Source organism: Malania oleifera, chromosome 13 (assembly GCF_029873635.1).
Source record: "Malania oleifera isolate guangnan ecotype guangnan chromosome 13, ASM2987363v1, whole genome shotgun sequence".
Taxonomy (NCBI): Eukaryota; Viridiplantae; Streptophyta; class Magnoliopsida; order Santalales; family Ximeniaceae; genus Malania; species Malania oleifera.
The window spans coordinates 1,998,981-2,143,159 of record NC_080429.1 but is presented as its reverse complement, the minus strand read 5'-3'; the positions used below and the strand labels follow the sequence as shown (position 1 = coordinate 2,143,159).

At 35.4% G+C, this 144,179-nt stretch overlaps 5 protein-coding genes and 1 long non-coding RNA gene across 12 annotated transcripts in view; 3 read left to right on the top strand and 3 right to left on the bottom strand.

Annotated features, from left to right (window-relative positions):
* Positions 1-18,603: 18,603 nt before the first annotated feature.
* LOC131145644 (protein yippee-like At4g27740) lies at positions 18,604-20,467 on the bottom strand. Of its 2 annotated transcripts, XM_058094835.1 has the most exons (4): positions 19,660-20,467; positions 19,526-19,566; positions 19,316-19,410; positions 18,674-19,029 (listed from the first exon to the last, which is right to left on the bottom strand). In XM_058094835.1, the coding sequence occupies exons 3-4, from the start codon at positions 19,404-19,406 to the stop codon at positions 18,797-18,799; spliced, it is 324 nt and encodes a 107-aa protein (XP_057950818.1). In that variant the 5' UTR covers positions 19,407-19,410; positions 19,526-19,566; positions 19,660-20,467; the 3' UTR covers positions 18,674-18,796. The 2 variants fall into 2 exon arrangements, 1 of the variants encoding a protein (XP_057950818.1); XR_009134185.1 differs by having other exon boundaries at positions 18,604-19,415; positions 19,526-20,347.
* A 5,951-nt stretch (positions 20,468-26,418) lies between these two features.
* On the top strand, positions 26,419-33,935 carry LOC131145643 (RNA-binding protein 2-like). Of its 2 annotated transcripts, XM_058094834.1 has the most exons (7): positions 26,419-26,606; positions 29,701-29,837; positions 29,914-30,151; positions 30,232-30,293; positions 30,371-30,452; positions 33,389-33,510; positions 33,618-33,935. In XM_058094834.1, the coding sequence occupies exons 1-6, from the start codon at positions 26,522-26,524 to the stop codon at positions 33,490-33,492; spliced, it is 708 nt and encodes a 235-aa protein (XP_057950817.1). In that variant the 5' UTR covers positions 26,419-26,521; the 3' UTR covers positions 33,493-33,510; positions 33,618-33,935. The 2 variants fall into 2 exon arrangements, with proteins under 2 accessions (XP_057950817.1, XP_057950816.1); XM_058094833.1 differs by having other exon boundaries at positions 30,371-33,935.
* An 18,042-nt stretch (positions 33,936-51,977) lies between these two features.
* LOC131145641 (oligopeptide transporter 9) lies at positions 51,978-57,393 on the top strand. 2 transcript variants are annotated; one of them, XM_058094832.1, is made up of 7 exons: positions 52,204-52,622; positions 52,723-52,971; positions 55,028-55,125; positions 55,229-55,798; positions 55,911-56,169; positions 56,301-56,483; positions 56,589-57,393. In XM_058094832.1, the coding sequence occupies exons 2-7, from the start codon at positions 52,750-52,752 to the stop codon at positions 57,204-57,206; spliced, it is 1,950 nt and encodes a 649-aa protein (XP_057950815.1). In that variant the 5' UTR covers positions 52,204-52,622; positions 52,723-52,749; the 3' UTR covers positions 57,207-57,393. The 2 variants fall into 2 exon arrangements, with proteins under 2 accessions (XP_057950814.1, XP_057950815.1); XM_058094831.1 differs by having other exon boundaries at positions 51,978-52,971.
* On the bottom strand, positions 54,988-56,874 carry LOC131145642 (uncharacterized). Its single transcript, XR_009134184.1, has 2 exons — positions 56,238-56,874; positions 54,988-56,152 (listed from the first exon to the last, which is right to left on the bottom strand). It is a non-coding gene; the product is annotated as an uncharacterized LOC131145642 (long non-coding RNA).
* Positions 57,394-58,945: 1,552 nt separating the features above from the next.
* Positions 58,946-107,474, bottom strand: LOC131145640 (U-box domain-containing protein 44-like). 2 transcript variants are annotated; one of them, XM_058094830.1, is made up of 5 exons: positions 107,121-107,474; positions 103,853-105,249; positions 103,260-103,563; positions 84,847-85,337; positions 58,946-60,174 (listed from the first exon to the last, which is right to left on the bottom strand). In XM_058094830.1, the coding sequence occupies exons 2-5, from the start codon at positions 105,074-105,076 to the stop codon at positions 59,182-59,184; spliced, it is 3,012 nt and encodes a 1,003-aa protein (XP_057950813.1). In that variant the 5' UTR covers positions 105,077-105,249; positions 107,121-107,474; the 3' UTR covers positions 58,946-59,181. The 2 variants fall into 2 exon arrangements, with proteins under 2 accessions (XP_057950813.1, XP_057950812.1); XM_058094829.1 differs by having other exon boundaries at positions 107,160-107,463.
* A 19,123-nt stretch (positions 107,475-126,597) lies between these two features.
* The window catches only part of LOC131145639 (MAG2-interacting protein 2), a 21,680-nt gene continuing 4,098 nt past the window's right edge, over positions 126,598-144,179 (top strand). The window contains exons 1-10 of one of the 3 annotated variants that reach the window (XM_058094826.1): positions 126,598-126,831; positions 126,994-127,042; positions 127,912-128,085; positions 129,269-129,470; positions 129,704-129,915; positions 130,523-131,522; positions 133,768-134,747; positions 139,393-139,499; positions 140,715-141,074; positions 143,598-144,179. The exon at positions 143,598-144,179 is cut by the window's right edge and continues 658 nt beyond it. In XM_058094826.1, the coding sequence (XP_057950809.1) occupies positions 126,748-126,831; positions 126,994-127,042; positions 127,912-128,085; positions 129,269-129,470; positions 129,704-129,915; positions 130,523-131,522; positions 133,768-134,747; positions 139,393-139,499; positions 140,715-141,074; positions 143,598-144,179 (3,750 nt within the window). In that variant the 5' untranslated portion in view covers positions 126,598-126,747. Of the gene's footprint in view, positions 126,832-126,993; positions 127,043-127,911; positions 128,086-129,248; positions 129,471-129,703; positions 129,916-130,522; positions 131,523-133,767; positions 134,748-139,392; positions 139,500-140,714; positions 141,075-143,597 lie in introns of those variants that run through there. The other 2 variants (XM_058094827.1, XM_058094828.1) reach the window with 2 other exon arrangements.

The following is a 144,179-nucleotide window of genomic DNA, read 5'->3' as shown; positions in this document are numbered from 1 at the left end:
CTACCAGGTGAAACTTAAAGCAGAAGATATTTTGAAGACCGCATTTTGTACTAGGTATGGGCATTACAAGTTTTTAGTAATGCCGTTTGGGTTGACTAATGCATCAGTGATTTTCATGGATTTGATGAATCGGGTGTTCCACCAGTATTGGGACCAGTTTGTGGTTGTGTTTATTGATGATATACTGGTCTATTCAAGGAGTTTTGAGGACCACGAGCATCATTTGAGAGTGTTGCAGATATTGAAAGAAAGGAAATTATTTGCAAAATTCAAGAAATGTGAGTTCTGGTTAAGGCAGGTTACTTTCCTCGGCCATGTGATCTCAGAAGCAGGAGTATCAGTTGATCCGAGCAAGATAGAGGTAGTGGTGAATTAGGAGAGGCCGGGAAACGTTCAGAAAGTCAAAAGTTTTCTGGGGTTAATAGGTTATTACCTTCGTTTTGTGGATAATTTCTGCAGGCTATCAAGTCCATTGACACGACTTACGAGGAAAAATGTAAAATTTGAATAGACTGATGACTGTGAGCAAAGTTTCCAGGAGTTGAAGCAACGGTTAGTTTCAGTTCCAGTACTGGTTATTCCATTAGAGGAGGATGGTTTTGTGATTTACAGTGATGCCTCTTTGAAGGATCTTGGTTGCGTGCTGATGCAGCACGACAGGGTTATTGCATATGTGTCTAGGCAGCTTAAAGAATATGAAAAGAATTATCATATCCATGATTTAGAACTTGCTGCAGTGGTGTATGCTTTTAAAATCTAAAGGCATTATTTATATGGTGGGAAGTGTGAGATTTTCACGGATCACAAGAGCCTGAAATACTTCTTCACTCAAAAAGAGTTGAATATGTGGTAAAGAAGGTGGCTAGAACTTATAAAAGATTATGATTGCACAATTAGTTACCACGCATGAATAGCCAACGTAGTGGTAGATGCTCTAAGCAGAAAATCAGGTGGATCCGTACTGGCAGCCATGGGGATTCAACACTCGATTCTAGTGGACTTGGAGAGACTCAGTATAGAATTGGTGGAAGAAAGTCCTCAGGCAGTTATTGCTAGCCTAGTGGTTCAGCCTACACTTTACGAGAGGATTAAGGCAGCTTAGGGTGATGACGCAGAGTTGGCAGCATTGATGACTAGAGTACGTAATGGTCAGGGTGAGGAGTTCAGCATATCAGATGATGGAGCTCTGCGATTTCACACTAGACTTTGTGTTCCTACAGATGCTGAGATCAGGAGGACTATACTGGAGGAGGCTCACAGATCCCTATACACGATCCATCCTGGCAGTACTAAAATGTACAGGGATCTGCAAAAGTATTTTTGGTAGAGTGGAATGAAGAGGGAGATAGCTGAGTTTGTTCAGCAATGCCTGACGTGTCAGCAGGTTAAAGCTGAGCACCAGAGACCAGCAGGGCAGCTGCAGCCATTGTTTATCCCAGAGTGGAGGTGGGATCATATTTCGATGGATTTCGTTACGGGGTTACCACCAGTGCGACAGGGAATAAATGCAATTTGGGTGGTTGTTGACCGTTTGACGAAAACCGCTCATGTCATCCCTATTAAAATTGGTTATTCCATAGACAAACTGGTAGAGATATATGTTCAAGAGATAGTTCGTGTTCATGGAGTACCAGTATCCATAGTCTCAGACCGAGATCCTTGGTTTACTTCACGATTCTGGAAAAGTTTTCAGGAGGTTATGTGTACGCAGCTAGCTTTTAGCACTGCTTTCCATCCCCAGACTGATGGTTAGACGGAAAGGACCATTCAGATATTAGAAGATATGTTTCGTGCTTGTGTGCTTGATTTTGGGGGCAATTGGATTCAGTTTATGTCGTTGGTTGAGTTTGCTTATAATAATAGCTATCAGGCTAGCATTGGCATGACACCTTACGAGACATTACATGGCAGGAGATGTCGTTCTCCTCTTTTCTGGGATGAAGTAGGTTAAAGGCGAGTTTTGGGTCCTGAGATAATACAACAAGTGTCCGACAAAGTTCGATTAATTAGAGAAAGAATTAATACAGCACAAAGTCGGCAGAAAAGTTACACAAATGCTCGCCGCCGAGAGTTGGAATTTGATGTGGGAGATCGAGTATTTTCGAAGATAGCTCCTCTGAAAGGAGTTATGAGGTTTGGGAAGAAGGACAAGTTGAGCCCTAGGTATATTGGCCCTTTTGAGATACTTGAGAGAATAGAGTCAATTGCCTACAGGCTAGCTTTGCCGCCAGCTTTGGCTCGTATTCATGACGTGTTTCATGTTGCCATGTTATGGAAATACTCCTAGACCCATCCCACATCATTAGCTATGCAGAGATAGAGCTTAAGGATTCATTGGCGTATGAAGAAGTACCAATACAGATTTTGGATAGAAAAGTTCAGATTTTACGCACGAAAGAAATACAGTTAGTTAAAGTTTTGTGGAAGAATCATGCTATAAAGGAAGCCTCTTGGGAGCTTGAGGAGCAGATTTGACAGAGAAACCCGCTGTTGTTCCAAGAGGTGTAGAGGTACTCGGGTAAAGTATAATAGTTAGATAGGTTTCTTTTGTAGGTACATGTACTGATTTTATTTAGTATATAGTTTTTAGTTTTGTATATATGTAATGTCCCAGAACATAGTATGTAACCACAGTATTCCTCCGCCACAAGTGAGGGCAGGTAATAAAATAAGTAGACCCTCTTCCTCTATGGAATGATAGAGCGTATTGGCGGGGATACCAATAGTAAATTTTGAGGACGAAATTTTATAAGAAGGGGAGGATGTAACGACCTGGAAAAATAACGATATTTAAATATTAAAAGAGAGGAAAAGGGAAGCAAAAACAGAAGAAGCTCATAGTTGCACACAGGGCTTCGTCGATGAACACAGGGAGTTCGTCGACGAGAAAGTACCGAGAGGAGTTCTGAGGGTAGCCTGAATTTCGTTGATGAATACAAGGACTCGTCGATGAGGTGACGTGTCTCGTCAACGAATCTGGCAGTATAAATATTTGAAAATCGGGATTTTTATCCATTTACCAGCGCCCCTCTCTCTTTCCTCTCTCTCTCTCTCTCTCTCTCTCTCTCTCTACGAATCCTCTCCTTTCTCTCTTTGATTCCGGCCCCACCAGTCACCGGATCGACGATCCGAAGCTACCACGATGCTCCTGGCGGAGTTCTCTACAAGTTTGCCAAAGCGGATCATCGGGAAAACAAAGTTATATTTCATTCCAAATTTAGGGTAAGGTCTTTTATCTAAATTTTGGCCTTATGACAGTTATAGGAAATTATGTATGCGGAAAAATACTAATATTTTGTTCTGGGATATTGTGTTTTCAGGATGTTGAATTAGGAATCCTGCGGGTATAGAGATAGCATTATATAGGGGTTTTTCAAAGTTAAGGTAAGGGAAATATGCTATGCTAGAAGTTTTAATAAAGTTAACAGCGATTTTATAGATGTATATTTATGCCAGTTTATTATACAAGTTCTATCAAATATGAGTTTAAATGATTGCGTGATTTTCATGAGATGAAGTAATTTATATAGCTTTTATAATATATATCATACTATACGGAATGCATGGAAGTAGACAGTATGTACAGTTTATATGGTTCTTCTCAGTATATGAAATTATACAGAATATATAGGTGTAGATATAGAGATATATTCACAGAGACTATATAGAGAGATTTACATGCATATACAGTATTCTTATGAACAATTTCATGAAACAGATAGATACATATATATATATATATATATATGTATACATGCATACAGTTTTATTTTGATCAGTATTTATATTACAGCTTTACACAGAGTTTTAGCATGCCATGTTCTTATTACCATAACATACAGAGTATACAGACAGAGTATATAGATAGAATATACAGACAGAGATACAAAGGTAGCATCAAGATGCTATGGAGGCAGTATATAGTTTTACAGTATATATACAGTACATAAAGATAGCATTATGGTAATTCTAGAACATGGCGAAAACAGTAAAAGAATATATAAATATATATATATATATGTATGTATATAGTATCAGATCCTTGTGGAAAAATTATAGACAGACACAGTACAAATACAGTTTACAAAGCACGGTACCGTTACTATATACAGATAGAGTGCAACCACATATCTCAGATAGTATGTGGGTACCGTCTAACTGTGCTCGGAGAGGATGTAGCTCCCCAATACGCTGGGTAGAGGGGGCCAGTTATACGAGATAGCAGCCAGTCCCGCGCCTAGGAGAGGATGCAATTTGGCCGGGATGAGGTAGTGTAGAGTTTATTGACTTATCTGGAGGGTCGACCAGATAGAGTCCCGCCTAAGGGCCGCACAACCCTGTCATGAGGGGTCAAAACATGATGTACAGAGTCCTAGGGATAAAAGCACAGTTATATATATGTATACAGTTTTACAGTATGTGATGAATATAGTATGATATTATCAGTATGAAAAGTAGAAAATACAGACGATACAATATATTTTAAATTGAGAAAGATAGATATGCTTGAAAGATATGTTTTAAAAATTGTTGCATTACAGTTCAGTTGCTATATTTTAAAGTACTTTTAACTTAGTTGCCACACACTAGTAATAGCATATTTCCACTTACTGAGCGTCGACTCGCCCCAGTACTATAACATTTTTCAGGTGAGCCAGTTAGGCGAGCAGATCAGGCTCACGGATAGAGAGAGCGTTCGATCACCCTGGTTTAGGGTGAGTTTTTGACAGAGTTGGGTATATTTTTGAGTAGATGAGGATAGAAGGGCATTTTTGTATGAATACAGTTGTAGATCTTGAATCATGGTGTTGTTTTGTATATATATGTAAATAATTATATGATTTGTGTTTCCGCTGCTTAGGTATGGATGTAAATGCACAGATATATTTTTATAGATAAAAAAATGGTAAGAATTTTGAGGTCGTTACATAATAACACCCCCACTTCCGATTGCTAGGATGCTAAATACAGCTACCTGATTGACCTGAAAACATTGTACGTACATTCGGGGCGAGACACCTCTCAATAAGGAAGAAAGCAGGTTATATCAATGTGTGGCATACCAGTGTTATTTTATGCAAAACATAACACTATACAATACGATACAGTTTGAAAATATTTCCATATAGTTCCATACAGTTTCAGTATTTTCACAAATTCATTCCAGTATATACGATACCCAAAACATACGGTTAGTGTCATCACACTAATACGCAAATATGTTATGAAACTCGAAGCTTCACAACGATTACATTGCCAATACGATGTAGCTCACACTAGTACGCAACTATTCCATGAATCTGAAGTTTCACAACGATTACATTGCCAACACGCAACTACTCCATGAAACTCGAAACTTCATGGTGATTACATTGCCAATACAGTGTAACTCACACCCCTCAGTGACCAGTCGGGATACGTAGTGATATTTTACACCCTCGGATATAGAGCTGGACACTCTCGCCCACGATTTTGACACCGGTATATGGCGCAGCGTACAGTAATTAGCCACCACATAGCTGTTTCGGCGTATGGTAATTAGCCGCCCCTAGCCGATTTCACAAAACCTAGAATCATTTTGGAACTCATGTTCCTATACTCATCAGCGTACGATAATTAGCCGCCACATAGCTGCTTTACAAAATATCTGGAACAATTACATACAACCATACATACCACACTTATTTGGTTTGCGACAAATCATATCGTTTTCCAATTCAAGTATACAGTTTATACAAATATGGATAACAGTCATCTCAATAATACAATTTAAACAAAACAAACGATTTTCCAAACAAAGCAGAGAATATACCTGAAATCTCCAAATTTTCCCAAAAATTGTAACCCAAAAATCCCGTATTTTACCTAATAGATTTCCCCAAATAAGTTACCAAAACATGCATACAATCGTAGCCTACAAGCTTATCGATCCTGATTTCGAAAATAAACTGATATAAACTGAATCCCCTTACCTTAACCCGAATTCTAGCTACGAACTCTACAGTCCCCAAAACTACGAACCGAGACTCCAAAACCTACAAACCACAGTACAATACATGCTTACAATTCGTACTACTACCCATATTTTGAATCAGAAATGAAAACTGAGCCTTACCTCAATTTTAGCCCGAAACTCAAAATCGCTTGAAATGAAAATCTGATCCGCTAAAAACGTAGAGAATCCTTCCCTGATCCTCACAGTAACTTCTGATTTACGAATCAGGTGATGAACGATGAAGAAATCAAAAGAGAGAAAGAGAGCTTCGAGTTCTAGAGAGAGAGGGAGAGAAAATCAAGCTAACTTAGCTTGGAAGCAACGCTTTTGGATATTTATAGCCCTTTAACTCGGGTGAATTCGTCGACGCATTGGCGTCCTCGTCAACGAGTCTACCATTGCCTTCGTCGACAAGCCAAGGTTCTAGATTTTTCCTAAAATCCTTCGGGATCTCCTCCTCGACGAGACACTGAATTTCATCGCCGAGAACAGAAGGAACTTCGTCGACGAACTCTAGCTTCGTCGACGAAGCTTGCCCAAATTACCACTTTACCATTCTTTCAAATATTAAATCTACATACCACGGTTCGGGTTCTTACATTTAGATTATAAGGTAGGTGGTGTTTTAGTTTTGGGAGAACTTTTCTTTAACAAGTATATTTGTAATCTCCCATAACTACTTTTGTAACCATGGTATTCCTCCACCATAAGTGAGGGTAAGTAATAAAATAAGCAGTCCATTTTCCTTAGTGGAGGTCTCGTTGACAAACGCAGAGCGTTCGTCGACGAACCGCATTACTGGGCATGTCGATAAGCACCTATGTCTTGTTGACGAAAATAAACCGAGAAGACTAATTTTAGGGTGTGAAACTTGTCGATAAGGGTTAGGAGTTCGTCGACGATATCTCTCCTTAGACTCGTTGACGAGGTGACGTGGCTCGTTGATGAGGCCACGTGTCCAGCCACCTATAAATATGCAAAACGATGATTTTTGACAAAATTTCAATCTTCTTTTCTCCTTCTCTCTCTAAATTTCAATTTCTCCAACTTCTCTCTGAAAATTTTGCTATGTATCTCCCCGGTTCGACGATCAGGAGCTACCACAATGATCTTAGGGAGATTTTTTACAACTTAATTGGAGCAGAAATTCGATTTGACAAGTTTTGAAACTATCCCAAAATTAGGGTAAGTAGATTATTTGGGTATTTTCAGTTTTATCAGACTTATTTGAGTTTAGATTTTAAGTTATATGAGAATATACTGGATTTTTTTGGAATAAAATTAGGATGTTATGATTTCAGGACTAGGGTGCTTTTAGGACCTTGTATGCATGCGTTGAGGACCCAGTGAATATTTTTAGGAGCCAAGTAAATTAGAATTTGCAAAATTACGAGTATGTAGGTTCGAGGAAATATAGTTGATATATTGGTAATATGGATATATGTATTATTTCAGGATTTTGGGAATAGTACGCCATGAGTGTGAGGATAAAGTTGTGGGCGAGCTTCCCAGCCAGTTAGGTAAGGGAAATATGTTATGCCAGATAAATTAGAATTTTTTTATTAGTAAAGATAGTATAAAATTATGGGTGTTTTCAGAGTAAATATTATATAGTTTTACAAATTATATTTGATGAGTTATCACTATTGTATGGTATGAGTAATGTGAGTACAATATTGAATTTATAAAACTTTTAGAGAATTATGAATAAGAATGCAGTTTTATAGAATTATGACATACATGATGTATAGTCATTTACAGAGCAAATTATACAATATTTATTTAAGAGCTATGGGTATTAGAGAATAGGATATTTACCAATTAGTATTATTATTATTATTATTATTATTATTATTATTATTATTTAAAAAATGGCTTGAAAAATCAGGTCGTTACATTCAAAGCCTAACCAACCAAACCTTGGCCCGGTAGACCGTTTCTCGGTCTTTTGGAAATCTCCAAGGACCAGCCGACCGATGTTGTACCTAGCCAACTGACCCTCTTAGAAGTTTGAAAATTTAACAACGACCAGCTGACTGGGACCTTGCCTAGTCGACCAAATCTCTCGGATTGGCAATTTTTTTTCAGTGCTAAAACAAGATTAATTTTTAATTAAAAAAATTTAAAAATTCCCACAGTGTCCTTAACAGTCAAATTTTTTGGGAATTCTATATATAGCCCACTCATAAGCTTAATTAATACTTTTGATTAGCAAAAAAAATCTCTCAAATTATTTTGTGCTATTATTTCTTATACTCTCCTTATACAAGCAAATTTTATTATCTTTCTCATATTTTCTTGCAAAATCATCCTAGAAAGAGAGTACTATTTCATCTTCTTCATTTGCAAATTTATTGCAACTTGAAGATTGATTGAATATTCATTCTTGTAGGCATTGTTCATTTCATTTAAAAGCTTATACTCTCTCTTATTCATTTGTGTTTGAAAATCTTTTTTGAGAGTAAGCTTTGAGTTTTTTTTTTTTCTCCCGTATTATTTTATTGATAAATATTTTTTGGGAAAACTTTTTATAGCTTGTGAATCTTGTGCATATCCATTGTAAGATTCAAAAGCTTACATTGTGATTATTGCAAAAATATTTTGTAAGCTAATCTCTAACATCTCCTACACTTCATTTTTGAAATATCTTTGTGGAGATATTATTTGGGTTTTAGAAAATACACTTAGTGAATATTGCATATTTAAATCAAATATCATTCTCACTATCTTCTCTCACATTATTTCATAAACATATCTTTTGAGAGATAAACTTCAAATACTCTATTGAGTGTATATTCCCATCATACAAAAGTGCATTGAGCTTAATATTGTACACATTTGCTTATTTTAGAAGTACTTCATTTGTACACAAGATCATCTTATTTGTAAATGGTTTGACTCCACCCGTAAGTGAGCTAGGAGGCGCTCTATCCTGTAAGGAGCGGTTTGTAACTGGTTTGGCTCCACCCAGTAAGTGAGCTAGGGAGACTTCGCTCTGTAAGGAGAAGTTGTGAATGGCGTCACTCCGTCCGTTTAAGTGAGCATATAATGAATCCTTAAGTAGGTTGGCTTGAAGCGGGGACATAAGCAGGATTGGCCGAACCTCGATAAAAATCCTTGTGTCTTACTTTTCCTATATTTTTTACATTTCCATATTTGCTTGTTTATCTTTTTCTGTTGAGATTACTGCAGTTGCATTTAAATACAGATTTGTGGTTGATTGGGAAATACTGGAACTGTCATACTTATTTAAATTATTTGAAAGTTCATATAGTTGTTTGATTTGTATTTAATTAGGCAAACCCTAAGTTGTGCTATACTCATTGTGGCTGTAAAAATAGGACACACTTGACCTAGAGTTTTAAAAACTCCAATTCACCCCCCTCTTAGGATTACACCAAAAATCACATTTGGTATCAGAGTCTCATTGCATTTGACTTAACTATTTTTGTAAAAATCGCAATTGCTCATACTGGTGTAACTCTTTTTGGTGAGGGATAATCGTTCACATGTCCTTCGATTTTCTGTGGTGTTAATTACGCCTTCTAGAAACAAAAGATGCGTATTTTTCTTCAAAATATTGATTGGAAGGTGTGGAGGGTTGTCTCCAAAGGATATTTTGTCCCTAGGAAAACTGTAGAAAGAAATAGTGTACCTAACACCGAAGAAGAATTCACCGATGATGATATGAAAGGAGTTAACATTAATGCTACTACCATGAATGTCTTATACTGTGCTCTAGATGTAAATGAATTTAATAGGGTTATGACATGCTCATCTGCTAAGGAGATATGAGAAAAATTAGAGGTTACATATGAAGATACTAAAGATGTAAAGGATAGTCGCATTAACATGTTAACTAGTGAATATAAAGCATTTAGGATGACTTCAAGTGAATCCATACAAAGCATGTACACTTGGTTCACACATATCACTAACTCTTTGCATGTGTTTGGTAAGACTTACCCCACATATGAAATGATCGGGAAAGTACTTAGGGGTTTACCACCTATCTGAGAAGCAAAAGCTACTGCCATAACTGAAGGAAGGAACTTAAAGGCAATGACACTGGATGAGCTTATCAAATCGCTCATCATGTACGAAATGGCAATAAATGAGAGGATGGGTGAGTAGAACACAGTCAAGAAAGTGACAGCTCTAAAAGCATACAGTAGCAGCTCCATGAAAGTAGTGATCAGGAGCCTGACGAGGACATGGCCATACTGACTAAGAAGTTCAGCAAGTTCTTCAAGAAGAACGGGAGATCATCCAGAAAGTTTCATGGCTTGAAATTATAAAAGGAAGAGTTAAGTAGGAAAAAGCAAAAATCAGATCCTCCCATATGCTAAAATTGTAATGAAGTCGACCATATTAGACTAGAATGCCCACTGCTGAAAAATGATTCTAAAAAGAAGAAGAAGACAATGAAAGTTGGCACGTCTTGGAATATACGTAGTACCAGTGGTTCAGACATCGAGACCAACGACACTGAAGTTGCAAACTTGTGTTTAATGGCTCACAGTGACCACAAGGTACAATCATCTTGTTCTTTATCACCTTATTATTCCAATAATAATTCTGATGTTGTTAGCATGCCTACATATAAAGAACTGCAACTTGATTATATTCGTGTTCATAGATTGCTTGAAAAAAATGACTAGGAAATATGATGATTTGAAAAACAAATATAAATATTTGTTGAAATATTTTGAAAAAGAAAAAGAGTATCATTCTTCTTTATTAAAAGAAAAAAATTTGAAAATTGTTTGTCTTGAAAGAAAAATGGAGAACCAATACATTATCACATTTCATTTAGTTGATTCTATAAGGGTCACATTGCATATTTTGGTGAAACTCACGAAATGAATCATAGTGATGCACTCTAGTACAACATGCAATGGACAGACCCAAGAATTTCATGAGACTAACTGCATAGAATGAGGAGCACAACAGCATTAATCTTGATTCGGTCTTGGAGCTAAGAGAGATTACCTAAGCTTAGAGCAAATGATGAAAAGTGTGACCCCCCGATTTTCGTACAATTTTTTTTTCAATAATAAATAAATAATTACACATCATCCACAACATTTACAAATTGGCCACGTCAACAACCCTACTGTCATTCGCACGACCCGACCCGCATTGGGTACTGGGTAAAAAGTCATTTTTTTTATAAAACCTAACAGCGGAAGACAGTGTATTTATATCATTCAGAATACAATACCCAGAGTATCTACATACACCCATATACATCATTATCACAAACTCAAAAACTACTTAACACTAGGTGTAAGAACCCGAAATATGAAAAATGGGTTTAAATATTAAGAGAGGGGCAAAATTGGAAATTGCCCTGGTCGAAGGGCTATAAAAGGAAATTCTCATTTCTTCCAAGCTAAGCAAACTTAGATTTTTATCTCTCTCTCTCTCTCTCTCTCTCTCTCTCTCTCTCTCTCTAAACCTCTCCCTACTCCTTCTCTCTAGAATTCTTCGCCGATCGTTGACGAAATCGGAAAACGGAAGCTACCACGAGGATAATGGAAGGATTCTCTACAACTTCTATGGATCAGAATCTCGTTTCGGAGATTTTCGGGTTTCGACGTAAATTCGAGGTAAGGCTCGGTTTTCAATTATGATCTAATAGATTTGTAGGTAACTGTCTTGTTTTCATATTCTGTACTGTGATTTGTAGGTTTTGGAACTCGGTTCGCTGTTTAGGGACCTTGGAGTTCAGGATTTGCTTACGGAGTTAAGGTAAGGGAAACTATGTTTATATTGGTTATTTTTGAAATCGGACTCTGTGGAACTGTGGTTCATGGTCCTGTGTGTGTTTTGGCTACTCATTTGGGAGGATTTAATGGGGAAAACTATGGGTTTTTCATTATTATAGTTTTAGGAAAAAGGGGACGATGGGCTGAATCCCGAGTTTTGTTGAAAATCGAGTATATGTGTGATTTATACTGTGATATTGGGATGGTCATGCCTTGACTTTGTTTAAACTGTATTTGTTTGGAAAACCATGATTTAGATTACCAAATGAGTGTGGTTTGTTTAGTTATATGAGCATGCATGTGTGTGTGATATGTTGAAATGCTAGTAGGAATGCGGTTCCGAAATGATTCCAAGTATTGAGAGTGCCCGACTCTATATCCGAGGGCGTGTATTTTACCGCCTGTCATGTGGGCAAGAGTGTTCGGCTCTATATCCGAGGGCGTGAGCCTATTCTGGTAGATCAGGCCGAAAGGTGTAGATCCACCAGTTTAGCGCCAATACGATGCCATGGGAGTCGAGAACTAGCCATGTGTTGTGACTCACTCAAAAAATGAGCAGCTCGGAAGCTATCCCAAGTATAGGAGTTATGTCGTATAATATTAAGCCCAAAGGCTAGATCGTCTCCTCAGGGAATGCGTTTAATCTCAAATTTTACGTTCTCCCAATCGAAAATAAAAATGCACTGAACTCAGTTCAGATTCGGGGATTTTCAAGATTGGTTGATTTCATTCTTAACAAATTAAATGACACGCAATTTAAAGTCCTAAAACTAGCACGCACAATATTAAATAACAATAACGGAAATCCTAGTTTACTTAAAGAAACGTTCGGACACGCACTAATTAAAAATGGTAACTTCAAACAAGGAAATAGAGTATGCAATGGAAACTCAATCAAATACGCACACGCGCAATAAAAATTGAACCTTTAACAAGAACTAGGATATCGAATCAAAATTAAACCATTAACGATCTAAATGAATATAGAATACGATAAAAACACAACTGTAACAAAATCGACCCTAAACTAAACTGAACCTCAAAAGAAAAATTAAAACTTGGAAAACTTTAAAACAAATACAATATTTTTTTTCTTTTTTTTTAATAACCAAACCGGACCTTGACAAAATCAACTAAATGACTCGAACAACAATTAAATCTACCACCGAAAACAATAAAAAAAAACATTAATAAATAATTAACCACAACAATGATAATAGAATATTTAAAATTCAAAATTTTGTCTTTCCTAATAACTTCAGCAAATAATTAAAATAGTAGCATCCAACTCAATATTGAAAGAAATAAAAGGAGAGAAAGAGAGAACAAAACAGAGCATGAGGGTCTTCACGGCTTTGGCTGGAGACTGCTGGGAATAGGGCCGAGAGACCTGCTGTGCTGGAGCTGGAGTTCGTGGCTGGCTGTGTTGCTGTTTTCTGCTGGAAGATCTGCTGTGGCTTCGGGTCTGGGCTGTCGAGGAGTGGCCAAGAGGAGAAGCGCTGCTGTGTTGCTGCTGTGGCCGGAACAGGGACGCTGCTGTGTTGCTGCTGTGGCCGTGGAGGAGTTGCTAGAATTGTCGAGGTGCTGTGCAGAGGGCTAAGGGAGAGACAGAGAAAGAAGGTGAGGGAGACGAGAAGGAGATAAGGGGAGAGGGAATCGAGAGGGAGAGTTGAAGGAGAGACAGCAAGGAGCAAAGAATTAAAAAAAAAAAAACAAAGAAAAACAAACTTAAAATAAGAAGAAGAAGGAGAAGAAGGAGAAGAGAATGGGGAGAGATGGTGCGCAGGGCACAGCTGGGAAAGAGGAGAAGAGAAGAATAAATAGAGATTGGGGAAGAAAGCCCTAGACCCGGATAGGAGACCCGACCCATTTAGAGGACCCGAATTATTATATTTTTTTGTTCTATATTCATTGCAAATTCTGCTCTTCTGGAGCCTGTATCTCACAAAACTAAAAACACAAAAGTTGTAGATGATCCTTTCATCTTTCTCTAGAAATTTGAATCGTCTCGATCGGAGTTCAGACGGAAAAGTTATGCACAAATACGAACAGGTGTGGGTTTTGATTCTCGGGAATTTTCCTGTGACAAAAAAATACCAAAACTTCATAAATAGTGTAATAAAGTTCAAGAATGATGATTTTGACACTTTATTAAAATATTGGACAATTTTTGACATTTAATTAAAAATATAAACGGTAAAGCCCGGGTTAAACGCCCAATTACGTAGTTTTGACACGTAATCATATTGGTGGAGCCGTGTTCACAGGTTGGCTACGGGCCAACGCCGTATGTTGCGGGCCGGCTTTGGGCCAAAGAGTGTGATGACACTGAGGATTACTAATCATGCGTATGTATTGTGACGGGGCTGCGTATAAATGGCCGCCATACGTGTGCATGTATACACTGTGTAAATTAGTACTGGAACACATTTAACTACGTGTATGTTATATCATGATAACACTCAAATGCCACACACCGATATAACCTGTGTTCTTCCTTACTGAGAGGTGTCTCACCCCTACTGTACGTACATTTTTACAGGTCCTTCGGGTAACCGAAACTAGCGTCCTGGTATAGGTAGCGTAGTGGCCAGTGTACTGCGTTAGCACTTGGGTAAGTACTAGGACTGTAGTTTTGTTGGGTTGCCATTTTGAGTTGTATTTGGGCACCCAGTTTGTACGTTTTGTTAAAGTCATGTTCTGCTTCTGTATAGACTCTGGTATGGTATTGCATATGTTGATATAGAATGGTTTTTTCGCTGCGTATATGTTTATGATTGGATGTGTTTAAGGTGCCTGAGAACCCCATGGGGTCGGACCCTCATCCAGTGTACTGTATCTGTGATTATTTGTATGATACAGGAACATGTTAGGTTACAATTTTCACCCTCGGGTCCCATTTCTAGGTTCAGGGTGTGACACTAGGGAAATTAGACCTCTTCTAGTCCATAAACTCACCCTGTGTGTCACGATCTCAGCTCGCAATGGTCACGGAGCTCTATCGCCTGGTCTATCTTTGTCCCTTAAAAATTTTAGATAATTGGGGTGAGACACATCTCAGTAAGAAGGAATAAATTATTTATAATGTATAGTCATATGAGTACAATTATAATACATTTTACTTTTCAAATCATTTTCACCTGAGAAAATACACTGGCAAATATATTCTCATAGTCATATAGATATATAACACAAACTTTTATAAGCTTAAAAACCATTTCTCAAATTCAATGATTTCCATCACATAATTATTTGCGAAGTTCCTGAGAATAGGGAAGATTACCCGCCCATACAGGTAGCTTTCCTCTGCCCTAACACGTTATACAGCCAGCCATGGTCACATATGATACCTATTAAGGCACTCACCTTACTTAGTAAGCCCTTAGGCGGAGAGTTTCATTTCGCCTCAATTATCTATGCCATTAACTCACATGGTTCATTTCTCATATATAACATTTTTTATTTCTCAATTTTTATTCTTTCTTTCATTTCTCATTTTAGCCAATTCTATCATTCTTTCACTTTCCGTTTTCATTTTACTTTTCGGCTCATGAGTATCCTTGGTATCAAATACCAACATCGTGTCTGTAACTCATGGTCACCCTGAGGATCTTTCTATCCACGCCATGCTTCCCCCCATGGTCAAGGTTGTGCAAACCGAAGGCTGGATCTAACCGCGGTTGGCCGACCCGGTTAGATCAAAATATCATATCACATATCGCGTTTGTAGTACGAATAGCCAGCCTATAACCCTGATCTGGACTCAAGGGGCCCAACAACCCTACAAAATGGCACAGTCGACTGTCACGCCACACGCTCCAAGAATCTGTGTGGTTGCACTAACACCACTAGCAACGGTATCGTGCTCAATATCATAACCATCCAACAGCGTTTACTACCATATACCTGCAATCATTATGTAGTATTGGCATTTCATCAATCATGTTTCAGTATATCACAATTCAGTTCAACATAAATATTCTTATCATTTTTTGTGCACATTTCATCATCTCGTAATATCATATATCATATTTCACGTATTTTTCACATTTTCCCAAAATACTCATATCAACAATTTGTACAAATTTCTCATACAAATAATTTCCACTAGCAAATAAATACCACATTTCATTATTTTCCAATATCAGAAATTCACAAAATCTCATCTTTCAGGAAAAACATTTCTACTCACATATAAATACCATATTTTATTTTTCACTAATCACATCAATAATTCTCATTTCAATATTTTCTCAGAAATTACTCATCGTTATATTTCACGCTTCAAAATATCACAATTTAAAATTACTCAAATGCCACACAATTTATCTTATATTTATATCATAATAATTTCCAGACAAAATACCATAAGCACATTTTCACATATTAGTTTAAAAAATAATTCTAAAAATACTGTTATAATTAATTCCCCTTACCTGATTTATTAAGAGTCTCACTAGAATCCCAAATCCTACGCCCTTGGGGCCCAAAATTTCACTCTTGCAATCTACATTTTCTCTAGATTAATTAATCTATTTCTCCAAAATAATACCCATCTAACCTTCCTTAGGCTCCATATACCTCAAATTAATATTTAAACTATTATTTAACGCCCCCACTTAATTATATGAATTTTGTCTGCGGGTCCCAAAATTATACCCGCGCTCACCCGAGCCCTAAATTTCAGAAATCCTATTTCAACCTTAGATACTCAACATTTTAGCATTTCTAAATTAATACTAATTAATTAAAAATAAACCCTTAATAACCCACGTACCCCAAATTTGGGATTTTGCCCACGACGACCCCACGAGAATTTCGTCCTGTTAGACTTGTAGAAAATCATCCCTAAATTCTCGTGGTGGTGTCCGTTCATCGATTGAGCTTATAATTTGCAAGAAATTAAAGAAAAAGGGGAAATTGACTTACCCCAGGAGATACGTCTACGCCGCTCCTACCACCGATCCGCTCTGGTAGAAGTAACGACAGCGGAGAATGGAGTCCAGCGGTTTCTTCTGATTCTCGATCGGGCGAGAATCCGCCACGTAACTGAGGAGAGAGGGAGAAAGAATGAGAGGAGTGAGAGAAAGAGTTCAGAAAGAAGAGGGGCTCTGCGCCAATTCTGTAGACACATCTTGAAGCTTCAAGCTTCAAGATGGTTAGATATATATATATATTAATAATAAAATAATAATAAGAATAATAATATTTAATTAATATTAATAATTATATATTTTATTAATAAAAATAAAAATAAATTTTAATTTTTCTTTTTTTTTCTTTTTTTTTTAAAATTTGATTAATTTATTAATTAATTATTTATTTATTTTTGAAATCACTCCACTAATCTTCTATATCCCTTTTTGGGATTATTACAAAAAGGAAAGGAAGGCATCCATTAAATAAACCTAATATGCAAAAGAAATTTGAATTGCAAGAGTAAACAAATTTGGACTAAGAGTAAGGATTTTATAGTCCTCCAACTACTCGATATTGCTCTAAGCTGTGTGAAATGATATAAAAGATCAATGCAACTAGTGGTACATAATGGTACTTTAAGGCTCGACAAAATACAAAACAATAGAAAAGATTCATATAACTAACCCTACTAAAGGTACGTAAGGCTCAGTTGTGGATATGGCTATGCCCTTCCATCATGATACTATAAAGGGACAACACAGCAATTTTGAAGAACTAGGTGACCTATGGAACAAATTAAGATGTAATGAAAATAATAACTAAAATAAATTAGTGAAACAATTACAAATAGAGAGGTTGAGGCATGGTATGACCACTGCCCTTAAAATTGATTTTGCACCTACAGAGAAAATCTTTTGGTGCAAATATTTAGTGCGTATGGTCTCCAAGATTACTCAACTAGGCTTAAGTTTGTGTACTCACAAACTTCAAAGCTTTAAGAGTTACGGCGTATGACTAACCAATGAAGAGGAAGGAAATGAAATAAGAATAAGATGATCAAAAATAATAATAACAAGATATCTATTAAAGACTACTACTAAATGATGGAGACTAAAGTATGTAAGAAAGAGAAGAGATATGTTGCTTTGGTTGCATTTTGGAAAAGGCTGGAGGTAGCCTTTACACAGGCTACATAGAGGAGTAACTTCCAGCTGGTTATTGTATGGTATTTGACAGTTCAAATACCACTATTAATATCTAGATGTTGAAGAAATTAAACAAAATAAAAACAAATAAAATAACACCAAGAAGAAATTGTTGCCATTAATTCACAAATTAAAGAAATAAAAAAAACTGCAAGAATTTGAAACATCTCCAACAACCTAAAATCTATATAGAACAATATCTAAAGTCAAAATGCGTGAGTCACAAAATTATACTTTGTTGAATAGTTTCAAACTATTGTCGAAGTTTAGCGACCATTTATGAAATTTATGCATATTTTAAATCACATTGAAAGTTAAAGAGATGAACCATAATCGAGAAATTGATGGGTCCACGTCCTAATTAAGGCAAAAATTATGGGAGCAAATATTCAGCTGTTAAATTAGGAGAGATTTTTGGGCATGATTTTTGGCAGTTTTTGAATGATTGTTCCACTGATTGTTCCCTCCTTCACATATATGTGTATTGTGGATGTAAATCGTATTAATAACGAGTTGAGGGAAGTAAGTGTAGGCATAGAGAACTGTGAGAATTGAGAGAGTTTTGAGTGAGAATTTTATCTCCTCCTCCTCCTCTGTATTTTCAAAATACATACATTAACTATCTCTCCCGTGATTTTTCTGATTTTTGTCCCGATTATCCCAACAGAAATGCCATTGCCTTTTCAACTAGAAAGCTACCGTACAAAGTCAGTGGTAAGAACATCATTTACCATTCATAAGTGAAAATATTCAATACTCGAAGTTCACAAGAATGGAAGATATGGCAGCCATGAGAAGCAATGCGAGATGATTATTAACAAGCATTCAAACAGACAACTTCATGTATATAAAATAGCACATACTAGCAAATGCAGATGAAGATGGCAACCCATTTAGTTTAGAGACTAATAGTATTCCTTGACAATCTTCATCGTCTCGAGCACGAACTTCCCTTCTTTGTACCTGTTCTCTTTGGCTTGGTGAGCTCGAACATACTTCCAACGCAGCACCTCACCACAATTGTGGCAAGAGACATCGGCAATGGTGAACCAACCGGTCAGCATCCCTCTCTCCTCTTTGCGCCCCAGGACAACGTTCATCGCATGAGTGAACATACAGGCAGGCCCAGATTTTGCCAAAGGACCCAAATAATGGAAAAAACAAGTTGGACAAACATCGTAGCATAACATCAACACTAACACATTTTAATCTATTAGAGTACTCTCAGAAATGCTTCAATACAAATCAAAGCAAGTGCTTAATTCACAATAACAGTGTTTTTCTCCAATATGAAGTTTTCTGAAGAAACCCACAGAGTCAATTCCAGAGAAGATGTCTAGATAAGAAAAATTCTCTTTTTTTCCATCTCTGCATCCCATTCACGAGAGTAAAAAAAAAAAATCAATCTGCTTTGTTGTTCACCATGAAATGTTTAGACAGCAGATCATCGCGAAGAGCGATGGGGTTTCGACAGTTTCTGCAGCTGTACAAGGTCTGCCCAGCAAAGTCTTCCATTGAACTGAGCTTGATCAAACAAAGAAACAACAAAAAAAGCGAAACTTTAAAAGGAAAAAAAAAAAACACCATTCTATCACGACTCCATAAAACAAATTGCAAAGATATATATGTATTACCTTCCCTGCTTCACTGTTGAAGGATGATTCAGATCTGGCCACTGAGATGGGAAGCAACAGTGTAGGATTTATAAGAACCCTGAAGAAGGATGCGATCAGAATTCAGAGAACCCAATTGCAAAAGTTGACATTACCTGTATATGGGGTTGGAAAAAATGGTGCTGGTGAAGACAAATTGTGTGGCAATAAACAAGAAGATCGATGTTATAAAATGTAAAATTCTGAAATTATTGTTTGGGGGTAAGGCTCGCCGGACTTCCACCTCTCCCAGGCCCCACTTTTTTTTTATTGTTTGACCTTTCGTGGCATTGCATAAAACAGCTTTTAGTAAAGTATTATTAGGTTCGTTGACTCATTTGCTAGCTGGTAGAGCATGCATATCCATTGGAATGGCAGCAAAATCCTCATGGCTCTAGAGTGCTAGACCCTTTATACAGGCAAGACATGGGCTAGAGGAGGTTGAGTAAATAAAGGGCCACACTAGGAAATTATTAAAAACTGAATCAACTCCTTGAAATCTAATTTAAAAATCTCGAAAATCATCAGTCAATGTCGATGCAGATTAGTTCATTTTTAGATCTGAGATAACATTCTATGAGTTGTGTTATGCCTCACCCAAAAGGTTTTCTTCTTTTTCGTGACGGTTTCGTATCGACTCCGATAATCAGTTTCCTAATTTCTGCAGATGGGCAAGTTCGAAATCGAGTTGTAGATGGATAAATTTTCAAGTGAAAACGGGATGATTGTGAATTACATTATTTCGGAACCTGTTGGAACAGGGGACCCCTCTGGGGCAAAGCATCAAACACCAAACAGTCAATGAAGATTTTTCAGCATGACGAGGCCATCACATGCTCAATAATCCAAATAACATGACGTTATGAAAAAGGAGTGTTTTTGGGCCACAAGCTCTTTGCTTTGTGAGGGTAAGAAAGGGTCATCGCAGTGTCAAAGCTTTATCCCTACTTTTATTCAGAGAGACTGTTGCTTTGAAGTTAAAATCGACACGGTCAGGAGCAACTTTCCTGTTGATCCAAGGCTCATCCTCGTAATCTAATGAGTTTAAACTTAAGGCTCCACTGGTTAAATCACCTAAGGTTCGAATTTGAAAGTTATAACTATAATAACTTGACTTTTAATTAAAAAAATAAAAGGATAAACCTATTATGTCAATGGATTAATTAATTATTCAAAGAATTTTTGACAATATCATTTAAAAAATGTATATGTGTCGCCTTGTATATTTTTACATATTTATATTCTTCATGACAAATTTTAGTTATGCCTTCATTTATTTTTTCTAAGATACCATTCGAACCACAAAATAGACAAAATATAAAGAAGAATCTTTCTTTGTTAAAAACATAACAGAAAATAGAAAAAAATGTGGAGGAATTTAATTTTCATCTTATCAAGGAAAATGATAAAGATGTATATATATTACAAATCACTTGGAAAAATAGAAAAAAATATAGATAAGTATCTTTCTTTTGTTAGCAAATACTTTGACCCCACTTGGAACTCTTAAAAAATATGATGAAAAATAAAAGAAATATGAAGAAATTTAATTTTCATCTTATCGAGAAAAATGATAAAGAATATATATATATATATATATATATATATTCTTTATCATCCACTTGACAACATTTTAATTATATACGTGATAAACATTTGATCTCTCTTAATTTTATAATATTAGAAAAAATATTTTAAATAGTATTTAATGTAATGAGAAAATATAGTAAGAAATATATATATATAGACACACACACACACATATTCTTTTCTTTCCTTTTTTCATAGAAAATCCTTGATCAAAATTTAGATATGAATGATTTTTGAACTGAGCATTTCTATGTAGTGCAATGTTAATGGGTCTATTTAAGATCTCAATACCTTCTCCAATATATGAACATAGTTAACATGAGAACTAAATAAATCCTTTTTCCGAAAGATACATTCACTTATAAATATTAATTTTAATATTAAAATACGCATATGCATTGAAGAACCCTACGTGAAACTAAAAAGGTAAATTATTGATCTTAATTAAAAGTTATTATTGTTTATAAATCGAACATATACACAAATAGAAAAACAAATTAAAGCAAATATATCATAAGGTAATGATCTAATTCTACACATAGGTGTAAACACAAGTTTGATACTTTTTATTTAAATTTAAAATAGTTTACAAAATTTAAATTTAATGCCCTCAAATTTTTTTTTTTTTGAAATATAACAAAAAAAGGTAATGCCAATGTCAAATAACAAAACAAAGAGGAAAAAGTGTTCTATTGCATTTATTTTTATATTTTTACGAGAATTTATTAAATAAAAATATAATGTTTTTATTCACCGAAATGAGAGACTAATTCCTTAAAATTATAAATTTTCTTAAAGCAAGCGTATAAATGGTGATATCTCTTTGAGCTAATTCATGCGATTTTGTAGTTTTATGTATTTATATCTTGACACCATTATTTATTGTCTCACTAATATTAAAGCTATATCAAAATTTGCCCATTCTATCATAATGTAACTTAATAATTATTGATGTATAATAAATTACGTTTTTGTACCCTATTCTATTTTATTTAAGTTGGGATGAACTATCCATCTTTAAAGAAGAGGATGGGAATATACCTTTTATTTATTTTTTAAAAAATTTTGGACAAAAGACACTAATCTTTCTTGATGTTTGACAAAAAAAATAATGATCTCTCCCGAAATTTCAAAAATCTCAAGGGTCTCGCTCGAGGTTTCAAAAATTCAAAGGACCTATCCTTAAATATTTTTAAAAGATATAAACCTCCTTTATATTTTGTTGATTTAGGTGTAATCCCAAGATGGGGGGTGAATTGGGTATTTTAAAAATTCTTTGAAACTTATTTATCAATCAATCCTTATTTCTATGTTTAACTAATTAATGGCTGGAATTTGATGTTGATTTGAATTACTAAATCAATGAATTCTTTTTTACTTAATTAAATGCGTGTAAAGTTATTCAACATATACAAACACAAACAAACAGGAAATTGAAATACGATGCGGAAAATAAAAAGGATAAGGGAAGAGAGAATGTAACCACGATTTTACGAGGTTCAGCCAACCCGACCTACGTCCTCGTCTTGAGCAACCCACTCAAGGATTCCATTATAATCTTTGCTCCTTTAATTGGGACGGAACTTTCCTTACAATCCGCTGCTTATAAGAGGTACAACTCCCTCCTTATCCATTGCTTACAAGAGGTACAACTTCGTCATAATCCGTTACTTACAAGAAGTACAACTTCCTCCTCACACTCGGTTAACAATCCGAACCGTGTTTACAATTTAGGTTCAAATCTGCAAACACTCAATGTTACTTCTAACAAAAGCTGGTGAGTACAATTCAAAATCTTAGTACATTGACATATTATGTAACTTGAAACTCATAATGTATGGAAACGATACAATCGTTTATGTATGATATGCTTCAACACACAAATATTCTTTTTATGAAATCTCCCAAATAAAGATATATTTAAGCACTTTGGAGAATTTTAGGGTTTTAGTTCACTTAGTAAAAATGCACAAATATATCTTTTGTGAACTTATCAAAAAGTTTTGAAGATTATATCAATTACAATAAAAAAGGTTCCTTTCAAATATTCAATCTCAACACAATCTTTGTTATATGCAAGCATTATATATATATATATAGATAATGATGTTCAACACTCACAAACTAAATATATTGTTTTTCAAAAAAATATCCCTAAAAAAAAGGTATATTTATAAAAACCAAGGATATTTAATCAAGCGTTAATATATCTAAAATATAGATTCTTTAAAAACCACACACTAGAATCAAATCCTTTTAACCCAAAAAAAAACTTAATCAAGTAGTGTATCCAAATAATTTATGTGAAAATATACTCACTATCAATCACCCGCCTTATTTCAATAATAAATTTGGAATGAGAAGTTTTTTGAAAATTAGATTTACTCTTGAATCAAATACTATTCAACCAATAGTTAAAACCTTTATCAAGTAATGATCTTGTTTAAAAAAATATTTGTGTATATGCATATTCAAGATTAATTTCTCTAATGATATTCAATAACAATTGATGGGATGAGAAACTCTTGAAAATATTAACTTGAATGATCAAACCTCAATATTAGAATGAAAAACATGATGAGTAAACGAGTTCCCTTCAAGTTTCTGAGTTGATTTGCCCAAGCTTGATGAGTAGTAGTTGAAGTATAGGCAATCATATATCAATAAAAGCAAGTTTCTCAATATTCTTTCAATGAGATGTGTTCTTCTTTTCTTGTGTGTCTTAACTTGGTTTTAGGGTTTAGATATTTAGTATTTATAGTGTCTTACCCTTAGAATTAATCTCAACCATTGGATCAAAGAAAAAACTCACGAGTTCTATTAATAAAGATCTGATTTTTAAACTTTCTCGCAACTTCAGGCTACTAATGTTGAAGTTCAGGCTCCTAAAGTGACTTCAAGCAACCGAAGTACCTCGGCCTTTTTGCTGTGTTTTCTCATTAATTCTTCAGGCTACCGAACTTAATCTTCAGGCTCCTGAATAAATTCTTCAGGCTACTGAGGGTGAGTCTAGGCTACTGAAGTCCTATTTTTCTCAATTTTTCTTTATTTTTTTAAATTTCAAAATCTATTTTACTTTCTTTCTTGGCTCTTTTATAAATGTACTTTCCAAAATTTTAAGAATATTTTTAAGTTCATGGAAGTCCCCTAATGATATACATGAAATGCGTGAATCCTAAAATCATTCTAAGCTATGTTGAGCCTCAAATTAAATTATACGAGAATGTAAATACATAAGTTCTAAATACCCATTCCCAAGATGTTCTTGAACTTTGCCGCTTGCATCTTGATTCTTGTACTCTTTGATTTCCATGGAGCTTGCAAAAATGTATCCGCTTTACTTTATGGCTTCCATGACTCGTTATCTTTCCGTACATATTTAATATAGGTCCTATTCACAAACTCAATGTACAGATCAAATACCAAGTGATTTGTCATTATCAAAATAGGATTGGACTCGTAGAGTCAATATATTTTGCAAAAAAATAAGTTTTTTGAAATAAAGTTTGTATTTTTTTAACAAATTTCAAAAGAGTTATGTGAAGCTCCTACGGACATGACACGGTGGAAAGACATCAACAAGTATCGAGGGTTCAATTCCAAGTAGATACACTCATGGAGCCAGTGGTACTCATGGATGGTGAAAGTTTACTCTATGAGCCAGTGGGGACCATGGATGGTGAGAATTCGCTCTGTGAGCCAGCAGAGACCATGAATGATGAGAGTTCCTTGTAAGCCAGCGGGAATCGTGAATGGTAATGGAGATGTGTCCTAGGGGTTGGGTTGGTCAAACGTCCAACTGATACACAGAAGCCGTATCACTTTACCCTAATCAGTGAAACCTGGGGGTGGATGACGCTGATCCGTAAGTTTGGTGCCGCACCAGGGGATCCGAAGGGCTCGTTAGTGGTTGAAGTTCCTATGTAATAATAATAAAAAAAGAGTTATGTGACATTTTTGAAATCTAAACGGAGGTCTATAACAATTTTGAAATCTTAAGGGAGATTTTTGTATTTTTACAAGTCTCAAAAAAGATAAGCATCTTTTTCCCTAAATTATTTCTCCCATACATACAACATATATATATATATATATATATATATATGTATATTTGTTTTCACTTGTTGAAAAATGTACCAAGAACAAGAACTAAAGAAATTTTAGATAGGCATTTTTATTTGTTTCCAAAGTAAGAAAAATAAAAAATAAAAAACACAAAAATTACAAATTTGCATATGTCAAAATGTTTCATAATAAGTCCAAGTAATTTCGAAATTTCACCATTTATTAAAATTTAACTAGCATATTATAACCGTTAGATGAAAATTATAATTTGGTAATATCTTATATGACATTATAATTTTTTGTATTTTATGGTCACTGTTACAACTCGCTCCAACTATTTCTCATTCACTAATCAAAGAAAATCTAAATTGGGTAAGATGGGTAAATGTTAAAAGTCTCACACGAATTATTTAGAAGATTTAAAATCACTAAACTCGCTACCACATTTATTAAAAGTAAAATTTGAAATAAACATTTGGCAACATTTGAACAATCAACATTAAAGAATTATATGACGTGAAAGAAAAGTTAAACTTAGATTCATCTCAATATATTCAATCAATTTATGACTATCTTTTTCTGTTACAAAAGATAATTTACTTTTGTAAACAAATTTAGAAAATTTTAATACAGTTGTAATTGCTATTAAAATTCTTATAAACTAATGGTGCATTTGGAAATATGAATTTCGAACATTGAATTTGATTAGGTTTGGACAAGTTTCAATATACTTTTATATCATATCTTATCTAAATCTAATATAAATTTAAATTCAAAAGCTATAAACATAAGATAAATTTTATTCATTATGAATAAAAAGACGATTTTTCATTTAACATTTTAATTTTATAATATATTTTGTACAATTAAATTCACGCAAATATAAATTTTATCACTTTAAGAACATAAATTTTAAATTTTAAATTTATATAAATTTAATTAAAAAAATAAATTATAAAATTATATTAATTAAATACAAAAAATTAAATTCAAGACTTAAAATCTTTGTTTCTAAACATAATTTTAGTCTAATTAATTTAATATTGTGATGCCAAAAAATTTAGAAATGATGTATTCAAATTTTTTAGCAGCAAGAAACACTGCGGCTAGAAGTTTGAATAGCTCCAATTTCTGAATTTCCATTAGCCGTCTTGACTGTAATTTGACAAAAAGTGGGGGTCAAAAATTTAATTTAGCAAAAAATTGGGGATGTTTATGGAAAACCATGAATAATAAAATAAGCGTCCGAGGCGAAGGTACGAGCATTGCTCGGCGTCGGTTCAAGCTCCTGCTGCTCCTTGCTTCGTGTCTCCTCTCTCTAGAATGGCCGACGCATACTGGAGATACAGCGACGCACGGCAGCCGCCGATTTCTTCTCTCGTCGGAAAACGGCCCCGTTCCGAATTTGGTACCGAACTTCTTTTTCCCTGGCAATCTTTTCGCTTTTTTTTTTTCAGTGTATGTTTTACTCGATGTTAGTCTACGCGATGCGGTTAGGGTTTCGAATCAAAATTTTTCTTTTCTTTTTTTTGTTAATTTACTTTGTTCATTCTACTTTTCTTTTTTTGTTTATATTTTTCGGCTGGCTGCCGAGGAATTAATTAGGGTTTCACTTGCTGTTCATATGTTTCACCAGCTGTTAGTCGTTCGGATAAGTTGCGACGAATCTAAATAATTTTAAGCATAATATTCGATCATTTCCCGATTTTAAATTCAGGAAACGAGAGATTAGAAATGTAGCAGCTTCTTTATGTTTCGATTGTTTTTGCATGTTAGGGCTTAAAGTGTGTGTGTCTGTTTTATTATTTTCTATTATATTTATTTATTTTTTATCTACATGTTTTGTTTGGATGCCGAGGAATCAATCAGGGTTCCGCTCATTCTTCTTGTGTTTCACTCACTGTTAGTCGTTTGGCTTAATTGTTGTAAAAATAATCTTCAGTTGGAAACCAAGCTAGATTTAAGCCTAAAATTTGCTTATTTCCCCGGCTTAAACTTGGCAAACAGAAGGAAGATAAGGGCTTTTGACTAGAATTGGATCAGTCTTTTTATTTGCCTGTTGCATTTTAGGTCTCAAAAATGTTTGTGCACACATGCAAAAGGGCATGCATACAGCTCTTAATGCTGAATGCTATTCGGGATTTGTCGTTAATGTAAATTCTCCCAAGGCACTGTAGTAAACATGTGTCTTAGTGACAAGGGAACCTATAAATGACATGCTCAAAACCCAATATTTTCTGGTCTTCCTTGATTTGAACTGCTTCATGAGTTTTAGCTTGCCAGAGACTCAATTTCCCTCTTTGTACACATGACTTCATGACAGTTAGTCTGAACTCTCTAGGGGCTTGCACTGTTTGACGTTTTATATTGATGATTGAGAGGCCAACATGAGACTCCTTTGTCCATGAGCAAATATTTGTAGCCTTCGTCTGTTGAAATAAATTTAATTTTTAACATGGTATTTCTTGTGGCCAGGATCTATATTTTGAAGAGTAAATTTAATTACTTATTTTAAATATTTAGCAGCAGGTCATTTTTCAATCAAATTAACCTTTTTTAGTAACATCATTTGTAATTTTTGAATGTGGGTCAGACTTCGTAACAGTTCCAATTTTATGAGGATTTTGTTGATCTATTTGCTTTATACTGATATGCTATAAAAAAAATATAAAAATATCAAATAGATCCATCATTTTGTACAAAAACAATTTAGTGTGTGATGAGGGATTTTTCACTCTGATAAATTTGGGATTATGGTTATTGCGTTGTTTGACATTGCTCTATTAGCAATGGAGTAACCCTATGGTTGTTGAGATATCCTCTTTTGAATTGATTTAAGTTGTTAGTAACCAACAAGATCCATTGTGTTCAGTTAATAACAGTTTAGGCTTTGATTGGATAGTAGCATGGTATATTTGTGAAATGATTTTCCCCCCAAAATATATGACTTCTCAATGTGTTTACCACATTGTATTTTGATCACAACGAATGCTTTGAAATGCAAAACAGGTATTGTCTATGTTTCTACTGGCCCTTTGCTGTAAGATTGGCAAGTTTCTATATCACATTCATCTGGCGTTTGTGTTGATACTTTGCTGCCATTATAACAATCATGTGTTATATATCACCCAGGGGCATGTGTGCAATATTTTCCTCAATGTTATTTCTAATTGAAGAGGATAATGCTTTAATGAAAAACAATCCTTCTTAGTGAGCTACTTTGGGCTCAGTATATGACACTTCCAAAAATATCTGATGCAGTAAGTTTTTTGATATATTATTGTTAAGAAAGATCATCCTTCTACCTTGATTGCGGTTTTCTTTTGTTTTGATCTGCGGTTGCATGTATAATCTATAATCCTTATTATCATGCCTTCCCAGGCTGTACAAAATTGTAACTGTGAGTTGAATGTCAAAACCTTATTTTTTGTGAATTTGGAATCAAGAATTGAATCAAACCACGAGATTTGTCATAGAATTTAGTTATAAGTTACATGCATACATATTAACAAACAAAATACTTGAAAAATGAGATGGGAAATACGTTGATGTATGATCATGTGCTCTAGTGTATGCACATAGTTCAAGACAATTAATTTGCCTGACATGTCATAGCTTTGAAAATTTTTATACCCCATACCCTTCTTGTTTCCAAATAAGCCATCATTGTAATCGAGCAAATGAAGACATAAAGGGATTTTTCAGCAAATGAGAACTCTTGCTGGTTTAGGAACCCTAATTTTTAAAACAATTAAAAAAGAGAGTTGATTGATTTTATTTATTTTAAGGCTATAAGGCCTTATTGCATTAAAAAATGGTGTTTCGGATTTCTAGTAACCTGGTTTTTGGGAACCAATGGATCTGGGATATAGATTTCACTGCTTATTGAACTGCAGTTGTAAAATTTGAGTTGTGAATCATATTTAATTGTCAATTCTTGTTTGCTTAGATTTGGCTACTAGATACAAGTCTTGTTAAAGTAAAGCAGAACATACTTATTCATATGTCAATTTGTCAACCTCTTCTATGGTTCTACCCAGTAATTTTTGGATTTCTAGTAGCCTGGTTTAATTGGGAACCCATGGATCTGGGATATAGATTTCATTTCTTATTGAACTACCGTTATAAAATTTGAGTTGTGAATCATAGTTAATGGTAAATTCTTGTTTGCTTAGATTTGGCTACTAGATACAAGTCATGTTAAAGTAAAAAGCAGAACATACTCATGCATCTGTCAATTTTTCAAGTGCTTCTATGGTTCTTGACATCGATGAGGAGAAGAATTCTTTAGCTGGGTGTATCCTTATTTAGTCTGGTTGGTGGTTGGGAGCACATCTTGCAGTCTCTCTCCTTTTCTTACTTATTAAGTGGCTCAGATACATGAATGCATTGATGTATATTACCCAATGACAGTTGTTCTTTACCTCCTAATAAGATGCTATCGCACCTCTCTCTCTCTCTCAATGGGTAATTTACAGAAATTTTTTTGCTAAACCTTGTAGATCTCCCTGGCAGCCATGAATTATCCAGTTATTATACCCGTGATGATGAAAGAGGAGCACACCGTGCAATTAGAGATCCCGTGATTAGAGATACTGACTCTATTGGAGCATCCTATGATCGCTACCTGCGTAGTGCAGTATGTATTATTTATTGTTTCTTTTAGATCCGAGTAACAATTTTATATATGCAACTAAATATGATTCCCTTCCCAGCAACTTTCATCTTTTGGTGGAGGGGAGTCTGGCAGACCCTTGAGTGGTGGAATGACTGGTCCCCCTGTTGATGATCCACGTATGGTGGGTATTGGGGCTATGGACTCTGGGGCAGCTGTTAAAGGCCGGGCCTTAGGTTTTGGAGGTGGAAGGACAGATAATCCCCTCCCTGCTGATGCCTCTAGTACCCTATTTGTTGAGGGCTTACCTGCAAATTGTACCCGGCGGGAAGTATCTCGTATCCTTTTACTAGCTACTCCTTTTTATCTTGCTTTTACCCCTTCCTTTTTAGTTTTGTTCCTTCACTTGGGTTTGCAGATATCTTTCGTCCTTTTGTTGGCTACAAAGAAGTAAGGCTTGTGAGTAAGGAATCAAGACATGTAAGTTTTGTATCCGTAAGTACAGAAGCATTTCTTGGCACTTTAGCTGTGGATTTACTGACTATTGATCTGTGCAGCCTGGGGGAGAGCCGCTGGTGCTCTGTTTTGTAGATTTTGCCACTCCAGCCCATGCTGCGACTGCAATGGATGCCTTGCAAGGTGAGCTAGACATTTTGCCTTTTTCTCCTTATTTGTTTTTGGAAATCTTGGTTCCAAGCGTCCTGTTTAATTCTCTGAATGATGCCTTGGAGGATGTAACTGTATATGTCTTTTTTTTTTAACTATGTTAATTTAAATTTTTTATGGGTACATAATATTTATGGTGAATGTAAATCTGTGTTTGTGCAGACCTAATCTTTAACTTGCTATGATAATCATGTTCAATACAAGTCATTTAAGTGGTGGTAATTACTTACGTGTTTCAGTATGGGTGTGGGTCCTAATTCAGTTTATCATGGCAGTCCAATACAATGCTGGAGAATTTTTTGGCAATAAATAATAAGTGATGTTTAACAATTTAAGAAGAAGAAGCTTGAAATGGTACGTACTGGATTAATAATTTATTATATTTGAGATTAGGACAAACTCTGGTACTGCTGTTGTGGACTCGCAATCCAAGAGTCCCCCATAGTATATGTGCCTTGTGGTGAATATAGTATGCTCCATTATGTTTTCTTTGTAGAATCATGAGTTTCAGTTATCCACCATGGTAGATTGTTAATTTGGTACTGAAATTCTGCATAATATTTAAATTTTCAACAGGAAGCTACTTTCTTCCTTACCCTAGCCTCTTTCCACCATGGCAGATTGTTAATTTGGTACCGTAATCCTGCATAAATATTAAAACTTTCAACAGGAAACTACTTTCTTCTTTACCCTAGCCTCTTTGATAGGTAAATTCTTAATCATGTCCAATTATTTTTAATTCTAAACCAGGGTGAAATCCAAATTCCATTTTGTGGTAATTTAATCCAATTCAAAAGCTGTTATTGTTTATACACATTGAAAGCTAGCGAGAGAGGAAGCTTTGGCTTGGAAGAGGTGAGGAGGGAGACGTGACAATCTTATTCTAGCATGGTGATTTCATTTGTTATTTGCAGAACTGTGGTGGTGGTTTAGTTGTTTTCCTAGTAGATTGAAAGTGTCCTAGTAGTTGGTAATGAACATCCTTTAGTTGAGAAATGTCCCTGGTACACTTATATTTTCTCTAGAATGAAAGATAGCCATGGCGAGGAATGCTAGAAGGTTATTCACAGAACTTGATAGTATTCAACATATGACTTAAGAACATGCCACATGATAGTAAATGCAGAAAACATTAGCGCTACACATTTGAAGTAAACATGTTCATGCGTATAATGGGGACTGAAAAATCCTTGCCGATATTATTGAGCTTGTTTATCTTGCTATATTGTATGTTACTTTCATGTAACAAGAAGAGATAGACATCAATAAGCAATCTTATTTCTATTTACTACTAGCCGTATATCATTATAATTGCAATATACAAGATGAAATAGAATAATTTAAAAATGTGACTAGCAAATTGTTTAGGGGGGGAATAAGAATGTAAAGATTCCATGTGAAAAAATGATCTGTTTTTGCAACATGAAGTACCTTAGGGATCCCAATATCTTTGAATATTGAAAGACTGTTTTAGGTCTTTTCAAATTAATTTTTCTGCGGCTTGAGTTGTTAAAAGTTAAGTGAGAAGTTCAGTGTGTTTTGAAGATACATCTCTTCTGGGAGAGAATTGTTGAGCTCAAACTAACTCGATAGTTGTGTTTGAAAATTCAGTTAATGAACAGTTCCCCGATAATTACTGAGTTATTGCTGGAGGAAAACAATATGAAAATACATGTCGATACTCTACGTTGCTCCTTAGTTGATTTAAGGGAATTCTAAAAATAAAGGACATTACACAGGATTGACATGCTAATTGATAGTTATATAATATTATATTTAAATATATTACTAATGGCAGTTAATAAATCAATAATATAATAATATTTATATAACTGTACTGTAAAATCGAATATATATACACATGAATCTTTTTGTTTCTATTTTATTTTATAAAATTTCTCAATATATTCCTTTTTTTGTTGTAAAAATTGACGAGTTTTTTATAGTTGTTTTTTTGTATTTTTTCAAAACTCACACTTAATGCATTTTAGCTATTACTCTTTGATTATCATTTTTATGAATAAAGTAAAAGCAAGTTATGTTACAAAGTATTATCATACAGCTGATGTGTTGTCAAAATAATATGAGTGGAGTGTCCAGAGTGTGTCAAATGAGTGTAGAAGTGTCAAGTGTCTAACATTTATAATGCACGTTATGGCATTAAAATTGTTGACAATTTCGAAGTGTTGCATGCGTGTAGGAGCATTTGTAGGCTGTTGGTGTTCCGGCACACCCTTGTAGAAGTGTCAGTGCTACATAGCGCATCACCGAAACTACTAACACAATTTTGTAGTTTTTCCATGATAAAATAGAAGGGTCTAACCTTTTCAGCTTTGTTTGACCCTGCTACATTTTACTTTGTTACACAGTGGGTGCGAGCAGATTTTTAGAATTTAAGGCCAGTTGGAGTGTTTAAAAGGTTCATTAGGGCATCCCACACCAGCCATGCAGTTTTGGGATTGATAACAGTGTTGTCAATGTACCTATCTTTATGTCTAATTTCACCTTTTTAATCTGCCATGCCCAGAGCAGTGTCTGAATGAAGCTAAGTAGTGGGTGGAATATGCACATTCTCGCAATCTGTCTCTGGCCTTTATAAAGCCTGGTGGCCACCTTATGTAAAGCCTTTCTCTTAGCCCCTGCCTCTAGGAGAAACCAGCTATCATTCCTTTTTCTTATGTCAGGCAGTAGCATTCTGTTTTATTAGGAAAGAAGCAATGGGTCATGGAAGTAGCATTGCTATTTAGGTTGTATTAGGAATTGATTGCGGACATTGGTCAAAGTGTGTTTCAAATTTTTGTATTTTAGTGATATATGGGCGCCTAATATCATCTCTTTGTTGATGTCCCTAATTCGCCGTTAAGCGTGGTCAGTTGCGCAGCGTAAAATAGACACACTCAATTTTGCAGGTTATAAATTTGATGAGCATGACCGAGACTCGGTCAATTTAAGGCTCCAATTTGCTCGCTATCCTGGTGCGAGGTCAGGTGGCGGGCATCGTGGCAAGCGTTGAGTTATGCGGTTTTTGCAGGTGATAAATGCTATTTCCCATTCGTTCGAACCTTCATTATTACTGGCCGTTAGGTTCATTACGGAACGATGAATCACGCTAAAATGTGGAACAACAATTCTCTGTAGGACCCACTGAATCAGGAAGATTTACGATAATGAGGGACGGTACAACGGCCTTGCGGTTTACACAAATATTCTAATGGACGCTTTTGTTTAAGATCGTAATGATTTGGGTGGGATTTCGGTGATTGAGGGACAATTACTAGAGCTTTGGGAGTGTTTGCGTTTCTGCTTGAACTGTTAAAACTCTAATCCTATTTACTTTCCCAAGTAGTGGAACATAGTGAATGTTGATTCACTGTGCTAAATTCTAATCTTATTTACTCGTTTGTATTTTGTGCTTAGGAATTTATATATTCAGACCTTTATTGTTTGATGATGATATATTAGCGACTGCTGGGGTGGGTGTCTTTTCTCTTTTGGGTGTCCTTTCTTTTTGATAACATGGTTTTATTTGTCATTTTGCATGGTTCTACAAAGAGCATTTCACAATGTAATTTGCCGAAAGTTTGCACCTGTTGTTACCAAGTTCTGAAACAGTCCTTGTCCTTATTATTGAAATTGATATTTTGTAGTTAGCTGAGAGGGTTTAGTGCATGCATTTGCATAGGATATTAGATCCTGGATAGACTGTCCTTCACAGCAGCGCAAAATCGCAGAATCCCTATCACATACATTTGTAGTCTTTGAATAGGGGTCTTGTGCTTCAAGTATGTTTTTTCATATTTATAGAGTTCATGGATGTTCCAGTCCCATTAGCTGCCATTTTAGCTTCAAAACGGATCCATCTTTTAGAATTGGTTTTTGTAACTGCTTGAAAGTCTTCGAGTTCTTTTTGCTTTTCAGAGCTTTTGTGGTCGCTAAAGTTTACTGAGCCCTTCTATTGGGGCTCTGATTAAGAAAAGAAAATGGAAATATGCCCAAACTTTAGTCCTTTGTTCAGTGTTGCTTGCCTATGTAGCAAAAATTAAGAATAAAAATAAAAATACAAATAAAACATTTTTTGATTGAAGCCTCTCTAAAGAAAAGCAACTCTGTAGGTAGGGCACGGCACTTTAAATTTTTTCTTAAGGTTAAAAACTTCATTATCCAGTCGGCTGAGTGGGTATGGGTGTGTGTCACATGAGGTCAATTCATGCTGCAATTGTATTTTAATAATATATGGCATCTCTTCCTGGAACAGCAAGGACGCAGCATCTCTTTGCTAAATTTTATATGTGCATTTTGTTTTTTTAACTGCTTGCCGCTGTGATGTTCTCCTATTTTGGATTGCTGACTTTTTGTAAAATTAGAAGCATGGGAATGTCACGAGTGAGAGAGTAAAATGGTGAGTTTTGTGTATGAATGGATTCGTTTTATGATTGGTGGTTGAGAGTAAAATGGTGAGTTTTGTGTATGAATGGATTCGTTTTATGATTGGTGGTTGATTATTATGGTGTATACCAAGGGGCTTTGTTTATTTATTTGTTCTTTTTATTCCCTGTACATGGCCTGCACAACGCAGGTTCATAATCCTATAGCCAGCCACCCAAAGGCGGCACATTTCAAGGGCACATTCAAATTACTCTCAACTTTCTTTGGAGTTGTATTGGATTTGAATAAGATGTGATATAAAATTATATTGAAGTTTGTTTAAATTTACCTAAATCTAAATTTAAGGTTCGATTTCTATGCTTTCAAGCGCAGTACAAGGGATGTTTAAATCCCCATCTCCACAAAGGAGGATGGGGAGATGAGGGTTTATGGAGATAGGGATGAGGTGCTTCCCACACATCTTTACTTTACCTTTGGGACAGTGGCATTTGGACTACAAATATTAATTGTGTTTGAATTGAGTAATTTTATATCATATTTTGTTCAAAGTAGTTTGAATCTGTCTTGAAAATTACATTTAAACGTTGTAGGTAAAGAGCATGCAATTTATTATTTTCTTCCCCTCAATTTTATTTTGGGTTGGTAGCACAATGTGCTGCGATAGTGTCCCAGGTTGCTTCTTTATGCTAGGAGAGCTGTGTGAAATTCTTGTATCAGTATAGGGTCGGGGATTTGATGCCTTGATTTGGATATCTAGGTATTTTAAAACTATGTAGCTTAAGAGTCGGGACTTCGTTTTGAAATGAGTTTCCTTTATATTTACATAATTAAATTTAAAGTTTCAAACTTGCATTTTCAAATATAGTTTTGGAGTTCGGGTATTCGACTCTCACTTGCAAGCAAGTAAAGCGCAAATACGAGCCTTAAATTTTTTTCCAGTTGAAGTTCACATGTTTTTACATTAAATACTTGAAAATTTTCTTCCCTCTTCACTTATTTGTTCAGAGTATGTCTGTAAGTTTAGTTTTTATTATTTTGTTAATTACAATTTTTGGAGAGTTCATGTTCAATTCTTGAATTTGAATTCCTTAGATTTGGGATCAAAGGAATTGTTTAATTTTGCTCATTTTACCCAAGTTTGAAAATTCGAGCTGCTTCTTTGGTTAGCAGACTGAACGTAATATATATATATATATATATATATATATTCTTGGATTTAAAGTATAAAATAAAAAACATGTAAGTTAAAATAAAAGTGAGGTGTAAAATTGTATCGAATGCATGGTGTGGTAAATCATAAGTATCCATATGGCCTTTAATTAGAGCTGCATGCACACAATCTCAATGCTTCATATTTAACCGAAACTTTAGAAAATGGCATGTCTTATTGACCGGGTTCTCTACAGAAGACGAGACCCAGATAAAACATGAAAAAAAAGGGTTTGTGGTATGGATGATTTTGAATTGCTCTTTGGTATTTGTACTTTGTGTTGCTTCCCGTAGCTCAAGAGCTGGCTGCCTGCATGCAGCACCTCCCATTAATTTAGGAGCTGTGCTCTGCACAATTTATGTGAAGAAGCCTTTTCATGAAGTTCTTGTATCTCAATAGGTGGCTAAGAAAAGATTCATTATTTTTGGTTAACAGGATGTTGATTTGTAAGATTACGATTGAATTCAAATTTGTGCAGATTTAAAAGAAATTCAGCACAACTTACTGATTTAGTTTGATGTTCTTATAAACTTTATTCAGCTCCATGCAAGCCCTTCAAATTCAAATTCAAGATTTGAATTCTATACTTCTAAATGGTCTACCAAAATTTTTATATAAATAATCTAAGTTTTTAAAGACATCACAATCAACTTACAAATCCAATGGTATGCGCCTCCTAGTTGGAGTGTTAATAGATTAACATCGATGCCAAAATTTGTCATATGATAATTTGGATTCTAAGCTCATCTCAATCAGCTTTTGATAGTCATGACTAGTAATCGTTGGATAAAAATTCATTTATTTGAATCAAATTAGATGTGCTTAAATCAGTTTATAACTTTTTCGAACGTTAAATTACTCATATATGATTTTTATTTATTCTTAAACCAGTGGATCTGTAGATTTCAAGCTTTATTTGATGAATATCCATTAATAAGATTATTAATAAATAAATTCATACGTTAAGACTTATTAGACATCAATTAATTAGTGTAGCCTAGTATGCCAAAGACCAATTGTACACTGCCAACTCTCGCATTGACACTATTGTGTACCATGACCGACCTTAAATTCAATTCCAAATGTGCAACTCTTGTGATCAAAATTAAAATTTAAAATTGCCGATCTTAAAAAATAATAAAAATATTTAATTCTATGCTTGGTTATTAGGTATTTAATAATTTAATAATTTCTAATTTTTAAAAATAATTTTAATTACTATGCTAAGAAATAACTTGTTCGATTCATGATTGTCCTGGGATGGGAATGATAGATGATTATTTGTCATTTGTTGTGGATTATTCGATTTGAATCATTACAAATTAGCTACTTAATTAAGTTGAATATGAATTGTCATTTTATTGTCTGATTATTCCGCCATAAATTATTCATCCCAATTATTTTTTATTTTTTTTATTTTAAGGAGACAAGATAAAGTAGGTTGACACAAGGAGTTGCGAGTGGTTATTTAATAAAAATAAAAATTTATTGATGATTCATTGTGGATAGGGGAAAAAAAAAACTGAAAATAATTATAGTAATGATGATAGTACTTATGCTTTCCCATCGAAGACCCACAACTCCATTCCAAGCCGCCCAATATTTCAGCTGATAATAGCGTTCGTATTTTTGTCTTCTTCGAATGAGCTTTTCAACACGCATGCAGGAATGCGCTATTTTCTCTGTCCTCTCTCGTCGCTGTGGACCTTTGGTTCCAATAATTAAGATTCCTTCCTACTTTTCTAAGGGACATAACATTATAAATTTTAGGCACTCCAAAAAAAATTTACTAGTTTATTTTCTACTCCACATCAAATTTTATTAAAACAAAAAAAAAGTAATAATAATTGTGTGAATTATTTGATTTGTTTTTCAGCAGAGTGCTTTCGCCGTTGGTGTTCTTTTCGATCTCTGTGCATTTCACTGCTTCACTAGAAATTTCCTCTACCCCTACCGTATTCCAACTTGTTAGTTTCCACCGCCTGTTCAGGGTTGGATTTGACGGCGGACTTAAAAAGCCACCTACTTTACTTCCAATCATTTCGAATAACGCTTGCATCAACTGTATTATCGCGGCTGCTAGCACAGAGTTAGCTGATGCTTACCTAAGTAAATTTTATTTTATTTTATTTTTTATTTTTAGCTTTCCTCACCATTTTTCAAAATTTTAAAAACATATGCATAAGGCAAATTATGAACTCCCTCTGAGTTTTTAAAATACGACATCTTAGTTTTTGAGAAATTATACAAGGGACCTACTCTTCACGTGTTCGTGTACCTGTAAATTGGTCCTACATTCATTAATACCATAGGAAGACCAGTTTTTGATAAGTGTATAATTTAGGAAATAGACACGGAGACACGTGGAGGGGAAGGTTCCCTGTATAATTTCTCCTACTTTTTGGGTGAATGATAGCTACTAATTTTTTTTATTAATCATTTCATGAAGTGTTTTTTTTTGGTATTTTCAGGAGGGTGGGAAACTCAAACTCATGGAGTGTGCATGAATTTTGCCCATTCCCATAATAATTTAAACTATTATAGATTTATGCCCAATTTCGCATAGTTTAGTCTTCTAATTTTCAATTTTTTTATGTAGTCAATATATCTGGTATTAATAAAAGAACGTACAAATAATTTCCCATTTAAAGTTTACTATGAGTGATACAACATAAAATGATAAATCACAACATTATAGCGAGATTAATATAGTATATTTATTACCAAGACTCTTTTTTCGAAGACGACGAGCTGTCCACCTTCATTGCCTAAGATGAAGAATTATCATTAGTTTGTGGTCAAGCTCGAGGTTCCTCTTCGATATAGGCGAGTCCGAATCCCTTTCTCTTTTGTCAGTTGATCCTACGAGCTTTCATAGAAAGGGTAAGAAGTATTTTGCATTCATATCAAAGAGAGAATCTTATTCGTTTCAAGCTCATCATCATTGTGTCACACCAAAGGTGCAAATGGTATAAGGATAAAGATTGTGAAATTAGAGTATAGGCCAACAGACTTCTAGTGGTCCAAAAAAGATGAAAAAAAATTTATTCATCCATTCTATATCAATCAACATCCATCATCTTCCATGTTCCACCATCTTAGTGTGTCTCATCTTTTAGAAGGACAAAACAAAATTTTGGCATCATTGTTGTTGTAATGGCAATGGATTTTATTCTTCAAATGAAAATTATTACAAGTCAAAATAATCGGATAGTCCTTTTCATACTTATCTTGTTCGAGAGAATTTACATCACTTGTTTTTTTGTAGTTAGTAGGGTTTTAATTTTTTTGATAAGATGTTACTATTGTCAACTATTGAAGGGTGCAAATGTTATGTTTGATTCATTTCATATAAGTTATTAACGGTACAACGATGATGCTATAGGGAGTAAATAAATTACAAACGTGAACCCATAATTGTCATAAAATAAATGAAAATTCAAATTTTTTTTTTTATGAATTCTAAATAACATAAAAATATCCTTTCTTATCCACTTAATTTCTCCATCTCATTGTTCCATCTTCTAATTTAAATCCTTTCACTTTCTTCTGCTTCTTTCTCTTTTTACGATTTTTACGATTCTTTTTCACTTTTTATTTCAAGGGATACCTCTTGTGAAATAAGGGAACTAACCCTACACCCTTTATGGGGGGTAGCATAGCAAGTTCACTTCACTTAATTCACCGAGAATAACTCGTTCAATTGCGTTTATGTGCACACAAATTTCATTCTCGAAGTTTGAAATTCAAATTTGAAAAGGGTGAAAAGAATATGGGATTCGAGATGAGATACCTTTCTTTTTGTAGATGATTTAGTGTGGGCCTTCAATAGGCGAAAAAAGTCATCCACACACACATATTTCATTTTGGAAGTTTGAAGTTCAAATTTCGAAAAGGGTGAAAAAAAAAAGTCATTTAACTTTTTATTTTATAATTTAACAAGATTAGACATCCATAACTTAAATAATATAAATTAGGTTTATTGTTTGATCAATATTGAGGAAATTGAGCGAGTGTGGGCGCTTAAATATTTTATTATAATGTACTTAATACATATAAAACATGTTTTTAAAAAAAAAAATAAATTAAAAGATATTCTTTCACCTCAATATTTTTTTAAAATAAGTAATTGGCGAAATGTAATATGATAGAACAATATCGAATCAGATTGTCGACTAGTATTGTATCATCAAAGGATAATATTTAGTCATTGTTCGTCACATGTTTTTTTTTTTATGATGCATTTGCAATGTAATTAATTTATTATTTATCAGATGTCAAAACCTTTTTTTAAAGGCAATATTGATTTTATGTGTTTTAAAACTCATCATGTGTTTCTTTTTAAGCATGTGTTTATATTTGTTTCTCATTCTAACTTTTAATAGTTCTTCATATTTTTAATGCGATAATTTTTGTGTCACATCGACTTGTCTTTCAATTTGATTATTTGGTCAAGTTTACTTTTAATTAAAATTATTTCATATATAAAGATAAAAGCATTAACTGTAATAATATAGCATTAAGTAATATAACAATAATACAAAATGCTTGTGAATGAGACAAGCACACACCAAGTAGTTTATTTATAGAATTAGGAAGAAAAAATTAATGCTCATAATATAAGTTTAATAACTTGTGCTATAGTCTCTAAAAATTAAAAAGTGAGTAAATATAATGTGCCAATGGTAACTTTTAAAGCATTAAGTCGGCGTTAATAAAGTTTAAATACAAGTTAATTGACTTTTCAAAATACATTTTTCTCAAAAGGAATATATATATAAGGGCAGCCCGATGCACAAGATTTCTGCGTATATGGGGTCCGAGAAAGGAGCCGACCACGATGAGTCTATAGTATGCAACCTTATATTGTGTGTTTGTGTGTATATATATATATCTACACACAAACACACAATATAAGTATATATATATATATGTATGTATGTATGTATGTATGTGTAATGAAACAAAATTATGCATATTTTTCATTATTTGACCTTTTATCATTTCTATTTTCATGGGTAGTGTTGCTTTTCCTCCTTTTATGATGACCAAATATTCACCCAAAAATAATCAAATAAATAAATAAATAAATAAGATTTTAATGAGCTATGTGAATTGTGAATCGTGTCCTACGAATAAATTAAGAGTAAATTACGTTATTTTCATTTCTAAATGTCGCCCCTAGATAATATTCTGGTTTGGGAAAGTTCTGAGGATTCTCGAGAATGTGAATTGGGACCTCTTTATGTTAGGAATATACGAACAAATTCCCGAAACCTGTGAGAAACAAATAGAGAAAGAATAACGCCAAAGAAAAATTCAATCACACGCACAAGACAATATCTACGTGGTTCGGCAATTTTGTCTACGTCCACGAAGTTGTAGGGATTTCAATATTATTAGGAAGAAAGCACAGAGAGTGCGGCGATACAATTCTCTCGCTCTCGCTCTCTCTCGCGGATACAACCACACAAATCCTAATCACCTGAAAACACCCTTTTTATATGTTGCGCCTAGGGTTCCGTTCCGAATGGGCTCCAAAAATTTTCCTTGGGGGGGTTGCCCCCGGACCCCCACGAGTAGAAGTTTTTATCTATTTGTTAAATCCCAAAGGAAGTGAATATCTTTTACTTAAAAATTATATAGTTTTTACAAACTTTAAGAAAGTTTAGTGTCTTCCAGGAAGATAAATTACTGTCTTTTCAATCGAACTTTGAAACAAAAAATATATATCTTTAATTGTTCTAGATGATTGGGTAATCTGCAATGACAATGATGTTAGTAATATTCAAACCTAATTCTGCATGCCTTACTCCCAATCCTTGAAAATGGATGCATGATTTCTAGAACCAAACAATAAAAGAAACTAAAAGGAGCATTGGTTTTTGACTTAAGCCTAAGCAGTGTTATGAGTCAATTTAGTACACGTGTGAATGGCCCTCCCCATTTGGGCTTTCCATGTTTCATGTGCCTTGTTTGTTTCCAATGTTCAACGACAGGGCTTGGTGGACTTGGTTGTGATTAGGTATATAATTTCAAGGGTGTTGTAAATTGTGATTTGCCCTAGGAATTAATTTCTCTTTGACCTTGAAGAAAAAAATAAATAAAGACTTAGTCTCCCACCTCCCATCCATAATGGTTGGCCACACTTTAATGCATAAATTGCAAGGCCGGCCTAACCCTTAGGCGGCTGAGGCATTCACCTAGGGTCCAAAAAATTTTGGGTCCTCTAAATTTTTTTTTTAATATAACAATACATTTTTGGGATCCCAATTTTTTTTTTTAATTAAATAATGTTAACATTATTTATTATGCTCTCTTTCCATACATTGACTTCCCAACTAACAAATAAATGAAATTGTATTTTAAAATATAAAATAAATGTAATTTAATTCTTTTATTTTTTTCAGGTATCATTGACTTCCCAACTAACAATTTTATTATATTTCTAACTATCTATTACTCTCATCTCTTTTTCTTAGACTCTCTAAAAAAATCTTTCCATCTCTCACACTCTCTCACTCTCATCTCTCGGTCTTTCTATGATTTTTGCTCCAGCTTTTGTGTTCATCATCTCCGGGCCTCCGATTTTTTGTAATTTTCATAAATCCTAATTTTGATTTCAATATTTGTGCATTATTTTTCTATTTTTTCTTAGATTTTGGAAGTTAAGGCTAGAGCGTCGTATCTGTCAAGAATCCGACATCTTTAAAGTCTCGCTCGTCGATCGATTTGCAATAATAATAATAATAATCAGGTTATATTGTTTAAATTTATTATTTCTATAGATTTATTAAATTCATTTTTATTTGTTTACATAATTTGTCAATTTATAGTTAGTGTTAATTTTGAAATTTAATTATATCAACGAGAAAATATGAATTCGGATATGAAAAACGAAGAAAGAAAAAAATTAGAAGAATTAGTGTCATTTCAAAAGGGAGCTTTTGATAAATTTATTTTTAGTTCTAAAAAAAATATAAATGAATAAGATGAAAATCCTTCAAGAAACAAACAATCAATTCCAGAGATAGAATTAGAATATAATAATAATAATAATAATAATAATAATAATAATAATAATAGTAATAAATATAACATTGATTAGTGATTTTACATCTCAAACAGTTAGAAAAATTAATTTTAAATAAAAATAAAAATTAAACAAAATATTAATGATCTTTGATTAAATCATTCACCTATGGCCCCATATTGTGAAGAGTTAGCCCTGATTAATTGTCATATTAATGAATCTATATAAGATTCTTAGTAGATAATTGATACATATTTTAAAAATTTGTTTTGGTATAAATTTAAAAATGAATTTTTATGCTAAAAAAATAATTTAATTGGTTATTTTAAAAATTATTTTCAAAACATCATAATGTGTCAAGCTAATTCAAATGACAATTTGTTAGTATTATAATTAATATTAGTTTCATTAATGCAATCATTTATTATAATTCTAAATTTGACTTAAAATGAGTGTAAATAAATTTACAATCTCTCTTGTAAAGGATTTCTCAATCAATTTCATACATCGATATACTAGTGATGTAGGACGGGAAAGGTCGACCTATGTCCTACGATTCAACCCTCACACAAGCACATACACTTAAACAATTTAATTTAAGAATTTAATTATCCGAACATAAACACAATAAATCATGTTTTATTTCACATGTTCAAGGATTTTGAAAAGGTGTATGACTTGTCCAACAATTAAGTCCCAATTGATTCTTTCACAAAGGAATCAAGTTATATACTGAAAAGTTGTTATTTCAAAGATTCAAGAATAAAAGTTCTATGTTAACAAACTAATATTCATACAATTGATTTTAACTAACAAGTACCAATATTGCAATCTATGGATCAAATGGGCTATTCAAAGATGTGATTTTAATCTACTAGCAAGGGTTCACAAAATATAAAAAGATTCAAACACAAGTATTGAAGTTACCAAGATATTGGTTTGGATGACTTGACGTTGTTCCACATGTAGTTAGGTCATACCGTTGGTCCTTTGTACAAGCTTTGAATCACAAGATGAACACAGCAATGAAGTGTAGATGATGATCGTCGTGTGGGTGTATGAAGATGCTGGCCGTGTGGTGTTGATGGGGGCCGTGAGAATATTAGATGGAGGAGGGGTTGATGGAGTCGTTGGATAGTTTAGTGGTCTCTCACCACTTGATCTCCGGAGAGAACGCCGTAGCCTCACACTACTCACTCACAAGGAGAGGAACAAGCTTTACAAGCTCAAGCAAAGAGATGCTTGTTCAATATTCAACTTCAACTTCTTTTCTTACAATAAGAAAGCTATTTATAGGCATAGCCTAGGAGACATAGCTTTAAACACTCAACAACTCTCAACAATTTTCAACAACAACTCTCAATAACTTTCAACAACAACTCTTAACAACTTTCAACAACTATTAACCTAACACAATTAATACTTACTAAAAAATAAGGAACTCCAACTCATAAGCACACAAGTCAAGCTTGGTTGTCTTGCATTATTACAATTCAAATTTGAAATTTAAACACATTCCAAAAGGAAGGCTAGAATCGTGTGGGACCCATTGGAGCCATGTGGGGGCCACATGGGTTTTGAGTTGGACTTTGCTTCAATACTTCACTTGGGTCTTCAAGCATGGTCTTCAAGCACCTAATAATCTTGAAATAACATATCCACAAAAAATATAAATTAACACAATAGCAAAGTCTTCACATAAAAAAGTCTTCCATCAAAGAAGTAGATGATCTTCAATTAATCCCATGTGTTCCTGCAAAATAGATATAAACAATAGTGGACATCTGGAGGTTGTCCACGTGTCACCATGTCAGCAAAGGAGTGGAGATCGGGAGGTCGTCCATGTGTCATCATATCAGTAAAAGGGATACATAAGGCATGTTGATCCCCATCAACTAGTTAACATTAAAATAGATCCTGATGCCTCTTTATCCCTTTTCTTGCCCTCTTTTACCTTCTTATCCCCTTAATCTATTCTTTCTCTATCTCATTGTTCCATCTTCTAATTTAAATCCTTTCACCTTTCTCAGTTTCTTACTCTTTATACGATTTTAACGATTCTTTTTCACTTTTTATTTCACGGGATACCTCTTGTGAATTAAGGTAACTAACCCTATACCTTTTATGGGCTAATTTGCCATATTCTTTTTCAATTGCATGGGCACACACATATATTTCATTTTGCAAGTTTGAAATTCAAATTTGAAAAGGATGAAAAGAATATGAGATTTGAGATGAGGTGCCTTTCTTTTTGTAGATGATTAAGTGTGGGCCTTCAATAGACGAAAAAAGTCATTTAAATTGTTTTTGTGGATTAATAAAATATCAAGTAATAATCCCCCCGACACACACACACTTATATTTCAAGTAATATATATATATATATATATATATTACCAAAAGGAAACCAACTAAACATACCTCATATAAGTTGTACCCATCTTATCTAGTTTATACAAACCATTGATAACTCTATAAAGTTGACTACTATTTGCAAACAAACTATTCCTCCCATAACACCTTGTCGAGCCAAAGCATCTGCCACTCTATTCCCTTCTTTATATAAATAATTTATAGAAAAGTCTACTCCCTTCAATAAACCGACAAGTTGCTCTCAAAAATCCCACAAATATCACAAGGAGCATTTACTAGATCTTATCCAATTTACTACAATGTTCGAATTACATTCAATATCAATATTGGTATAACCCAAATGTTTGCAAATTTTATTCCTTCTATCATTGCTCTCAATTCAGTTTCATTATTTGAACAAGAGCTAAAATATTTGAAAAACCAAAAATAAAAGAACCCTAACAGTCTCTAAGGATGCCACCACCACCCGTCGGCCCTGAGTTCCCCAAGCTGCTCCCATTCAAATTTAGTTTCAATCTCGCTTGTCTTAGTTTTAGCCATCTCACACCTTGGATAGTTTCATTCTTTTTATTCACAATTTGCACTTCCAGATTTTGTAATATCCGAACATCAGCATCCTTGAACTGAGCCATTTCTGTTATGTTCTTACTCAAAACGCCCACCCAATACTTAATGGAGTGTCACACATCTGTACTACTCTCCTATTTCTCCCCATTCTAGCCACACATCTCCTTCTCTACAATCTCCAAACTACTAAATAAGGAATCAAACTCATTAGTGTTCCCAATTGAGAGTATTGGGAAGCCCTATTAAATTACATTTGTACTCTTACTTTCCAACTTTGTTGCCTAAGGAGAGGTACACCTACCTCCACCGAAACCTTCCTTCATACATCAGCAACAAGATCTCCTTGATTTAAAACATGCTCCATATCTTTTGGTTGCCTCATCTCACAATAATTACAAGTCGAAGCAAGTGATACCCCCACCCTTCTCACATTTTCATCAACGCTTAAGCACTTAAAAGCAGCCTTCCACATATAGATAACAATTTTCTTCGCTAACCATTTGTTCTAAACTCACTTTGCCCAATCAAATTTTGGAGCTCTAATTCTAATAACATCTCATGCTAACTTTGTATTAAATCAACCATCCTTTTCCGGGAGCCATAGTAGTATGTCCGAAGAGTTTCTAAGTTTTCCAACTCTTTCCATCACTTCTTTCACTTTATTAAATCTCAGAATTTTTTACAAATTTTCCACATCCCACACATTATTGATAACCAAATCTTTTAATCTGATATGTGAATGTGCACCATTTGGACATTCTAAAAACAAAGGTCCCGAATCTAGAAACTTATTATACCACAATTTTACATCTCTTTCTCTAACCTTTTACTTAGATTTACTTAACAGCTTAGACATACACTACAAAACTTTCCTCCAAAAAGAAGAATTTAATCCATGTGGTCTGCAAAGAGTAATATGTCATTCTTTAACATATTTAGTTTTAAAAAATCTAACCCATAAAGAATTATGTGTTAATAACTGTCAACCAAACTTCATGAACAATGACCGTTGTACTTCCGAAATGTCCTTTACTCCTATGCCCCCCTCCTTCACAAGAACACACAATCTCTTCCAAGCCCTCTATTTCATTTTTTCTTTTACATCCTTAAATCCCCAGAAAAAGAAGCAAACGTACCTTATATCTTTTTTATCACCAGTTTCAGGACATTTAGAATAGCTAACAGATGCAATGACATGCTTAAAAACACATGTTTCAACAAAACTAGATGACCTCCTTGAGACAACAGTCTACTTTTCCAGCCCTTAACTCTCTTACTGATTTTTTGAATTAAAGGGTCAAAATGACAGTCCTTCAATTTACCATCCACTATCAGCACACCAAATACGTAAAAGGAAATTTACCTTCAATAAAACTAGTCTCTTAAAGAATTTCTCCCTTCCTCCGCACCCAACTTTTTTGAGAAAAAAATAACTGATTTATCTTTATTCACCCTTTGGCCAGTCCAGTTTTCATACTCCTTGATCACCTCCATTAACTGTCTAACATATTTTTTACCAGCATTAGCAAATATAACAACATCATCTGCGTACATTAAAGGCGATATAATATATGCACCACTCGGATGCGCAAAAGGTAAAATCCACTTCTCTGTCAACTTTTTTTGGATTAATTTATAAGGAACTTCTTCCATGATAATGAATTTTTAAAAATATTATAAAAAATTAAAGTTATAAGTTAACATACTTGAATTTGAGGCTTAAAGAATTCACATAAATTGGGATAATTTGCGTGTGGATATATATTCAGGTAATAATGGTTTGCCATAGGCATCGTGTTTTTTTTTATGTTAAATTTTTTATTAAATCAATGCTTATACACAAATTAGACATCGTTTATTTTAAAAAGTAAAGAAACTTTCAATAATAGAAATTAAGTTTATTGTTTGATCAATATTGAGGAAATTTAGGGGATGGGGGCACTATTATAAAGTACTTAATACATATAAAACAAGTCTTTTTAAAAAAAAACTAAATGATATTCTTTCAACTCAATAATTTTTAAAAATAAATAATTGAGGAAATGTAATATGATAGAACAATATTGGATGTGGCAATCGGATTGTGTTGTATCATCAAAGGATAATATTTAGTCATTTTTGTCACATGTTTTTTATGATGCATTTGTAATGTAATTATTTTATTATTTATTATATGTCAAAACCTTTTTTAAAAAGCAATATTGATTTTATGTGTTTTAAAGCTCATCATGTGCTGCTTTTTAAGCATGTGTTTATGTTTGTTTCTCATTCTAACTTTTAATAGTTGCTCATTTTTGGTGCAATAATTTTTCTATTGCACCGACTTGTCATTCAATTTGATTATTTGGTTACGTTTGCTTTTAATAAAGTTATTTCATATACAAAGATAAAAGCATTAGCTGTAGCATTAATTAATATAACAATAACACAAAATGCTTGTGAATGAGACAAGCGCACGCTACGTAGTTTATTTATAAGCTTTTGTGTCTTCATTGTAATGGAAGGAAGAAAAAGTTAATGATCATAATATAGGTTTAATAACATGTGCTATAGTCTTTGAAAATTTAAAAGTGAGTAAATAAAATGTGCTAATGGTGACTTTTAAGTCATAAAATTAAATAGGCGTGAATAAATTTTAAATACAAGTTAATTTGACTTTTCAAAATACATTTTTCTCAGAAGGTATATATATATATATATAAAAGGGCAGACACACAAAGTTTTTGCGTATGTAGGGTCCGAGGAAAGAGTTGACCATGATGGTCTATAGTACACAACCTTATTTTGTATGTTTGTGTGTCTATATATATATATAAAAGGGCAGACACACAAAGTTTTTGCGTATGTAGGGTCCGAGGAAAGAGTTGACCATGATGGTCTATAGTACACAACCTTATCTTGTATGCTTGTGTGTCTATATGTGTGTGTGTGTAATGAAACAAAATTATGCATATTTTTCATCCTTTGACCTTTTGTCATTTCCATTTTCATGGGTAGTGTTGCTTTTTATCCTTCTATGATTACCACATAATCACCCAAAAATGACCAAATAAATAAATAAGATTTTAATGAGCTATGTGAATTGTGAATCATGTCCTATGAATAAATTAAGAGTAAATTAGATTATTTTCACTTCTAAATGTTGCCCCTAGATAATCTTCTCGTTTAGGGAAGTTCTGAGGATTCTTGAGAATTTGAATTCGGACCTCTTAATACCTACATTTGATTTTTGCTTTAGAAATTTGACTAAATAAGCTAGTTTTAATATAACTTATGATGGGTGGTCGCCTTTCTTCCTACATTTAACCAACAAAAATTAGATGATTAGAACTTGCATTGCAAATAAATTTTTAAATATATTTTAGTGAGATACCTAATATTGAACAAGGAGATTGATAATTAGGATGATTCATATTCATATTGCAAATTATTTTGTTTGTGTGTGTGTGGAAGATTCACTCTTTTTTAATTAAGGGCAGCTATCTTGAATTGTTGTGGACAACTCTTCGTTATATGGTCGAACTGAGGTAGGAGAGTTGTCTAGAACTTCAATTGATGGACTCCAAGCATGCTCTCACTTTTGTTCCAACCATCTTAGTGAGGTCAAGACTTAAAAAATGGAATTATTACAATTAAATATCGACAATAAAAAAAAAGGATAATAAGCAATAACTTCCCTTAAAATTTGACAGAGACACAAATCTATCCTAAGGTTTTAAAAATCTGTGAAACCCTTTTTAAGATTTGGTAAAAAAAAAAAAAAAGAGGAATCAACTTCTCATTAAGTTTAAAAAATGTACAAACCTCCTATACATTTGATTTTTGAGACACTAATACTCTTTTTTGTCCTTTCTTTCTTATATAAAGAGAAAATTGCGTTTTCTTTTGACAACCTTATAAAAGATATGCAAAAATTTTGAAATCTTAAAACAAGTTTAGGACAAAAGACTCTGTTGCTACAAAAAATCAAGTGGCTTTCGTAAGTTGTCCTTAGATCGCGACCACCTGAAAAGAACCAAACGAGGATGGCTTAAAGGACTTGGGGTGTATTCCAAGGGATCACTCTGATGCCTAAGTTAGGCAATGGGAGGCTCAGATTGCAACAATAAGTGAAGAACGAATGAGAATGAGATGCTTACCTCCTTATGAGATTCTCTTTATATAGTGGTGAAAACAGACTCCCCTTCAACTTGACATTTATGAGCATGTCATTATGCTTAGAGGGGTTATGGATGACTTAAGGCGATTATGCGAGATATGAAATGTTGTCCAATGTTGGTCTTACAACTGTCCGCCCCTATGGGTATACCTGATAATTTTTGGTGTATCAATTTTGGGTGTATCAGACTTTGTCCTCCCTTGAGATTTGATAAAATGACAATAACCTCCCTTGAGGTTTCAAAATTTTCGAAGACCTCTCTTGAGGTTTTAAGAATTTAAAGAACCTTTCAAGAGTTTTGTTAAAAAGACTCAATCCTTCCCTTATATTTGTAAAAAGATAAGTTTTTTAAGGAGATGTCTGTACCTTTTTGACAAATTTAGAAAAAAGTATGTCACATTTTTTAAATTTTAGGAAAAGTTTTTGTCTATTTGTCAAATTCCAAAGGGAGTGAATATTTTTTACTTAAAAATTATATAGTTTTTACAAACTTTAAGAAAGATTAGTGTCTTCCAGTAAGATAGATTACTGTCTTTTCAATCGAACTTTGAATATATATATATATTAGATTAGTGTTTTTTCAATTTGAAAAAATATATGTATCTTTAATTGTTCTAGATGATTAGGTAATCTGCAATGACAATGATGCTATTAATATTCAAACCTAATGCAGCATGCCTTACTCCCAATCCTTGAAAATGGATGCATGATTTCTAGAACCAAACCATAAAAGAACTAAAAGGAGAATTGGTTTTTGACTTAAATCTAAGCAGTGTTATGAGTCAATTTAGTACGCGTGTGAATGGCCCTCCCCATTTGGGCTTTCTATATTTCATGTGCCTTGTTTGTTTCCAATGTTCAACGACAAGGCTTGGTGGACTTGGTTGTGATTAGGCATATAATTTCAAGGGTGTTGTAAATTTAGATTTGCCCTAAGAATTATTTTCTCTCATTTGACCTTAAAGAAAAAAAATAAATAAAGGCTTAATCTCCCACATTCTAGCCATAATGGTAGGTCACAATTTAATGCATTAATCACGATTCTTGAGTAGATAATTGATACACATTTTAAAATTTGATTTAAAAATGAATTTTTACGCTAAAAAATTATTTAATTTAATTGATTATTTATGACTTTGGTGATCATGAGTTCCATTGCTTTTTGAGAGTTTATCTCGGTGAATTATCAAGAGTGCGTCGAGCAGCTTTCACCTTTTCGGATTTGGTGTCGCACGACAGTGACTAGGATCCTCGAATTATCAAAAAATGAAAAATACTATCATTAATCCAAAATGAATTTTTTATAATATCATGTCTTTATATTGTGTTTGGAAAAATATAAAAAAAAAAAAATACAACAAAGTCTTAAAATAAATTTTTGGAAAGAAGTGTTTTGTACGAGTTAAAGAAAATAAATTTTTAAACGTATTCAATCAAACATGAATTTTGTATAATCTTTGGTTTCTAGCATTTTTTAATATTAAAAGATATAGGTTATTATGCAACTTGCTATTAGGATCATGCACAAACACAGTAGAACATGGGGTGCAGAGATACAAAGCCGACAAATAAAAATTAAATTCTAGTATATTAATTGCGCCCCTATAATTAATAGTTAATAGAGCAGAGAGCGGCGTGATCATGCAACTAATCTGTAGTAGTAGTAGAGTATAGCTTAAAATTATGAGTGTTCACAATTACCATATTATATATATAAGACTTTAAAAATGCTTCTTTCATCTTAAATTCAGATAGTAATCTCTAAATGTCAATTCTAAACCATGCAAAAAAGATACTTGTCTAGTTGAAAGTTTAAGAATGAGAGTCCAAACTCAATCCCACTTCTTGTGATCACTAGTGAATTCCATGTGAAAAAAGAACATGCATGATAATTGAAGGTAAAAGCCACGATCTTTGAAGCTCTCCAAAAAGAAAAAAAAATTCAACAACTTGCGGCTTTTTTCCTTTTTAATTTATGGGTTCTCACGAAATCAGTGTCAAATCCAGGATATCCTGATTTGAAACTTGAAAGTGAGCGATATGGCCGCGCAGAGAGAGAGAGAGAGAGAGATGAGGAAGAGATAACTACAGATCTTATACGCAACCAATCCAAAGTCACCATTTTCAAATAAATTCCAATCTGTTCTCTTCCGAATCCCTTTAAATTTCATCCCAAATCCTTAAAACTCTATTTACTCCCAAGCCGCTTTCAGGTTCAAGTCATTTATCCCTCTCTCTTCGACGCACCCACTTCGCTTCGCTTCCTCTCTCGCGACCCAGAAGGCCCAATCTCCGCCGGAGCATGGCGGAGATAGCGGAGGAATCGCCGGAGTCCGGCGAGTGCCCCATCAAGCAGGTCGACATCACGGTGCCCAAGACCGACGACCCCACCATGCCGGTGGTCACATTCCGAATGTGGGTGTTGGGTATTGCTTCCTGCGTCATTCTTTCCTTCGTGAACCAGTTCTTCTGGTACAGAACTCAGCCATTGATAATCTCTTCCATCTCTGCTCAGATCGCCGTGGTCCCAATTGGGCATTTGATGGCGAAGACGATCACCAATCGAGTGTTCTTCAAGGGCTCTAAGTGGGAGTTTACACTCAACCCTGGTCCCTTCAACATCAAAGAACATGTTTTGATCACCATTTTTGCGAATTCTGGTGCTGGAACTGTTTATGCCACTCATATTTTGACTGCTGTTAAGTTGTTGTACAAGAGGTCTCTCACTTTTCTTCCTGCCTTGCTCGTCATGCTCACTACCCAGGTGATCTTCCTCTATTTCCCCTTTTTAAAAATGTTTCTGTTTCTGTTTTTTGTTTTTGGTGTTTTTATGTCGACTTTCTATAGTATGTTGGGTGTTTACCTTCTTTTTTTTTTAGAATACGCATTGGGTGTCCACGCTCTATTTTACGGTCCACATGATTAATTCTGTGTCCTTTGAAGTTGACCCCATAACTCCAAAGGGAGGATAAATTCAGGAGTCGGGGACGGAAACGTGCCCGAAAGGGTTTGAACACCCGCATCTTAAAAGGCACTCCCGCATCCTGCACTACCACTTGAATCACACCTTCGGGGTGTTTACCTTCTTCTTGCTCATTGGTTTTGTGACTTTTGTGATGGAGACTTTCTGTTTCTATGAAGGTGTGAGGTTTACTTTTTAAATAAAAAATTAAATGATATCCTTGTCAAAAAACTTTTGGAATGTGCTTTGGGTGCTTGGATTTTCAATTTAGATATGGAGTTGTGTGGACTTTAACGGAACCCAATTCAGTTTTGCAGTAAGTGTTGTCCAACTTCACACGAAATTCTATTCTCTAAAATACGGGATCTCGATCTCTCTCTATGTGTGTGTGTTTATATAATTGATAATTTTAGGATTCAAAAATTTTTTGGATCCAGAGTTACTTGAGATTTTTAAATTTTTTGGGAATAAATGAAAATTTCTGGGACTGGATTTGAGAGTAGATTTTTTTTTTTTTCGTGTTTTATCATTTTATTTTTATTTATTTATTATTATTTTTTTTGGGGATATGTTGGTTGTTTACTTTCTTCTTTTCTTATTGATGTTGCTTAACAGACTTTCTTTTTTTAACAACGGTGAGTGCTTTATGGATTTTCCTCTATTAAATTCGTATTGCCTGCCCAAAAACTTTTACCATACATGAAGATTGCAATTATTTGCTGTTGTACAAGAGAGAACAGTAGATTTTGATCTTAGTGGCAATTTTAGGATTCGACATATAAAATGTAATTTTAGTAATAATAAGGAAGAATATTGGAGACAAAGTTAAATTTGATGATGAAAAAATAAATAACATTTGTAAATTTCGATACCTTGGATCTATTATGTAAGTTGAAGGAGAAATTGAAGATAATGTAATGTATAGAATTAAAGCGGGTTGGGTAAAATGGAAAAGTGTTTCAAGTGTGCTATGTGATTATAGAATACCCTTAAAATTGAAAGGGAAGTTTTATAGGACAGTAATAAGACCAATTATGCTATATGGATCGGAATGTTGGGCGGCAAAAAAACATAATATCCAAAAAGTAAAAGTTGTCGAGATGAAAATGTTAAGATGGATGAGTGGTATAATATATTCGTGGTAAGTTAGGTGTAACTCTTATAGAAGATAAGATAAGGGAGGGACGACTCAAATGGTATGGACACTTGCAACGTAGGCCTTATAGTGTACCTGTGAAGAAGAGCGACTTGGTTACTGGGGGGACTATAGAAGGGGTAGGAATAGACCTAAAATAATTTGGGAGAAGATAGTGAGTAAAGATTTAACATCCTTGAATCTATCAAAAGAAATGGTCCATGATCACATAAATTGGCAGAAAATGATTCATATAGCCGACCCCATTTAGTGGGACTAAGGCTTGGTTTTGTTGTTGTTGTTTACTTGTTGATGGAAATATCTAGGAACTAATGGGATAAATATGGGATTTAAATTGGACTGTTTGGAGAACTATGTGTTGTAATTGTTTCATGAAAAGGTCAAATGTGTTTGGGAATTTTGGGATTCTTGTTTTGATTACTGAAATGGTAAAATATGCAATTTTTTACCTTAGATATGTTCTCAACTTCATTCAAAAAGTCAAAAGTTGTTCATTGTTATGAATAGCTATGTTACCAAAATACTAGTTGAAGAGTTACAGACATGATTTGATTGTTCTTAAAAATGAAAAACATCCATCCAAATGTTAATATTCTGAGGACTAAGATAATCTCTGCAGGCATAATATATGTTTGCTGCAAATTTTCAGAAGCAGCGACTTAAAAAGTATTCTTTTGGTTTCCTTTCTTGTATGAACTACAGATTTTGGGATTTGGCTGGGCAGGGCTTTTCCGGAAACATCTGGTTGAACCCGCAGAAATGTGGTGGCCGTCTAATCTGGTTCAGGTCTCATTGTTCAGGTATGCATTTTGTTATGCTAATTTTTCGCCAAAAAATTTATGGTTTCGTTCGGCTTTCTACATGATCAAGCATACTGAGAAAAAAGAAAAATAATGGCTGCAGGGCTCTACATGAGAAAGAGAAGAGACCGAAAGGCAGCACAACCCGGACGCAGTTCTTTGTCATAGTCTTCATCTGCAGCTTCTGCTACTATGTACTTCCTGGCTATCTCTTTCTCATGTTAACGTCTTTCTCGTGGGTTTGTTGGCTTGCTCCGAAATCCATATTTGTGCAACAACTAGGATCAGGCCTACAAGGCCTTGGAATTGGCAGCTTGGGGATAGACTGGTCTACGATTTCATCTTATCTCGGGAGTCCGTTAGCTAGCCCCTTGTTTGCCACTGCCAATGTCACTGTTGGATTCATCTTCGTCATGTATGTGATGACGCCCCTCACTTATTGGAAAAATGTCTATAATGCCAAGAACTTCCCAATATTTTCCAACAACCTTTTCATGTCAAACGGATCAGAATACAACATCTTGAGCATCATCAATTCTGATTTTCATCTGGATGAGGCTTCTTATGCGAAAAATGGGCCCATAAATCTCAGCACCTTTTTCGCTATGACTTATGGTCTTGGATTTGCAACGCTTTCTGCTACTGTTGTTCATGTCATACTCTTCAACGGAAAGTAAGTCCACCTTTTCATATCTTCAGCCTCTAGAGAATAGATAGATTATATGAACTTTTTAATGGAAATCAATTTCATTAACTCACTGACATGTGCACTAATGCACACTCAGGGATATATGGAAGCAAACAAAGAGGGCATTTGGATCGACTAAGAAGGTGGATGTACACACGAGGCTTATGCAGAAGTACAAGCAAGTACCCATGTGGTGGTTTCTCCTCATCCTAGTGTTGAACATTGCTGCCATTTTATTTGCTTGCCAGTATTACAACGACACGCTTCAATTGCCTTGGTGGGGGGTCTTGCTTGCTTGTGGCATTGCCCTTTTCTTCACCCTCCCAATTGGTATCATCACTGCCACCACAAACCAGGTAAAGAAAAAAGTTGATCCAGTCTATAAGCCAAACACGTAACATAAATGTACAAGTTTTGAACTTACATAAATGCCTTCTGAAATGGATGTTTAGAACTTTTTTTAAATCAATCTCTTGCTGGTGAGCAGCAACCAGGTTTGAACATCATCACAGAATACATAATTGGGTATATGTACCCCGAGCGCCCCGTTGCCAACATGTGCTTCAAAGTTTTTGGGTACATAAGCATGACCCAGGCCCTAAGCTTTCTAGCAGACTTCAAGCTAGGCCACTACATGAAGATCCCGCCAAGAACAATGTTCATGGCACAGGTTAGTTTTATTCTCTCTGTATCAGGGTTGTGGTATATATCTCTATATATGAAGGCAAACAATGAAACTGGTAAGACTGGAAGCTAAACTAAAATCTTATTTCAGGTTTTAGGTTCTCTTATAGCAGTATTCATATACCAAATAACTGCTTGGGAGCTGATGGAAGTGATCCCCAACCTTTGTGACACATCCTTACTCCCACATGACAGTCCATGGACTTGCCCAATGGACCGTGTGTTTTATGATGCCTCAGTCATCTGGGGTTTGGTTGGGCCTCGCAGAATCTTTGGAGACCTCGGTGCCTACTCAGGTGTCAACTGGTTTTTTGTGGGTGGAGCGATTGCTCCTCTAATGGTATGGCTTGCACACAAAGCATTCCCAAAGTGTGAATGGATTCGATACATCCACATGCCTGTTCTTTTGGGTGCTACATCAATGATGCCCCCAGCTACAGCAGTCAACTTCACCAGTTGGATCATTGTTGGGTTCCTATCTGGATATGTAGTTTTCAGGTATCGACCGAAATGGTGGGAACGCTACAACTATGTCCTTTCTGGTGGTCTCGATGCGGGAACTGCATTCATGACGGTGTTGTTGTTCATCACCCTGGGGTCCAGAAATATTGGCCTTAATTGGTGGGGAAACAATGTCGAAGGGTGCCCTCTGGGTTCTTGTCCAACTGCCAAAGGAGTCGCTGTGGATGGCTGCCCTGCTTTTTATTGATTAGGTTCAACAACATATTTTCAAGTTGCTTTGGAACATCTCTCTTCTTTAGTAATTGTAAATAGTTTTCTCGATTGATTGCTATTTACTTAATTAGTATGCATTATAAAGTAAAATCTTGATAGATTACTAGATTAATGTTCCCTTTAGTGTGATTTATAAAGTAAAGCCTCATTTTTAGTGAAAATCTGTATATAGTTTCCAACCATAAATTTATATTTACTGAAGTTACATAGTTTCTGAAAATTTGTTTATGTTCTCCAATGAACCACCCCACTGCTTCATGGCTGTTGAGGGTTTAAATCCTGGAGTGAGCGATGGATATTGCAAAATTTTTAACTTGTGTCTCAGAAGCACAAGAGTCTTCAGTTTTCGAATTGGGTGGGAACAGAACAGAGAAATGCAGTATACCTTTTTCAAGGACCCTTACAACTGCTGACCCTTCAGGCCATTCCAATTCACATCACAGGGGAAGCCAAAGCTTGACAGGGCTCTTAGCTGTTATTCTGTTTGTCCAACAACAATACAAGAAGAAACCGATACGAGAACAAATTTAAAATTTATGAGATATGATTGGGCAGTAATTAAAAATTATGTAATATTCAAAAAAATTTCATACTGCAAAATTTTAGACTCATATTTTAATTTATTCAATTTGGATCCCAATGTTAAAAATTGTTTGTGATTCAAGGTGAGAGAGGGATTGAATAATTGAAGCGTTTAATTGGCAAGCGATCAACGAGGAATGGAACAGGGCTGATAATTTATTTTATTTTATTTTATTTTATTTTTTGCTGCATATACCTTTTTTTTTTTTCTCTGGATATGTTCAAACCAAACAACATTGTAGCTGACTAAACTCGGCCTCCTTTCTTGACTCATGAAATTGCAGAAATTAATTTCAACTGTTGCATAAACATTTATCATATGGTTATTTTGCTGATGAGTTTCATTCCCATTCCATGAACAATTCAGTAAAAATTTATATTAATCTTTTAACTTTGGTGAGCAACTTTTGAAATATTCAAAGACCATATAAATCTTTATATTCTACTCACCATCAATAATTGTTACAAATTTTAAGAAATCAATTGCTTAGTCAACTTTTGAAAAATATGGAAAACCCATATTGAGACTTAAATTCTACTCAAGATCAATAATTGTCACAGAATTTAAAAAATTAATCGCTTAAATCACAATTCAAGTATTGGGGGTCACTCACGGCAATTGTGAGATCCACTTTTATCATGTTAGGTTTTACATAATAATACCTTCAACTACAAAACAGATTGTCACCATTTGTTTGGCGAGTTTCACGTAAACTCATTCGTGTATGGCACAGAGGGCAATTTATTACATGATAGACACAATTGGTACATGAGAAAATCTCTCAGGATTCAATGGGGTTTGGAAGAATAATTTCAAGTTGTCTGGAACTCTCGGGATCGAATGGGGTTTGGAAGAATAATAGGGGCCTCTTGCCCTCCACACAGGAACTTCTCCTCTCTTACAAACTTCAAGTCAATCACTCCCAAAGCATTTACGATTTTCTAAATTTTATAATTGAACCAAATCAATAGTAATTAACTTGCCTGCAATTTCAAACAAACATGTTTGACATTTTCTGTAGATTAGATTAAATGGTGAAAATCTATCTCATCAAATAGCAACTATGAATCCAACATGTTCTCTGGCACTCCAAGATCAGTGGCTTCAATTGGGTTAACAAACAAGCTGCCTTAATCTCAATAACAAATTCAATCTTATTTTTTACAAGTACAGTAGAGTAATCTGGCTTCAATTTAGCACTATTACAAAACCCTTTGAATACAATATACATGTTCCATAGTTTTTTAGATCCTAATCCCACTGAAAACAATATATATAATCATGAAATATGAACACTACAATGCTTCATTTACACAGAGACATATGTTATATATATGACATGTAAAATCTCATCAGGCAGCGTGGATCAAAAATAAGAAGACTGTTCATGAAGCACATTCAAATGAGAAAGCACTTTGCCAGCGAGAGATTTCATATGGCTACTCCCTTTTTGAGCAATTTCAACTAGTGGCAGTTGGGCTAAATTTCCGTGGCTTTGTTTGAACTCAACCAAACGAAAGATTCTTTCCAAAGCTAATAGAGCTTTCTCCTGCAACCTGGGATTAGGCGAGCTCAATAATCTTATAATTGGAGTGATTGCATCTGCTTTGGCAAGCAACTTAGTACCATTCTGCAGCCTTTCTCCATCAATCAATGTGGTAAGTGTATCTAAAGAAGCTTCACAGCTACGGAGATCTGTATCCCTGAGCATCTTGACAAGTGGTTGTATAGCATTTGCCTCCAGAAGGCAGAATGAGGACTTCACTGTACAAATGCCCAAGTGCACAGGGCAGCCAGTTTCAGGTGTTGCCATGCAGAAGTAAGAAAACCCACTTTTCTTTATTGGTTTGCTCAAACAAACAGAACTTTCAGAAAATTGCTTAAGCGAAATGGCTGCATTTTGTTTTGTTAAAGCAGTCCCATGTATTAGGAACTGTACCAGCACAGGTATAATGTCAGCTTCAGCTACCCTTTTCTGGCATGCCTGATTTGTTGAAACAGTGAAACGGCAGAGAGCTCCAACAGCATTCTCAATTACCTGCTTTTCATAGGAGTTATTGTTCCTATTGATGAGATGAGCAATGATGATTTCCAGAGCACCAGCCTGTAGAAGCCAATCTGACATCTGGGTGTCCTCAGGGAGGTTGCAGATGATACCCATTGCAGCAGCAATCTCTTCCACATTGTTGGAGGTTTTGATGATTTTGACCAATGTCTGAATGCATTTCTGACTTACATGCTCTAGAAAGAGGCTACTGTCACCATCTTCAGTCAAGCAATAGAATAGCTTAATGGCATTCTCCCGCACACTATGGTTGTCAAGCTCACATAGTTGAACCAACACTTGAACAGCAGAGAGCTGTGAAATATATAAAGATAACAATAGCTGTTAGATGTTGTTGCGGAGACGTAGGTACAGGTGTCAGGTAAGGGGAGTTCATGCATGCCAAAACATGGGGTTTGCCTATTTTCCAGATATTTAACAATATTTAAGTGTTTTCAAAAGTCTAACAATATGCCAGACATGGGTATCTAGGGTAAACTAAGGACCTGAGCATCAAGGCTGTGAAAAATCTGGATGTGGCAAGTTTCCCTTAGAAATGAAAACAAAAGGTGAATCTTATCCAATAGATAATATATTATTGTCAAACTCAACCATACATTAATTTCTTATTTTCTTTCATCTGACCATTAAATGACCGAAATTCTTCCTAAGATGCAAATCGAATATTGCAAGAGGTGGATTTGATTAGATTTATCAAAGCAAAAAATGTGAAATACCAATATAAATACCATGTAAACACTATTGACTCATGTCTTGCTATTTGCGGAACAATAAAAAGCACAAAATAACAGGTTGATGTACAAGAATATAACAAAGTAGAGACATATAAAAAGTAGGAGGAAAGAAACGTACATATGATGTTGTTCATATATTAAGACTACATCCAAGGGTGCCACAACAGGCCAAAAAAATCCGTGATGAATGGGAAGAGCACAAAAGGAAACGAATTAAATGGCACTCTTGTCCAAAAGTCACAATTACACCCACAATTCAAAAGGAACTCGCACAAAAGATTTCTAGGATTCAAGAATCCCTTAAGTACCCAAGAGAAGCTCGCAAAGCTTCCCTATTGAATTGCACAGACAAATAACTAAAATAAGTAGTTCAGAGCAGTTTTTCAAATTTCTGGAGAATTGGTTGATCAGTCCATAAGCTATCAGTTGATAAAAATAGAAACAAAGCAACCAATTCTGCAGGATCAGAAAACTGCCAGCCAATTCATAAGTCATTAGTCGACCAAAACAAACAGAAAGCCAACAATTTTGCAGACTCAGAATTCGATTAACCTATTTAACTAAATTGATTGACTGATCTGAGAACTGAACCTCCACCTCAGCGAATTTCTGCCCAAAAATCTACAAAAAATAGGACCAAAACACCTTGAGAACCCCAACACCATTAGGGGGCCATAAACTAAAACTGCAAAGATCAATCAAGTTTAGACAATGCTTGAACTTGACCAAAATGAGGTACTTTTCAACATGCCAGACAGGTAATTTTCAATACTGACTACCCAAAACTCTCTCCATGAGCAACTATATTGTGAACATGGTTTTTGAAAACAGGACCAGTGATCAATCCTGTGAATTGTGGGGTTGGTTGGTCTGGTCAAACCAATGGGTCACCCACACATGTGCATACACACACACATATAGTAAAAAAGTCATAATCCTACTAAGAAATTGTTAGAAGAGAATATGTTATTTTAGTAATTAAGTCGTGTGAATGGGGTTATTTTTGTTCTTAAGATTTTATTATTAATAATATATAAGAGGAACCTGGAGCTGTACATACTCTCCATGAAACTGCCACCCAGTTTTTCCTCTTTTTTCTCTTCTTCTCCTCTTCTCCTCATTTCTTGTCTTTTCTTTTCTCCTTCTCTCCTCCATCTCTAACTCTACAAAATGATATCAGAGCATTGATCTACTTCAAATATGATTTATCTGAATTTATTTGATACTCTGTTTTTTTGTTTCTTTTCTAATCCTCTGTTTTTTTGTTTCTTTTCTTATCCTCCCCTAATCAGTCCTCAGAACTGAATTTTTCTAATTGGTTTGTGAGTCCTTCCTCTTGATTAGTTTATGCATCATCCTTTGTAAGAATCTGTGTGTTGTCATGGTGATTTGTTGATGTAAAGTCAGTTATACTCTGTTTCTAGTATGCTGCTGTTGCCACTCACCTGTTCCACAGGCTGCTATCAGTTGTAGTCTGGTTGTGGTTTGCTGATGATACTGTTTTGATGTCGTGTGTTCGTGATTGATTGCTTGCAATTTTGTACCAATTGCTTGTTGGTTTTGATTGATGTTCAAAGACTTATTTCCTGTTCTTGCCTGCATTTGTTTCCAGTTGCTGCCGGCTATAATGCCTGAAGCTGCTGCCAGGTTGTTTATTGAATGCCTGCAGTACTTTGCTGTGCTCTGCCCTATTCTCTGTGGTTAAGCAATTCCTCTTAGTGTATTGTAAGCTCAGTTCTGTAGTCATAACTGCCCCTTGAAGTTCTGGACTTTGCAAGGTATGAAGTGTTGTATTTTCTGGTTTTTTGAGGTCCTGAAAGTGCTGTTTTGTGCTGCCTGATTTATTCTCAAGCTCCTTCCCATGATAATTTAGCCATGGACATTGCCTCTAACATAGTAGGGGAAATTTTGGAGGACAAGAGCGAGGCTTCGATTGTGGTTATGGCAGCGATTGTGCATTAGGATGAGGAGTTTGTTGGGGCAATTCTTGCATTTGCACACATTGTGGAAAGGAAATAATACTGTTGATCACTATTGGGATCTCCTTGGGGAACCAACTTGGGCCAATAAGTATCTTGTGGACAGGAAATTCTACTATTGACACTTCAAATGCACCTAGCCTCTCCATTTGGGAGTTGAGGACATCATCTACCGTGTCCTGAGAGGAGTTTAACAATCTTTTTTGCATGGTTCAACAACTCCAAACTCAATCTTTTACATTAAGTGCTACGATGGCCCATTCAAGAACAATTGGGCTTCTTGTCTCTTCGTCCTCCCTACTTTGGGTTCTAGCTTATGGTATCTCCTCCCATATGAAAAGTAGTCCTACTTTGCTTGAGTTCTTGAACCCCCTTACTTTACAATCTAAGGTTACTCTTGCTGATGGTTTGATTACACTCATTTTTTTTTTCTTTTTTCTGGCAATATTCTTTCAATTCCTTCTATTCATCTTTCATTTGTGTTATATGTGGCTAAATTTCCCTTGAACCTATTATCACTTAGTCAATTAACTAAATCTCATAACTGTTCTATGATCTTCTGTCCTTCTCATTGTGTTATTTAGGACCTTCGAACAAAGAAGAGGATTGGTGAAAGGCTTGAGAAGGATGGCTCATACTATTTCAATGGTGATCAAGGTGGATCCAATTAACTAAATGATGACTTTTTGCATATGACAGATCTATTTGTTAAAAGATGGTTCAGATTTTTTGAATGTATTTGCTCAATTATACCAAAAAATAAAAACTCAGTTTGGAATCAGCATTAAAATTATTGAGCTTCAGTCTTTTTGCTTGGCCAAGGCATTATCCACCAAAATAGACATTTACTTGACATAGCACAGTCTCTACTCCTTCATACGCATGTTCCTAAAACCTTTTGGACCAATGCTCTTCTTACAGCCTGTTTTCTGCTCAACAGGATGCTATCAAGTGTTCTAGGGGGACAAATTCCCTTCTCCATCATGTAATAAAAACATTCATGTTCTCCATTGTGCCTCGTGTCTTTAGGTGCACATGTTATGTTCATGTTTCACATACTATTCAAGACAAGTTCTCTCCTTGTGCTGTCAAAATTGTCTGCATTAGGTACTTGAGAACTCCGAAAGGACATAGATGTATGACCCCTACACTTGTTTGGTGCCGATGCCACCTTTTTTAAAGGTGCACTTTTATTTCTCTAGTGTCGAGTCTTCTTTGCCTTATTTCTTCACCTTCCTAGTCCTACCATTCTTTTGCCTCTATTTTCTCGATTTCAGTATCCCCTCTTGGTATGTTGAAATATTTGTTAAGCCTAGGTGGAAACATGCAATGGATGTAGAAATGGATTGGGTGTGTTGCTCAAGGGGAGGATGATAAAGTATGCAGGTTACATACATTCATTTATAGTCTGAAGTAATCTCCTCAAGCCTAGCAACAACAACAACAACAAACAACCAGGCCTTAAGTCCCACCAGGTGGAGTTAGCTATATGAATCATTTTCTGCCAATTTATGCGATCATGAGCAATTTCCTTCGACAAATTCAAGGCTATTAAATCCTTACTCACTACCTCATTCCAAATTATTTTAGGTTTACCCCTACCCTTTCTACCGCCCCTCACAAAAACTAGCTTACTCCTTACTGAAGCACTATTTAGCTTACATTGTAGATGCCTAAACCATCTAAGTTGTCCCTCCCTTATCTTATACAGGAGCTATACACCTAACTACCGTGAATATGTTCCTTCCTTGGTTTATCTTTTAATGTTATACCACTCATCCACCTTAGCATTCTCATCTCGGCAACTTTTACTTTTTGGATATGTTGCGTCTTAGTCACCCAACATTTTGATCCATATAGCATAACTAGTCTTATAGTTGTCCTATTGAACATCACTTTTTAATTTTAAGGATATTCTACAATCACACAGCACACTCGAAGCACTTCTTCATTTTATACAACCTACTTTTACTCTATACATTACATCTTCTTCAATTTCTCCTTCAGCTTGCATAATGGATCCAAGGTATCAAAATATATTGATGATATTGTTTTATTGACCATCAAGTTTAACCTTATCTCCAACATTCCTCCTACTATGACTGAAATTACATTTCATATATTCTATCTTATTTCTACTTATTCTAAAACCTTTAAATTTTAAAGCTTCTCTCCATAATTTTAATTTAGATTCTACTCCACCATCAGCTTCATCAATCAAGACAATATCATTTGCAAATAACATACACCATGAAACCTCAGTCTGAATACTCCTAGTAAAATAAAAACTATATGTAAATCCCTCTTCTTTTTCCTAAACTTTTCTATTAATCTTCTTAAAAGATACATAACTTTTGTAGTAGATCTCTTAAGCATAAAACCAAATTGATTTTCCGAGACCCTCGTTTCTAACATTAATCTTAATTCAACTACCCTTTCCCATAATTTCATTGTATGACTCAAAATTTTAATTCCATGATAGTTTATTACAATTTTGAACATCTCCTTCATTTTTGTATCTAGGTATTACATTGCTTCTCCTCCATTCATTTGGAATTTTCATAGTTTTTAATTTTTATAATTGTGTTAGATAAATTAGTTAACCATACAATTCCGTTATCACCTAAGCATTTCCGAACTTCAATTGGGATTAATCCTATAGCTTTTCTATTTTTCATCTTTTTAATGCAAACTTAACTTCATTAACTCTAATTTTGCAAATAAATCTCATGTTTTTGGCCTTTTCCTCATTTGTCAATTCAAAATTTAAGCCTTCTACTTGTTTTTCATTAAATAGTTACTAAATTAACTTCGCCACCTTTCTTTTACGTTTTTTTCCTTGACCAAGACGATATTAGTCTCACTTTTTATACATTTTACATTACCAAAGTCTTTGCTCTCTCTTTCTTTAGCTCTAGCAAGTTTACATATGTCTCTTTCCCCTTATGTTGTATCTAATCTAGCATATAAATTACTAAATTATCTATGTTTAGCTTCAATAAGGACCTTTCTTGCATCTTTTCATGCCTCTTTATACTTCTCAAGGTTTTCCACATTTCTACATTTTTTTCCAAGTTTTATATCAAATTCATTTTGCCTTCACAGATTTTTGGACATCTTGATCCCACCACCAACTTTCTTTGCTATTTGAGAATTTTCCTCTTGATTCACCTAAAATTTCTGTTAAATTATCACTTTACCTAAAAGCTTAAGGTTTTAGGTTATGGCCCGCACGTGCAGATGGACAGCATGTAGAGAGATAAACACACAATAGATAACACAAATTACAGGGAATACAATAATTTTTTAAACACCACACAATAAACATGGGCAATAGGTCTAACCTAGGACTTCTGGTAACCAATTTTGATACCATGTTAGATTACCACCTTACTTAAAAGCTTAAGCTATTAGGTTGTGGGCCAACAATGTATATCAAGTTTTAACAATCTCTTTTGCTATCTTTTTAATAAAGCTAGCTATCCTACTCCAAAGAGTATTTGTGTTTACACCATCCCTTATAATCTAATCACCATATTTGACCATTTTATCTGTATATTTTCTCTCTTTAGGTTCCACCACCTAGTTCTCTTGCACTGATTTATATTTTCCTTTAGCTTCCAATTTTGAATACATATATCTAATACCAAAACTCTATGTTGTGTAGTTAAGCTTTCATCTGGGATAACCTTACAATCCTTATATGATAAATGATCTACCTTCCCAGTTAAGAAAATATACTCTCTTCTTAAAGCAAGTGTTCATTATATTAAAATCACATGACATGATGAAGTCTAAAATCACATCCCTAGCCTCATTTTTATCTCCATATCCATGTCCTTAATGTATTCTCTCATAACCTTTATTATTTTTTCCAATGTGTCCATTGAGATCCACTTTTATAAATATTTTCTCAGTTCTTGATATCCTTCGTATAATACAATCCATATTTTCTCAAAATTGTCTCATAAGGTTTTTCACTAAGTCTATTTGAGAAGCATAAGCACTAATGACATTTATTATCTTTTACCCTTAGATCGTCTTAATTTTTTATGATTTTAGCCCCTACTTTTTGGACATCTACAACACTATCTTTTAAGTCTGTCTACAATGATTCCTACCCTATTCTTCTCTTTTTCTTTTCTGGTGTATCCAAGTTTGAATCCTGATTTTTTTTTTTTTAATTTCTCTAGCTTTATCACCTACCACTTTGTTTCTTGAAGGAAGATTACAATTTTTTTCTTCTAATCATTGTGTCCACTATCTCCATGCTTTTACCCTTAAGCGTCCCTATATTCCAAGTTGTTAATCCAATCCTAATCTCTTGAACTAACTTCTTTACCCGCTCAAGTCCAGAATGATGTGGAACCCTCGTATATTTGACATTGTAATTGGGCGCCAAGATAGTGTGTCGTTTCAAGGCAATAACCCTACCCCATACTCACCCAATTTTTTCTATAATCGGATGGTATAAGAGCAGTGCATTACTCGTGCGGGGCGCACCAACAAATAATCCTTGAGGATTCATATCATAGTAATCTAACAAGTTTTACACTAGTTGTCAGCTACCTAATGCAACCCTCCTCCTTTACCCGGGCCTAGGACCGATCATGTGTCAAAAGATTAGGACATTGAGTGCATCACAGGTGGAGTTAGTCTCCTCGAGCCTAGTTTCATAGATTTAGATTCATAGTCTCTGTATTTGGCTTTATATGCCTACTCTGATCATTCAGTTTTTGTTCGTAAAAGGAGATAGGTGAGGTAATTCTAGTAGTTTATGATGATGATATCATCATCACTAGAAGTGACCAGTGGGATTGCAGATATTAAGTAATGACTTCAAGAAAATTTTCAAATCAAGGACTTGGGTATTTTGCGTTACTTTATTGGTATTGAGATTGTATTGCGTAGGAAAGGGTTGAATCTATCTCAATGAAAATATATGGCTCCAACCCTTTGTCCGTACTGACTCCAACCCTCGCTTACAAAAATATATTAGAGGGTTGGAGTCAAGACTCAAAATTATATAGCGAACGAGGGAGAATTGGAGCCAAATTACAATCTTCAATTAAAAGAGACTATCTAGACACGTGGAGGGCTACGATTAAAAAAGCCCTTTAGGTGGTGTGCTTTAATTTGAATTTTTTTTGGACTACACCACACCGGGCTTCACAATAATATTACAGCAAAGTGCAGCCTGGAGTCAGGCCCACATGGGCCCCATATACACGTATATATATCTCTTTGGATGGGCTAATCTAGACACAGATTATCATGCATGTCCATTGCTATTGTTATCTCTATAATCTTGAACGTGCTATTGGTTGTATCCAAGTATTTAGAGATGACATCTTGCTTAACCAGTTACTACAAGCAAACGAAGAGGAAGCACAATGATAGAGGGAGCTCTGCAAAATGTGCCCACACAAGACGCCATGCATTGACGGCAACTGGTCTTCCTTTAGCAAGAAAGCTATTAAGCGACAAGCTCATCATAATTAGTTGCAACTTGAAACCTATTACCCATGGTGGTTGGGTCGGATATCTCGACCAAATTGCTTCAGGTGCTAGCAGTCACAATCGTAATGGTGACCATTGCTACATGGACATGCTCATGTAGTGAGGAAGTTCTACTTTGCTGATCCGAATAGGCAATATCCGAATTGCATGACAGACGTTATCATGTGGCTGATACTGAATAAGAAGCCTAATGGTATAGCCGTGACATACTTTCCTTCTTTAAGTATATCACCCTACTTGTTGATATAGTCAAGGACAGCTTGTGGCGTCCTTGCCATTTGGATATTTGGATGATATGATGCCGAGTCAAAGACGATATCCCATTTTCGGGAGTTCCATAAATGGAGTTTGTTGCTGAATTGTATGAAGCAATGGAGGAGATGTGATCCATCGTCATGACGTTCACAAGCTATTTGGATGTATGATGATTTGGGAAAATTGGATTTGAAATATTCAAGGATAAATTCTTTGGGAGTTGGACACTTAGAATATGTAACGAAGAAATTCTTACCTTGAATGCGAAAATCGGCCGTACCTGGTAGTTGGGCCATTTTGGTAAATGGTGTAGTGGCTCCAATCCTCCGTCCGTACTTACTCCAACCCTCCCTTATAAAAATATATTAGAGGGTTGCAGCCAAGAGTCATAATTATATAGCGAACAAGGGAAGGTTGGAACAAAATTACAACTGTTCAATTAAAAGATACTATCTAGACACATGGAGGGCTACAATTAAAAAAGCCCTTTAGGCGGTATTCTTTAATTTGATTTTTTTTTTTTTGGACTACACCACACCGCGCTTCACAATAATATTATAGAGAAACGTGGCCCAGAGTCAGGCCACGTGGGCCCCACAGACACACACACACATATATATATATATATATATATATATATATATATCTTTTTGGATGGACTAATTTGGACACAGATTATCATGCTTGTCCATTGCTTTTGTTATCTCTATGATCTTGAACGTGCTATTGGCTGTATCCATTCAGAGATGACGTCCCACTTAACCAGTTACTATAGGCAAACAAAGAGGAAGTACGACGACGGAGGGAGCTCTGCAAAATATGCCCGCACAACACGCCGTGCATTGACAGCGGCTGGCCTTCCTTCAGCAAGAAGGTTATTAAGCGAAGACAGGCTCATCACAGTTAGTTGCAACTTGAAACCTATTACCCATGGTGGTTGGGTCAGACATTTTGACCAAATTGCTTTAGGTGTTGGCGGTCACAATCCTAATGGAGACCGTGTTGGCCTTGCTAAGTGAGATTGGTTTTGTTAGGAGCTAAACCAATTTATACACCTATGGATACCAATGTTAAGTTGTCTAGGGATGTTGGATCAAACTTTGAAGACAAACATTGACATAGGTAGTTGGCTGGCAAGTTGATCTACTTTTTTCTTTTCATAAAAGAGGGTGGCACCTCCTTTCTTTATTAGCAAACCCCTCACTTATGACGGAGGAAAACCGTGGTTCTAGTAAAGCAAGCTACAAATAGATAAAAACGAAACGTAACGAAAACGAAACGAAGACAAAACGACACATTAGACTCTTAAATTAGGAAGACCAATTTTATCAAGTCGTATCATGCCTCTAACTAGATGAGATAAAGAAGCAAACTCCAAATATCTCATAGTGGTGCCTTCCTCTCCCTAACGTGCCAAGAAGTACACAACCTTATTTCCTTCTCTGAATTGGTGAGCAATGGTGAAATTAATCATGGAAAGAGCCTCAAGAGGCTCTTCCCAAAAATCCCACAAATACCATACCATGCATCTCCGAGAACAAACCCAATCGACCACTACATTAGAGTCACATTCAATCTCCACATTCATATAACCCATCTCTTTGCACATCCGCACTCCCTCCATCAGGGCCCTAAGTTTGGCTTTATTATTAGTGCCATAGCCAAAGAAGGAAGAATAAGCACCCAGGAAAGCCCCGCTGCAATCTCAAATCACACCACCCTCTCCATATGTCCCTAGATTCCCACGGCAACTACCATCTACATTCAACTTTACGGACCGAACCCAAGGGTTCCCCCACCTAACAACACAAGGAGTCCGTGCCTTCGGAGTGATAATTGGAATCTCAAGAGCACTTAGTACTTTGCTATCCTGAGTGGAAAGGGATCCTCTAGCTCTCATATTCTCTGAAATCCTCCTAAGTCATACCTTGATTGCCAACCAAACTCCTTCAGCCGATTCCTTAGCACCTTCCATTCGGACTCTACGACACACCCCAAAGTCTCCAAGTTATTAAACTCGGAAAGATACCAATGATTACACCCCTCTAAGTCGATTTCTTAGCATAAGTAAACTATTGTTGTACACAACAAATCCAAGAACTGCAGTCGTACAAGGAACCCCCAAGGCTATAGCGGCAAAATCACAAACCTTCACAGCAATCTCGCTCGAACAAAGCACATGATTCAAGGTTTCTATTTACCCCAACTCGCAACAGTTACACCGAGAAGCAAAAGCAATTCCCAAGGATTGAACTTTCTCATCCAATGGCAAGCTGTCAAAACGAGCTTTCCAAGCACATATGCTGGCCTTCTTTGGCAAGAGATTGTGCCACAACCAATCCATATCCCTAACATAAGGCCCTTTGACTCTAATTAAATCTTATGCACTTGACAACGTGAAGCTTCCTTTATCATTGAGTTTCCAAATTAGAATATCCTCACTTGGTCTCCCACAAGCAATATTCTGAATGACTTCTTCGGCTTTGACATTACCAACCAACTCCACTAATTGCTGCCTATCCCAGGCACCATCCACCCACACATCTTTAATATTAAGCAAAGGGTTTTGAATATTGTTAAATTGCAAACAAAGCGGGCCACTAGCCAACCAATTATCAAATCAAAACGAACCCTTGTCATTCTTTACCTTCAGCTGCACGTTCTCCGTCACTTGAGGTAAAACCCGCATAACTGATTTCCAAAACCGAGAACTCGAGTCTTTATAAACCACCATAGAGATATTTCCTTGTTTCACATATTTAGCACGGAAGAATTTTGTCCAAAGATTATCTAAAGTCATGAGCCTCCATGCAAATTTCATATGTAGAGATTTTTTGAACTTCACCAAAATCACGAACACCTAATCCACCCTCATTAGTGGGCTCGCACAGTTTAGACCACAAGCACTACTTCATTTTCAGCTTTCCATTTATCTCACCCCAAAAGAACGTTGATAGGATAGAAATCATCTTCTTGTGGACTGCCTCCAGAATGTCTAATACCGCCAACAAATGAGTCGCCATACAAGTGAGAACATGCTTTAAAAGAATTAGACGACCACCTTGCGAGAGCAACTTTAGCTTCCACCCTGCAACCTTACATTTTATTTTTTGAACCAAAGGCTCCAAGGATCTAATCATTAAACGCCCAGAAACAAGCGGGACACCTAAGTAAGTGACCGGGAAAACACCCTCCAGAAATTCCATTAATCTTATCAAACTCCGCCTCCGCCACATTGGAATTTTCTTTGAAAAGAAGAAAGCTGATTTTTCTTTGCTAATCATTTGGCCAAACCACTGCTCATGGATACCCAAAACTTTAATAAGATGTCGCATGGATCGTTTCTCCCCAATAAGAAAAATCAAAATGTCATCTGCATAGAGTAAATGCGAAATTAAAGGAGCCCCCAAAGGGTGAGAAAAACAGCCAATACACCCCTCCTCAAAATTTTTCTGCAGCAATCGAGATAAAACCTCCTCCATGACAAAAAAAAGATAAGGCGATAACGGGTCTCCCTGCCTTAAACCTCTGGTAGGTTTGAAGAAACCTTTGTAAAAGCCATTCATCATAATGGAAAACCAAGGAGCCCAAATACATTTAGCCACCAACTTACAAAAATTTGAAAAGAAACCAAATCCCTCTAACAACCAAAGCAAAAAATCCCAGTCGACCCAGTCATAAGCCTTTGCCATATCAATTTTCACCATAATATTACCACTTACAGTATTTTTGTTCAAGAAGTGCACCATCTCCTAAGCAAGAGTAATATTTTCAAATATACTTCGGCCTAGAATGAACGCCCCTTGTGCTGGCAATATTATTCGGGTAAGTAAACTAGTCATGCACTATAGAATAATCTTAGAAAAAATCTTGTATGCAACAGAACAAAGGCTAATGGGGCGGAACTTATCAAAACTTTTTGGATCCTGCACCTTCGGAATAAGCACTATATACAAAGAAGAATAAAACCTTGGTAGATTAGTGCCATTAAAGAAATCCTTGGCAACCTCTAATAAGTATTCTTTAACCACATCCCAACATGAAATATAAAAAGCTGAAGGAAAACCATTAGGACCTCGGCTACTGTTTTTAGGAATGGAAAAAAGAGAAGTTTTTACCTCTTCCTCTGAAGGATCTTGACAAAGAAGCTTATTTTCCTCTTCAATAATAACCTTCTCTAGAATGGTTGATAAGTCGGCCACTTCATGAGTTCTTGTTTCTGTTAAAAAATCCTGAAAGTAAGAAGCTGCCGCTAGATGAATGCTCTTTGGTGAGTTTAACACACTCCCATCCGCAAGATTCATGTTAGAAATCACATAATTCTTCCTTCTTTGCTTTACCACCACATGAAAAAATTTTGAATTTTAGTCCCCTTCTTTAAGCCAAGTTTTTTTTTGCTTGTTGCGCCAATCTAGTCTCCTCCCTTTGTTCCCATATTTCCAGATCTAGCTTGGTGAGAAGAAAATCCATTTCAATGCTCGGGTCAGAATCACATAGCATTTGATCTTCTAAGGCCTCCAAGCGTTCCTCAAGCTCCTTAATATTCTGATCTACACGCCCAAAAACCTGCATATTCCACACTTTAAGAGCTATCTTTGTTTTTTTTTTGGCCTCAAGCTTCAAAAGACCCTGGGAATATACCGGCTCAACCCATGCCTTCGTCACACAGTCAATAAAAGAATCATGAGAACACCACATATTTTGAAAATGAAAAAGGTGACGGGCCATACCTCATCTCCAATTTGTCAAAATTGATAACCATAGGACTATGATCTGATGACTTCCTCATTAGATACTCCAAATGAGCATTAGGGAAAGTATTAGAGAAACTCATATTCATAACCGCTCTATCAAGCCTTGCCCAGCTACGAGAGTGACCTTCATGTCCATTACACCAAGAGAACCTCCTCCCACTAAAAGACATTTCCATGAGTCCACTATTATCCAAGCAATAATTAACTCATCCATGGTTCCAATTGGTCGAGGATTACCTCTAATCCTCTCCCCATCCTCTCTAATCACATTAAAATCCCCCACCACAATCCAAGGGTGATCCATAAGTTGTAAATCCTCCGAAGCTTGCCCCAACTCCCTGCGTTCATTCTAAGTACACTTCGCATAAATGAAAGAAATAAAAAATTTGTTGTTATCTAAAAGTAACCGGCCAGAAATCATTCTATTATTCATGCAAACCTTCTCAAAATTTAAGTCTTCTCTCCAAAATACCCACAGCTTACCTCCCACATTGCCATTACTGTAGCAGTTAAGAAGCAGTAGCTAGTTAGCTAGCTGGGACATCTTGGTATCCTCCAAGAACGGCTCAGTAATAGCTACAATAGCAACTCGGTGACGTCTAACTAAATCTTTCAACCTCCTCCTCGATCTTCCCAAACATCTTACATTCCACACTAGCATTGTGTCAATCATAGATTAAATTTTGAGGGGCGGGTAAGAACCCACCGAGAATGACGCACACCTTGTCCTAGCTAGTCCTTTAAAGTTGCCAAAGAAACCTGTAAATCCGAATCAGAATCATAATGTTTGTTCTTACTCAGCAGTTGTATAGGTCTATTAGTATCATGGTCTAATGCATAAGTAGGGGTGGTAAGTCAGTTTATGGAAAATCCCAAATAACAATATTAGGATGTTGTTTGTAGGATTTTGCAATATCTCATAGGCTCTCCTAGCAGAGGTTTGATATATATTTGTAATAGGAATTTTGAGATTGTTGGATACTTTTATGCAAGTTGGGTTGGATATGTTAATGATCGAAGGTCTATTACTATTGTACATTTGTGGGAGATAATTTTTTCACCTGGCGTAGCATGAAAGAAACCGTTGTATATCGAGCTATGGCTCATATATTGAGTGGGCTTATGTGCCTTAAGTCTTTCATGCTAAAGATGGTATTCTTGGTAACAAAGCCAATAGATATGTTATGTGATAATCAAGTTGCCATTTATATTGCTAATCCAATGGTTCATAAAACAACAAAGCACATAGAAGTTTACTATCATTTTGTGAGAGAAGTTGTGTTGGAGAAGGTCGTGAGGACTTCCTTTGTGAAATCTATGAATCAGTTAGGCAATGTTTTTGCGAAGCCCTTATTTAAGCCTTCCTTGTCTAATGGTTGTTACAAGCTGGGGTAAGGTGATATTTATACACCTCCAACTTGAGGGGAGTGCTAGAAGAGAATATGTTATTTTAGTAAGGTCGTGTTAATGGGGGTATTTTGTCCTTAAGACTTTATTATTATTAATATATACGAGGGCAGACTTGGAGCTGTACCCACATCATAAAAAGAATGGCAGATTGTTCTGATAAGCCATTTGTCCTTCTATAGTGTCCCAAGTTCAGCCCCCCTAGTTGCACATTCCAAAACAGGTTGGGTCAACTAAGCAGTCCATGAGGTTCAGCCAAGTTGCAACCAAGTTGCCTAGTTTGGGTTGGGTTCACTCCATTTGATGAATTTCCAGGTTTAGAGTATAATCCCAACCAGTACTATGACTTGTTCTGGTCCCACCAGATCAGACTGGCCGGGCTGTCTGAGTTTTAAAATGCGATCAAAAACAAAATGATACCGAACATTAATATCCTTAATCTTCTAATGAAGCATTTCGTCCTTAAGTCAATGTTGGCTATCACAATGAACAATAATAACTCTACTATCCAAATTTATCTCTTTAAATACTCTCGACCTAGTGGCTTCCTAACTGCCTTTGCCCTAGTTAGACAAATGCGAGCGCAGGCTACACAGATGCCTTCCAACTAACAGCAAAACTACAAAGTGTAAATACATAGACTATAATGGACCTCCCCTAATCAAGGTCTCTTGCCTAATCTGAGTAAACAAAACCAACCAATATTGGTGATCCTACCAAATTGTAGGTTAACCTCAGTAGTGCCCTATAAATACACATGAATCCATTTCACAGCTTGGCAGCTTGCCAATGCACCTTCCTTGGACTAGCCATATATCTGCTCACTACATTGATTGAACTATTGGGCTAAGAGCAAACCATGGCATATGTAATGCTGACACATGTGACGTATACTCTTCAACTTATTAAGGATGCTGATTGGCTCAAAGTCCAGTGTTTTGCAAGCAAAATATCACAAGGGCTTAGCATTTTTCATGCCAAAGCATTCTTGAAGACCTTTTCAATGTACTCTCATGTCAATACAATTTTCCATTTTTCCTATTGTCGGGTCTCCATAGATCTCCATACCAAGAATCTTATTTTTTGCACACAAATCTTTCATCTCAAACTCACCACTATGTAGACTTTTAACCTCTCAATCTTAATATATATCCCTAGAGGCAATCAACACATCATCCGCACAACAAAACTAGTTGAAAAAACCATCTAGAAGTTTTTTGAAGCACATACAACTATAAACTGTCATGCAAACACCTAAAATAGTTGTGACGAAGGCAAACCACTAGTACCACTGTCAAAAAGATTGTTTTTTCACCCATATGGTGTGATCTCTTTTAATGAAAAAAAATCATGATCTTCCTCACTATCTTCCGCAAAACCCTTAGGTTCCTGCATCTAAATAATCTCCTCATGCTCACCATGTAAGGAAAGTTGTTTAACATCTTAGTTGCTCCAACTCCAAATTCTGCATACCAACTAATGTGAGCAAGACACAAATTGAAGTGTGCTTCGCCACAGGAGAGAACACATCATCGAAGTCAATACCTTTAACTTGATTGTAGTCTTTGGTCACCAACTTACCATATACAAAGCATCCTGCACATGGTTCCTTCCTTTCTATTGAAGAGATTTGTTCCCTCCATGCAAAGCAGAAAACCACAAAGTAGACCTCTTCTACTCAAAACAGCTAATTAGTATCGCCCACCTGTCCCAGCCCCATATGCCATAATCTGGTGGTGTCCCTATCAAAAATAGATGTAAAAACTGCAGTAGCACTTGTAACCATGAAATGTTTGGCATTTTTAGGATTTCTAGGCAATCTTGTATTTTGTTTTTTTTGGAATTTTTACTATTTTTTCAGCATTTTTATAGTAGGGTTTAATAAGCTAATAATTTTGTAGATTATCTAGGATCTTTATGATGTAAAGATTTTATGTTTCTGTGTTGTTTTAATTTTTAGGGATTCGATATTATGTCCCATTAATCAGGAATTGATATTAATTCCTAAAGATTGTTTACTTCTTTAGTATTAGGAGGAAGCCTACATAAACTATAAAGGCTGCATGTGTAACCATAGGTACCACTGGGAATATTGAGCATTGAACCCTATTCAGTGTTGTCTTCATTTTTCTTTTCTCTTTGAATTCCCTATTTATTTCCATATTGTTTCTCTATTTTCTTGCATCCTTCTCTTATGCCAATTGGTCCTGCACCAGGTTCCCATGCTTGCTAGTCTTCATCACAACGAGCAGCTTCAAAAACCCTTAGAGCTCAATCTCAGTTGTAAACTTGCACCCATTTGAATCAAGAGTGCCTAAAGGGATAGGATTCTTTTTAGGAATATGTCTGATGTCTCTCAGAGTCCTCTCACATCATCATGCATTAGGTCCAAACTATTCATTTTCCACTCCAGTGAAGCCTTCCTGACCATCAAGATTACTCCACCTTGAATTGATTATTGACTCGTAATTAGAGAATAATCCTTATTGGGACATTTTTTTATAGGAACAATCCCAACCAAGAATCTATATTTCAAAATAATTTCCCCATGCTACACTGGGCTTTACAGGTTGTTTTTCTTTCTTCTTTCCATTGCTTTGTTGCATGTTCTTTAACTTGTAACTGTGTGGTTAATGTGCCTTTTCTTCTTGAAACAATTACAAGTTACATTTTTTTGTCTAGACTTGGATTTACTGCTGCTTACAGTTGAAACCCTCTCCATTGTCCTACCTCTAGCTACTCAGTCGTCAGCTTGGTTGTCATTGAATGTCCCTGTCAAATGCCTATCTATTAGTTCCTTTAAAAATAGAGATGGTTTAACATCCTCCATGGAGATAAAATCTCTCTTATAAATAAAAGTATCTAAAAAATATTTACAAGAAGGAGGCAGCAAACAAAACAATAGAAGGGCCTATATTCATATTCTATTTTTATATTCAAATTCTCAAAGCCAAAAATATGGAATTAAATTCATCAAGATAGATATGAATGTGAATACCTTCAACCATGCCTAAGATAAACAATCACTACTTGAGATGGAGTCTGCTTATGAGTCATCAGAGACTTCATCATATGAAGAGACTCCAACTTTAACCACAACCTAGTAACTGAATCCTCGTGGCAAACTTCTCACATAACTTCGTTGAGAAATAAAGTTACATTAATGTAATTATTCCCTTTCATAATAAGTCATGGTGAACTCTATTGTGTTTGTATAACTCTTATACTTGGTGGGGTTCATATACAGGGTTCATATACAAAAGAAGAAAAGCATATGGGTGTGCTGTGTAGCAAGCACTCGTTGACGAGTGTCTCTTTTGTCGACAAGTGAGAACAAATAAAAATCTCAGACACGAATTCCTGAGAGTCTCGACCAGGAGCTCGACTAGGCTCAACCAGGTCGACGGTTGCGAAAAAAATTTCAAGTTTTGAATTGGAACGTTGGAATGGTTGGGTATTTGGAGGGAAACCTCCATGGGGTTGTTAAATATGTCACTCTGGGCATATTGTGAGATAAGAGAGAGGGAGAAGATCATTGTAATCCATTATTGTGTATTTTGTGATCTTCATAGTGAAACCCTTACCGATTGCTCTTGTGGATGTAGGCTTTGCTAAACCACGTAATTCTTGGTGCCATTGCTCTTATTATTGCTTTCTTTATATTGCTATGGTTGTGGAAGTGTTCTATATTCACCATTTAAATTGTTGCAAGCGTATGTTTGATCCTTTATACAATATAGTTATTCCGTTGTGCATTTGAGAGGGCATTATTTCACAACAATTGGTATAAGACAGAAGTTGTAATTGCCTCTGCATCTTCTTCTGTGAAATTTGATGTTGTCAAATTTGATGGAACCGGAACTCTCGGTTTGTGGCAGAGAAGGGTGAAGGATCTCTTGGTGCAACAAGGTATGGTGAAAGTTTTATACAAAATTCAATCAGTTAGCATGGATGCAACGACTAGGAATGAATTGGGAGCAATCATTCTACTTTGTTTGGCTAATGACGTGTTGCATCACTTCATGGATGGGGATTCTTCGGCATTAGTTTGGCGAAAACTGGATTGCCGATATATGTCTAAGAGTTCGTTAAAATCTGCAAGTGTAGGGGAGGAAGATTCAGAATGTGGTGATAAAGATATGCTATGTGTTTCATCGGGTTCGGAGCGCCACACGGGTGATTCTTGGATGTTGGATACCGGATACTTTTATCCTAAAAAATGGTTGAACATCTACAGGTCAGTATATGCTGGTTGTATTTTGATGAAAATGATATTTCATGCAAAATATTTGTTATTAGAAATGTCAAGATCAAAATGTGTGATGGTGTTATAAGAACCATATGTGATGTAAAGCATGAACCGGGTCTAAGGAAGAATGTTATTTCATTGGGTACTTTAAACTGCAATGGATATAGTTACAAGTCTGAAAGTGGAGAAATGAAAGTGTGTGAAGGCAACTCGATAGTGATGAAAGGAGAAAAGGTAGCGAGAAATATCTATACACTGCAAGGTGTACGGCTGTAAGTGGAGCTACAGCTGTAGAATCTGAGTCAGATGTTCTATGGCATATGCGGTTAAAGCATATGGATGACTACATGTATTCAGATGTTTGGGAACCAATGATGATAGTATCAGGGGATAGACATGTATTTTGTGGGTTTATCACGAAAGATCTTGGTGTACTTCATGCAGTGGTTGCGGTAGAGTACCAAACCGGGAGAGAGATTCTCAAGTCAAACATTGGGATTGAGTATGCTGGTTTTGTTCAAGGGATTTTGTGAGCAGGGCAGATCATATGTAGGGCTTGTAGGGTACTTCTTGGTGAAGTTAGTGAGTATGGCGCGTTTCTCGTGTGACCGATCGCCAAAGGTATTGCTAGATGGGAAAGTTGCAGGTGAATTGTGGGCAAGTTTTGCGGTAGACTACTCGGTTGTGAGTGGATGTCCACTGGTGCACTATTCTAGTGATGGAGGATCTAGGCTTGGTATGATGTTCAAACAATACACTTTTTTAGGCATAAGAAAGGTGAGTACAAGCTAGGTGATCCTGTGGCAAACAAAGGGGTGATCGAGGATATGACTTTTGGTGATAGATCCATAGGGTAGCATACTGAGGTAAAGGAAGAGAAACAAATGCCAAAAAACTGCGACAACAGCAATCGTGTTATTTAGGTGGAGTTAGGGACTCACGGCAGAAAAGGGGGGAGTTCTATCTTGAGTCAACAATATCACAGTATGAATAGGCATGTGATGCAGGTAGAGCAACAGACTCAGGGCAGTGATGAGATAGTTCATATAGCAGGGAGTTTCGGCTCGAGAGACCAGCAAAATCACGGTGGGCCGATGTGCACTATCAAACCACCACTCAGGTATAAATTTAGCATTTTGGAATTTTATGCACTCATTACTACCAGCAGCATGGTTCCTACTACTTTTCAAATTGCAATGCATGGCAAAGGAAAAAATAGGTGGATAAGTGCTATGGTGGAAAAAATGGAGATATTGCATATGTACCAGGTGTGTGAGTTGGTGAGGCTTCCAGTGTAGAAGAGGGTGATAGGATGCAGTGGAGTGATGTATCTGTTGTTTGTGAATGACATGTTATTGGCAGGAAAGGCTTTGACTGAGGCTGATCAGTTGGGAACTCTATTGAAAGTTTTTGACATGAATGTGTTGGGTACGGTCAAGATGAGTCTTGGTTTGCTGATTCGAATTGACAGAGCTGCATGGAGATTGGTGTTATCTCAGGGTGGCTTTATGGACGGAACTGCAGGGAGACTTCGTTTACCGTCTAAAGGGGGTTCTGTGGAGAATCAATATGGAATGTCTGCTGGTTGGTACCCAAAGACGGGCTGTCATGTCTGAGATATGTCAAAGGTCCTCCATGATTGTGCAATGATGTCTTTCAGTAGGCAATAGAGTGAACCGTCAGTTGTTAGTTTTGTTGAAGCCTATGCAGGGGGCTTTGGTGATATAAGACTTGCAGCAATTTTTGTGTTTACTGTTGTAGGATGGTCTTATTGGAAGCCTAAGGTGAAGTCTTCGGGTGTTGCATATACAACTCTATCGGGTTGATGGTAGAAGCTAAAAAACTGCCATTGACAAGTTCAAACAGCATTGCTTGGACTTGGTGTTTGTCTCCAAGTGCTAGAAAGGAGACGGTCCTAATCGAACGTTCTAAGTTCAAGGTGCAGAAATTAGATATGTTTTTCATGTTCTCCTAAGGGGCGTATAATCACCAAGGTGGAGATAGTTGTGTTTGTGTGGCTCTTATACTTGGTGGGGTTCATAAACAAAAAAAGAAAAGCATATGGGTTTGTTGTGCAGCAGGCACTCGTCGACAAATGTCTCTTTCGTCGACAAGTGAGAGCAAATAAAAATCTCAGACATAAATTCCTAAGAGTCTCGACTAGGAGCTCGACCAGGTCAACGGTTGCAAGAAAAATTTCAAGTTTTGAATTAGAATGTTGGAATGGTTGGGTATTTGGAGTTAAACCTCCATGAGGTTGTTAAATATGTCATTCTGAGCATATTGTGAGATAAGAGAGAGGGAGAAGATCATTGTAATCCATTATTATGTATTTTGTGATCTTCATAGTGAAACCCTTACCGATTGCTCCCGTGGATGTAGGCTTTGCCGAACCACGTAATTCCTGGTATCGTTGCTCTTAATATTGCTTTCTTTATATTGCTATGGTTGTGAAAGTGTTTTGTATTCACCATTTAAATTGTTGCAAGTGTAAGTTTGATCCTTTATACAATATTGTTATTTCATTGTGCATTTGAAAGGCATTATTTCACAACAAACTCCACTAGTGATGCACTCAATGTCCTAAATCTTTTCACACATAGTCGGTCCCAAGCCCGGGTAAAGAAGGAGGCATGTGTTAGGTTAGCTAACATCCAGTGTAATTTCCAGATCTCTATGATGAACCCTTAAAATTGCAGAGAAGGATTCATGTCTATGACCCTACCTAATGGGACTTCAGGCTTTGTTTTGTTGTTGGTTTTGTATGGTAGATCATGGTGCAAGCCTACTAGGCATTTTTCTCCTTTCCAACTATTATATTACCACTTTGCCTAAAAGCTTAAGTTGTCACGTTGTGGGCCAACAATCTAAAATTTAGTTTGTAAGAAAAGCTTTAGATCTTAGATGTCTCGATCATCATCACCAATAATCACAACATCATCCATATACACAAGAAAAATCTTGTTGAATGGAGTACGATGATAAGCACGCTGTCGGAGGCCAAACTCAAGTACAACAACAATAAATCGACCAAACCATGCTTTGGGAGACTGTTTTAAACCATATAATGATTTCTTGAGCCAACAAACAGAGCCCGACTCCCCCTAAACAACAAACCCAGATGGTTGCACCATATAAACCTCCTCCTGAAGATCACCATGTAGGAAAGCTTCCTTACACCTAAGTAGTGTAGAGGCCAATGACAAGTAGTGGCTAAGGAGATGAAATAGATGGACTAAGGCAAGTTTAGCAACTAGAGAGAACATGTCTAAATAAACCAAATCGTACGCCTGAGTATATTTCTCAGCGACAAGGTGGGCCTTCAAATGAGCCACAAAACCATCAAGAATGACTTTCACATTGTACACCCAACGATAACCAACAACAGAATTATCAAAAGAAAGAATGGTACCACATCTCAAGTATCATTAGATTCACATGTAGCGCACATATCTCTTCAACCATTACAATCCTCCACCCAAAATGGGATAGAGGTTTAGAAATAGATTTTGGAAGAGCAATGAAAGGCAGAAAATACTAACAAAATAGTAATATGAGGGCAACAAGAAATCATAATTAGAGATTGGATGTTGCGTTTACCTTTAAAAACAGCTGTAAGAGGATTAAAATCATGAGAAATAGGATCATCTAACGAAGAAACTAGAGTCGCAGAAATAGAAGTTGGAGAAGGCTCTCCTCCCTTGAGTCGTCATGCATATATTTGCAAATTGAGATGGTCCAAGCTACAAGAAGGACTCAAATTGGATGAAGATGTAGGAGGATCAGGCATCGATAATAGGTTAGGATCTAGAAAGCAAGGCAGAGGAAGGGACTCGCCAAGGTCAACAAAACTCATGGGGTTAGAGTAACATGGTGTAGACTCAAAAAAAGGTGATATCAGCAGAGACAAAGAATTGATGAAAAGTAGGGCTATAACATCCATATCCTTTTTGGGTGTAAGAATATCCCAGATAAATACATTTGATAGCATGAGGATCCAACTTATCCTTTTGATTTACTGATCCTACCCCTTAACTATAGTAGTGGACCCATCAACAAGAGTAGATAGAGGTAGATTTTTAAGATAGTTTGGACGGTAGAAAAGAAGTTGGTTACACGTCATATGGTCAGTTGCGGCAAAGTTGATAGCCCAAGGACTAATGGGAAAGATACCAGATGGCATACAAATTGTAGGATTACCATTTTGAACAAAAGATGTAACGTGATGACATGCTTGTTGGGATGCCTAATACTATAAGAAACTTGAGTACTCTTCCTTTGGGATGGTTATAGGATGTTGATTACCTGAATAAGTGCCTATGAGGGAAACACATTTTAGGGATTTGGGGTTGCCATCCCAGCACACACACAACCTCGATACAGCATCAAATCAGAAATACACAGCAAACGAAATGCTCATGGGATTCGCAAACTCCATCCAAATACTCACAAATGAAATCAACAACAAACAAGATGAACTTCAGGACCAGATGAAACAACCACAAATAAGGTTAACCACTCAATTAATCACTAATGAGTCACCAACAACCAGACATAGCACTGCCACAGCAGTGAAAAAATTGACCTACACAAAGCACCAATCAATAACCTTAATAATACAAGAAAGCGACAAATAAGGTTAATCACTGAATCAACCACGAACCAATCACCAACAACTGGACATGACATTGCTGCAGCCTCACAAAATCAATGTATGAACACTGCCACTGCTCCAAGAGACTCACCAATGACCTTTACCGCTTTACAACAACTAACAAATTGTCATCATTGCATTGTTGAAATTGGATCTTTGAACAAAACACATGCCCAACAGCTTGATATTACAGTCTATGGAAGGAATCAGAATACGCTGGAGGAAAAAGTCAGAAAAAATGAGGCCAGAAACTGTCTCACGCACTGGTGTGTGGGGTTGGGACTGCCAGCAGTCAGCCGGTGTGTGGGGCTGTTTCCGGCAATGGAATTTTACAGGCTTATAGTTTGGAGGGTTCTGTTTTTGGCTGTGTGGTTGGTTTTGTGAAATATTGAAGGGTTGTGGTGGTCCTAAGAAGGGCAGCAATGGGAGGGTGTTTTCCAGCAACAGATGAGTTTGGTTTGGTGGTTGTGTAGATTGGATGTTGCTCTAATACCATGTTGAGACTTTGGGTAAAATGAAATACCTAACATAAATGATAGGCCTCTCCCTCTATTTATAATATATGTCAAGTAGTACATGCCAATGACCATAATACCCTTACTAACTCTAGTATTTACACATAATGCTATTACCAACATAACATCAATACCAACCAAATCTTTCACTGAGCCTTGTTAAGTCAAGAGTGCTTTCACTATACTTTCCATAAATCAAAACTTATGACACGATAAAAAATTCTTACACCAACAAGGATTAGAATCCTTTGCTCTATTACCAATTTGTTGCATAATAATAATATGGACTAAGTGGTCAAAGTGTGAGAATATAACAAAGTGGAGAAATAAAGATGGTAAAAAAGAGAAAGCATACGTAAATTATGGGGTTAGGCTGTAAAGCATACATTTGCAGGTGCCACAAGGTGTAGAATCCGTTGTGAATGAAAAAAATAAAAAAGAGATCAAATTGCATGACAATCTCCCAAAGCCCCAACTACACCCATAATTCAAAAAATAAACTCATCCGAAAGGTTCTCTCACACAAGAAATTCTAAACAGCTCCAAAGAAAATATTCCAAAAGTTTCCTATACTACCCTATTGAATTGCGCAAGGCAATGAACTGAAATAGGCAATTCAAAGCAGTTTTTCTCAGGAATCAATCAATTGGGGCATGCGATTCAGACAAAGAGAAAACAATTTTGTAGGACCAAAATTGGCCATACCAGTTCATAAGCCATCAGACAACCAAAACAAACAGAGAGAAAATAATTATCTGGAGTCAGAAATTGATTAGTTACCAACACTTTTTTTGCAAGCATTTGCACATTTAGAAATGTAGTTAATTATACTAAAAAAATGCAGAGAGAAATAAAGCTCAAATTTTATAATTGCATGAAACTGCCAGTAAGGATGTTACCTGTCTTAACTTAGTCCTAATATCTAAACCAAAAGGAGACTGGCACATTGCATGGAAAGACTGGAGAATGCTCCGTTGCACATCAGGTCCTGTCAAGGAAATAAGAGAAAAGAATTTGAAGATATCTTCCTCAGATTCCAACAATGAAACCTGCAACTGATCAGCCTCCTGGACAGTGGTTGATGTAGCAAGGTGCATAATTGTTGCAGCCACTTGTTCACGCAAGGTTGGCAGAGACAAGCTGTGACGGTAAAGAACTTCGAACAATGGACCTGAGGCACCTTCTCTAATCATCTGCAGGGCATTTTGTGGTATACTTGAGAGATTCTGAAGAGCTTTAACAGCTACTGTCTTAATCTCAATATCACCATGTGAGAGCAATTCTAGAAGCGGCCCCAATGCCCCATCTTTAAATAGGGACAATTTATTGTGATCAGTCAACTCAATTTCAGACAAAGTTTCAGCCATAATCATTTTAACATTCTCAGGTCCTGCATCAACAAACTTGCCCTTACATATTAGAATTTATGAGTAATAATTTATAATATTTTTCTGATAAAACACCAGTAATTGAATCCAGCGGTTGACAAGAAGTGTATACAGCAAAACAAAATTTAGAAGACAATTTAACATGCATGTGTTTATCTAATCTAAACCAAATCTTTATACATTTGATGTTGAAAGCAGTTTACTCATAATCCTGTCATACAACTACATAGACACACAACAAAGTGTTTTTTATTTTTATTTTTTGTTAGCAGGGTTTTGAACCAAGGATGTGTCATTCCCAGCCCACCTTCCTATCACAGAGCCTTGGTTTCAGGTGTTAATAAACAAAAAAAAAAAAAGGTTTAATAAATATTACCATGCTTGGATGATATGCAACAACACTCAATTCAATGTTGTTCATCACTCTTGAACAGAATATAATTAACTAAAGAATTATTGTTTTTAATTCATTTTATGAATAAAAACTGCAAAAAGAATGATTCAATATGTGTGCTTCATTTCTGACCTCAAAAAGAATGCACAGCACCTTTCTCAACTTCCTGAATCTCATGAGAGATGGGAAAATTATCTACCTTAAGTCTTGTTAAAATGGAAAGCAGTAAAATAGGAAAGACTATCTACAAAATCAGGTAACATGCTACCCAAATCCCCTAGGATCGTGGAACCAAAAATAGTGAACAAATCAACTGATTTGTTAGCTGTAAATCTCCTTAAGATCAGCCTCTAATAAAGGTTGATAGATATCTAATAAATCTACACTCCCCCTCAAGTTGGGCTGTAAATATTGATTAGGCCCAGCTTGGAACTCAAATCATCAAAATTCTTTCTTGGTAGATCCTTGGTAAGGATATCGGCTATTTGGAGACATGTAGGCACATAAAACATCTTGATTATTCCTTCCTCTATTTTTTCTTTTATGGAATGTCGATCAATCTCCACGTGTTTTTTTCTATCATGATGCACTGGGTTCTTTGCAATGTTGATGGCTGACTGATTGTCACAGAACATCTTCATGGGTTCTTCACTTGAAATCTTTAATTCCTTTACAAGCCTTCTTAGTCATATTCCTTCACAGATGCCATGTGCCATTGCCCTGAATTCAGATTCTACACTGCTTCTTGACACAACTGATTGCTTCTTGCTTTGCCATGTAACTAGATTTCCCCGCACATATTTGCAGTACCTAGAAGTTGACCTTCGATCATGTATTGATCCTGCCTAATCTGCATCACTGAATACTTCAACATCTCTTCTTTGATTCTTCTCAAAAAATAATCCTTTACCTGGAGTTAGCTTCAGATAGTAGGATTCTATAAACTGCCTCCATATGTTCTTCATTGGGATTGTTCATGAATTGAATCACCATACTGACAAAGAAGCCAACATCAAGTCGGGTGAGACAAATATATAAGTGTTCCAACTAGTCTTTGATATCTGCCATTATCCACTAGTGCACTGTCTTCCTTAGCTCCTAGTTTGGTTGTTGAATCCATAGGAGTATCTACTGGCTTGCATTCGAGCATCCCAGTCTCTCTCAAAAGATCTAGAACATATTTCCTTTGGGAGACAAAGATTCCCTTCCTTGACCGTGCCACTTCCTTGCCTAGGAAGTATTTAAGATTCCCAAGGTCCTTGATTTCGAATTCTTTAGCTAGAAGATTTTTTAGACTACTCACTTCCTCCTCATAATCTCCCGTTAGAATGATATCGTCCACATATACAATGAGGATAGAAATTTTGCTTCAGGACAGTATTTAAAAAATAGTGTAAGATTTGATTGACATTAAGAATAGCCATACCTCCTGACTACCTTTGTGAATCTCTTGAACCAGACTCTTGAGGATTGCTTAAGCCCATATAAAGATCTTCTGAGTTTGCAGACTTTGTTGCGTGTAGCTTTTTTCTCGAATCCAAGAGGAATTTCCATGTAGACTTTTTCAGCTAGGTCTCCATTGAGGAAGGCATTCTTGACATCTAGTTGTTGAAGAGGCCAGTCTAAATTTGCTGTCAAAGATAAGAGGATCCGCATTGTATTTAACTTGGCTACAAGGGCAAATGTCTCTTCTTAGTCAATTCCATATGATTAAGTGAATCCCTTTGCCACCAGCCAAGCTTTGAATCGGTTAACACTTCCATCTTCATTGTATTTCACAATGAATATCCATTTGCAACCTACAGGACGTTTTCCAATTGGTAATTCAGTGATCTCCCACGTTCCGTTCTGTTCTAGTGCACCGGTTTCTTCCCAGACAGCAGACTTCCATTCAGGTGTACTGAGAGCCTCTTGTATGTTATTAGGAATTTGGATTTTGTCAAGGTTGGCAACAAAAGATCTAAAATTCGATGATAGCCCCTGATATGACACAAAAGTGTATATTGGGTGTTTTGTGCATAATCTCACACCTTTTCTCACAGCAATACGACAATCACTATCATCATTAGTTAACTCATTATGGGAAGTCTTGGGATTAAGTTACCTGGTGGATTTTCACTTGATCTAGGGCTCGGATCAGAATCTTGGATTTGCTCAAGGGATGCTTGTTGTTCTATCTCTTTTTTGTTTCGTCTCCTCCGTGAATAGGTAATCAACTCATCATTTTTTGTTGTTTGAATAGTGTCCAGATGCTGATGTTTCACAAGAGATTCTAAGAAGGGATGTGAAGGAGAAACGGAGTTAGCAGTTGGAATAGATTCAGAAATTTGTGATAGGTGAGAAGGGCTAGAATCAAAAAAAGGGTGAGATAACTCTTTAATGTCCCAAAGCTGGAATTCCTATGTAATATCCCCGTAAATTTCAAATTTGGGATAATATGGTTGTTGCTCAAAAAAGGTGACATCCATGGAGTGATAATATCTTTTAGTAGCTTGTGAATAGCATTTATAACCCTTTTGGTTTGGATAGTACCCGAAAAAAATGCACTTAAGGGCTCTAGGATCAAGTTTACCCAGGTGTTGACTATGAACACGAACAAAAGCTAAGCAACCAAAGACTTTGATGGGAATAGTGGAGATGAGCCGAGTATATGGAAATGAATGAAGTGGAGTTTGACAGGGAGTTTGGTATTTGAGAATGCGAGAGGGCATCCTCTTTATGAGGTAGGATGCAGTGAGAATGGCTTCACCCCAAAAGTGTTTCGGTACATGTGTAGAGAACATGAGAGAGCTGGCAACATCTAGTAGGTGCTAGTATTTTCTTTTGGCAATTCCATTTTGCTGAGGAGTGTCGACATAGGAACTTTGGTGTATCATACCTTGACTCAAGAGATAATCATCAAGAATGGATTTGAAATATTCTTTGGCATTATCAGTTTTCACAATCTATATTTTTGCTTGGAATTGTGTTTGGATCATGGTGTTAAATTTTTTGAAAATTTCACCTGCCTCAGACTTTTCTTTCATGAGGAATATCCAGGTAAGCCTAGTGTGATCATCTATAAAAGATATAAACCAGCGAGATCCAGTAATACTCTTGATCCTAGATGGCCCCCACACATCACTATGAATCATTGAAAAGGATTGGGATGCTTTGTAGGGTCGGTTGGGATAAGAGTTGCAAACATGTTTTGAAAATTGACACATCTCACGCTGAAAATCATTTGGATTTTTATTATTGAATAAGGAAGGAAAGAGTTTCTCGAGATACAAGAAATTTGGATGTCCTAACCTATAGTTCCACAACATAATTGCACTATCATTATTAAAACGAATGAAAGAAAAATAATTTTGACTTCTAGACACTAAACAATCGGATTTGTGAGTTGTTCCTTGAGGAGGATCATTAACCTCGAGAAGATAGAGCCTCAAACACATCTTAGCATTGCCAATCGTCTTCCCCAAATCCAAGACTTGAAATTCACACATATTTGGGAAAAATTTAGTAACACAATTGAGATCCCAAGTGAGTTTACTAATAGATAGTAAATTGCAATCCAAATTTGGCACTAATAGAACTGAGTTTTGTGTAAGGTTCTCTAAAATTTTAACAGAACCTGTACCAGCCACCTTTGAGAGTGAACCATCTACTATCCTGATTGTTAAATTTTCATAACAGGGACTATAAGGAGAAAAAAATTTTCTATCTCCGGTCATATGGTCCGATGCTCTTGAGTCTATAATCCATGGACCTAGCTTCTCCTTTTTAACATTAAGAGCACTTAAAAAATTACCTTTGTGTGCCAAAGAACCGGTACCAACCACAGTAGTAGGGGCTGCTGAAGATTGGCTAAACATTTTCTGCAATAATTCTAGTTATTCCCATTAAGTTTGTGTCCTGTAATGGGCATGAAGCTGCTATCTGAACTACTGCTGTTGCCTGAGACCATGGCTTCCTGATTGGTGGTGATGTCTGAGACTGAAGAGGTGGACTCGCATGTCCCATTAGCCATACCGTATTTGGTCATATGGGAAGATTAGGGTTTAGAGGATGCTCTGATACTACATTGAAATGTGGAAAAGAAAACTGAATATTCCACTAACTTATGAAAAAGATTACATTCCCTTTAAAAAGATGATAATTCTCATCTAATTACTTGGGATATTTACAACCTACTGAAAATAGAATATCCTATTTAAAATGGAAAGCAGTAAAATAAGAAAGACTATCTACAGAATCGGGTAACATGCTACCTAAATCCCCTAGGATAGTGGAACCAAAAATAGCTAACAAATCAACTGATTTGTTAGCTACAAATCTCCTAAAGATCAGCCTCTAATAAAGGATGCAGATATCTAATAATTCTACAAGTCCATAACATTTTAGGACACAATTTATATGTTCAGCCACTCAATTAACTTTTGAGGTAGAACGTGCCTTCACGCATCACTTGTATGAATGAGCATGGGTTGGTTGGGTACTGGGAAGATTCTACAACTAGAATTTGGAACCTACCCTGTGAAGACTGGTTCCGTAGATTTTTGAAACTGGAACTTACCCTACAAAATGCTAGAATTACCAAACCTATCCATTCCAGTTTCTACCTAGTAAATACAATCAAGTCAGGTTCTACCCTATCAAGAACTCGTACAAACCCTATCAAGAATCTATAATTTTTTCTTTTTTTATTTTTCAGTTATCTTTTAGAACATTGCTCGCAAGTTACTTCCAAAAAAATATAGTCATTAGCCATTAGACATCCTTTAATTTAAACCCTTTACAAAAATAAAAAATTAATTGAGAGAAGTCCATAAAATAAACCTGTGCAAATACACAAACAGGTTGCATAGTTTGTTAAAGCTTGATATACACTGTTGGCCCACAACCTAATAGCTTAAGCTTTTAGGTAAAGTGGTAATCTAACTTGGTATCAGAGCTGGTTACTAGAAGACCTGACATATCTTTTGCAGTGGGGGTTGTGAATCAATTTTTATATGAGCGGGGATTAAAGATGAAGAGAAGGATATAGGCAGTTGGTTGGCAAGTTGATCTACTTGATTAAGCTTTTAGGTAAAGTGGTAATCTAACTTGGTATCAGAGCTGGTTACCAGAAGACCTGATATATCTTTTGCAGTAGGGGTTGTGAATCAATTTTTATGTGAGTGGGGGTTAAAGATGAAGAGAAGGATATAGGCAGTTGGTTGGCAAGTTGATCTACTTGATTGTCACCAGACCTAACATATCTTTAGCAGTGGGGGTGATGAGTCAGTTTATGGAAAATCCCAAACGACCACATTGAGATGTTGTTTCTAGGATTTTGCAATATCTCAAAAGCTCTCCTGGCAAAGGTTTGATATATAAATGCAATAGAAATTGTGAGATTTTGCGATACTTTGATGCAGATTGGGATGGATCTGTTGATGATCGAATTCTACTATTGCATATTGTACATATGTGGGAGGTAATCTTGTTACTTGGCATAGCAAGAAACAAACTACTATATCAAGATGTAGTGCTAAAGTGAAATATTGAGCTATGACTCATTCTATGGGTGAGCTTATGTGGCTAAATTCTCTTATGTCAGATATGGGATTCTTGGTAACTAAACCAATACATGTATTTTGTGATAATCAAGCTGCCATTTATATTGCTAGCAATCCAGTGTTTCATTAGAGCACAAAGCACACAGAAGTTGATTGTCATTTTGTGAGGGATGCTATGTTGAAAAAGGTCGTAAAGACTCCCTTTGTAGAATTTGGTTCAATTAGGCGATGTTTTTATGAAACCTTTATTTAGGCCCGCCTTGTCTATTGTTAGTTACAAGTTGGCGTTAGGTGATATTTTATATTTATACACCTCCAGCTTGAGGGCAAGTGCTAGAAAAGAATATGTTGTTTTAATAATAAAGTTGAGTTAATAGGGGTATTTTTGTCCTTAAGACTTTATAATTGTTAATAATTGTAGAATTATTAGATATCTGTCAGCCTTTATTAGAGGCTGATCTTTAAGAGATTTATAGCTAATAAATCAGTTGATTTGTTAGCTATTTTTGGTTCCACAACCCTAGGGGATGTGGGTAGCATGTTACCCGATTCTGTAGATAGTCTTTCCAATTTTACTGCTTTCCATTTTAAATAGGTTATTCTATTTTCAGTAGGTTGTAAATATCCCTAGTAATTAGGTGAGAATTATAATCTATTTCAAGGGAATGTAATCTTTTTCATAAGTGGGTGGAATATTCAGTTTTCTTTTCCACATTTCAACATGGTATCTAATCTTCCCATATGACCAAATACGGTATGGCCACCGGGAGATGTGACTCCACCTCTTCAATCTCATACATCACCACCAATTAAAAAGCCATGGTCTCAGGCAACAGCAACAGTTGAGATAGCAGCCTCATGCCCATTACAAGACACAAACTTAATGGGAATAACTATCTCCAATGGTCCCATTCCGTGATGATGTTTCTATGTGGAAAGGGAAAGGATGATTATCTCTCAGGAGTTGCAGCCCAACCAAGCAAGGAGCAGCTAGAATTATTGCAGAAAATGTTCAGCCAATCTTCAATAGCCCCTACTACTGCGGTTGGTACCGGTTCTTTGGCAAACAAAGGTAATTTTTTAAGTGCTCTTAATGTTAAAAATGAGAAGCTAGGTCCATGGATTATAGACTCAGGAACATCGGACCATATGATTAAAGATAGAAAAAAAATTTCTACTTATAGTCCCTGTTATGAAAATTTAACAGTCAGGATAACAGATGGTTCACTCTCAAAGGTGGCTGGTAAAGGTTCCATTAAAATTTCAGAGAACCTAACACAAAACTCAGTTCTATTAGTGCCAAATTTGGATTGCAATTTACTGTCTATTAGTAAACTCACTCGGGATCTCAATTGTGTTACTAAATTTTTCCCAAATATGTGTGAATTTCAAGTCTTGGATTCGGGGAAGACGATTGGCAGTGCTAAGATGTGTTTGGGGCTCTATCTTCTCGAGGTTAATGATCCTCCTCAAGGAACAACTCACAAATCTAATTGTTTAGTGTCTAGAAGTCGAAGTTATTTTTTTTTCATTCGTTCTAATAATGATAGTGCAATTATGTTGTGGCACTATAGGTTAGGACATCCAAATTTCTTGTATCTCAAAAAACTCTTCCCTTCATCATTCAATAATAAAAATCCAAATGATTTTCAGTGTGAGATGTGTCAATTTTCAAAACATGTTCGCAACTCTGATCCCAACCGACCCTACAAAGCATCCCAACCCTTTTCAATGATTCGTAGTGATGTGTGGGGGCCATCTAGGATCAAGAATATTACTGGATCTCGTTGGTTTATAACTTTTATAGATGATCACACTAGACTTACCTGGATATTCCTTGTGAAAGAAAAGTCCGAGGCAGGTGAGATTTTCAAAAAATTTAACACCATGATCCAAACACAATTCCAAACAAAAATATAGATTGTGAAAACTAATAATGCCAAAGAATATTTCAAATCCATTCTTGATGATTATCTCTTGAGTCCAGGTATAATACACCAAAGTTCCTATGTCGACACTCCTCAGCAAAATGGAATTGCCAAAAGAAAAAATTGGCACCTACTATATGTTGCCAGCTCTCTCATGTTCTCTACACATGTACCGAAACACTTATGGGGTGAAGCCATTCTCATTGCATCCTACCTCATAAAGAGGATGCCCTCTCGCATTCTCAAATTCCAAACTCCCTGTCAAACTCCACTTCATTCATTTCCATATACTCGACTCATCTCCACTATTCCCTTCAAAGTCTTTGGTTGCTCAGCTTTTGTTAATGTTCATAGTCAATACTTGGGTAAACTTGATCCTAGAGCCCTTAAGTGCATTTTTTTCGGGTTCTATCCAAACCAAAAGGGTTATAAATGTTATTCACAAGTTACTAAACGATATTATCACTCCATGGATGTCACCTTTTTTTAGCAACAACCATATTATCCCAAATCTGAAATTTACGGGGAGATTACATAGGAATTCCAGCTTTGGGATATTGAAGAGTTATCTTACCCTTCTTCTAATTCTGGCCCTTCTCACCTATCACAAATTTTTGAATCTATTCCAACTACTGACTCCATTTCTCCTTCATATCCCTTCTTAGAATCTCCTATGAAACATCAGCATCTAGACACTATTCAACCAACAAAAAATGATGAGTTGATTACCTATTCACGGAGGAGAAGGGACCAAAAGGAGATAGAACAACAAGCATCCCTTGAGCAAATCCAAGAGTATGATCTGAGCCCAAGATCAAGTGAAAATCCACCAGGTAACTCTAATCCCGAGACTTCCCATAATAAGTTAACTAATGATGATAGTGATTGTCGTATTGCTATGAAAAAAGGTGTGAGATTATGCACAAAACACACAATATACACTTTTGATTCATATCAGGGGCTGTCATCGAATTTTAGATCGTTTGTTGCCAACCTCGACAAAATCCAGGTTCCTAATAACATACAAGAGGCTCTCAGTACACCTGAATGAAAGATTGCTGTCTGGGAAGAAATCAGTGCACTAGAAAAGAATGGAACATGGAAGATCACAAAATTACCAACTAGAAATCATCCAGTAGGTTGCAAATGGATATTCACTGTGAAATAAATGAAGATGGAAGTGTTAACCGATTCAAAGCTCGGCTGGTAGCAAAGGGATTCACTCAATCATATGGAATCGACTACGAAGAGACATTTGCCCCTGTAGCCAAGTTAAATACAGTGCGGGTCCTCTTATCTTTGGCAGCAAATTTAGACTGGCCTCTTCATCAACTAGATGCTAATAATGCCTTCCTTAATGAAGACCTAGTTGAAGAAGTCTACATGGAAATTCCTCCTGGATTCGAGACAAAAGCTACACACAACAAAGTCTGCAAACTCAGAAGATCTTTATAGGCTCAAGCAATCCCTAAGAGCCTGGTTCAAGAGATTCACAAAGGTAGTCAGGAGGTATGGCTATTCTCAATGTCAAAGGAAAAATTTCTATCCTCATTGTATATGTGGACGTCATCATTCTAACGAGAGATTACGAGGAGGAATGAGTAGTCTCAAAAGTCTTCTAGCTAAAGAATTTGAAATCAAGGACCTTGGGAATCTCAAATACTTCCTAGGCATGGAAGTGGCACGGTCAAGGAAGGGAATCTTTGTCTCCCAAAGGAAATATGTTCTAGATCTTTTGAAAGAGATTGGGATGCTCGGATGCAAGCCAGCAGATACTCCTATGGATTCAACAACCAAACTAGGAGCCAAGGAAGATAGTGCACCAGTGGATAAAGGCAGATATCAAAGACTAGTTGGAACACTTATATATTTGTCTTACACCCAACCTGATATTGGCTTCTCTATCAATATGGTGAGTCAATTCATGAACAATCCCAATGAAGAACATATGGAGGCAGTTTATAGAATCCTATGATATCTGAAGCTAATACCGGGTAAAGGATTATTTTTTGAGAAGAATCAAAGAAGAGATCTTGAAGTATTCAGTGTTGCATATTGGGCAGGATCAATACATGATCGAAGGTCAACTTCTGGGTACTGCACATATATGTGGGGAAACCTAGTTAAATGGTGAAGTAAGAACTAAGAAGCAATCAGTTGTGTCAAAAAGCAGTGCAAAAGCTGAATTCAGGGCAATGGCACACGGCATCTGTGAAGGAATATGGCTAAGAAGGCTTCTAAAGGAATTAAAGATTTTAGGTGAAGAATCCATGAAGATGTTTTGTGACAATCAGTCAGCCATTAACATTGCAAAGAACCCAGTGCATCATGATAGAACAAAACATGTAGAGATTGATCAACATTTCATAAAAGAAAAAATAGAGGAAGGAATAATCAAGATGTTGTATGTGCCTACATGTCTCCAAACAGCCGATATCCTTACCAAGGCTCTACCAAGAAAGAATTTTGATGATCTGAGTTCCAAGCTGGGCCTAATCAATATTTACAGCCCAACTTGAGGGGGAGTGCAGAATTATTAGATATCTGTCAGCCTTCATTAGAGGCTAATCTTTAGGATATTTACAGCTAACAAATTAGTTGATTTGTTAGCTATTTTTGGTTTCACGATCCTAGGGGATTTGGGTAGCATGTTACCCGATTTTGTAGATAGTCTTTCCTATTTTACTGCTTTCCATTTTAAATAGGATATTCTATTTTCAGTAGGTTGTAAATATCCCTAGTAATTAGATGAGAATTATCATCTATTTAAAGGGAATGTAATTTTTTCATAAGTGGGTGGAATATTCAGTTTTCTTTTCTACATTTCAACAATAATATATAAGAGGGCAGACCTGGAGTTGTATGCAGGCTCCAGGAGACTGCTGCTCAGCTCTTTCCTCTCTTTTTCTCTTCTTCTCCCCTTCTCTTCTTCTCCCCTCCATCTCTAACTTTACAACATGGTATCAAAGCTGGTTGCCAGGAGATCCTGGGATCAATACTTGTTGCCTGCGTTTCTTTTATGGTGTTTAAAAAATTATTGTATTACCTGTAAAGGGTGTTATCTATTGTGTTTATCTCTCCATGTACTGTCAGCTGCACATGCGGGGGAATGTTAGAGCATGATATACTTTGTTAACCCAGAGCCTAGTAACTTAAGCTTTTGGGTAAAGTGGTAATCTAACATAGTTCTTTAGAGTTTTAACTTTTGTATATATAAATTTTTAGTATTATTAGATCAAGTGTTATAAAGAAGTTGCTTGTTTCAGTCGTTTCCAGTTTTGATATTAATTAAATTGTTTACTTTTACTTTGTATATCTTGGCTCCAAATCTTATAACAACCAAGACCAACCCAACTTTTACTTTTTAAAAACAATATAAATAAAAATAAGCTAAAAGGTGCCACATTCCCACTAGATGCATCAAGGGTGTAGGTCGATTACAGGGTTGGTTTCCAGCAGGTTATCCCCAGGACCTGGGGCTGAACTTGTAAAGACTAGTTCTAAAAAATTGGAACTAGGTCCTAAGGAGTAGGCTTTCTTATCACATTAAAACCTACCCTTCAAGGATTCTGACTGGTTTCTGGTTCTACCCAAGGCTCACCCCTAGGCCATAATTACAAAGTTTGCTTGTAATATGAGTGTTTGTAGGTGGCATTTCCTGAAATGCAATAATCTTTAAGACCAACAATCTATTGTAGTGACACATGGACATGGAAAATATAATTGGTAATCTAGCTAGACAGCATAATTACAATCATTGATGATATAGGAGCTCCTACAATCTATTGTAGTAACACATGGTCTTAGAAAATATTATAAGTATTCTAGCTAGAAAACATGGAAGTCATATAGCATCAACCAGAGGCCCACGGCCTAGCCACCTAAGCTATGTCAAAACAGATTCCTCTTATTGAAGAATTGGGTAAAATGGAAGACCTAATCACAGTGATAGGCCTCTCCCTCTATTTACAAGATATGTCAAGTAAATACCAATGACCATAACATGCTTACTAACTCATGCTTACCAACATAACACTAGCACATACTAATAATGCTAAGTGACCAAATAACCTTTAACACTCCCCTAAAGCTGGAGAATAGATGTCATATACCCTAAGAATTTGACATGAGCATCTTCCCCCAGGATTTACTGAATAAATTTTCAAGCTACAAATCAAACTTCACATGAGTGGTTGTAAGCTTCAGGACAAGTGATGTAGGACAAGAAGTAAGACCTTGGGAAGATCCTTGCTGGAAAATAATTAAAAAGTGTTGGGGTAAGGAATTGTGGGGTTAAGTTAATAGTTTATTGTGTGTGTTTAGTATTTAGTGTAGGATTATGTGTATTTGGGGGCTGTTTGTAACATTTGTGTAAAGTAGGAGTATGTTTGTAATGTAATATAGTTTTAGGGGTTTATGCATAATTTATGTAAAGAGGCTTTCTTATAAATAGTGTGTGAAAGCCATGATGTAAGCAGTTGTTGATGAATTTGAATTGAATTGAATGTGAGTTTGCCCCCCAGGTATCTCCTCTCTCCTCCCTTCCCCTTCCTCCTCCTCTTCTAAATTCTCCATGGCTGCAGAAACTTGACGCTGCCCTTGCATCATTTAATATCAGAGCCCAACTTCGATCTCCATTATTCCATTTCAGTCCACCCATTCTCCCTCACTCTTCTCCTCTTCTCTTCCTCATATGCTCTTCTTCCTCTTTCTTCTCTGTTTCTGATTTCCTGTTCTGTCCTTAATTCCCTGCTGCCCAGCAGCAGTCTACCCTCTTCTTCTTGTCTGTTTCTCTTCCCCTTCTCTTCTTCTTCTTCTCTTGATTCTCTCCCATAATTCTCTCAACTCTCTGATTTCTAAGTTCTGTTGCTGTCTCCTCTACTTGCAGCAGTCTCCGTCCAGGAAACAATCTCTGTTTCTTCTATCTTCTTCTTTTCTTCTTCATCTTCCAATCTCTCCATTAATCTCTTCTCCTCTGTCACTCTCTTGCTCATCATTTCCTTTCCGAAATTTCAGTTGAAAAAAAAAAAAAACCGAAAGCAGTTCTGCAGTTTCAGAACTTTTCAGAAAATTCCAGCCATGTCCCCATTTCTTCAAACAGCACTTTCCAGCCACCATCCTGCAACACCACCCATACCACCAAGAAAAGAACCCCCCCCCACCCCTAAACCTTTCCCCTCAAAATTTCATCACCAACTGACCAGCTGTGAAGCCCCAGGTGCCACCTGAAGTTAGCCAGCAGCCGCCCACTTCAAAATCCACCATTGCTGGAGTTTTTCTTGACACACCACCACCACCACCATTTGTCTCACAACCCTTCAATCTACCACTGACCATAAAATCATTGCCGGAAAGTCTCCGCTGGCGACTGCGAGTGGAATTCTTCCAGATTTCTTCTTATGCCAGAATTGTGAGAAATTGGTTCCCAGCCACAAGAAATTAGTGTTTTCTCATGATATTTTGATTTGCAGCATGATATTTTGGTTCCTAACTTGAAATTGTGTGAGCAAGCATGATAATTTGGCACAAAACCCTAGGAATTGTAGCTGCCAGAATCGAAAGTCAAGTTTTATTGCTGATATTTGTGAGTTTTCTTTGTGAATTTGTTTCATTTCAGCAGGACAAACAATATCAAGGTGACTTGAAGATAATTCTTCAAAATTCGGAGTTAAGTTCATGGGTTTGAATGATTAGTTTGAGAATTGAAGGCAAATTGTGTTAAAAGGGCTGTTGGTGATATATAGCTACAGCACATAGCATAAATCAGGAAATATGGTGACAAGTTATTGGATGAAGGAATGCCATTTATCATTATTGGGAACAATTTCAAGCTTTTCCACACATAGTGTGGAGGAAATGTATGCAAATTCATCATTGATGGAAGATGTCCTATGAACATAGTTTCTAGAAATGGAGTCACTCGTATGCAACATCATCGGGAACCTCACCCACTGCCTTATGAGATATCTTGGATTGACAACATTACCATACATGTTTATGAAAGATGTTTGGTTCCCATCCAAATGGGTGAATATTTGGCCAATGTTTGGTGTGATATCTTACCTATGAAGATTGGCCATGTACTCCTTGGTTCTCCTTGGTTGAATGATTTATGTGCGACTCAAGGACATGAGAATACATATGTCTTTCACTATAATGGGAAGAAAATCATTTTGAAGTCCGCTCTACCAATGAACCAAGACAAAGAATTGATCATAATTACTCAGCCTGGAGATAATATAAGGAAGGAAATGAATGTGTTTGAAGACATCCAAAGTCCTTCAGACATTCCAATTGTTGAGTTTGCCATTCCCGATGCTTATTGATGCCAAATTTCAATTAAAGTCTATGATGCTGCCAAAGAATTGTGGTTTCTTGTATCACTCAAGCGCTGACTTTCAAAGAATCCAAGTTTGCTTCTCCCTTTTGATTCTCCAACATTTCAAAATTCGAGGTCAAATTTTTTCTAAATGGGGGAGAGTAATGATGCAGGGACAGCATCAAGGTTCTGCAGCCATGGAGAATTTGGAAGAGAAGGAGGAAGGATAAGGGAGGATGGAGGAGATGCCAAGGGGGAAAACTCATGTTCAATTCAATTCAAATTCATCAACAATTGCCTACATCATGGCTTTCACACACTATTCATAAGAACGCTTCTTTACATAAATTTCACATAAACCCCTAAAACTATAGTACATTACAAACATACCCTTACTTTACACAAATATTACAAACAACCCCCAAATACACATAATCCTATTCTAATTAATACGAAACACACATAATAAACTACTAGCTTAACCCCACAATTCCGTAACCCAACTCTTCTTAATTATTTTCCAGCCAGGATCTTCCCAAGGACTTACTTCTTGTCCTACATCAACAAGTTTCTCTCAAACCAAATGCAATCAACTTCAATGTGTTTTGTCTGTCATGGAAGACCAGATTGGAGGCAATATGAATAGCAACTTGGTTATCATGCATCAACTCCATAGACTGAGAATGTGGAAAACCCAGATCTTCCAACATGTTCTTTAACCAAACAAGTTCACATGTAGTGGGAGTCATGGCTCTATGCTCTGACTCAACATTTGACCTTATCACCATAGTATGTTTCGTACTTTTCCAAGAAACAATATTGGCTCATCCCTCCAACCCAGAATTAAAAAAATAAAGGAAAAAATATTTTGAATCCTACATTCAAATTTGGAAATACTAGCTTGTGTGTGTGTGCAACCACATGTTAAAAGAATAAAAGAGAATAGAAGAGTTTGTTGTAACATGAGAACCTAACATAGCGATAAGTCGTCACTTTATTTATAATACATCTTATATACATCATAGTGACCATTATACACTCACAAACTCACGCCACTCAATAAAACTAAGCAACCGGTAACACTTCCCCTAAGCTGGAGCATAGATAACATATCCTAGCTTGTCAAAAATGAATTTTAACTTTCTAATGATTGTGTGTTAGTTTAACTTTTTAATGAGTCTCTACTATTGTCCAATATCAGCCTAGAAGTCGCCCATATTTGACAGTAGTTGTTAGCATCCGTATGTATAACACAGGTTTGGACCCCAAACGCCAATCTCATCCAAAAGGTTTGGAACATACTCCCTCTACAACGGGATGGTCTATATATAAGATGTGGATACTTAAATGCCCACAAAGTATTTTAGTGGTCCCAAATATTTAGACCTTGTTTCTAGAAAATGCTTCATGTGTTATAAAGCCACAATATCATCACCCGTAACAACAATATCATCCATATACAAAACTAGGAAAATCCTGCTGACTATATTATGACGCAGAACACAAAGTGATCTATGACACCTCTCTGAAGGCCAAACTCTGGCACTTTGACACAAAACCTGCCAAACCATGCCCTAAGAGATTGTTTCAAACCATAGAAGACTTTTCTTAATGGCACAACCGATCAACAAACCCAGTGGTTGCTCCATATAGACATCCTCTCAAAGGTCAACATGTTGATGGCATTCTCCAAACCTGATGGAAAGACCAATAATAGGCCATGGATAAAGTGATAAATGACCAGCCATTCAATGAGTATGTGCCAGAGTAGTCTAAACTATACACCTGAGTATGCCATTTGGCAACAAAGTAGGCCTCCTAGCAAGCCATAAAACCTTCAAAATGTACACCCAACAACATCCGACCAGACCTACAAGGAGGAAGTGACGCAAGCTCCTATATATCAATTTTCCCTTCATCTATTGCAACTTTCCATGCATATGGGATAAGAACTTTGGTACAAACTAGGGAAGGGAAATAGAGGATAAAGTAGTAAAATAGTAATTAGATAGTAATACGAGGATGACAAAAAAATCATAGAAATCGGGTGATGTGTGCAAGTACATTTACGTTTCCAAGAAACAATAAGTAAATCAATATCATATCATGGAAGACTATCATAGAAGGAAACCAAAGGTGTAATATTAGCTTTTGGAGGAATCTATCCTCCCTTGAGTTTCTGCCATGTGTACATATGCACTTTAAGATGATCCAAATGACTAGAAGCAAATTGGTAAAGGAAAGGATTTATCAATGTTGGTAGGGGTCAAGGAGTCAGAGTAATATGGTGCAAAATCAAAGAAGATAACATTAGCAAAGACAAAGAAATGATGCAAAGTACGACTATAGTAGCAATATCCCAAGAGTATGAGAAAAATACACTTAAGAGAATAGGGATCCAATATATCTGCCCCTTGAATTAATTGATGGACAAAGGACACATATCCAAATATATGGGGAGCAAGCACCGGAGCACCATAATAAGGTATTTCACCACCAAAGACGGAAGATGGCATTCTATTGATAAGGAAGCAAGCAATGAACATGACATCACTCTTGATGAATCTGTGCACATTCATAAAGTACATTAACGTACAGGTTACCTCAAGGATATGTTTGTTTTTCCTATCTTTGATAGGTCTCTCTCTTTATTTGTAATATATCTCATCTACATCATATTGACCATGATACCCTCACTAGCTCATGCTCACTAACACGCTACAATTACACTTAGTAACCAATAACAATACATACGCACACATACATACATTATGTGTGTGTATGTGTTTGCGTGTGTCAAATCTTGATACGCATTGCGACCCACAACCTAACAGCTTAAGCTTTTGGTGAAGTGCTAATCTAACATGGTATTAGAGTTGGTTACTAAGAGGTCCTGGGTTCTAATCTCGTTGCCCTTGTTTGTTATGTAGAGTTTAAAAATTATTATATCCCCTTGTATTGGGTGTATATCTCTCCACAAAAGGGTGGGTGTTAAAGATTGATATACATGATTGGTCCACAACCTAGCAGCTTAAGCTTTTAGGTAAAGTGGTAATCTAACAATATATATGTATTCTTTATCAAAATCTTGCACTAAACACTCCCAGTTTGGCCCAGTTGTTACCAAGAGTTTGAGGAAATGTAGGTCTGATACGATCGTCATTAATGTAACTCTTTTAAGTTCTAGAAAGTGTGCAATGTGTCTTAATATATTTGGAATAACTTTTGCGTCACTACCTAGAGTTTGATGAAGAAAATATGTCATGCAATCCATCAAATATGTCATTACTGTGACTATATAATTCTAGAAAATATGTGATGCTCTTCAATATATTTAGACCTTAGCTTTTTAGATGACTGATGACCTTTATCAGACTTAAGGCTTGTAAGCATGCATTAGTTAGAATGGTAAAAAATTCTCACCTCAAATTTAAATGCTGATATTTATTCATATTTTTACCCTTTGACCTGATAATGAGTTTTATTTTTTAATATTCTTTAAATAATATGTGACAATAGGAATATAGTTAATTAATGTTTCCTTTGACAAGGTTGAACTCGAACAAGTGGGATAAATGTTGACAGCAATGCTTAAACATGCATCTCTTTCCAGGGTACCAAACAACCTGTTTCTTAAATATTCAAACATGTTGAACAGTGCTTCAACATCAATGATTGAAACATGTATATAATAACTGCAGCAAGATTCCATCTAGTAGTGGATGACCAAATAGAAATACCTGAAGTAAGAAGATGCAACAGAGGTCTAAAATAGTTTGCCCTTGCCATCTGTATAACATTCTGATCAAGGAGAGAGAGATTCTCCAAAAGTTCAAATGCATCTTTGGCAACTTGACTATCATCATTGCTAGATGAAGTCACAAGAAGAAGTATGCAACCCTGAACTCTCCCAATGAAGTCTCGTGCTACATTATTCCTTGATAGTTCCAATAGCAATTGCAATGCTAATTTAATTTCCTCATTATGCCGTGCAAGCGATCGAACTATTGATTCAAGTGCTGCATCCGCATTAGCAATTCTTTCCTGTTAGAAAAAAGTTCAGATTTACGAAATTTATATAATAGATCAGGATGAGCTCAAATTTTTGAAACTTATTAATTATATGAAAAGGATAAAGAAAAGGGGGCTACAACTAGCATATTTAAATCCATAGAGCCAAAGCGAAAAGGATTTCTGAACCAAAGGCCAATAAATATGTTTCACTAAAAGAAATATACAGGCCCACTAAGAACTTATTACTCTTTTTAGACTCGGATTTAGAAATTTAAACAGAAACAAGAGCTTTAAAATTTAGGAAGGAAACAAAAGGTACCTTATTGTCATCGCTATCCTTTGCAAGGATATAAAGGATAACTAAAACATGCTTTCTTATTTCATGATTTTTCTCACCAAGACGTTCAATAAGAATTGGAACATAGTCTTCCATTATTACCCATTCCCGGTGCAATTCTCTTGCAATGCAGATATCCTGCAGCTTGCCTAGGGAGTGAATCAGATCTTCATCCCTGCTGGACTGAAGCGTGGATTTCATGGAGGCAATTGTAATTATGGTGTTCCTATCCATCCATTCTTCAATTGATTGGCGAAGATTTTTGTTGGGCCGTAAAGTTGACATGTCCAGGAGAGTCCCTGTTACAGGACAAAGCTGATTGCCATCTGCATACCACTTCTCTATTGCACTTCTCTCAAATGTCTGTCCAGAGGAAGTTTCCACAGGATTTACCATAACTTCATGATTGAGCGGACAATAAAATGATTGGAGAGGTTCAAATGGTTGCCTACCCAAAGAATTCCTTCTATTAAGATAGTTTACAACTTTTGCCCTAGGAGATGAAGTGGCATCGGCCTTTCCAAGCAATGCAATAATCTGATCCATTTGTAAAGCTTCTTCCATATCTGTTCTCAGCTTGGCATCTTCTACTTCACTCTTGAGGTCTTCAAATTCCTTCTTTAACACTGATGGTTCAGTTGAGACCCCAATGACCTCGGCAATGAGGATGAGCAAATTATTCACATAGGATCCACCAACATTTCTCTCTTGTATTCCCAACTCAATCTTTTCTAGGATTTCTTCCTCTTTTACAGCTGCCTGATACTTGGCATCCAGCATACTGTTGCATAGTTTGCTAATCTCGTCACTTATACCCTGCGAAACATCCAAAGAGGCTAAAGGGATGAGGCCTAATGCCCGACTGATCTCTCTTGTACTGCTCTCTAGACGCTTACTGATTCCCCGGCAATTGATTAAAAGGTAGACTTTATTTCTTTTGCTGCAATCAACAATCAACTGCTTAGCAGATCTAATCTCATGGTTAAGAACCTCAATGGCATTGTTCAGGCTCTCAGAAGAGCTGATATTCAACGCCTTCAGGATGAATGAGATCTTCTCCAAGTAAATAGAGAATTTCTTGAAATTTTCATTCTGAATAAGGACAGCCTTGGCTGCTTGCAGAGTCTCAGATATGGTAAAGATGGTCCGAGAAAGTAATTCTGAAGCTGGAACAAGCGATGCACTTACTATCACCTCTGTTGCCATTGTGTGGCAAGAAATGCACTGAGTAATGCTGGGAAAGTTGTACCCTCGGCACTGAGTAATGCACTTCTCATAACTATTAAATGGCAACAGACACCACTTAACCAAAAGGTTTTCTCAAAGAATGGCTGACATCTAATTTCAACAAGGATAACTTGGCCATGGTTCTCCACCACCTACATAATCATTGCATAGAAAAAATGAATTAAAAATATCAAGAAATGAAAGATATGCCAATTTGGTTTTATGCCTAGGAGATCTACCACAGAAGCTATTTATCTTTTAAGAAGATTAATGGAAAAGTTTAGGGAAAAGAAAAGAGACTTGCATATGATATTTATTGACCTTGAGAAAGCATATGATAGGATACCTAGGGAAGTTCTATAGTGGGTTTTAGAAAAAAAGGGTGTATTTAGTAGGTATACCAATGTCATTAATGATATGTATGATGGAGTAATGACTAGTGTAAGGACTATAGATAGAGAAACTAGAGAATTTCCAATCACCATAGGTGTACATCAAGGATCGGCTTTGAGTCCTTATCTTTTTACTTTAGTGATGGACCAATTGACTAAGAGTATTCAAAAAGAGGTTCCATGGTGTATGTTGTTTGCAAATGATATTGTATTAATTGACGAAACTAAGGACAGAGTAGAGGCTGAGTTAGAATTATGGAAAGAAGCTTTGGAATTTAGAGACTTTAGGATAAGTAGAAATAAGATAGAATATATGAAATGTAATTTTAGTAATGATAGGAGGAATATTGGAGACAAAGTAAAACTTAATGATGAAGAAATAAATAGCACTTGTATATTTCGATACCTTAAATCTATTATGCACGCTGAAGAAGAAATTGAAGATGATGTAATACATAGAGTTAAAGCAGGTTGGGTAAAATAGAGAAGTACTTCAAATGTACTCTGCGGTCGTAAAATATCCTTAAAATTGAAAGGAAAGTTTTATAAAACAGCTATTAGACCAGTTATGCTATATGGATCGGAATATTGGGCGATAAAGAAACATAATATCCAAAAAGTAAAAGTTGCCGAAATGAGAATGCTTAAATGGATGAGTGGTATATCATTGAAAGATAAATTAAGGAATGAACATATTCGTGGTAAGTTAGGTGTAGCTCCTATAGAAGATAAGATAAAGGAGGGACGACTTAGATGGTATGAACACTTGCAACATAGGCCACATAGTGTACCTGTGAGGAAGAGTGACTTAGTTACTGTGGGAGCAATAGAAAGGGTAGGGGTAGACCTAAAATAATTTGGGAGAAAATAGTAAGTAAGGATTTAATATCCTTGAATCTATCAAAAGAAATGGTCCATGATCGCATAAATTGGCAGAAAAGGATTCATATAACTAACCCCACCTAGTGGGACAAAGGCTTGGTTTTGTTGTTGTTATTGTTGTTGTACCATAGATACAATTTTGAGCATGAATTTGTTGGTCAAAATGGGCTATTACATAAGATAACAGCCATCCTCACAAATATAGTGGGAGTTTCAATGGCAAACAATTAACAATGATTAAACTTTCGTTTTTCTTTCATTGCATCATATTAGATGATGGATTTGTAACTCTAAATGCAGTGTGAAAATAATAATACTTGAGCCACCGAAATTTCCACAGAATGTCCAATTCCTTTCATTTTCCACAAAAAATCCACGATCCTCATCACATCTCCGCAAACAATGGCAGTGTTAAATGAATTCAATTGGCTAATTCAAGCTATACTAACTCAACGCATAGACTAATTACCACATAATTTTCCCACTCAGATAGAAGGGCATCGACAACTGCAAATTATGCTAATTCAACACACACACAAGATTTAAACGGTAGCAGATGAACTAAAAATCACTACACGGTACTTTTATCCTAAAATAAAAAGCATCAAATTTCGAAACATTTCTACTTAGAACTACTTTACTTGCTTTCTAAGAGCTACAACCACTGCAGTTCCCTCTTTCAAAAGCAAGAAAAAGCGTTTCGTCATTGACCATAATAAATCACTCATCAACAATCCACAAGCTCTTACCAAAATCAGTACATTATCATACTATCAGATCGCACCGACCTGATTTTCCCGGGATATTTGACAAAGTTCCGAATTCAAAAAGGAAAACTAGGGTTTCAGAAGCCACACTACGAAACGATTTTCCTGGAGAAAACAAAACGGAAACTCCTCCTTGTGCTTCTGCAAATCATCCGATGCATGGTGATACAGTAGCAAGACCAGGTCCACGCCCCACGGTTCGGTTCAATTCGCCTCGTGCTCTTGCCTTCTAACTCCCAATCAGATGCCGAAACGTGGTGAGTTAAAGTTGTCGTCCTGGTCTTGCCACGTGTCGAGACCAGAGATCACCGCTGTATCGATAGAAATACTCCGTTGGTGTACCGCCGTGGGACCGTAGTCAATAGTTCAGCGCAGACGAGGGCGGGACGGTTGAAAATGGCGCCTTTTCAATGGTAATTTTTTCTTCGAGCGTTGTTTGATTATGAGGATGAACTCGGGCGTGCACTGTTTACGTCTTAATTCATGGTCCGATTATGCCTAAAATTAAATTAAATTAAGTTAAACGTTGTTGTGAAAAAAAATCAGGATTGAATATTTTGAAAGAAAAAACAGTCAAGCAAATAATTTTAAATAAAGGAAAGATTACAAAGAATAAATATAGTTACTGCAATATTTGGAATGACATATTTCGGTGCTTAAGTTTGAATTTGTGTGAATTTAGGAGAAATTTAATATAATTTTATACCATATTTCATCCAAATTCACATAAATTGAAATTAAAAGTTCTCATACTTTCAAGCGTTAGGTAAGAGTAATTTGTGTTTTCGTTGTTGGAAACACTTAGGTAAATATTTAGCTTTGTTCATAATGTAACTAAATATTTAAAGACGTCTTTTGATTGGTCTTATCTTTGCTCTCAATAACAAGAAATATATTTTTCACTTCAAACACCTTAAATAACTATTATAGCGACCCATAAAATAAAATAATAAAAGAAAATGAGAAAAATAGATTTTTGACCGGAGCAGGAGAAAACCGACGATGATTTTCTGAAGGAGCTAGGAAACTGGCAACAGTTTTGGGTTTTAACCGTGGCCAGGTAAAGGTAAAACGGTAAATTCTGGGACCGGTTAATAGAAAACCGACGACGGTTTTCTATGAAGTTAGGAAAACCATCGACGGTTTTTGTTAGCAGTGCTGAAAGTATAAAATACCGAGAGCTCATTAGAAAATCAAATTAAATACTTCTCTCTCTCTCTCTTTCTCTTTCTCTCTCTCTCTCTCTCTCTCTCTCTCTCTCTCTCAAGAAACCCTACAAACCCTCTCACTTCTCTCTACAATTTCTGCTCCAATAAGCCTTCTTTTGACGATCAAGAACCACCACGGAGTTCATGAGAAGATTCTCTACAATGTAAGTGGAGTAGAATTTCAATTTGAAGTTTTGAGACACCATCACAAAATTGAGGTAATGGTGTTATTTGGATAATTTCTGGATTGATTATTAATTTATTTAAGGTATAGGCCTATATATGAATGTATTATGAGGTTAAATTGAGAAATTGGGATTTTGTAAAATTCAGGGTTGGTATACACAACAGGCGAGCTAAGAATTTTTAGTGGGTGTTTTTAGGAACCTAGGTAAGGTGATTAATAGTTTATGAATTCAAGAAATGTGAGTATGAAAATTATTCTGAAAATTCAGTTGATTAACAGGAAAATATGTATGTGTACAATTTCAAGATTATGGAATATGAACGCCATGGGCGTAAGTTAGAAAGTTAGCAGACGAGCTTAGTTTGCCAGGTAAGGGGAAATATGTTATGCCAGATAATTTAGAGATTTTATCAGTATAGCACAGTATTTGAATATGAATTACAGAGTATGGTTTTTAAACTAAATAAAGCATGAAAATTATACAGTACTACAGTTTATATTTATAGAGTTTTATTTAATTGTATGGCATGAGAAAAATATTGGAATAGTTACAAAACTTTGCACAAATTTATAGACTATAATCATATAGTTTTTACAGAGTTATTAAATAGAGTTTTATTTACAGAACTGCGGCTATACAAAGTTTTATAGAATTACAGTTTATAAAACCATGTAATACAGTATTTTATAGAAACATGTTTATACAGAGTTTTATAGTATCAAGATTATACAGAATGTTTTATAGTATCATGATTATACAGAATCTTTTACAGTATCATAATTATACAGAATGTTTTATAGAATCATAATACAGAAATACAGATTGTACAAAAATACAGATTATACAAAATTACAGAGAAATACAGCGTCATGGTTAATACTATTGATATAGAATCATGGTAAAACAATAAAATCTTATATAGAAATAGTATTATATAGTATCAAACTCTTATGGAACAGAGCAATTTACAAAGCACTTACCGTAGCTATACAATATAAACAGTGCAACCATACGTCCGACGCGTTATACCTGATAGAATCCCTGATAAATCATGATCCATAACATGCGCAGCAGACAACATAAACAAAATATCCATATAACACAATACCAGGGTTTACTAATTTCTATCTATGATCCAAAATATCCATCCAACACCTGCATTTCCATATACACATACATCTCCAAAAGCATTTCAGTATTTTTATAACCATTCCGTTCTTAACAGACTTAAAACATAAAAACTTAAAACATAAATATTTACATTCCCCCAAAGTATATAAAAATATACCCTTTCTCTTTATACAATCCTCAAAAGGCTAACAACCCTCAAGCTCTCTACCCGACCTCGAGGATGTCCTGAAAAGAAATAATCATATTCGGGTGAGACACATCTCAGTAAGGGAAGAAACATACATATTAAAATAGTGTGTGGCCAACATGAGATATATAGATATCATTTTTATTTCATTTGCAAATCATCGTATAATATTGAAATCGTTTTTTGAACCTAAACAATCACATGCAAATATTTAACCCACGAGATTACCCAATGATAGGGGTGATTACCCGCCCATACAAGTAGCACTCCTCTGCTCTGATACTTAGGTAACCCTAAGGTCACAATTAAAACATATCAGAGCACTCACCTTACTCAGTAAGCCCTCAAGTGGTAGATTAATCTCGTACTCACACAGTTTAACAATAGTTTACCGACAAAGGCCCTAAGGATAGGGAATTCAACCCGCCCATACAAGTAGGTTCCTTCTGCCCTAGTGCGTTATGCAGCTACTGCCACATCTGAAGCTACTAGTGCACTCGCCTTACTCAGCAAGCCCTCAGGCGAAGAGTACGCCTCGCCCAAACGTAACATGTTCTACATACACAAATACTTCTAATATCATAATACATCATTATTTCCATCATTATTCAATCATTCACATTCTTTCATGTTCATAACTTAACATTTTCTTGTATTTCACTTTAAGTGACTCTTTCCCATTTGTATCATTCACATTTCACATTTCATTTCATTACATTGTCATTTTTTGTCATTTCAGTTTATAACATTTTTATTTCATTCCTTTGTACTACAGCCGCTCTTTAGCCGTCATTTGTTAATCCACATAGAAATGCGTTAGAATCTGCTAATACAACTCCTCTTAGCTGTTATCAGTTAGTCTACATAAAAATGGGCTAGAATCTGCTAACTCGGCTTTTAGCTATCTTACCTTTACATGGTTGCATTTAACATACACAGGCAACATTATTCATATCATATTTTATTCTCATTGCTTTACTTACTTAGCATGTATTTCATACATTTAACATATAATTTGCACAGATTTTCATGCCACACAATTTAGTAATAAAATTTCATACATATTCCTCATAAAATAAGTCAACCCACATTTAACATTTATATGCTCAAAATACATTTTATTTCTTATTTAATTCATTAGAAAATTCTTTTCACTTTTATTTGTTCACTTTCACATATACATAACTATATCGACAATCCTAGGCTCATAAAACATAAATTTCATAGCTGGCATTTTAAACTCGCATAAAAAAAACATATATACATAAATAACACATAGTCATTTTTTTATTCATGAAAAACCTGATTTAATATATAAATTTCCCCCTTACCTGAATTCTCGAACTACACCGACAGGGACTCCGGAAAAATACCTGCGGCGCTCACTCGGATCCTGAATCAAAAATTATAGTTCCATGTAATTAATTATAAATAAAATATTATTTTAATATTTTCTACGCTCATAAATTCTAAATAAATAAATATACCCTCAAATATAGCCAAATTACCAAATTTCTCAAATTAATTAATTAATTTTCTCAAAATACTATCCATCTAACCTTCCCTAAGCTCCACACACCTCAAATTAACATTTAAACTAATATTTAACACTCCAACTTAATTTTCTAAATTATGCTTGCGGGACCCAAAATTACACCCGCGGCGCTCACCCGAGTCCTGAATTAAAAAGCCTAATTCCATTTAAATTATTCTTAAATAAAATACTATTTAAATATTTTTTAGGGTCATAAATTTTAATTAACTGTTATACCTGCAAATTTAACTAATTTGTCAAATTTCCCAAATCTCACTCTCGCTTTGGAGTAGGGCCTAAAAAATCTCAATTGAAAAATTACCTATGTCAAAATGATGACGACGACGACTAGGACCATGTGGTGGTACTCGATCGTCGATTTAACCGTATATTAACAGTGAAATTGAGAAAATGGGGAAAAATTACCTTTCCCCAAAAGTAGTGTCTAAGTCGTTCCCACGACCAATCTGCTTCAATAGAAATGTCGGTAGTGGAACCATGAATCCAACGACACCTTCCGTTTCCCGATCCGCTGCAAATTCACCGAGAAATTGAAAGAAGGAGAGAGACAGAGACGGAGACGGAGTGGCTGGCGCTGCGCAGTAACTTGCAGAGAAAAGGGGGGCGCAGCTCTGCTTCTTCTTTCTTCTTCTTCTTTCTTCTTTCTTCTTTTTATCTTATTTTACTTTATATATATATAAATATTACTTTAACTTATACTTATATATATATATATATATATATATATCTTCTTTTAATTAGTTTTTTTTAAATCCAATGCAATAATATTTAATTTAATAACTAATTATTTAATTTATCTTAATTTAATCTAATTCCTTTAATTTTAATTAATTTAATTTTTTTTATTCTTTTTCCCACGTCATTCTTTTTATTTATTTATTTGTTATTTTATCTATTTTTATCTTTATTATTTCAATCATTTTAATTTTTTCGGATCTTTACATCTTGGATAGAGTATGATACAGACGACTGTGCCACAGGTAAAGTAAAGGACTCCCTAACGTCTGGACCAGGTGGAGTGGGGTCTTTCGTGCTAGAGGCATATACAGATGCATACAGTTAAGTTGACATTGGAGGGCCAACTAGTGTCTAACCCCACCTATGGGCCGCACAACCCAGTCATGAGAGGTTAAATCATGACATACAACCATCTAGGGGAGGTTTTCAGAGTTATATATGTATTATATAATTTACAGAAAACAGAGATTACTTATTATAGATAAAACTACAATTGAATAGATAACTCAAAAAATAATGTATTTTGAATGACACAGATGTGGATTGTTATACTGATACTTTTTACATGATATCCTATTTACAGTTTTAATTAAAGATTATAATTTATATACAAACTCATATGTCACACATTGGTAATAACATGTTTTCTCCTTACTAAAAGGTGTCTCACCCCAACATTATAAATATTTCAGGTAACCTAAAGAGGCGGGCAGGGCCAACTTAGAGTTAGAGGAGGCGGCTGAGTCGACATAGTTTTGGGGTGAGTCTTGGGCTGGATAGTAGAGCCCACAGTATTTTGGGATTTATGGAAATGATGTATATGTGTGTATGTATATACAAGTGGGTCCGTAGAACTCTGGTATTGTGTATTTTCGGTTATGTATTGGATGTTATGTTTTTCCGTTGCATAAGTAGAACATAGGGATTGCACAGGTTACTATAGCGCCTACTCTGGGCCGTGAAGATGATAGATGTTTATTTACAAGGTATCAGAGATTATGTTTTATAGCATGACAGATAATGAATAAATAAATAAAATGAATAGAAATTTTGGGTTGTTACAACTATAATGTAACTCTTAGATGTTATTTCAAATGTCTTTTCTTATATAATCATACAAATCTAAATTTTCTTGAACACGCTAAACTTTATCAAGCAATTTTTCCAACATATAGCTTCTTAACATTTGAAGGAGAGTTTAAGCGCAACGATAAGGTTGTTGTCATATGACCTGAAGGTTATGGGTTCGAGGCGTGGAAACAATTCTTACAAAAATGTAAGGTAAGGTTGTGTACTATAGACTCATTGTGGTCCACCCCTTTCACGGACCACGCATACCTGAGAACTTTTTGCATGGGGTTGTCCCTTTTTTATAGCTTTTTAACATTCTCATCGTTAGTCCTAGTAGTTCAAATACATGATCCTTCAACCCATCACACTATCTAACTAATGAAACGCTTCTAAATGATTCCAAGTGCTTGTTGCTAGTTCTCGCCCATCTAGTAATGTGCATCTCACACTAAGTTCTTGCAGCATTGTATCCCTAAATCCCCTTAATTTCCATGTAGGAGTAGCCCTAATCCATCCAATTTGTGCTTAACTACTTACTTCATGGACAATCTCCCATTTTTTAGAGTCTAGTTGCAAGCATGCAAGGCTAGTAGTTATAACGACTCCAAAAATATAGATACAAAATTAGTGAAATGATACTAAAAAAATATAAAAAAAAATCAAAATTAAAATTAATTAAATTAAATTAAATAATAAGTATTATTAATTAAATAATATAATATATAAATATATTAATGTAATATAATATAATATAATAGTGTATATATATATATATATATATATATATATGTTAAAGATGGTTCAGGAAGAATCCTGAGCCATCAGGAAACCAATCTCTCTCCTATTAATATAATATTATATATATATATATGTATGTATGTATATATACTACATATATGTAATCTGATCTTCAATTTGAAGATCAAATTTGACCCTCCTCTGTACTCTCTCTCTCTCCTCAATTTCTCGGTGAAACCTGTGTCGATTGAAAAACGAAAAATATTCTTGAGTTTCAATTTCAGTCATCAACGTTTTAACCGAAGTGGATTCGTCATTGGGATGTCGTAGGCATCACTTCTAGGATAAGATATGGGGAATAAACTATGTTAGGCATTTTAGAAATTAACTGATAAATTTAAAGCATGAGAATATGAAAATATTGTATATGATTTTCTGACTTATCATGCATATGAAAATAGTGGTTTTGGATTATTATATATTTTTCTGGACAATTATTATTTTATGAAATATTACTTAAAATTTGCGTGGCATGAGGAATGATTTTGTTACTATACAATAAACATGTGGGAATATTTTATGATGAAATGTGATTTATACTGGTTTATGGAAAATATTGAAAATGCGACAGATATTGTGAAATGATGAAATATGATTTTATATTAGAATATGTGGTGATGGTTTTATACCGAAATACAGACATGATATTTTTTATAGTGTGATATGTGATGATGGTATTATACCGGGAAATGAAATGACAGAAATGATAGTTTTTATATTGAGATGTGGAAATGAGAACCTGAAAGTTAAATAACGTTCCCAAGAGGGGGGGTGAATTAGGTTAATTAAAATTTTTAGTTCTATGTCAACTTTTTATTTACTTGTCTTAATACTTACAACAAAATCTTAAGTAAATCAACCAATTTAAAATCACAACCAAAACGCTCTACAAATTACTGAAAAATTAAACAATCCAATCAACCACACAATATTAAAAACCAACAACCAAGATAACCAAGAATTCGTAACTTGATGCTTTCAGCATTTAGTAACAACCATGTATTTTATATGCAAGCCTTGTTTTAATTTTGGTTTGTAATGCGCTCTCTTAACCAATATTCCCGCAAATTAACCAACGTACTACCTTGTAGGTTTCCACAAACGGTTAATTAAAACATACTTTCTAAAATTAAGAGTCTTCTTTGATTTTATTAATTAAGCCCTACAACCTACACTTAGCAACTAAAAATAGAAATATAGTGCAGAAAGTAAAGAGTAGGGTAGAGAAGAACGCCAAGTTTTTACGAGGTTCGGCTTATCCCCAGCCTACGTCCTCACCTTTGGCAAACCACCAAAAGATTCCACAATATTAGTTCCTTTTTGAGCGGAATGTAGAGACCCAAAGAATTATGGTATTTAAATAATAAAAGAGGGAGAAAAGGGAAATTGTAAAGGGGGTCACAGCAAGTCCTTAAATAATTTTGAGCTTTCAGTAATGATTTAATTAATCTTTTATTTAATTAAAAAGGTAAAGGTGCTTTCTTTTTAATTTATAAAGTAGTAGGAAAATTCAAATAAGATGTGAAAAAATTAAATTATTTTTCTTTGAATGAAAATTTAACGGACGCATAAATAAAAGATTAAGACTAAAATTTTAAGTTGTACATTGATATTGAAATGATAATGATAATAATATCATGCCATGATCTTGCTTTATTTTTTTATTAAAATTAATGGAAAATTTTTTTTTTCTCACATGATGGATAAAGTTGGTTACGGAATGTTTTTTCTTTTTTGAGTTTAATTAATAAAGAATATATTTTTCTTTAATTGTAGAGTGCATAAAATAGTAATTAAGTAGGTAGACAGATAGTCATTAACTTGAATTATAGGGACAATAGCATGATACACTCTTTAACTCGTGGTGATTTTATATATGCACGAGATTAATATCTTGGCCCATAGTGGGATAAATCAAGCCCTAACGTGACTACGATTACCTTCATTGTGTGTGCGCGCGCGTGCATATATAAGTTTAATTTAAGATTTTTTAAAATTTATCCAAGATTTTTTTTTTAAAAAAAAAATAGGAGAAGTAATGAAGAGAGAAGCTATTAAAAATGAAATAGGAAAAATTGTTTATGAATTTTTGTAAAATAAAAATAAAAATTAAACCTTGTTAAAATGTTTTTAATTGTTTAAATAAGTAGTCCCAAAATTCTGTCAAATTATTTAAATAAGCAAAAACTAAGGCTACAAGCGAGATGTGAAAATTTAAAAATATTAAAGAACTCTTTTGAAATGTGAGATTTGAAAATCATTAGTTATAAAATGTCATATATTAGCATTTGAATCTATGCAAGCTAAAAATTATATAAAGACGGGTCCCACTATTTTGTGACAATGAGTCCTACATTCATTATTATTAAACATATGAAGAGTAGGACCTGTTTGCCACATGTTCATCATTTAAATCATTTTTATGAATTTTATAAACTTTCGTCTTAAATCTTTCTCATACCTTTTGTTTTAAAAATCTTAACTTTTAAAAAGTTTTCAAAAAAATTAAAGCGCAAGAATAAATTTGAATACCTTAAGCTCAAATTTTACTTTACAAAATAAAAAACTTTCCTAAAAAAGAGAAATTAATTGCATGGTAAACAAAAATAAATGCATGTTGGACCTTTTTGTATTAATTTTCAATAAGAATAATAAAAATATATTTGAAAGGGACGATTTTTTTCAAGTTGAATTTATAAATCCATCGAGCATAAGGCGTGTCTGGCCCTATCACCATGCCCAAATGACAGCCAAAAACAAATAAGAGAATGGACATACTAAGCATATAAGATATCAAAATGAGTTTTCAAACGTGTTTTATTAATTAGGATATCTTATATTCAAAAGAAAACTCATTTGGATAAGTTTTGATCTTTATTAGATTTAATACATTTCATATACTTTTGTCCAAAAATGTTTTGAGTCATTAAAACGCTTTTTGATAAGGAAAAACAAAATAATCGTCACTACCGTAGTGCAACCTTGAGTCCTAAATGCCTTTTGGTATTTTAGGCATAACTTTTGCTGGAAAAGTCTAAATGGGACAATCTTGGTGTCTTTGGAAAGTTAAGACAAAATTTACAAGTTTCATGTTGATGACTTTTTCTAATTCAGGGTCCTCGTCGACGAACACAGAGGATTCGTCAACGAGGTGCAATATATAGTTGACGAGTGCAGGGGCGAGGTGCAATATATAGTCGACGAGTGCAGGGGCCTAGTCGACGAGTCCAACGAGCAGAATGACGCTAATAGGAGGAAAACGGCTAGTTTACCAAATAAAATATCTTTTCTTTCCCCCAACGGCTAGTTAACGGCTCCTAAGGCTCTTGGGCCATAAATACAAGCTATTAGACTTGTATTAACATGGTTTTGAAGGCTTTTGATCATTCTTAGTGAAAAATATTTTTTCACACCAAAACCTAAGCACCTAGCACTTTGCATTGTTGTTCTTTATTCACAAGTGTTCATTCTCTCTTACTCTTTAGTTGTGTTTGAATTACTTGAGAGATAGTGTGAGGTTTGCTTTGTATTTAATATTTTCTCATTTGAGGAGCATCATATTATACTTCCATCATCTTCTTGTAAGGTTCTTTGTGGACCATTTGGTGAAGGTTCTTTGTGAACCGAAGAGGTTCTTGGTGAGCGGGTAGGGATTTGTTCCTGAGTTGTAAGGCTTCTCCACCAGTGAAGGAGATCGTATAATGGAATCCTTGAGTTGGTCTCAAGGCATGGATGTAGGCTTGGTGCCGAACCACATAAAAATACTGGTATTGATTTTCTCTCCCTATACTCTTTATTATTTGTCTTGTGTACGATTTAAATTTCATATATTGTGATATAATTGCTTGCATCTTGTCAAGTGTTTTATTTTGTAGAGAAAGTTTGTAATTCCGCAAAAGAGTCCATTCACCCCCCCTCTGGACTATATACTCCCGGGTTGGGACAACCAACACAAATGATGTAATAACATCATGAAACTTTAGATACAATTGTCGGGAGGCTTGCTTTAGTCCATATATTGACTTCTTTAATTTGCAAACCAAATTATTGCCTTGATTAGAACAAAATCCTTCAGGTTCTTTCATGTATACATCTTCTTCAAGATCCCCATTTAAAAATGTTGTTTTCACATCCATCCGATATAGCTCTAAATCAAAATGAGCTACAAGAACCATGATTATTCTAAATGAGTCTTTCTTAGAAATTGGAGAAAAAGTGTTATGGTAATTAATACCTTCTACTTGAGTGAACCCCTTGGCTACCTGTATGGCCTTATATCTCTCGATGTTACCATTTGAGTCTCTTTTAGTCTTGTAGACCCATTTACAGTTTACAACTTTGACTCCCTTAGGTAACTCAACGATATTCCAGAATTGGTTTTTAGTCATAGAATCCATTTCTTTCTTCATGGCATCATACCAAACACTTGAATTTTCTTCACTCATGGCCTGTGAAAATGAGATGGGCTCATCTTTAAGTACAACATCAAAGTCAGACTCTGTCAAGTATACATAATAGTCACTAGGAATAACAGATCTTCTTACCCTTGAAGACCTCCTTAAAACTTGCGTTAGAGTGTCACCTATATTAGGTGGGTGTTGTACTTCAGTCTCTATATTGACTTGTTCCTCTTAAGATGGAGGTGGTATTTCTTGATTTGATTGTTCTTCCAAAACATCATATTGATTTTCTTAAAAGATAATCATTTTACCCTTATTTATAAATTTATTTTCTTTATTCTGTGTTTCCTCCCACTCTTTCTTTCAAGAAACAGTGCTCCCACTAATGTTAATATCCTCAAGAAATTTTGCATTCCTTGCTTCAACAATTCTAGGTGAGTGTGAGTGACAGTAAAATTTATAACCCTTAAAATTTTCTGCATAACCATTGAAGTATCCATTGATTGTTCTAGGGTCTAATTTCTTTAATTGTGGATCATAGATTCTAACCTCAACTGGACAACCCCATATATGTAAGTGTCTTAAACTTGGTTTCCATCTTTTCCATAACTCAAATGGCGTTTTGGGAACCGCCTTAGATGGAACTCTATTTAAGATATACACTGCAATTTTTAAGACCTCACTCCACAAATATAAGGGAAGATCATTGTTGCTTAACATACTCCGAACCATTTCCATAAGGGTATGATTCCGTCTTTCTGCAACACCATTTTGGTAAGGTGAACCCGGCATAGTATATTGTACAATAATACCCTCATCCTTAAGAAATTCTGCAAATGGACCCGGTCTTTGTCCTGATTTTGTGTATCTTACATAATATTCACCACCCCTATCTGATCTTACGATCTTAATACTTTTGTCTAATTGTTTCTCTACTTCTTTCTTAAATGTCCTGAATGCATATAGTGATTCAACTTTATTAAACAGAAGGTAGAGATACATATATCGAGTATGATCATCAATAAATGAGGTAAAATATCTCTGACCATTTAGACAAGGGGTACTGAATGGACCACAAATATCAGTGTGTATGATCCCAAGTATTTCATTACTCCTCTTGGCACCTTTACTTGTCTTATTGGTTTGCTTACCCTTTATGCAACTCACACAAGTGTTGAAATTAGAAAAATCTAGAGTTTTGAGGACTCCATCATTAACTAATCTCTTCATTCTTTCAATGGAGATATGACCTAATCTCCGGTGCCATAATGTAGAGGAGGACTCATCAATAATGGTACGTTTAGTACCAACATTATCATGCATTGTTAGGAGACTATGCTCATAGACAGGATCTAGATTTAATTTGTACAAACCATTTATTAAACTTTCAGTGCCTATGACAACAAAATTTTTAGATAAATAAACTGTAGAGTTTACAAAATGAAATTGAAACTTCAAATGTGCTAGTCTAGAAATTGAAATTAAATTTCTTGAAAAAGAAGGTACATAAAAAGTTTTTTTCAAGATCTAGTTGAAATTTATTTTCTAAAACAAGCCTAAAAGTCCCCACTCCCTCAACGTGCGAATGCCTCCCATTTCCAGAATAGATTCCTTGTTCACTTCCTGTTGGTTTCCTTAGGCTGAGAAAGCCCTACATGACATTAACAACGTGAATTGTAGTACCTAAATCAATCCGCCATATATTATGATGAGTATCCATGAAATTAGATTCATAACACACAAGAACATTGAGATTACCCTTTTTCACAAGCCGTTGCTTGTATTTCAAGCAATCTTTCTTTTGGTGCCCCTTTTTCTTAGAGAAGAAGCATGCATCCCTATGGTCATTTCGTTTCAATGACCCTTTTTCCTTCTTCTTAAAAGGTTTACCATTAGCACCTTTACCTTTCTTTCCTTGTCCCTTTTTGTGAGTGACAAAATTGGCACTCTCCAGATTTTCATGTTTCAACCTCTCCTCTTCTTGCACACACATAGTCAGCAGCTCACTAATAGACCATTTTTCCTTATATGTGTTGTATGATATTTTAAATGGTCCATATGCTGTAGGGAGAGAGTTGAGTATGAAATGGACAAGAAAGGATTTTGTAATTTCAATCTCTAAGGACTTGAGGTGGGCTGCAATGTCCCTCATTTCCATGATGTGCTCACACACACTTTTAGATTTGTGATGTTCCATCACTAACAACTTGTTCATTAGGGTGCTAGCAAGTGCCTAGTCAGAACTAACAAATTGCTCTTCAATAGCCTTTATGTAGTCCTTGACATAGTCACACTCAAGAATTGACCCTCTAATGCTCTTGCTAAGATGTGACTTGATGAACATTAGACACAGATGGTTGGCTTTCTCCCATCATTCACAGGCCAATTGATATGTAGCAGGACTTGATTCTGTAGGTACTGCCGGTTTGTCAATACGGAGTGCTAGATCAATATCCATGCACCCTATTGTCAAGAGGATTTTGTCCTTCCAATCCAAAAAATTTTCACCGTTCAAAGTTGGAATATGAGAATCATTACTTAAAATAGAAGTAACACCAACTGCAATAACCAAGAAATTTAATTAATACTTTGAAACAAAACTGTAGTATGAACCAACCAATGTTAGATTCAAAAGCAAAAATCTAAACCTTTCTTGTGGGTATAGGTTGCATAATGCATTAGATATGCTTATACTTTACAATAAGACTAGTGGAATAAGGAAACCTATTACTGTGGGTGTTTAGTATTCCCTTTGTTAATCACTATCTTATTCCAATCATGTCAAAGAAAATAATTTCCTCCCTGTAGGGTAAAGTAATCATCAACTATGACTTAGCTACAATGTGGATTTAAAGCCAATTTATAAAAAAATAATAATTTGCGTGTTATAAATTAAATTGTTGTGGCTAATTTTCAATACACAATGATATTCATTTTTCTTGATTTAGCTCAATCCATTATTTAGAAACATTAATATTCTAGGCCTATTTTATTGTAGATATGCATAGCACTGCCAAGTAAGTTCCCAGGAAAGATTTTTCTTTCCTAGACAGAACTTCAAGATTCCCAAGAAAGATGGAGAGTTACAATGGTCCCACTTAAAATCGAATCTCCTAGACAGAATCTCTTTAGATGTACATATTCATATCCCACAACAAACAATTCATTAATATAATTAAGGCTTATATATTCATGTATTTCAATACTGATGTACATGAAATAAAATACAATTTTAACAATAATAAGCCTAATTAATAAAGACATATATTGGCATTTACATAAAAAATTAATAAATGCACAAATAATAATCACAATTATAGGCCAAAAAAAATTAATGAATGCATATATGACATGCATTAAATATTTATGCACAATTTTTTTTTGGTTTAACCGATCAAAGTGTTGACTGGTCCGATCTGGTCAATGTTCAACTGGTTTTGTCAACCGGTTCATTGAATCAGGCCAAGCTCTGTTCAGATGCAGGGGTCAAGTACGGGTACGGGTCGGGTTGGCGAAGTCTCCCATGCACATTTTATCGGGTCAAGCCTTAGAGTGGGTCGCCTTATTTGACCATTGGCTTAGGCTTTATAAACCTAATTGGTTTGTTTACTGAACTGGGCTAGGTCCAAATCCCACAGCTCGTGAGCTTTAACAAGGCTCGTCTCCTCAATGGGCCGGATGCAACCCATGATCCTATACCCTAGGCCTACATGACACAACCCACGCCGTTTCAACCCTCTTTTACACTCAAGAAACCCTAGCGCCGCCGGCCCTTCCTTGCCTCTTGATCCAGTGCAGCTTCACTTCCTCACGGTGACTTCATTGTTACGCGAAAAACTCAACACAAAAACTTTTTCATAAACTGAGACCACTCAATGATAAGCACAATACATAAACCGAGTTTTCGTATTTAAGAACAGTGCATGTCGAGTGAATTTCATCATAAAAATTTATACCGTAATATCAAAATCAATTTCTTGAAAAATAATTTTATGTGATTTTAGAATAATAGAAACTAAGCAATATAGTATGGAGTTGGCTGTGATACCACTAATAAAAGCATAATTTTAGAAACTACAAACAAACAATTGTTTACAAGCGGAAGAGAACAGTGATATGACCTCCAGCCATAACTGCTTAAGTCTTTAAGAAAGGAATCTGAAATAAGAAAGAGAACTATGAGAAATAAAGAAAGAGATTTGGGAATTCTCTTTACTCTCACTATGTTTCAGAAGAGTAGAAGGAGTAGGGTTTTTGAACAGTTCTATATCACCATAAGCCAATATGTGTGACTTAATGGTTAATCACATACCTTATTTATAGACTGGTTAAGACCCCATCCACTGGGAGATTTCATCTCACATTTCTTACCATTAAGGGATTGTGAGTTTTCAAAATCTCTTATTTGAATTTCAAATCAGATTCAAAATCTTCCATTTGAATTTCAAACCAACGACTTAGTCTTAGTATATTAAGTAGTTACTATAAAATCTCATCTCCCATATTTGATTTTTTGAAGTAAAATAATAATTATAATAATTTAGATAATAGTATTTTCAAATAAAACAAAATGTGTTATGTGTGCCACTTAAAAAGGAAACATGCGCGCTAGCATAACTCTCATGACTTACCCACTGACCTTCCTTGTATCACTACAAAGTCCTTGGACACATTGTCTTTATCTTTTTTATCATTACATTCAATCTCATTATAATCCTTCGCTAACATTAGCTCATTGGCCCCCTTGTCTGTTTTTCATGCCTCCTCAATGCTTCATCAAATTCAAATGCATATATTTCTAACATTAGATTTAGCAATGACAAAATTGCTAAAATCATGGTCTTCGTGGACCATCTATCTAAGCAAACAACAACACAAAATAGGTACTGTCACACATTGTGCTTAAAATATTAATATACTGCACCATAGTTATTTACAATCTCAATAGTTTAGCATATTGTATAGTTATTATAGTCAACTTTTGATTATTGACTACTTTGTTGAAGTCTTGAAATTTTATAAAAGGAACGTGATAGTTATAATTTATCATTATGTCGTTACATCCCTATTTTTTTTTTTTCAAAGAAAGGCGGCACCTCCATTTATTTATTGATAACCCCTTATTTTTTACGGAGGAATACCGTGATTACAAGACAATCAAAGGGAGATAACAAAAGACAGCACGTTAAAAACCTCCCAAAGAACAACACCAACATCCAGACAAAAATCAGGTTACAAGTCCAAACAAAACAAAACAAAACAGCACCTACAAAACAAATCTCACGCAACAAAACAAAATAAAAGATTAACAACATAAAGCATAAGCTCAAATATATTTAAAATTTGACTCTTGAATAAAAAACTTATTATTATGTATAATTACAGTAGTATTTATACTCCTCCACAAAATATATGAGTCCAATATATTAGTCAACACGACCCACAATAGATAAAGTATCAAAAAGATTTACATTAATTTTATAAACAAATTGTTGAGTGATACCCTAATAATCAAGTAGCAACTACAACATCTAGGGCCAAGGCATTGTCTTTCATAGTCCAATTAAGGCATTAACTTTAAAAACATGTGAACATGCATATATTTTTATGTCAAACACTTTTACGTTTTTTGGATCGCCTTGAACATTCTTATCATACTTTTAACATCATTTACACATAATTCAAACATATGAAGACACATTGTAATATGAGTTTCTTTTATTATATGTATGGAAAAAATAATTATGAAAAAAATTAAAAATCAAAATGGGGTTTTTGAAAAAAAATAAAATAAACATGTTGTTAATGACAATAAAATCAATGATAAATAGAGAATTTTTTAAAAAAAATAAATAGGAAGACACATATTTATTTATATTGAATTTTTAAAACATGGTATTATAATAATATTGAAGTCTTAAAACTTGTCATCTGTAATATATTTAAATACAATATGACATAATCATTAATTAACATTTCCCTTCCTAACGTCATACCCATATTTAAAAATTTTTGGCTTTCATATATATTGCATATCATACTTGTGATCTATGTTAATGTCAGGGTCTATCCTCTATAAAACATAAAACATCATAGAATAAATTACTTTGCAACTAAAAATTTAACATAATTAGATTTTAAATAGAAAGTAGCTATAGTTTGAAAATTTTCTAAACTATAGCATAAGCTAACAACATAAAACATAGCACAAGTTAACAATATTCACTGGGTGAAATTTTAAAATAGACCTGCGCATTAACGTAAGTTGGAATTCAAAACTTAAATAAAAAATTACCTTAGGAAAGTTGTAATAACATGGCATTGTAACTAGTTTGAGAACAAGTGATACCATTCAAAGTAGAAATTGTTTTTTTTTTCTTTTTTTTTTTGCTTTCCCATATAATGATTGTGAAAGCTCAATGACCAAGTAGTCATGGATTATCACTAATTTATTAAATTCAAATTTGTTACATACTATTGAATATTAACCATTATTACATTGTAATTTATAACTTTATAGAAGGTAAAAATGCACATGTGAATTACTAAAATATAACAGAAAAACAACATAAGTCATAACTTTAATGTGTTTATGAATTCAAACAAATATATTTCCATGCTTTCATAAAAATAAAATCTATATTTTTGTCGGATAATATACTCAAAAAAAATATTGGAAAAATTTTGCAATTATAAAAGCCTGGAGAGTCTATTTGTTTTATTTGATGATCTAATTAGTACAACATTTATCTAGTTATCCAATTTAAAGGTTTAGACGACACAGAGTAACAGTTGTTTTATTCTTAGAAACTAAAACTACACAATGATGTCATATGTATGAATAAAACAAATCCTTGAGTAGATTAGGAGAAAAGATATCTATGGTTCATATATAGAAGTAATAAAACAATTTCTCATTTTCTTAATTTCCATGAAGGTAGGAGTACTAATTTTTTTTAATTTAAAAATAATTTTTTATTACTATTTTCCATGCCAGTTTAATTTAAACACTCTATTTTGACTTATATGTAAAATATTTTTAAAATATTTCCTTCAATAATACTATCTATTTCCACTAGACTAGCTTTATACCATAATGTGCATTGATGCATATCACACTTCAATAATACTGAAATTCAACATGTTTCGACTTGAAGGAAAAAAGAAAGTGTTTAAATATCTATGTTTTGTTTTACGTTTTTTGTATTTTAAGATAAAAAAACATTGATGAAATTGGTCATGACTAAAATAAATGAAAACTTTAAAATTTAAAATTTTAAATCTTTTACATTCATAATCAAAATAAACATTTTAACTGCGAGTTCAATTAATACATTAATTTTTTTTATAAATAACTCTATTGTCATATGTTTTTCTATGTTTTTATTTGTTCACTTTACTTTCTATATTCTCCAATACTACAAAAAATCAGAAAATAAGCACCTAGTGGGTGTTATGGCTAATAGTAGAAGTACAAATACTATTTTGTGTCCTGTCATTTTATTTCACCTATTTATTTATTCTTGTATGTGCTCTCTTTTGTGGTTACGAATACATTTTCACTGTACTTGAGAGTATTAGGCGTAATAATAAGATTGTCATCGTGTGACCTAGAGATAACAAGTTTGAGCCGTGTAAGTTAAAGTTGCGTACTATAGACTCATTGTCGTTTACCCCGCATACGTGAGAGTTTTGTGCACCTGATTGCCTTTTTTGAGAGTATAAATTTTCAAGTGTTGGACTTAAATCTATGTGGAGTTAGAAGAAAATTATTGTAATTTTATATTATATTTTATTTAAATGTACGCATATTCAAGATTAAGAGGCGAAATCCATTACTCCAAAAAATGAAAAGAGAGAAAGGAGTATGGAAAGTAAAAAAGGAAAAAGTGACAAAAGTACTACTTATTTTTCTCTCCCAAATTAGAGGATTAAGCAGATAGGAGAAAATTATAAAGTTAAGAAGATAGGAGAAAATTATAAAGTTATTTTTTAAAATTAATATTTTAGGAAATAGTGAAAATTAAGAAATAATTGAAAATTATAAAAAATTGTTTAAATTTTAAAATAAAAATAATTTGTTATATTGTTTATATACTCATAATTTATACACTGAGAAGTAAATATTGATATTTTGACTAAAATTGATCAATAATAAGTGAATAAGTAAGTAGATAAAAATTAGAAAAAGGCACCAGAGCGGTTCTTCCCTTCTTCTGTTTTCATCTTTGTTCATGAGTCCTTCATGATTTGCGCGGAATGTGGTGCTCTTTGTAGGAAATTGATGCCTAGGGTTTGAGATCTCAAGGAACGCAGAGTCCAGAGGTTTGTTAATGGAAGCGAATGCGCGAGAAGTGCTCTACGAGCCACGCCATCACGCTTCGAGGCCTTACTTTCCCAATTACCCTCCTCAACAGGTCCGCCATCTCTCTCTCTCTCTCTCTCTCTCTTCTCTCTCTCTCTCTTGATTATCTTGTTTTCACGAATTTGGTATCTATTTGCATCACTTCCCCCATGGCTAGTGAGTACGTGACTTGGTGTTGATTTTGATATATTTTTATTTTAATTTTTCTATTCAGCTAAACGAAGGCGCCAAGCGGAGTTTCTTGTCGTTCCTCTCGGTTCCAGGTATACCGAATCATTCCTTACTTCTTTGTAGAGGTCTAATTCAATTGAATTGCTGTTTTTAATTATATCGGGCCAAGTAAGACATGAGCATAAGTTAAGTTGTGCCCACTCGCAGTTTATATCTCTGAATCGTGATCATAAATTCATGTCATATTGATTTTTAAGTACGTCAGGGAGAAGTTCACTTACAGAATTTTTTTGCAGTGTCTCTGGGAGCACTAAATTCAAACATTTGATTTTTAATTATGTGGAATTCAACAAAGTTCTGTACAATTTTGTGTGGAATTCAACAAAATTCAAATCAATTTTATCCAAATGCGCATAATTCCAAATCCAAAACCTGAACTCCATGCTCCGAAATGCACTGTTTGAATCATTTGAGATAGCATATTGGCCTAAGAGTTGGAGGTCAATTAAAATATACGAACTATGAATGGTTATTTTTGTGGGCGATAGTTATATTGTAGATGCAATTAGAAGGTAGCAATGTGTACACTTATGGATCAAAATAAAGATTTCTGTACCATGTTGCTTCTGTTTTGCATTTAATTAAATAGATTAAATAGATGTTGCTCTAAAGAAAAATTATACAGATGTTAGTTGAAGAAAGGTAACTTGCCATCATACTGACAGTTTTTGTACGTTTGTGTTGTTTTTTCTGGGTGTGCAAGTTTTGTCCTACAAGAAGAAGCCATGTCTGCGAGTTACGACCCATGAACTCCATGACTCCATACCCAATCCATGATATTGTTCATATGCATCTTATATATTTTTAAGCATTACCATCTTGATGTTCATGCTTTCTGAAATTTGTTGGTTCTGCCAAAATTGCTGATGCACTTCTTTTGTCAATCCTTAATTCCACCAAGGTGTTAGCCAACTTAAAGAGAAATGGAGAGAATATAGGAATCCAAGAAAAGTGAGAAAGTGGGTATCCTTGTTTATTTCCCCAAGAGGCGAACGTGTGGCTGTAGCTGTTGGAAACCAAATAACTATCCTGCAGAAGGGTGACGACTACAGGGAGCCATGTGGTATTTTCACAAGTAAGTTTCCTTGCCAAATGCACTGAAATAGTGTAAAACATTGTCGTTATGTTGTTATTACAGTTGTATGATTTATTATATGCTTTCAAAGAAAGGATTTGGAAAAGTTTACTTATTCTTTGAATTTGTTTCCAAATGCAAAACAGCACTTGAAACTTGTTGCAGGAGCAACTAATTTTAGTTTAAAATTTTTGGTCAGTCCTCATTTTTAGAAGTTCTATTAAGTTTGAGACTTTGTAATTATACAGTTGTTTTGCTTTGGCTGTCTCAATTTTCTTATTTAACTGGCTTCATAATCATTTAACATTTTGATCATCAGTTATGGTTGATTGAATAGTGATCTTATAAAGATTGTGCCTCAATTTGGTAGGCTGAATGATGATTGATCATTACATGTTCATGTTCATGACCGACCTTATTGTTTCTATCTTTTTTATCACTTGCAACCTATGTGAGGATTTTTCTACGCAGGTTGTCTTTTCCTCGTGAATGCACTTTTTTGGTTCAATCCTTTCTTGTTGTCCATCTTTCTGTCTCAAATTTCTTATTTCAGGTGGCTTATTAATCATTTAACATTCTGATAATCAGTTATTGATGGTTGAAATAGTGATCCGATAAAGATCGTACCTCAATTTGGCAGATTGAATGATGATCCACCAGTTCATGTTAAAGTTCATCAACCTTTGTTACTGTTTCTACCTAGAAATTTTCCAAATTTAATTCGGCATTTCAGGTCACATTGACCTAGCTGTAATTTATCTCTAGTTTTACCCTATCAATTTGGATTTAGCTGTAAACTTGTAATGAACATTATATAATTTGGGATGTCTTCCTACTCATGCTTAGTCAATACATTTGTAACATATACAAAGAGATAATTTCTTTACGTCAGATGCTAATCTTTGGTGTTAATTGAAAAAAGGATTATGTCCACTTCAAATCGGCTCATCAGTTGATCATTGCATTGCATTTTCTTTTGCTTGGCTGTTTGGCTATTTGGGTAAGAACAACTATGACGGGAAATAATTTTTTTAATGTTATGGTCACCTTGTCCCATAGACCTGTTTGAATTCAAACTAAAAAAGTCTAATATACCCGGGAGAGTTTCATCTCTTCTGAGTTTGGGTATTCGATCATACTCTGTTCACTGAACTCTTTTGTAGTTGCTTTTTGATATAATCAGGTGCCAGCTCTGGGTTGTTTACTTGTGGAACCTGGTCGGAATGTCATGATGTTCTTGGAGTTGCTGATGATGCCGATACTCTCTATTTTATCAAAGGAAATGGTGAAGAGATAATAAGACTGACAAAGAGGCATTTGCAAGTGTCTTTACCAGTAATTGGCTTGATTGTGCCAGAAGATAATGATACAAATGGAACTTTCTTGTAAGTACATTCTTTGGCCAATATCATCACTTGAAATATGCAAATAAGATCGCCTTATGGCATCAATTCCATTTCAGTTTTTGGTCAATATTGTATTCATGAATGGAAGTTCGTGTTTTTTGATTTACTTTTATTTCATCTTATCTTATTTCTTTATTTTATTTTATTATATTTATGCTTGATTATTCTTGAAGTTTTTATTACTTTGATAACTGTCTAACTGGATGGTACAGGTGTAGCTTCAATATTCTTACATCAGATGGTCTCCTTCACCATATTGAGATCAGTCGAGAGCCCAGTTCTTCTGTTTCCTCCATGTGCACCTTAAAGAATCGGGTAACTCTAAAAAGGCAGTTTCCTGAGAATGTTTTCTGCTTGGACTATCATCCAGAACTCTCTTTGCTTGTTCTAGTTGGTAGTGCTGTAGGCGTTTCACCAACCTCAGGTGGGAACTCCAGTATTATTTCATAACTTTTTCTCTTGATGTTTTCTGCCATAGTCTCGAAATGGATGTGACATTTAATAAATAAAAACCTTTACACACTTCACCCCATATCTTGACTTGCAATGTTGAAGTTGGAAGGAACCATGCACTCTGTGTGTGTCTTCTTTGGTAAAAGAATTTGGCTGATAAGATGACTTTGATGATTGAATTTGATCCAATCTTCCAAATGATTGCTTGTTAGAATTCCTTGAAAGTTTTGGAAAATAATTACCAGTTCAAGTTTATCAATTATGTTAAGGTTCCCCTGAGTTGACCTATTGCATGTGTCAAATCCAGTGGCAGGCCCTAAGCCTTTGCGCATTCAAGCCTTATTCAAACTCAAGAGATTTATTTATCTGCAACATGTTTGGGACTCAAGTCCTACATTCTCCTACTTTTTTAACAAAATCTTTTTTGACTATGCCGATTATATGCATCAAACATAGATGGAGGGGCCCTAGACATTTATAATGGACATATTTTTTTATTTTTAATTTAATTTAATTTAATTTTTTTTTTTAATAGAAAAAAACTTAAAGTTGTTTATTAATGAGAAATTTTTTTCCAGGACCATGTTATCTTTCTCTTTGGCGTAGGGCTAGGAATTTGGATCTGGAGCTGTTGTTCTCTATTCAGTTCGAAGGTGTATTTTCCAAGCCAAGAGACTATGTAGGTCCAAAAACATTTCCAAAGGTGCTCATCTCGCCACAAGGCAAGTTTGTTGCTACGCTAGATCTGATAGGATGCTTAGAAATTTTTAAGCTAGATGAAGAGTTCTGCTCTTTATCCAAATTTTCTTATGGAAAGCAATATGGTTCTCAAGTGACTGACAATTTGTCTAATGGAAGGAGTAAGTCATTGAGTGGTAATGCAGATTTTATTTGGTGGTCTGACCATATACTTGCTCTTGCAAATACAAGTGGCTCTGTAGCCATGCTTGACATTATTAGTGGTATGAAACTTCTGGAGGATGATGTATATTCTATGCCTGTTTTAGAAAGAGGACAGCGGTTCCAAGGTCAGTGTTTTCTTTTGGAGAGTACCTTACCTGAGGGGAGAAAGAATTTTCATAGTAATGGGGAAAAGGGTGGCTTGTCTCATATAGAGCTGGTTACTGATGATGGATTTAATCTGTTGGACATGGCTAATTGGCGCTGGAGCTTGATATCTTTTTCAGAGAGATCAGTTCCTGAAATGTATAACCTTTTAATTAGCAATCAAAAATATCAGGCTGCCTTGGACTTTTCTGATAGGCATGGGTTGGATAAAAGTGAAATTTTCAAGTCACAGTGGTTGCATTGTGGTCAAGGAATAAATGACATAAATTTGTTCTTGTCAAATATTAAAGATCAAGCTTTTGTAATTTCTGAATGTGTGGACAAGGTTGGATCAACTGAGGATGCTGCAAAGGCTTTGCTGGCATATGGGCTCCGTCGAACTGACCAGTATAGGTTTACTGATTCGGAAGATCAAGAGAGTAGCCAAATTTGGGATTTCCGTATGGAAAGGCTTAAGTTATTGCAATATAGAGATAGACTGGAGACATTTCTTGGGATAAACATGGGCAGGTATTAAATGCTATTTTTTCTGCGATTGGCACTCGTAAAAAAGTTCTTGTGTGTTCGATTATGCATGCTAAGTATTTGAGTTGAGCATAAATGTTTAATTAATTAATTAATTTTTATTAATTTATTTTTAACTACCTCTGCTGTTCAAATGTCAACATTGCTATTGTTATCTGAGTTGTGCTTTCTTTGGCCCCTCACTCTATCCCCCAACAGAAAGAAGTTGAATTTTTGGATAATTTGCTGCTTCACAGGGAGGAACTCCCCATAATTGTGTGGGGCCTTTGTCTAGTGCGTGCACTTTTTTTTTTTTTTTTTTAGTGATGGGGTAGCAGGTGTGACTGTTATGTGACATTTACATAAAAAGATCTTCGGGGTCCTAGTACCATTACATTCAACTATAGTGATGGGAATAAGAAATCTAGGCCATGGCAGGCGGCAACAAACTGCTATCAACAGTTGCACAATGGCCGACAGGGCCACTATGTCCAGCATGGGACTAGTAGAGTGCTATACCTATTTATATATATATATTCCACTTTTCTTTTCCTTTTCTCCCATTTTCACTTTTCATATTTCAATCCCCGCTACAGGACTGCTATAGCTGCCATAGGACTGGTGCAGAAGCTATGTCCTATTTTTTCCACTTCTTTTCTTCTTGGCCTCTTCCCCTTTAATAAACCAATATTGATTGGCCATGTGAAAAGGAGGGGGAGAAGATGATAATATGGATGACAGTGTTATGTAATTGATTGTTCTTTTTTGCAATAGTTATAAAAGATATGTTATTATGCTACAATTTTTTTTTGTTAGAAAATAATTGTTTGATTTTGTTAATAAGTAGTAATTTGGTATTTTTTTTTCTATTTGTTCAACTGCAACCTTATTTTCTTTTCTAGTTTCTATTTGTTCAAGTTATTAGTTATTTATTTGTGTTCCATCATTATTATTATTTTTTTTAATTTTCACTTGGTAGTTTGAAAATTTTCCAAATGAGTTTTATGATTGTGTTACTATAATTTTAAGCTTGGATAATAAAAATGGCTAAGTTAATGACAAATTTGGTAGACATAATTGTTTTTAATACTTCAACTAATTAAGATTGGAATTTGTATAGATTACATTGTATTATATTATTGTACTTACTGACATGTCAGTAGGTTGAGCCGAGTATGAATGCAGGGCTTTCAAACATGCAAATCTACCCATGCATGGTTTTCATGCTTGGGGGAAAAAAAGAGGAAATGCATGGCTGTTACATCCTTGTCTCATTGCTTAACATCTGCTAGCACCTCTTTCTGCTATGCTTTACTGCTTTGTCATGTCACCTGCTGCTATTTAAAGCCTGGCGTGCCAGCACCAATAGTTGCATTGTGTGTGTGCCTGCACAATTGTTGTGAGACTATATGGAGTTTTGGAGATAAAATCACACTCATTTACAATTTAATTTTGCTATACTATTGGTGTTAGCAAAGATCTTCACCTTTTTTTTTTTTTTTTTGGGGGGGGGGGGGGTGCGGTTATTGATGGGAATTTTCATTCTTGTTCAACTCTGCTTAACTTGGATATTTTTTTACTGAAAAATAAATCATCTCTATGCTTCTTATCTGCCAACTTAAGATTTCTGTGACATTTTAACTCTAGAGCCTTTGAGGGTGAGGGAAAATCCATGTAAAATCTGAAAGGACAATGGTTTTCTGTCATACAGTTTTGCGGTTCTTTCTGTAATAATTTCAGCTCTTTTGTTGTTTCATTGAGAGCCTTGTCTGTGGTGACTAACTGTTTGTCTGTAGCTTGTGAGCAAGGGACTTCACCTGTTGAGATCTCTATTCTCTTTATTTCATCTCCACTCTTATAAAAAATGTCACGGAATTCATTCTTCTTCAACTATGCTTGACTTTGAAATTTTTACTGCAACTTCAAACGTCTTTATGTTTTTTATATGACAACATAAGATTATTTGTTAGTGGAGCAAATATGTCTACCTCCAAGTGATGAATTTTCATTTTCATTCTTTTTTATTTTAAAATTTGAATTATAATTTTTATGTTATTTCCATGCTGTCTCTGCTAGCTATGTACTTTCTTCACAAAACTAATTGAATGTGGCTGGGTTTATAATTGATTGATGTCCCCTTATATCGATCTATCATTGCTAGATTGTTATAATTTGTGTTAATTAGTGACTTTTATATTACCTTTTATATGTATCCATTCTTCAGATGGTTTCTACTGACTTACATATGCAGGTTTTCTGTGCAGGAATACAGGAGATTCCGGATTATGCCTATCAATGAGACTGCTGTAAGACTTGCTGAGAGTGGAAAAATTGGGGCCTTAAACCTCCTTTTCAAGCGTCATCCTTATTCACTGTCTCCTTCCATGTTGAAAGTTTTGGCTGCCATCCCTGAGACGGTTCCAGTTCAAACATATGGGCAGCTCCTTCCTGGACGGTTGCCCCCTTCAAGTATAGCTCTAAGGGAAAAAGATTGGGTTGAATGTGAAAAGATGGTGGACTTTGTCAATGGATTACCGGAGAACCAAGAGGTTACCACTCAGATCAAAACTGAACCAGTTGTCCAGCATTGCTATGGATTCCTTTGGCCATCAATTAATGAACTTTGTGTTTGGTACAAGAATAGAGCTCGAGATATTGATACTTATTGTGGACAGCTAGACAATGGCCTTTGTTTAGTTGATTTTGCTTGCCGCAAGGGTATCTGTGAGTTGCAGCAGTTCCATAAGGATATTTCTTATCTGCACCAGCTTGTTTATTCTGGTGATGGTGATGATGAAATGAATTTCACCATGAGTCTTGTTGCGTGGGAACAGCTGTCTGACTTTGAAAAGTTCAGAATGATGCTCAAGGGAGTCAAAGAGGAAACTGTGGTTGAACGCTTACATGATAAAGCAATTCCATTTATGCGAACTAGGCTGCCGGAGATGACCCCAATTTCTGAAGATTGGGTAAGGGACAATCATTTTATGATGGAGCATGAGAAAGCTGAGTCATATTTAATTAGATGGCTAAAGGAGATTGCATCGGAGAATAAACTAGACATATGCTTGATTGTCATAGAGGAAGGGTGCAAGGAATTCCAAAATAATGGCATATTCAAAGATGAGGTGGAAGCGGTATATTGTGCTCTGAAGTGCATATATTTGTGCACTGTCACAGATAGGTGGAGTACCATGGCCACCATTTTGTCTAAGCTTCCACAAATACAAGGTAAGTTCTGCCTTATATAGACTTAGTTCTTATGATGGTTATGGCAGTTCACTATCTGTTAGGTTTATTCCATTTTACACTTCCGAATGAGATTAAGGGTGTTTGACTTAAATTTAGAGATTTAATGCACTAGTTTGTTTTGGTTTGACGCAATTTTGCATTATAAAAACTTTTATATGATTTATGTGGAATTTTCCTCATTTTTGCATTTGGTTGTGACACTACTAATAGATTGAATGTTGATGAATTTTTGTTTCATGGGGTGTGTATAGGTAAGTAAAATATTGCGAGCATGTGAAATGTTAATAGCAGCCACCCATAGCACCAATATTTGTCTCAATAAGGATGGCTATTCCAAGGAGGGGGTGGAGAGCCCTTTGAAGATGCACTATTGCTGATACCTTAGCATATTGGTTTAGTTGGATAGAGGTGAGGTAGGTTTGCCTGTGGTTAATGGATAGTCTTGAAATGTCTGTACAACTTGAATCCTTTTCTGCCAATTCACTTGATCAAGAACTTGTTCCTCTATTAGATTAAGGGCTATTAAATCCTTCCTTACTACCTCATTCTAAGTTATCCCCCTGCCCCTTTTCTTGCCAGAAACAATAACTAAATCACTCCTCCTTACAGATGCTCTCTACTAGGCTTGCATTTCAAATGCCCAAATTGAAATGCCCAAATCATCCAAACCGCCCCTCCCTCATCTTGTCTTCAATTGGTGTTGTGCCTAAAGTATTGCATACCACTCAACTACCTTAACATTCGCATTTCAACAAATTTTACTTTTTGCACATGTTTATTAATTCCTCGACATTTTGAACCATAAAACATAGTTGGTCTTATAGCTGTCTTATAAAATTTTCCTTTTAATTTGAAGGGTATTTTATGATCACACAACACACCTGATGCACTCCTCCATTTTACCCAACTCATTTTAATTCTATATGGTACATCTTCTTCAATTTCTCCGTTCGTTTGCATAATAGATCCAAGATATCTAAATCTATTAGTGCTATTAATTTCTTGATTATCAAGTTTAATCTTCTCTTCATTGCTACTCCTAACATTACTGAAATTACATTCCATGTATTCTGTCTTATTCCTATTTATCCTAAACCCTTTAGACTCTAATGTGACTCTCCAAAGTTCTAGCTTAGATTCTACTTTGCTCCTACTATCATTAATCAACCTGATATCATTTGCAAACAACACACACCAAGGGATCTCATTTTGGATATTGCTAGCATGTTCATCAATCACTAAAGTAAAAATATAAGTACTCAAAGTAGAACCTTGATGTACACCTATTGTGATTACAAAATCTCTAGATTCCCCTCCTACAATCTTAACGCTGGTCCCTACTCTATCATACATATCCTTAATGAACTTAATATATCTACTACATACCCCTTTCTTTTTTAAGACCCACCAAAGAACTTCCTTAGGTACTTTATCATATGCTTTCTCTAGGTTAATAAAAATCATATGCAAGTCTCTTTTCTTTTCCCTGAACTATGTTCCATTAAACTTCTTAAAAGGCTTAAAAGCAAACTGATTTTTTGAAATCCTCGTTTCTAGTCTTATTCTATGTTCAATAACCTTTTCTCATAATTTCATCGTATGACTCATAATTTTAATTTCATGATTGTTACTACAGTTTTGAATATCGCTTTGTTTTTGTATAAAGGTACTAACGTACTTACCTCCATTCTTCTAGCATTTTCTTGGTTTTTATAATAATGTTGAGTACATTAGTTAAACAAATATTTCCTTTATCCCCTAAGCATTTCCAAACTTCAATTGGTATTTTATTTGGTCCTATAGATTTCCCACTTTTCATTTTTTAATGCCATCTTAACTTCAAGGACTTTAATTTTGCGAATAAATCCTATTTTTAGTCTTCTCCTCATTTGTCACTTTCAAGTTTAATCTTTCATTTTGGTTTTCATTAAACAACTTATCAAAATATCTTCGCCACATCGCTTTTATGTCAATGCACTAGTATATTAAATAAAATACACTCATATTTGGAGTTTGAAGTATTTAAAAATTTGCACTAACCCATATATAGCTATGTAAGTAAGAGTGTCTAATGCATAAAATAATCAGCAATTAAGAGTTTGGAATTTATTATTAAAAAAAAGGGTCAAATTAGATCCATTAGTTGCATCATTCTGATTTTTTGTTTTGTTGTGTTTTTGTGGCTCCTTTTGCCATAATTTTCTTTCTTTCTTTCTTCTTTTATGTATTTCTTTTTTTCCTTCTTTCTGGTTTAAAGTTTTGTTTAGGAAGATTTTCTCCTCTTTGTATATTGTTTCTTTTCTTAATAATTTTTTTTTAAAATAAAGGAATATACAAAGAGAGTTACTGTTCTCCCTTTAAGGTCGAAAAGCACAGAAAATGCATTACAACTAGCACATATTATCTTTTATTGCTGATTGAATGTTGTTAGAAATGTACAATTACAGAAATGTTGCTGATTTGATTAGTTGCTTGTGCAACAATGTTTATGTCATTGTACACTATATCATAGATTGTGGGAGTAGCATCTCAAGTGGTAACCATTCTATACGCAAAAAAATACATATTTCTATACAAACCTAATTCAAACAGATTCGTTTTGGAATGTGATGCAATTTCCAGTTCAAAATAGAAGTTGCAAATTTGATTATATATACTGTGAATGAAAATCACCAAATCAGTTGCCAGTTGAATTTTCTACCATACATAATGAAAAGACCTACATGGAACTGTGGCACCATGCAGGGTTTACAACACACCAATTTCATTGTGCTATGTCACTGTTTTCCATGTTGATAACCAAATTTTGTGTGAGAACCACATTCTTGCGCAAGTGGATCCACTTGCATGAAATATGCTAATGCAACTTAATGGAATTGGTGCATTGTAAATCTTATGTGGTACCACATTCCATGGAAGTTATTTTGGTAGAGAAAGATCACTGAATCAGCATTAAATTTGGATGAGCAACTTTCTGATTTTTCTGTTGAAGGACAAGCTAGGAGCTAATGAGGCGAGGGTGCGAGGAGTCTCTCAGTGATTATGCCTAGAGTTTCAATAAAGAAAATTCCTTGATTGAGCCAAGACGTGAAAATGGTTGCCTTCGTGACCAGGATTAGAGAAGTGAAGTTCATCTTCGCCCTCTCAAAATCTCCACCTAAACATTTTATTTGATCTACTCATTCAGGCCTTAGAAAGGCAGAGGGCACAAAAGGAGATTCTGCAGCGGGAGAGTAGAGAGAAGAAAGATTTGATGAACATCATGCTTCTTTATCCCAGATGACTGACTGGGCTAGGAAGAGGAGAAATGGAGCATGAGTAATCCGTCTGTTCCCTTGTAGTATGATAGGTTAAAATGACATGCATAATTTTTCCAAGCTCTGGATCATGCAGACTGATGCAGAACAACGTAGGGTGTCATGAGGGAATTTGCGAGAGATAGAGGAGAGAAGAGTGATGGCACAGCAGGAAAGTTACTGCCCAGGGGAGATAAGGAGAGGAGAGGGGAAGAAGAAAAAGAAGGAAGAAGGAAGAAGGAAGAAGAGAGGAGGAGGAAGAGGATACTACTTTTTGGTTTTGGGGTTCACTTCAATTTCAAATTCACCAATAACTAACTATTACATGGCTTTCACAATTCACAACCTATTTATAAAAAGGCCTAAAGTACGTGAAATCACACATAAATCCCTAAATATGCATGAAATTACAAAGAACTCCTAAAAGACACATATTACTAATAAGCCCCCCAATGCACATAAATCTACTACAAATAAACTGCACATTTGAGTGTAGAACCCATCAAACCCTTGACCCAAGTCTTTGAGATTAATCTCCATATTGAAAATCTAATCCATCCATCCAAATACCTGCTTCCCATCCTACACCACATCGTCAATTAGGTCTTTGTCCTGCAAAAGAGATACAAGGGGTGTTTGGAAAGTGATAGGAGTGAAAAAATTGCTGTAGTCTTCGAAAAATGGAAGTAGGGGCCATGATGTCTGGAGGAGATGGCAGGTTTTTGCTCTTGCTGAATGCTTTAAAAGTAAAACAGTGGAAGGGTGGCTACAGCTTGGGAAATATACAATGGCAAAATATCCAAAAGCTTCAAGCGCCTTTGGACTTTTTACATGTATATTAGTCATGAAAAATATCCATTAGACTCTATTTTAAATTTTCCTAATGTTTGGAAAAATTCCGTTCCTTGTGGACTCAAGTTTTGTTATGATTTTGGGGTATAACAAATTGAACTTAACTGGATTTTTAACAAAATGTACAAATTACTGACCTAAGCCAGTGTTCAACCAAAAGGAGGGGGACAGCTGCCCCGCTTTTTGAGTTTCTGAAGCCTGCCCAACTGGCTTGCTCTTTGACCTACCGTTAAAGGATCAGAGTTCACTGATTGTAGAAACAATGACCTGTGTAGTTATAATACACATATTGTAGAAATATGGTGGATTGCTTTCTATGCTATCTTTTTGTTGTTAGGTTGGGATGAGCATTCAAGCTGGAGTCTTGAAATTCATGATTGTGTTGCAGTATGTGATCATTTTATTTGGGGGGTATATGTGTGCTTTAAGATTAGATTGATATTTGGGTAATGGAATTTTGGTTGAACGTAGTGCAGAATATTCTGATTTGACAGATACAGATTTGTCCTTTAAGAGTCTTGAGAAAAAACGTAAGCTCGCAGAAGGCCATATTGAAGCTGGGAGGCTTTTGGCATTTTACCAGGTTTGTGTACTCAATTCTTTGGGAATAATTTGAGTTTCTTAATTTTTTTTTTGAATTATGGTATTAATCTGAATTTTTTATTATAGTTATGAATCTGATCTTTTAAATCAAAATTGCTTGTGATTCTCTTTTCTGCTGTCCTTAAAAAAGGTAGTTTCCTTGATCTCTTGTTAGGTGGTGCAATCCTATAATCCTGCTTTGGGTGCTAAGATGCTTCTATCTGAAAGTTTTTTGTTTTTTGTTTTTTTTGTTCTTTTGTTTTTCAAAGTAATTTCACTGAAACAAGAATTTAGGAAGGAACAGTGACATGGAAAATAGGTTCTCTGGAGACATGATATGAAGCAATCGAGTTTTCTTTTATTTATTTTATTAATAGTGGAACGTGTATTTTGTTTTATGATTTCTTAGTGTTGCTGAGTCTGAGTTTTCCTGCCAGCTTAACTGTCATCTCAGTGCATGGGGTTTCTGCTGCACAGCACCCTGGCTGGTGCTTTTTTTTGGGGAGGGGGGGGGGGGGGGTTTGCAGGGTAGTGGAAGGGAAGGAAATGATGTACGCAGCCTTAACTTTATGTTAGGAAAGACTGTCTCTGTGAGTTTGAACTCGTGATCTTGGATTCTTAGTGTAGCACCCTTACCATTGTGCTTGGACCAAGGATCACCATTCCTCCTCCCTTTCTGACCTTTAATGAATGGGGATAAAAAAACTTATGTGGAACTTATTATTATTTTTCCTATATCTTTTAAATATGGCATTTTAAACAAGAAGTATGTCCCACTGCAGTTTTTGTCATTGGAAATTTATAGCGAGTGATTCCACGTATTCTGTGATTGGTTGAAATGGTTTTGAATGCTTAATGGCTAGGCATCATCTGTTGTGTTCCTGGAGAAATTCACTTGAAATACGAAATTAATGCATTTAATTCTGTGTCATGGGATATTGTCCAGGGTCAGGACTTCCGACTTTTTTATTTCTTCCTGTAACATGTCTATTGAATGATGTGTGGGACATCTCAAAAAATTATGTATGACATATTTTGCCATTATAACAATCAATAGATATGGAGTTCAACCTCCTTTGAAAAGAAATGTTGTATTCACTTGAATTCAAAGAATGATATTGGGTACTAGAATACAATGTCTAATGTTAATATTGAATTATAATTTTTTGTGAGAAATGGACTTATTATTTTTTTTTTTGTTATTGGTTGAAATCAGGTCCCAAAGCCTCTGAGTTTTTTCCTAGAGGCTAATTCAGACGGAAAAAGTGTGAAACAGATTCTTCGTCTCCTGCTTTCAAAATTTATCCGTCGACAGCCTGGCCGGTCAGATAATGATTGGGCAAGCATGTGGCGTGATATGCAGTGCTTGCGTGAAAAGGCATTTCCTTTTCTGGATTTAGAGTATATGTTGGTGGAATTCTGTAGGGGACTGCTGAAAGCTGGGAAGTTCTCTCTTGCAAGGAACTATTTAAAGGGTACTGGCTCAGTTTCCTTGGCATCAGAAAAAGCTGAAAATCTTGTTATTCAGGCTGCAAGAGAATATTTTTTCTCGGCTTCAAGTTTAGCTTGCTCAGAAGTAAGTATTCAGGACTCATGCCGGTCATATTCCATAACGTGATTTGATTATAGAATATCTAGGGCTGGTTACGGTGTATGATTTTGATTGTACTTCTTTTGTAGGACAAGTAAGTTACATGTGGGCATGCATGTTGGTGTTTTAGAGAAAAGAATTTTCTTTTATAGATAATAAATAATATATATATGTATATATTAAGAGAGAAAGAGACTGCAAGCAAGAGAGGACGATAAATCCTCAAAAAAGAAAATTAAAACAAAGAAGAAAAGACAACCTAGACCACAGGTCCACAACTGCCACCACCCAAAAAATCCTAAGCAAAATGCTGCCTAAGAAAACTTCTATTCGAATCCATCCCATCATAGTTGATAGAGCATGACAAGTTAGCCAATTGCCATTATCCCTCCCTAGCAACACAACGATTAGGGGCGTCCCCTTCATTCTATGCTGACCCCGGCCCAGGCTAGCTTTTTGGGAAGCCCGTTCCCACCATGCCCACAGCCCAGATGGCCTGCTTAGCATAAATGAGACCGCTGATCACTTCATAAAACATATATGCTTGACCTTTCTTCGATGCTTTTTTTGGGTGACTCATCAACCGACCCAGCAGTGATCAATGACAGAATGGTACGAACAAATCAAAGTCACTGGATTTGGTAGTTCAGTTGTCCCTTCCTAGCCTTAATTTATCATCATCCAAGCGGACTTCCTTTCCCTCTGAATTGGTTAACCATACGCCCTTTTTATCCAAGAAATGTTGAAAATGAGACAAAGGCAAATACCAGTTTCATCCTGCTGAATCTTGTCTTCTTCCTCATCTACTTCAACGTTCGCCGAATCAATAACTCCATCTAAATTATCCATTGGAGATGGAGACTGCGAGGTAGGAACACCCTTAAAACTGAATAATCTGATCCAAAGCCTAGTTGTTCACGAACTTCATCCAAAAGTACCCTCTATCATAATCAAAATCAGTATCCAGATTAGCCCCCTTGGCTGATACATCTCTGACTTATTTTTCTCATTAGATTTCCTCACTAACATTCTTTTTTAAATCTATTTTCGACCCATTCAAATTCATAAGTTAAGAATTGCTACCCCTATGTCTTTTCAGGAACTTAAATGGCCTCCCAACAGCCCTGGAATTTCTCTCAATTGAATCAACCTCCCTTTTCTCTTCTGCCATTGATGAGTGTAAACCTGATATTGCTGACTTTTCGGCAATTTGAGGATGTTTTACCCCATCATCCTCACCTTGTTGTTACTGGAGCTTGCACCATCTTGATTCCCAATGTGAACTGCTGTACCATTATCCTCCATATGAACTTTCTTTACAACTATCCTCCTTAGAAACCCCTCTGGTTAGCTCATCAATCTTTGAGAATTCCCTTCCCCCTTCTCTCAGCGCACTGGAAAGAGACTCATGTTGCTCATTTGCATAGACCACCCCCTGTTGGAGAGTAAGTACCACGGAGCTGTTTATCTTCCTCCTGCTTGCTTTGACCAAGACAAAGTCTGCTGTGTTCAATCGTTTCAACAACCACTTCCACAATGTTATCCACCCTTTGCTGCCTCTGAAGTACCAGAAAGAACCTCCTTCCCACTCTGATGATCATGATTCCCCGAAGGTTGAGCCTTGACTTTTCTTGTCTCCTCCAGCTCTACAATCACCTGCAACTCTGGCAGAAATCTGCGGCTACCTTCCCCTTCCATGCCACCAGTAATGAAGATTGAAGAACTCTTGCTGTTCAATTGTAGAGTTCAGCTCCAGGAAAAAAGCCATAATTATTTGACTTAATTGCCAACCAATATTGTATCTTGCCGAACTTCCTGTGATGAGTGACCTTCTCCAACCTTAATAGCAACAATGGCAAACACTTGCAAACCCATCTAGCTGGGTAATCCTTATCCACTGGCTGCAAATCTGAGATTTATCCTCCAGTCGAATGAAGCCTTCTACCCCCACCTTTTCCAAGTGCAGGCTGACAGATTTTCTTTTGATCTGCTCCAACTCGTGGGATTTCAAAGTGGACCACAAAACCTAGAAGAGAAGCAAGAATGGGAACAACTGCGAGAGCGAGTAATTGAGAAGCTTTCTTAAAATGAGGACATTTTTAGACACCCCCAAATTTCTAGACTATGGACGTGGGGACAGTGACTATGTTTTTTGTTATTTTTCTGGAAGGTGTAAGAAAGTATTATTAACCTTTAAAAAAAGAAAAAAAGAAGCTCAGATCAGAGATCCTTGGAGGGAACGAGACTAACAAAAATGGTTGGGACAACAAATATTCATCTCCTTTGTAGTTGGGATACCGGTATAACCATCGAAGACTGTTGAATGCACCAATACCGTTTGAAGTTTATGTACTCTGAAAAATATTATTTTGAAACTAATAAATTTATTTTGCTACACATTCAAATTTATTAGTAGTCTGAAGAAATACTTTTTTTATAGATATGAAAAAGGATTTTTCCCCCTAGATATTCTGATTCGTTTATTATTTTTTTTGTCTCATGTTTCAGATCTGGAAGGCTAAGGAATGTCTCAACCTCCTTCCAAGTAGTAGAAATGTCAAGGTTGAGGCTGATATAATAGATGCACTTACTGTCAGACTTCCAGACCTTGGAGTAACTATTCTACCTATGCAATTTAGGCAAATAAAAGATCCAATGGAAATCATTAAAATGGCAATTACAAGTCAATCTGGAGCTTATCTGCATGTTGATGAACTCATTGAAATTGCTAAACTTCTTGGGCTGGGCTCTCTGGATGACAGCTCAGCTGTTGAAGAAGCTATTGCAAGAGAAGCTGCAGTTGCTGGTGATCTACAATTAGCTTTTGACCTCTGCCTTGTTTTAGCTAAAAAAGGACATGGTCTTGTTTGGGATTTGTGTGCTGCAATAGCAAGGGGACCTGCTCTTGAAAACATGGATATACGTTCTCGTAAACAGCTGCTAGGTTTTGCTTTGAGCCATTGTGATGAGGAGTCTATTGGTGAGCTACTACATGCATGGAAAGATCTAGATATGCAAGGCCAGTGTGAGAATTTAATGGTGTTGACAGGGACAAGTCCTCCTAACTTCTCAGTCCAAGGTTCCTCAATC

Coding starts and splice junctions, on each gene's coding strand:
- LOC131145644 (XM_058094835.1), bottom strand. CDS start 19,406: ATGGAAGACTTTGCTGGGCAGACCTTGTACAGCTGCAGAAACTGTCGA. Junction 19,030..19,315: donor TCTGCTGTCTAAACATTTCA/TGGTGAACAACA, acceptor ATTTGGGTCCTT/TGGCAAAATCTGGGCCTGCC.
- LOC131145643 (XM_058094833.1), top strand. CDS start 26,522: ATGGCCGACGCATACTGGAGATACAGCGACGCACGGCAGCCGCCGATT. Junction 30,152..30,231: donor TACCCGGCGGGAAGTATCTC/GTATCCTTTTAC, acceptor TTGGGTTTGCAG/ATATCTTTCGTCCTTTTGTT. Junction 30,294..30,370: donor TGAGTAAGGAATCAAGACAT/GTAAGTTTTGTA, acceptor TGATCTGTGCAG/CCTGGGGGAGAGCCGCTGGT.
- LOC131145641 (XM_058094831.1), top strand. CDS start 52,510: ATGGCGGAGATAGCGGAGGAATCGCCGGAGTCCGGCGAGTGCCCCATC. Junction 56,170..56,300: donor TCACTGCCACCACAAACCAG/GTAAAGAAAAAA, acceptor GCTGGTGAGCAG/CAACCAGGTTTGAACATCAT. Junction 56,484..56,588: donor GAACAATGTTCATGGCACAG/GTTAGTTTTATT, acceptor ATCTTATTTCAG/GTTTTAGGTTCTCTTATAGC.
- LOC131145640 (XM_058094830.1), bottom strand. CDS start 105,076: ATGGCAACAGAGGTGATAGTAAGTGCATCGCTTGTTCCAGCTTCAGAA. Junction 103,564..103,852: donor AGGATAGCGATGACAATAAG/GTACCTTTTGTT, acceptor TTTTTCTAACAG/GAAAGAATTGCTAATGCGGA. Junction 85,338..103,259: donor GTTGCATCTTCTTACTTCAG/GTATTTCTATTT, acceptor TTGTTGATGCAG/GACCTGAGAATGTTAAAATG.